At 30.6% G+C, this 121,896-nt stretch overlaps 8 protein-coding genes and 3 long non-coding RNA genes across 19 annotated transcripts; 9 read left to right on the top strand and 2 right to left on the bottom strand.

Moving 5' to 3' along the window:
• Positions 1 to 9,533: 9,533 nt before the first annotated feature.
• Positions 9,534 to 12,045, top strand: LOC18099283 (SCARECROW-LIKE protein 7). The gene is made up of 2 exons (XM_006383146.3): positions 9,534 to 9,718; positions 9,846 to 12,045. The coding sequence occupies exon 2, from the start codon at positions 9,877 to 9,879 to the stop codon at positions 11,644 to 11,646; it is 1,770 nt and encodes a 589-aa protein (XP_006383208.1). The 5' UTR covers positions 9,534 to 9,718; positions 9,846 to 9,876; the 3' UTR covers positions 11,647 to 12,045.
• Positions 12,046 to 21,441: 9,396 nt separating this feature from the next.
• Positions 21,442 to 24,118, top strand: LOC18099282 (uncharacterized). 3 transcript variants are annotated; one of them, XR_002981799.2, is made up of 3 exons: positions 21,619 to 21,823; positions 21,924 to 23,318; positions 23,710 to 24,118. It is a non-coding gene; the product is annotated as an uncharacterized LOC18099282 (long non-coding RNA). The 3 variants fall into 3 exon arrangements; XR_002981800.2 differs by having other exon boundaries at positions 23,562 to 23,851; XR_002981798.2 differs by having other exon boundaries at positions 21,442 to 21,823; positions 21,924 to 23,851.
• Positions 24,119 to 29,351: 5,233 nt separating this feature from the next.
• On the top strand, positions 29,352 to 34,299 carry LOC18099281 (uncharacterized). Of its 2 annotated transcripts, none has more exons than XR_002981866.2 (3): positions 29,352 to 29,557; positions 29,658 to 33,512; positions 33,950 to 34,299. It is a non-coding gene; the product is annotated as an uncharacterized LOC18099281 (long non-coding RNA). The 2 variants fall into 2 exon arrangements; XR_002981862.2 differs by having other exon boundaries at positions 29,658 to 33,803.
• Positions 34,300 to 46,179: 11,880 nt separating this feature from the next.
• LOC18099279 (uncharacterized) lies at positions 46,180 to 49,188 on the top strand. Of its 3 annotated transcripts, none has more exons than XM_024600362.2 (6): positions 46,180 to 46,445; positions 47,351 to 47,436; positions 47,658 to 47,834; positions 47,963 to 48,061; positions 48,184 to 48,429; positions 48,696 to 49,188. In XM_024600362.2, exons 2-6 carry the CDS (start codon positions 47,374 to 47,376, stop codon positions 48,993 to 48,995), a joined length of 885 nt encoding a protein of 294 aa, XP_024456130.1. In that variant the 5' UTR covers positions 46,180 to 46,445; positions 47,351 to 47,373; the 3' UTR covers positions 48,996 to 49,188. The 3 variants fall into 3 exon arrangements, with proteins under 3 accessions (XP_024456130.1, XP_024456131.1, XP_006383197.1); XM_024600363.2 differs by having other exon boundaries at positions 47,337 to 47,436; XM_006383135.3 differs by having other exon boundaries at positions 46,181 to 46,445; positions 47,369 to 47,436.
• A 2,201-nt stretch (positions 49,189 to 51,389) lies between these two features.
• LOC18099278 (protein AE7-like 1) lies at positions 51,390 to 53,898 on the bottom strand. The gene is made up of 5 exons (XM_024600772.2): positions 53,703 to 53,898; positions 53,467 to 53,572; positions 53,241 to 53,340; positions 52,242 to 52,287; positions 51,390 to 51,863 (listed from the first exon to the last, which is right to left on the bottom strand). The coding sequence occupies exons 1-5, from the start codon at positions 53,812 to 53,814 to the stop codon at positions 51,763 to 51,765; spliced, it is 465 nt and encodes a 154-aa protein (XP_024456540.1). The 5' UTR covers positions 53,815 to 53,898; the 3' UTR covers positions 51,390 to 51,762.
• Positions 53,899 to 59,682: 5,784 nt separating this feature from the next.
• Positions 59,683 to 67,528, top strand: LOC18099277 (vacuolar sorting protein 39). 2 transcript variants are annotated; one of them, XM_006383133.3, is made up of 12 exons: positions 59,683 to 60,192; positions 60,976 to 61,187; positions 61,976 to 62,107; positions 62,211 to 62,354; positions 62,707 to 62,819; positions 62,922 to 63,357; positions 63,933 to 64,262; positions 64,773 to 64,994; positions 65,153 to 65,395; positions 65,569 to 66,021; positions 66,111 to 66,209; positions 66,880 to 67,528. In XM_006383133.3, exons 1-12 carry the CDS (start codon positions 59,751 to 59,753, stop codon positions 67,078 to 67,080), a joined length of 3,027 nt encoding a protein of 1,008 aa, XP_006383195.2. In that variant the 5' UTR covers positions 59,683 to 59,750; the 3' UTR covers positions 67,081 to 67,528. The 2 variants fall into 2 exon arrangements, with proteins under 2 accessions (XP_006383195.2, XP_024457443.1); XM_024601675.2 differs by having other exon boundaries at positions 66,804 to 66,942.
• Positions 67,529 to 75,087: 7,559 nt separating this feature from the next.
• On the top strand, positions 75,088 to 77,214 carry LOC18099276 (AP-3 complex subunit sigma). Its single transcript, XM_006383132.3, has 7 exons — positions 75,088 to 75,260; positions 75,371 to 75,413; positions 75,503 to 75,564; positions 75,672 to 75,768; positions 76,391 to 76,461; positions 76,796 to 76,887; positions 76,973 to 77,214. Exons 1-7 carry the CDS (start codon positions 75,192 to 75,194, stop codon positions 77,037 to 77,039), a joined length of 501 nt encoding a protein of 166 aa, XP_006383194.3. The 5' UTR covers positions 75,088 to 75,191; the 3' UTR covers positions 77,040 to 77,214.
• Positions 77,215 to 83,210: 5,996 nt separating this feature from the next.
• Positions 83,211 to 85,773, top strand: LOC18099275 (uncharacterized). The gene is made up of 2 exons (XM_006383131.3): positions 83,211 to 84,414; positions 85,494 to 85,773. The coding sequence occupies exon 1, from the start codon at positions 83,436 to 83,438 to the stop codon at positions 84,411 to 84,413; it is 978 nt and encodes a 325-aa protein (XP_006383193.2). The 5' UTR covers positions 83,211 to 83,435; the 3' UTR covers position 84,414; positions 85,494 to 85,773.
• Positions 85,774 to 104,288: 18,515 nt separating this feature from the next.
• LOC18099274 (GATA transcription factor 18) lies at positions 104,289 to 105,883 on the top strand. Its single transcript, XM_006383130.3, has 2 exons — positions 104,289 to 105,123; positions 105,228 to 105,883. Exons 1-2 carry the CDS (start codon positions 104,656 to 104,658, stop codon positions 105,537 to 105,539), a joined length of 780 nt encoding a protein of 259 aa, XP_006383192.2. The 5' UTR covers positions 104,289 to 104,655; the 3' UTR covers positions 105,540 to 105,883.
• A 6,536-nt stretch (positions 105,884 to 112,419) lies between these two features.
• LOC18099273 (uncharacterized) lies at positions 112,420 to 115,213 on the top strand. Of its 3 annotated transcripts, XR_008059214.1 has the most exons (5): positions 112,433 to 113,181; positions 113,993 to 114,082; positions 114,166 to 114,233; positions 114,432 to 114,644; positions 114,903 to 115,213. XR_008059214.1 is itself a non-coding variant. In XM_024601039.2 (4 exons), the coding sequence occupies exons 1-3, from the start codon at positions 112,525 to 112,527 to the stop codon at positions 114,227 to 114,229; spliced, it is 801 nt and encodes a 266-aa protein (XP_024456807.1). In that variant the 5' UTR covers positions 112,420 to 112,524; the 3' UTR covers positions 114,230 to 114,233; positions 114,432 to 114,511. The 3 variants fall into 3 exon arrangements, 2 of the variants coding, with proteins under 2 accessions (XP_024456807.1, XP_024456806.1); XM_024601039.2 differs by lacking the exon at positions 114,903 to 115,213 and having other exon boundaries at positions 112,420 to 113,181; positions 113,993 to 114,072; positions 114,432 to 114,511; XM_024601038.2 differs by lacking the exon at positions 114,903 to 115,213 and having other exon boundaries at positions 112,434 to 113,181; positions 114,432 to 114,702.
• Positions 114,763 to 116,152, bottom strand: LOC112327512 (uncharacterized). The gene is made up of 3 exons (XR_002981812.2): positions 115,669 to 116,152; positions 115,333 to 115,439; positions 114,763 to 114,963 (listed from the first exon to the last, which is right to left on the bottom strand). It is a non-coding gene; the product is annotated as an uncharacterized LOC112327512 (long non-coding RNA).
• Positions 116,153 to 121,896: the final 5,744 nt, after the last annotated feature.

Here is a 121,896-nt window from a genome sequence, read left to right as displayed (position 1 = left end):
AGATAAGACTTAGTTCTGTTGGGTAACGAGTATACCGCTAGTATTATATAAAAAAAAATTATATAGAAAATAAATAATAATAAAAAATATTATTTTGATATATTTTAAAAAATAACTGTTATTATAATATCAAACACTATATAACAAAAAAAAATTAATCCCACTTTTTTATTTGTTAATTTCATTTCATAATTTTATGAGGAAAACCCTCGTTTTAAAATATTCTTTAATTAGAATTAAAACACCATAAAAAAAAATATTATGGATGAATAATTTTTTTACATTAATACTATTTTCAAAAGGTTATTGCATTTTAAGACTAAGGTGGTAGAGATATATATAATGTTCTGGCATATGTTGTTATCTATGATAAAAAAAAAAAGATTATAATTTATTTATTTATTTATTTTGTGTTCATAAGTAAAGATTTTAAAAATTTATGGTTGTGAAAGTATTCAGACCACTTTGCAAATAACATTTTATATAATATACATGGTAATTGAAAAGTAAATATCGAATTTTATTATCAATTACATGATTTTTTTTGTGGTTTAGATTTTTAGTCATATTGGGCTGTTTGGTTTCGGTTTGGTCACCACGGTCCTTGTACATGCAATTTTTTTTATTAACATGGATGTCCGGATCAGTTTACGCGTACTTCGACTAATCCTATAGACCCTGAAGTTAACGATCATAAAAGTCTTCAATAGTCTTGAAATGACTTGAACTCATGATCATTAGAGAGTAAACTCAAGGCTTGACTAGTTCGGTTACCTATCAGAGTTGCAATTCTTGAGTGCATTTGACCATTTATTTAAATCTACGGCTAGTGGAGAAATAGATGATGAGATTGGATACACTTGTAATCAAGAGGAAAGTTTCTTCATGTTCCATTATATACCTAATTCTCTTCCTCTTGTTTTTCTAATTTAAAAAAGATTTCTTACCTTTTATTCCATGAAATTGTTTTTTCTTCTTTATAACGTTTTTAATAAATCTGGACTATCCACGTGTACCTAATTTGACAATTCATTTCTCCATCGCTACCGGACTTGGATGGAGGGATCAAAGCGATCAAGAATTGAAAGTACCATACTTACCAGAACATGCTCGCCCAACGTTAACTTTAAAACAATATCGTACAAGTTTTTTTTAAGTAAAAATAATGTTGTTTTGGATAAAAAAACTGAAACAACATAATTTTAAATAAAAATTATAATAAATTATGGATAAAAAAGGAGTTCAATGAGAGATGTTTTACACACCTTGTAATATCTCTCTAACCTTCTTCTTTATAGTTTTCGAGCTTCTTTCACCTCTTGTTTTGCTTTTTATTTTAAATTATTTTTCAAACTATGTTTTACATTAAATTGATTTTTTTAAATGTTTATTGATTTTGGTATAAAAACAAAAATAAAATATAAACAAATATAATCTCAATCGTTCTTCATTTGAAAACCTACGAGTCCTTTCAGGTAAGATGGAAAAACTGTAAATGTAGGTGTACGAAAGGACATATGATAATTAGAAAATCAAATTGCAGATAAGTTGGAAGTGGGCCTTTGTATACTAAAAGGGTGCGAGAGAACAATTTCTTGTCTAATCAAACAACTAACAACGATGGAGCATGACATGAAATCTTGTCTGGGATCTTAGAAGTAGATTTTTCTACACCCAGACAGTACTGAGTTCTTGAATGCTTTGAATAATCCAACTGAGCTCATTAGTCAACCTCCAACACGATTGAGTCGAAGAAGGCTTCTGTGATAAATGGGAGGGAGGGGAGACACAAAAGATATGGCTAAATCATTGTAGCCATGTATATATATAAAATAATATTCATTAGCATAATTTCACTCTTTAATCACCTTTTATTTTATTATTATCCTTTGATATATTGTTTTAAGAATTATGTTTTATAATTTTTTTTATTGGGTTATAAGTCAATTTTATAAATTTAGTTTTTTTTCCTCAATCTTAGCCTTCGATATTAAATCTTTTAGGAGTGGGGTTTTATAAATTTTTTGTATTTTCTTTTTATAAATTTATCTTGATGTCATTACTCAAATCACGGGTTTAACATGTTGGTTAATGTTGGTTTTTTATGCCATTTTTTAATTGATTTTTTTATTTCACATTTTAACATTGAGTTCATTGAAAATTGAGTTTCATAATTTTTTTTTTATTTGCTTTATACGGGATTATCTCAATCTCATGACTTGGATCGCGGATTTGACAAGTTGACTTAAGTTGACTATGTTCGTTTTCTTATAACTTTTTAATTTTCTGAGTTGACTCGGTTTATTCTTTTTTGGTCATTTTTAATTAAATATTTTTTTTTTCAATTTCACCCTCCAACAACTCAATATTATTTTTTATTTTTTTAATTTAATCATTCAATATTAGGTTGTTTGAGAATTGAACTTCATATTTTTTTTTAATTTGCTTTATGTGGAATTATCTTGGTCTCATAGATTTGGTTTTTTTTTCCTTTCCAATTTCAACCATCAATATTAGATGTTTTGGAAATGGAGCTTTATATTTTTTTTATTTTAATTTTATGAAGTTATCTCAGTCTTTTTACCTAACTTGCGAGTTTAATAGTTTAATCCAGATTGACTCAGGTCATTTTTTTTTGTCGCCTTTTCTAATTGATTTTATCTCAATTTCATCATTTAACATGGGTTGGTTGGAAATTGAGTTTCGTAATTTATTTTTTTACTTTTTACAAGGTTATCCCGATCTCATGACCTGGATCGTGAGTTTGACAAGTTGATTTGGGTTGACTCATTCATTTTTTTGTTACATTTTTTTAATTGAATATTTTTTTAAAATTTAGCTTTGTAATTTTTTTATTTAATTTATATGGTGTTATTTCAATCTCATGAACCATGCTATAATTTGGTATGTTGATCCGGGTTGACTTGGTTCATTTATTTTATCCTTTTTAATTGATTTTTTTTTAATTTCACCCTCTAACAACTCAATCTTTGTTATTTTTTTTTAAAAAAAAACTATCCTTCGATACTATATTATTCGGAAATTGAGCTTTGTAATTTTTTTTCAATTTGCTTTCTATCAGCCTTATGGATTAAGTTTTTTTTTCCTGAATTTCAACCTTAACACAATAAATTTGTTGAAAATAAAAATTTATAATTTTTTTGAATCTGTTAGTTATAATAATTGTTCTTAATTCCATCAATAAAAGTAATGCCAGCGAAATCAGTGTTTAAATGACATAATATTTAGTCAATAAAATACAAATTTCTGGTAGAGTGTGCCGAACTATGAATCTAACCATCAAAGTGCAGGATCCAACTCAGTCAAGATTAAGAGTCATGTAGTTATTAGTTCTGCCATGCAGGTTATTGGTTGAATCAATAAATCATAAAAAAAAATTAAAATAATAGTTTAAATTGCTTTAAAAATTAAAAATTTATTAGCTTTTGAAAAAAAATATTATTTATTTCAATTATTTTCCTTATTGATTTTGATTGAATTCTATCTTAGATTTCAATTAAATTGGTTGATTTAAGAAGTTAACTATAATATTTGAAATAGAGATTTCATATGAAGATATTAGTTTCTGTTAAACAATAATATAAATTATATTTTGAATCTCATCTAATAGTTTAAGCTATTGGGTTAAATTAGTTATTTGACATGGTATCAGAGTTTTGATGATCAAATAGTCACGAATTCGAATCTCATCATCCCTATTTATTTGATAAAAATTAAGCACAACGTAAAATGAATTTATGCAAATTTCAAGCTTAAAAGATTTTTATTTGACGGGATGTGTTAGAGAATAATATAAATTATATCTCGTAATCTTACCTAATAGTTTAAGTTATTGGATTGAGATGGTTTTTTGACAGGTTCAAAATAAAACATCAATCAGACAAAAACCATAGAGGTAATCTACAAAAATTCTGGAATTGCAGAATAAATATTTTCCATGAAATAAAACTTAAATTTCTCAAGCTTAAGATTTAACCTGAGGTTTTTTAAATTTTAGGGCTGTCATTGATATATAATCCGGAAGGTGGCTTTTTCACTGGTTGAGTTTGATAGATCAATGCATTATAAATTAATTTCGATGATAATTTAAATTTATTTATTTAAAAATAAAAATAAAACGCTTGGGTTTTTTACTATTGAGTCTAATGTAGCTCTCCTCGTTGTTTAACAGTTCTTTTATTTATTTTTACTTCTTTGGTCCCTGTAGTTTTTAGTGTTGATATTTAGACTCTAAAGCTTCATTTCTTTCACTTTTCAATCATTAAATGTCGAGAAGAAAAAAGAAAATTATATATAAAAAAAACATTTAGCCAATTATACACCGATATTGATGCCAATAAATTAATTTTAAAGATAAAAGTTTAATGATGGTGGCCTGGATCTTTAATCATACTAGAAAAAATATATCTTGTATGAAGTTTGTTTAGATTTAGTTTAATTTTAAGTATTTAGAGTGATTGCACGGTGTTTTAGGATTTAAAATGAGATTATTGAGGTTAATAAGATTTTTTAGGTGTTTTTAGATAGAATATAAATCCAAAATTAGAATTTGGAGTATAAATTAGCCGAATTCCAATTGTCAAACCATCAAAGTTGGCTGGTATTTATTTCAATGAACAACATGTCGTCCACTTGAGTTTTAGTCAAAAACAAATAGGGGTGTTGGCTTGGACTTTCAAGTCTACGAGCGCGTAGCCTTCATTTTTTTCTTTTTTCTTTATTTATTTATATATATTTTACAATAAAATCATTAAATGATGTTTAAAACTCATCTAGTTAGGCATGAATTTTCAAATAAAGTTAGGTTTTTTTCTTGATAATATTAACAATTATTTTATGAAGAATTATATAATATGACGAATTTATTTAGAAAATTGCTCATGAATATTTAATAAGAATAAAATATCTATTTTATTATCTTTTATTATAAACTTTTCATATAGTTTTCTCATACTAATTATTCTTTTACATTTTTTTGTACAGCTACGTGAAAATTATAAAGGCATTTTGTTTTTGGTTCTTGATTGAAACTTTTTAGATTATGATAATTTTTATTTAAAAATAATAATTATATTAAAATAAAAAAATGTGTTTTCTTCAATATAAAAAATAAATACATGAATAAAGAATGAGAGTTTTGATTAAAAAAATATATTTTTCTCCTCAATTTAAATTATTAAAACCCTAATGATATTTGTTTCAATTACTCTAAGTTTTAATTCAAAAACTGTGATGATAAAAAAGAAAATTTTCTGAAAATAAAAAAAGAAATACATAAATATGATAGAGGGATTTGGATTAAAAAATGCATTTTCTCTCTAGAATTTAAATCTTTTTATTGTTTGGAATATTTATTTCAATTATCAAAGAACCCGCAGAACAAACTAACTAAAACAGTAAAATGCTTGTTAAATGATATGATCGATCGACCAAAACCACATGAGATTTGACAAATTGGTTTTCCTTCACGGTTGCTAACAACAGAAGCAAACCAATCCAACTCTCTAACATGAATATTAGTTTTTAGCATATGTTTCCTTTCAGCTATGCTTGGTAATCTGGTTAAAAATATATTTTTTAAATCGTTTTAATATACTATGTCAAAAATAATTTTTAAAAAATTTAAAAATATTATTTTAATGAATCACATAAAATACTTTATAAAATAATAATTACTATACTCTTGGATAATCGCATAACCTTGAGATATCTCAAAACGTGTTATCACACATTTCAAAAGTTGCATACTTGTATCAAAAATATAAAATAAAGACGGTCATTTCATAGTAAATTGCAAAGAACTTTTCTCGACGTGAATTCACCACAGATACATTCCAAGGTTGCTTTCGCTGTGTCCCTGAGTTATTTATTTATTTATTTATTTTTGGCAAAACCTCGTCAAAAATATCCTCCGCCGTTGCTTTTCCACCGGTCCAACATTGATTTTACTCTCTTTGGGTGGACCCTTATTTTGTCCTTCTTTATCCTAATTAGTATTGGTCCATGTGGGTCCGTCCATTAAGCGGCAAATCCTTCCAACTTTTATCAATAGAGTCCTCTTTCTTCACCTTATATCAGTTTTTTCCATCTTTCTATTCTCTTTTTCTATCATATCCCTTTAAAAGAACACTCAACACACACACACACACACACACACACACACACGAGTATAGTTTTTAGAAGAGGCAATTTCGCCTCGAGGTTGTAATGATTCAGTTGTTACGAATTTGGAAGTGTTAAAAATTGATGGATGGATTTGTGAGTTTCCATGTTGTGTAGTTTTAAATGTATTAGTGCCTGTTCTCAAAGCCTGTTTGGAAACGTGGTACAAACCGCATTCCTAAAAATTTTAAATTTTTTTATATTTTTAGATCGTTTTAATATACTGATATTAAAAATAATTTTTTTAAAATGAAAAAAATATTATTTTGATGCATTTCTAAACGAAAATCACTTTGAACTGCAACCACAATCTTAAACAAGGGATAAGCCTCTTACTGGATGAGAAACGTAAAATTTTATTTGTTTCATAATTATTTTGTTGTGCTAATTTAGAAGGTGTTTGAGAGTATGATAGCGATTGTTTTTCAAAATGTTTTTTGCTCGGAAATATATTAAAATAATATATTTTTTATTTTTAAAAAAATATTTCTAACACCAGCGTATCAAAACGATATAAAAACATAAAAATTAATTTTAAGCCAAACAAAATATTATAAACACAGTTAGGAATGTAATTCTAAACCACCCTTACACTAACTTAGATAGAAGTTTGGGTTTGTTTTGAATTTATAAAAAAAAAAACCAAGATATGTGATGGATGTAAGAATATGAATCAAAACCTGAATATACCTTTGCTGCTAACCCTTCAGAACTACAACCCTTTTATCTATTAATGAATTTATTCTTGAATTATGTTATATTCATTAAATCATTTTACTGTTATTTCCAAATTTTGATTTTGAGAGATAATATTTTTTTGAGAGGAATGTTATGCCCCAAAAAAATTAACTACAATTTTGATCTTTGTAGATGAATAAAGCTAATTAATTAAGCTTATTATTTTCAACGACTGTGTGTGTATTCCATTAATTTTGTGTTATTTTTTATTTTATTTTGTTTTTTATTAAAAAAGCTAAGATGAAAAAAAGGTAACGGAAGAAGACATTTTCAGAACTAAAAGCCACTAAATCGAGGATGATCAATATTAATTAAAAAATATTTAATTATATATAATACTATAGGTGGTACTAATTACTCTGAATAAAATAAAGGGATTAAATTATAATTAACTCAATAATAAAACATAGATCATCGCCGGAAGAAAAAGAACACAAACAAAGTGCATACGTGTCAGCATAAAGATGCAGACGATGGTTTCATCTTGCCAAGGTACTCTACCCGTAGAGTCGTTTTCAGCCACCGTAAGTGGCGCCGTTCCATTTTGGTAATTGAGGACGCAGGATCTCCAAAATGGACGGTGAAGACTTACTTTCCATGTCCCGAGAAGGTCACAGGAGATGACGTCATTCAGACGGCGACCCCTACGCGCCTATAACAATTGACGTGTCAAGTAGGATGTGGATCCCAGTCAAGGTACCGGAATAGAGCGGGGTGAAAAAGAGAGAAGAAATTAAGGTGAAAATAGGAAAAGTGCTTCCACGTGTTTTGCATCGTAGTTAAAATTATTTTTAAATTTTTTAAATTAATTTTTAATATCAATCATTCAAAACAATTTTAAAATTAAATTTTTTAAAAAACAACATTTCTCGTGCAAAATCAAACAGGTTCCACTCGAACACAGCCTGCGGGAGGGAAAGTCTTCACATAGGTTGTTCCATCCTTTAGGATATAAATTAATTAATTTAGAGTTACTACTTTACTACTAAGATTAATGGGTGATTTACTTTACCTTTCCTTTATTACTTTATGCGAAGTTCATTTTATTTAATAATTCTTGTATTTTTGAATTATTTTTTTGTTGTCAATATTAAATTATTTTCCCATGAATTCTAACCTAAAAATATTTGCTGCATTTAAAGAGTTTTTTTTTCTGATATCTAGAAATGGGTTTGATCTAAAATAATGATATGAAAAACTAAATTATCATCTGAGCTAGCATTTTAAAGATTATTGTTACAAAGATAAAATAAAAAAATAAAATTAATCCTTGATTATCCAATATAATTAACTCAAATTTTATTTCGATACAAAATGACTTGCACTATCCACACTCGCTTTAATTATAAAATTACTAATTCGGCACACTCTTTAATCAAATAATTTAAAGCCATCATAAATTTAAATCCCGGTTAATTTCATAAGTGATTATGAATAGCTTAAAAATGTAATACAAGTAATTTAAAAAATAAATTGTTTTTAAAATGAAATTGTTTTCTATCTTATATGTAAAAAATTTCTAAAAGTAGGTAGTAAAATCCAAGACTAAGAATCCATTTGTTTTGCATTTTAAATTTTTTTTTAAATTAATTTTTTTTATTTTAAATTTTTTTTAATGTTTTTTTATCGTTTTGGTGTGCTGGTGTTATAAATTATTTTTAAAAAATAAAAAATATATTATTTTGATATATTTTTAAATAAAAAATACTTTAAAAAACAATTACTGCCACACTTTAAAACACCACCTAACTTGCTTGGTGAAAATGGTTGAAATATGATATTAATTAATCAATCCAATAAAATCTTTAATGTCTATTTCAATGTATATATATGCTTAGATGTAAATCTGAACTTGTTCATTCCATGAAAAGAAAACAATTTGAGTTTGTTTTAAAATTATTTTATTTTTTTTCTGTCTAAAATTGGATTTGATTGATAGGAATTAAATGAATTATTAAATATTTATGATGAAATTGCTCATTGTGATCACAGAAAGTTGAGATGCCCTATTATAAGTATTTATGTGTTCTAGATTATCCTCCTATATAAACATAGGAATCACGAAGTAGGAGTATGAAATATCAAATAATATCTCCTATAAATTAAATTAAGATATTATTGTTTCGAGATAATTATAATTTTTTATTTTTCATTCATTTATAAGAAAAATAATATAAAATATTTTTAAATAAAAATATTCGTCAATAACAATATTTTAGGGCTGCCCTTTAATTTTAACACCAAAATTAAGTCTAGCTAAACTTTAAATGATATTAAGGTAAAATGGTTTTTATTTACAAACATTCTTATATTAAATGTGTATTTAATAATATGATCTATAATATTTTTTAATTAAAAATATATTAAAAAAATATTTTTTAAAAAAACTTGTTTGTAACATCACCTCATTAAAACTATAAAAAACATCATCTTAATATTTTAAAAAATAAAAGCAACCACAGCAGTAAAAATATACTGCAAATTATATTTGAAAAAAAAATACTGTGAACTGTATTATCAAAATCCACGTTAATAACTAGAGGTCTGACATTGGCAGTGGCCTTAAAAAGCAAAATCCTTTTAAAACCATAAACTAATCTTTTCTTCAATCGAATAAGTGGCCCCACTCTTCGTCTGTTTGGGACTTTAATCATCCTTTGTCCACATTGAGCTCACACTTAAAATTCCCCACTCTCTTTCTCACTGTCATCCCTCCCCTCCCCTCCCCACTCTCTCCATCTCTGCCATAACCTATTCCAGCTCGTGATCCTCTTCCTCCACTGACCTCCAGTCTCAAGTACGTGCCGCTCTCTCTTTATCCTTTTCTTTAACTGTTTTTTTTTCTTTTACGCTATAAATCCACCATTTCAAGAATCTGTCACTCTTTCTTTACTAACGTTGTTTTCTTTCCATGCAACTTGTAGTTAATTTCCCGGCGTCAAGGTTAGCCGGAGAATGGCATATATGTGTGCAGATAGTGGAAATCTAATGGCAATAGCCCAACAAGTTATTAAGCAAAAACAACAACAAGAACAACAGCAACAACAAAGCCACCACCCCCAGCAACAATTTCTTGGCCTAAACCCTTTTTCTTTAAATCCTTGGCCGAGTACTACAATGTCTGCTAACCCAAACTTGGGTTATGGGCTCTCGGGCCCGGCTGCCTTCTCTGACCCGTTTCAGAGTGGACCAGATACAGGTGACCCACCCGGGTTTAGTTTCTCGAATATGGAGCACCACCACTCGAGCGGGTTTCGCTTTCCTGATTTTACTGGAGCTGGCGGTGAGTTTGACTCTGATGAGTGGATGGATAGTTTAATGAACGGTGGAGATTCGACGGATAGTTCTAATCTTCCTTCTGGTTGTGACGCGTGGCAAAACAATGCTGATTTCGGCATTTACCGGTCTGATCCGTTTAACACTAGCCCCAGTCGACTCACTGTCGGCTGCTCTCCACCGTCCGATCTTAACCGGGTTATCTCTAACTCGCTCTGGGCTGACCCATCTCCTCCTCAAGAAATCAAGCCCAAAACATCGCCTCCACAACAGCCTCCGCCAACAGTAAAAAACGAAGTCGTCGTTGGGTCTAAAGAAATAGTAGAGTTATCTTCGTCGCCGGTTTTGAAAGCACTTGTTGAGTGTGCTCAACTTGTCGAGTCCAAAGCTGATCAAGCTGTGAAATCATTGATTAGGTTCAAGGAATCGGTGAGTGAGAACGGTGATCCAGGTGAGCGCGTTGGTTTCTACTTCGTTAAAGGATTATGCAGAAGAGTTGCTGTAGGAGAGCTTGATGACTTGAAAAACTTTCATCAGACAACAAGTGAAGAGTTCACTTTGTGTTATAAAGCTTTGAATGATGCTTGTCCTTATTCAAAGTTTGCTCATTTGACAGCAAATCAAGCAATTCTTGAAGCGACCGAGAAAGCAAGCAAGATTCACATAGTTGATTTTGGTATCGTTCAAGGAATTCAATGGGCTGCTCTTTTACAAGCTTTAGCTACGCGTTCAGCTGGAAAACCTGTTAGAATCCGAATCTCAGGTATACCTGCTCCAGTTCTTGGTAAGAACCCAGCTGCTTCTCTTTTAGCTACTGGTAATAGGCTTCTTGATTTTGCAAAGCTTCTTGATTTGAATTTTGAGTTTGAGCCTATTCTGACTCCAATTCAGGAGTTAAATGAATCTTGTTTTCGGGTTGAGCCGGATGAGGTTTTGGCTGTCAATTTCATGCTTCAGTTGTATAATTTGTTGGGTGAGACTCCAGGAGCCGTGGAAACCGCTTTAAAGATGGCTAAATCGTTGAACCCGAGAATTGTTACTCTTGGTGAATATGAAGTTAGTTTGAACCGGGTCGGGTACTTGACCCGGTTTAAGAACGCTTTGAGATACTACACTGCTGTTTTTGAGTCTCTTGATCCTAACATGAGTAGAGACTCACAAGAGAGGCTTCAGGTTGAGAGATTGTTATTGGGTCGTAGAATTTCTGGTGTTGTAGGGCCAGATGGAATTAGAAGGGAGAGGATGGAGGATAAAGAGCAATGGAGGGTTTTAATGGAAAGCTCGGGTTTCGAATCGGTTTCGCTTAGCCATTATGCAATGAGTCAGGCTAAAATACTTTTATGGAATTACAATTCCAGTACTATGTATTCTCTTGATGATTCTCAACCTGGGTTCTTAACTTTAGCCTGGAATGAGGTGCCACTACTCACAGTTTCGTCATGGCGATAATCGATGGGGCTGGACTTGAATTTGGTACAAGTTTCCACCTAGTAATTTTTCTCTGGTGTGGAACAATGGTTTACTGTGAATTATACGCCATTGAATGGTGTTGTTGGGCTGCTGCTTGATCAGATAATGAACCGCTGGAAGGGTTAATTAGTTGTAGCTTGTTTTTTTTTTTTTTTATTGCGATCATGCATTGACAGATCCACTGAAGCCAGTAACTTGCTGTAGTCTTTCAGTCTGGTCATTTAGATATATGGGTTTTCCTTTTGTATTCTGCTGGGTTTTTGTTATAGGTTTTAAACTCTAGAGTCTTCACAAATTGTAAAAAAAAAACAGGAAGGAAATGTTTCTTTCTCTTAGGTGTATGTAACTCTTGTGAATAAATTTGAATCTTTGTTTTTAGTTATAGTTTTATTTCCTGTGCTTGTACTTAGTATAGTAGATTGCAATGAAGAAAATAGATCCCGGTGATGATAGTAAGAACTCGATGAGGTCTTGTGGTGCACCTCAGCCTGTGGTTCTGCAATTTTGTAATGGGATCAGTTTTTTTTTTCTCCTTGTAACTTGCACGCGGCAAGAATGTCGAACAAGAACTGAAAGTAGTTAATGGATAATCTCCCAGGTTCTGTAACTGGTGTTTGATGCAGACCTGCAAGCCATTAGAATCTTTGGTTATATGAAATTGGCAATGTGATGAAGACATGCAGTGAGCGCTTACAAATGGAAGTGGTAATTGATTCAGACCTACATAAAGCTGTATTTGCTGCGTAAATGATCTAGCAGATGATCTTTCTATCATCTAGGCTTCCCAGTTTGCTCTGCTCAGCTTATATCAATTTCCTTTAAAATCTATGAAGGACAAGGACTTGAGTATGCATATGGAGCCACATTTCCCTCCTCACCAATTGCATAATCTCAGTATACAAGGCTTTAATGCCCGTCCCTTTCACCCAGCAATCGGACTCTCTCTCATCTTTTTGACACAAATTGAGAAGAAACAAAGGTGGAGGAACCAAACCTCTTTCCACCTCTCTGAAAATCAATGGGCCAGGACGCGACAAGGTAGACAATGGGTTGCATGATGTTGTTGTTCCTGGTTCGAGTGATTGTGACCATTCAGAGTCATCTTTAGAGAAAGTTAAAGGGTAGCTAAAAATCTTTCATATGCAGAGGGTCCCTCCCTCTTAATGTTTATTAACCAAGAATGGACTACTCTCTGTGGTGCTTGTTATGCATTCTTCAGAGCTCCAATTTCCTTCTCACACGGTTGCACCGCAACTCATCTTGTTGCTACTAATCACTGCCATTCTTTTTCGCTTCATAATAAACAGATGAAAAAATCTCTCTCAAGCTAGCTCACTACTCACCAAATAAGCCCTGCACTGTAACGCATGTCATCCATAAACAAGTTGATCTCTCCTTGCATTAGAGCCATGCAATGTTTATCGTACAAACAATGATGAGGGTTTTCACGCTTTCTTCACACCACCAACGAGCTGCTTTCCTTTGGTTCTGCAATTTAATTGACCCCGTCAAAGCAATATGCAGTTGAATTGCACTGTAGTATCTGCATGAACCAGTGGACCAGCAGTCTTCGTGCCCCAGAAACTTAAAATTGCACAGTATATGAAACAGTGGACCATCTTGCTAGAGCTTAATAATGCATCGAGAGCTCAAGTTTATACTTGTTGTCATGAATTTAGCATTTGTGAATCTCACTCATTTGGGATTTTAGATTTGCCATTTTTTTCTCAAAATATATATATAAAAAGACACCTTCTGCATAATTGTTGCTACCAAGCAATTAAAATCTGCAGAATTGGGAGCAAAAATTCTCACGAGGGCCCTTATAACTCTTGTGATTGTACTTTTTGTGAATCAAAAAGAGATTTTCCAGTAAGCTGTACTGCATGGTCACTGAAGGAAGTTAAAGCTGTAGGCAACCAATAAAATCCAGGACGACAAGGCTTTGTCTTGCACTCTGCAACTTGGCAAACACAAAATCCACCTTGGTGAATTGACCTGCCTTGTATTTTCTCCGTATTTACATGCCAGTAGGCATGACGTCACCATGTTAGACTTCTTGGAGTTCTCACCCCTGCAACCACGCCGTACCTCCCCCAGCAGATTAATAATTTAAATAAGGAAAGCAACCAGATCCATAAACCACCTACTTATAAAACCCCACTTTTTTTCTCTTCTATTTTTACGGACTTCGACCCCACAGCTCTATTAGATTCTGATTTGGGTATGCCATTAAGATTATGTTTTAAAGTGTTTAGCATTTTTTATATATTAAAATATTTTTTTATTTTTTTAAATTTATTTTAATTTCAATACATAAAAAAATTTAAAAATACTAAAAAATAATTTTTAAATTTTGTTTAAATAGTGTTCTCACCGCGCCACCAAACACCTCTCGGATAAATACAAAAATATTCCTGAGATGCTAATTAGGATTAAGGATTGTCCTTTCATTTTGCTTTGTAATTAATTTATATAACAATAATCCTATTTACAAGAAAAAATAACAAAAAATATATATAATCCATTAGACTGACCAATTATCAGAATCCACCGACTTGCATTGATGGCATGATTGATTTTTCTCGTAATTCATTTCTGTAAGTTTTTCTTGTGAGATGGCATATTCTATAAACAAACATCATTAGATTAACTTACAACCGATTATTTGATGCTAACTATTTTTATCTTCACCATTAAAATTAAATTTTTTAATTAATTAAGTAAAGATTATTAAAGAATAATATAAATCATATCTTGAAATCTTACCTAACAATTTAAATTATTAGATAAAATTTTAAAATATAATTTATATTATTTTTTAATAATAAATCATATCTTAGACCTTATCTAACACAGATTGACATTTAAATCTTAAAAACAAATGTTGGTTTTGTATGTAAATTGTAAGAAATAATAGTCAACCACAACGATAACTAAACAGAAGAAAAACAAATCCTAAGATCCAGATGTAAAGTCAAGTTCTCTTGTGAATACTCGTATCCATGCAACGTTTAAATTAAAGAGAATTCCTTTTAATTTGTATGAATTAATATCATTTGTTTTTTAAAATATTTTTTTATTTAGAAATATATTAAATACATTTACTATACAATATCAAGACAATGAATAATCTGATTGTATTCAAGAATTTTTCGAATAATATCTATGCAATCCGATCTATAGTGAATGGCACACGGTAATAAAGACAGTTATTTTCTATTTTTATTTTATTTTTTAATCTACGTGATGGGTGGTTCTATCAGAGCTCTCACTTTTAATGCAAGGAAGGAGGACCGAGAGTGAATGTGCTTGCTGACGTGGAGTGGCAGCTGTAACGGTCGAGTGGTCCCGCGGTCTAGAGACATAAACGTAAAGGAAGTGACCTCTCCACTCACATTTTTTCGTTTTCTTAACTTGACAGTAGTTGTAGACTTGTGGAAGACTAGTCGAGCCCCACCAGCACCCTTCTCTGTCTCAACAGTACAGTAGTAGTAGGGTTGCAGCAGGTCTCTGGCTTATAATTCTCCTTTTTAAATCCACAAAGCATGTTGGATGGGTTAAGCTCATCTAGCCCATTTGTACTCTAGGCTTGGTCTTGGAGGGGGAATGGGGGAGTTGAGATTGATGTTTGTAACATGAGATGGAGTTTGATAGTTTTGAAATTATTTTTTTTTGTGATGTTTTGAACTATCCATCACATGCTTGTAGTATGATATCTTGAGTTTGTTGATAAATAGAGTGATCATTTTTTTATTCAGTGATGGGGATGCATCTAAACATCTAAGTCTCTTCATCTCTTAACGTATTCTCTTATGCTTTATTTGTCTTTTTTTTTTAGATTGAACAAGTTGGTTTTGTTTTGAACAATATTCATATTGTACTTGTACTACTTGATGAAAACATCTATCAAGTCTTTCGAATGAAAAGTGGCAATGGCTGTAAGACAACAGACCTCCCCTCTTTGCTGTTTTTTTTGTTTAAATGCTTCGTGCCATGACTTAAATCATAATCTTTGCAAGAGCAAGGTGCGAGTTTCTTCAACTTGATCATGTTTACCATGCAAAAAAAAAAAATCATGTCAACTCAGTTAACCATAACCTAAATTATAAGCCATAATCTGAATTATAAGCTCTACAAAATCAAATTAATTTTTTATTTTATTATATAATAAAACAATAAAATTTAATTTATCATGAAAAATAATTTTTAATAAAAAACCCCATACCAAAAAAAAAAAAAAAAACAAAAGACAAAAAAAGCTGCTACATCACAACTCAAGTGTGTGAGCTTGAGGGAGGCCCACACCTTACCCAATTTTTTATTTTAACGATTACTTGTTTTTAGTAATATAGGGAACGATTTCTGGAAATGCGAAGAACCACGCAATTACTTTTAAGTCAACTTGTCCACACCATATATTTTCTCATCACCCACAAAACAACGTGGCAGAAAAACTTATGGGGTCCGTTTCAGGTAGGTCACGACAAAGGCTGGGGGGCCGGAGGGTGAGCAAAAGGACAAGTCTAATGAGAACCCAAATGATGAAAATGGGTTTGTTTTTAATCTTGGCTGGTGATTGTAGTAGTAAATTGTTGTTTTTATATAGCTAGCTAGTCTTATAAATTTTGGTTTCTTGTATAGATTTAAGTTCCGTGCCTTTTGTTTTTGGTTGGCGTGTAAATTAGGGATTTAATTACATAATTGTTTTTTTTAAGTGTTTTTATCAAAAATATTTTTTTTTATTTTTTCAAATTAATTTTTTATATTATTTTAATATATTAATATCAAAAATAAATTTTAAAAAATAAAAAAATATTTTAATAGAAAATTAACACTACAGTATTAAGCAAGCGCTTAGTCACGCAAGGATGCTTATTCATGCAAGGAGTTGTCAATTTTTTTAGGATGAGCTGACAATATTTTTTTTTTTCCATTTTGTCGATAATCCACATGACTTGGTTGTTAGCACTACATGTTTGTTTTAATATCGCATTGTCAGGGTCTATTTAGAAATGTAGTTTTGATTATTTTTTAAAATAATTTTTATTTTAAAATATATTAAAATGATATTTTTTTTATTTTTTAAAAATTATTTTTGAAATTAACGTGTGAAAACAATTCAAAACATAAAAAAAAATTAATTTTTTATTTTTTTTAAAACACGAGTTTACCGTGTTTCTAATCTCTTTAAATATTGCTTTTAGAATTTTTATTTGCACCAAATGGTCAAATTAATGGATAGTTAGTTGGGATAGGATAGCACGAGCATTGTTTTCCCCGTCTTTGCTTCAACAATTTGTACGGTGATTGAGACTTTTTTGCCCTAAGAATTTTCTCCACTTGATGTATACCCTAAGTCCCCGTTTCATGAAAAATAATTTTTTAAACTTTCTTATATCATGTTATTTATAAAAATTATAAAATTTTTAAAAATATCATATTATTTATTAATTATATCAAATTTGATCTTTTTGATTGCTATATATTTTATTTTGAATTTTTTATTCAATTTTATTTCTTAAAATTTAATTTAATTTGATTTTTATATCAACTTTATTTTTTATTTTTATGTTTGTTATTTGTTTTTTTTTATTATTTTTTTAATTGAAATTTTTTATCTATCGGATTTGATCCTTATTCTTTTTATTGTTATTTATTTTATTTAAAATAATTTATGAAATTATAATTTTTTTAATTTCATCATCTTTCATCTTTTTAATCCGTTAGATTTGATCTCTATTATTTGATTGTTATTTATTTTATTTGAGATAATTTATAAAATTATATATTTTTTTCAATTTTATTCTCTTTTAACTTTTTAATTTGTAAGATTTGTTTCTTATTATTTTAATGAACTTGAAAAAAAATATTAAAAATTTATTTTCCAGCTTATTTTTCATGACATAATCAAATACTGGAAAATGTTTTCTAACTTATTTTTTATGATACTACCAAACATCGAAAAGGAATTCACTTTTTATAAATTTATTTTTTAAAAAAATATTTTTTATCAAACAAACTATTCTAAATTTCAATGTGATCTCAACATGAATTAATTTTTAATTATTTTATTTTAACTGTGATTTAACAGTTAGAATCTCATCATGAATTTTATTTGTCGTGCCTAGGTATTGCTAATTATTTTTTTTAACGGTTAGGGTATATTTTAGTCCAATCATAATTTATTTTAAAATTCAAGTTTTTTAATGTGACCACTGCATTGCTAAACACCCCTAGATCTACAATTATCATCCCCAACAAAACAAATCGATATCTCTAGATCTTAGGCGATGTTATTTTATAAGAAAAATTATTAAGAAAAGATTAAAAAAAAAAAAGGGTCCCACTCAGATACATGGATTGGTTCTAACCTAATGTTTACAAGTTTCTTATGATATTTGAAATAATACGGTGGGTGGACTATACTGTGGGATCTGCCAATATGAGCATTCACAAAAAATGATTCATACATAGCCCAATGGGCCGTAATGACTTCTTGTCTTTCTGGATCTGCTTACTTGTGGTGAACATCTTCGCAAGAGAGTGTTCGGAACGTCTTCTAAGTAGCGTTTGATGAAATTTTATTTTTTATATATATTTTTAAATCGTTTTCATGTATAAATATTAAAAGTAATTTTTAAAAACTAAAAAATATTATTTTAATATATTTTTAAATAAAAAACAATTTAAAAAATAACCGCATTACAATCTCTCCGAACCTAAGACTTTAATACATACTGCTTTCGCATAGTACTGCAACCGATGCTGGTTTATATGCCACCATGCTTAAACAAACAATGGTATCTAACGATAGAGAAATTAAAAAGTTATCTAGATTATTTAGTAGGTGGTCCAATGATAAAAACTTAAAATCAAGATATTTGTTTTTCCTGTAATATTAGGTTCGAGTGTGGTTGCTAATATGATGCCACTGGAGATTTACATGGTCGTTAATTTCAGGGTTCGCAGGATTAGTCGAGGTGCGCGCAAGCTGACCCGGACATCCATGTTAATAAAAAAAATAAAAAAATTAAAATATTCTATGATAACCCACATGATGCGGCAGAAAATAATCTTATAGATGTGTTCATATCATAAGATTTAAACAGCTACAAGCAGCCTAGCAAATAACTATGCCAATGACATGGTTGCAGATAGAAGGGTTTTGTCTTCTCAACCAGCGAGGGAAGCCAAAAGTTGCTGGTAGACGTGGAAGAGGGCCCGCGTGCTGGCAGAAGTGAATTTAACAAAGATCAAATAACAGAGAGTGAATTTTGTTTTCATATTTTTAGGGTTTAGGAGAGAGATCTCGTGAATTTTGTGAGAGACAAAGAGAGTGTTGAATGTGGGTATCTCATGAATTATTTATGAAGATAATTTTATTTTAAATTTTTGTTTGATATAAAATATAAAGCGTGATTTATCGTAACGTAATAAAAAATAAAAATAAAAACATCATTAAATTTTATAAAGATTTTTAAAATTATTTTTAATTTGTTTATGTTGAAAAACATTTAGCTATACACTTGTAATCCACTCTTGTTATGAGCGACGACCACAAAAATCAGAAATGTGAAGTAAAAATACAAAGAAAGTCACAAAATCACATGCGTACACCAATCAATCTAATTATCTAAATGTTGTTCTTGTGGGATTATTTTTTAAAATATTTTTTTGATTATAAATATATTTTTTTTATTTTTTAAAATTTATTTTTGATGTTGAATATTAAAATAATCAGGAAAATATTAAAAAAATAATTTTAATTTTTTTAAAATTATAAATGAACCGTGTTTAGGCCGTCCACCTATTTGAGATTGTGATAACAGTCACGGTTTAAAGTGTTTTTTTATTTAAAAATACATTAAAATAATTTTTTTTATTTTTTTAAATTATTTTCATGATCAACACATCAAAAATTTTTTTAAAAATATATAAATTTTTTTAACAAAAACAAAATTTTAAAAAACATGACAAAAGGTCTCGTAACATTATTGACTAATTAACAATATCTAAGTGGTGTGGGGGAATCACTGTTCCCCCACACCTAAATCACTGTGGATTACAACAGTAATTCACGATGTTTTTTCCTCTTTTTTTTTGCATTTTTTCATTTTTCTTTCCAACTTTCCCTCTTTTTTTTTCGTTTTTGTTTTCGAAATTACTTTCCTCTTTTTTTTTCCAGCTTTGCTTTTTTTTTCTTTTTTTTTCCATTATTTTTTTTAAAAAAATTATCTTTGTTGATTTTACTTTTTAGATATTGAGCTGGTTAAAAATTCTGCTTTGTAATTTTTTTCCTTTAAAATACTTTGGATTGCTACGGTGTTTTCCCACATAGTTTTTCTATTTTATTTTTTTATTTTTCAAAATTATATTTGTTGATTTTTTTTTATATTGAGCTAATTGAGAATTTAGTTTTGTAATTTTTTTATTTAAAACATTGTTTATTGCTACAGTGTTTTTCCGCGTGATTTTTTTGTTGTTTTTGTTTTTTTATAATTTTCTCCGAAATTATCTTTTTTTATTTTATTTTTTAATATTGAACTGATTAAAAATTACAGTTACAATATGCGAGGAAAACACTGTAACTTTCCTCGCAAATTACTGTGGATTGCTATAGTGTTTTTTCTCATATGGTTTTTTTCTGTTTTGTTATATTTTTTCCTAAAATTGTCTTTGTCAATTTTATTTTTTAAATATTAAGCTGGTTAAGAATTGCAATTATAAGTAAATACAAGTTTTTCCTCACAAAACACTATGGATTGATACAGTTTTTCCTCACATGGTTTTCTTCCAGTTTCTTTTGTGTTTTATTTTTTTGTAATATTTTTTTCCAAAATTATCTTCGTCGATTTTTTTTTTTAATATTGAGTTGGTTAGAATTTAACTTTGTAATAAAACTTAATCATGTGGGGAAAGTATTGTAGCTTTCCTCACAAAACATTGTTGAAAATTACAATTACAAGTCATTACAAATAAGGTTAAATCATGTGGGGAAGCACTGTAGCTTTCATCACAAAACACATGGAATTGCTACAGTGTTTCCAACATGATTTTTTCCCCTTTTGTTGTGTTTTTTTTTCCCTAAAATTATCTCTGTCGATTTGATTTTTTTAATATTGAGCTGATTAAGAATTTAGCTTTATAATTTTTTTCTTTAAAACACTGTGAATTATTACAGTGTTTTCCCATATGATTTTTTTTCTCCAAAATTATCTTTGTCCATTTTTTTTTTAATATTAAGTTGGTTAAGAATTATAATTACAATAAAGCTAAATCATATGGGGAAAGCGTTGTAGTTTTTCTCACAAAACATTATAGATTGCTACAATATTTCTCTAAATGGTTTTTTATTTTATTTTATTGGGGAAAGCATTGTAGTTTTCCTCACAAAACATTGTCAATTGCTACAACGTTTTTTCTCATGGGTTTTTCCTTCCAAAATTATCTTTATTGTTTTTTTTTTATATTAAGTTGATAGATAATTTAGCTTTGTAATTTTTTTTGTTTTTTATTAACAGAAAAGCTAAATCATGTGGCAAAAACACTGTATCTTTCCTCCCAAAACACTGTGAATTGCTACAAATCATTTTGTTCAGTCTCTAAGTTTTGATCACCAACATAATTTTTTTTTTCATTATAAAATATTAGCTCCATTATACTTTTAATTTCTACTAGTGATAATTTATAATTATAATTATAATACTATTAAATATATTTATTTTATAAATTCGGGGCATGCATCTTGTCTATCTTAACCAGCGTGATTATTACGAAAATGATGAAGTCAATATCTTGCCAGCTCGTCTATACCTTCATCGCCACCTACTTTTTCAAACAAGGCAACCACTCAACCACGTAAACTAAATCTCAGCCCTCAATCATTCAACTAAACTACCAATCCTGGCCGTCTATTCTCCCAGATCCTCTATATAGTCACACACCCGCCCATCATTCTTTATCTGCCTTAGCAGCTAAGCCCTAATATTCGTAGATCCACTCTCCACGGTACCTCATTCGATCTTTTTGATTCTAGCTTAGCCTAGATCGCTTTGCGATCTATATATTGATACCAGATTTGATATTCGAAGCTCATCCGATGCTTCAACTCTATGATTTAACGGTCTGCTATCTGGTTTGATCGGAGATCGATGTACGTATCAGTATTTTTCTTATGTTTTCCTTTGCTATAACTGATTTAAACTGTGCTTCCGAATTATTGATTAAGCTATTCATTTGATGTTGTTTTGTAGATGCAGCGGAGATCTGTTTCTATGGGTCTAATTTTCAGGGGATATATCCCGTCGGTGTGCAAGCAGAAGATGACTCGAGATATCATTTGAAGGTGGAGCGATAAGCAGTTACAGAATCTCCGTTGCTTGATCATGTAACCTGAGCAGTGATTTGTTGATTGATTGAGGAGTGATGGAAGGAGATAAGGGGTGGGGCTGTGTGTTTTGTTTATGAGGATGATGTATAAGATACATATATCGGGACCAAAAGGCCAGGAGGCTGAGAGGTCTTGTTTATTATCTGTCATCCGACCTTTGCCATGACAGGTGCGCTTGCATGGCAGGTCACCCATCATCTTAATAAAACTATTATTTTCGTGTTTTTGAGGGGAGATCGCACGGTGAATTGCCCGGGTTCTCCCCTCTGCTGTCCGTGTCCCGCTTTCTCTTACTTCTCGTTGACTTACGATCCTTGCCTGAGATCGCGCTGCCCTTTCACGAGGCACTCCAACTCCAGCTTAGCAATCAATTCACATCTTCTGCACAATGTTGCAATTTGTGAAGCTGACTCCAAGGTATTCTCTCTTTTATAACTCCAATACGAATTTCTTATTTTTAGAAACAGCCAGTCATATTTCCAAGACTTAGAACAAACATAAAAAAAAAAGAATCATATTGTTTTTTTTATTATTATCATTGCAACCTGTTTTTCATCTCTTATCGGATATTTGGCCCCGTCAAATATAAATCTTTGATACAGTGGGCTATCAAGATAATGCAACCAAAACTGGTTTCAACGCAAGATTGGCAGTTACTATATAGCACCAAAACTAAGAGGTACTGAATCTTAGGTTTGATTTATCAGGGTTCATTTTTTAGTCTGTAATACACGAAAGCACTTGCTCCCTACAACAACCCGTTATTGCGTGGTAACAATCAAGTTTATTTCATTAACAACGCGACCACTGCAAACGCAACCTAAGCATATCTGTGATTCTTACAAACCAACCATGGGCATGAGGTTTGTTATTTGGATCTAGTTAATCGGTTTCCTTTTCCTGTTATCCTGTGCAAAACTATTGTATAAACAGCTTTGCTTTCGCTATTTACAATTAAGATCTGGTTTTCAAGTATGTAAATTAGAATATTGTGCCCTGTGATATCCCTACCTTGGAGCTGTTTTCAAGTGTTTCTACTCTGTATTGTTATTTGCAACTGGCTCCTGTTGTTTGGTTCATTGGATCTCAAGTGATGTAGCCTGAAGATTGTGGTGTTGAAGATGGGATCTGTAGACCCCATTGGATGATTGTTGGGCTGCTTGACTTCAATGACCATGGCTTTTAGTGAAAAAGAGAGAGCGCAGGACCCTTCACAACATTCTTTATGAAGCTGCATCACGCTAAATCAGCTATTGAGGTGATCAAGTTTTTCTCAATGGTTCAAGATTTGCGTTGCTACTTTTTGATTAATTTAGTTTGAGGTTGTCTTAATGCAATTTGCAGTTGGACATTAATATATTAGATACAGACCTCGTTCTAGTCGTCATAATGCTAGTTTTTGGAAGCTGGAAATGCCTTGTTTTCTCAAGCTTTGACATTAGTTCGAGATGTTTTATCTGACGGTGTTTTCTTGCTTTACTTGTATGTGTTTGCTCTCTAGACGTAGCTGTTTTGTTGAAAATATGTGGAGTTATCTTTCCTTTGATCGATTTGAAGAAGAAAGCGGTCTTTCTTTTTGAAGCATTTCCTGGAATTATGTATTATGTCCGAAGCTTTATCGTTATCTTCTTTCTCTCCTTGTTTGTCAGGTTTGCAATCGATCCTGATAGTCTTGAATTTGGCAGTCAAGAATTGCGTTTCTTAAACCACGATTTTCTAACAGGAGTTGGAGAAATCATTTGTGTAAATTCACTTTTATCTTATATATGCACAAGATGTTGGTTCCAGTCATTTTATGGTCCATCCCAGGTGGGTTGACGACGTGTTGTGTTCTAGGTGTTGAATGTGCTTGTAACTTCAACCATTAAATCATGGTTAATGGTTAGGGTTTCAATGGCATATAGATCATTTCTTTAAACATTTTGTCAAAAGCAAGGGGGTGGGTGATTGTCATCGTTTACCTGATGTTTCTTTTTATCCAAGCGCCATATAAAAATGCCATTAATAATTGTTGTGGTCATGTTTCATCTTGAAATCAAAGATCTCTTTACTACTACAGTCCTGGAAAAACTATCTCTACATTCCATTGGGTTTTTACGTCAAAGAGCACTTTTGAGAATTTGTAAGATTTTTTAATTTAAATTATTTTTTTGTCTTTTTACTGTTTTCGTGTGTATTGAAAATAAAATTTAAAAAATAAAAAATATTATTTTAATATTTTTCTATATCTAATAATAATTAATATGCTGACCTTATTAAATCATTATTATTATTTTATTTTAATATATAATTATTTGGTAACGAGGTAGCGGTGGATTTGTGGATTAAATTGAAAAATGACGAAAGGAAAATAGAAGGAACGCAACTTGCTGTTTTTTGGAAGGCCACTCTTCAATGTTGAAAAGATCTGTAAGCTCAAAATGGTAAGAGCGCTCAAAGTCCCATTATGATGGTGTTTTGAGAAGTTGGTGGTTCAAATCCACCCAGGTCTTATTAGTTCATGTGGTTCGTTCATTTCTTTGGTTTTTTTGTTCGTTTTGTCTTTTTGTCTTAGAATTTACTTAAAGATGATTAAAAACATAGTCAGTCGGGTCAGCTGTTATGCATTTTGATTAATCTCACGGGTCAGCTTTTATGCATTTGGATTAATCTCACGGGTTCTTTTCATGCACTTCGATTAATTTCACGGGCCTTGAAATTAACGATTATATAAGTTCCATGTTGCCATGAGATCTGTGGTACTCAAAGTGGTAATTTCTAGGGAACAAATTTAAAGTATGACCATTTGAGTTATACTTTTTCAGGTTGTAGTTATAGAATTATTTAATTTACTTAATTGATAGGGATATTTTTTACTTATTTTTTTAAAATTCAATTTGATAATAAATGAAATGTAATAGTTTTAAAGAACCCTTTAAAGGGCATTATCAATTCTTTCTGCCAGATTTGTTTTATAGCTTTTGTGCAAGTAAATATTCCTGTTAAAATGCTTGAATATATCATTCTACATAAAAAAGCAAAAAAAATAGACATTTGTTTTGCGGTTCGTGTAAATATTCCCTTGATTGCTTTCAACATAAGGATGATAAACGAATTAACGGTACTCATTCATCGTACGTGCTTTGATTACATTGAAGATTCAGGTAGCGGTTGTTATGGTAGCGCTGTTTTAGTTATTTTTTAAATTGTGTTTTTTTAAATATATTAAAATAATATTTTTTTAATTTTTTAAAATTAACTTTAAGTCAAAAAAACAAAAACTTAATTTTTATGAAATACTGTTGGGGTCAGGGTTAAAATTTGAACTTTTTGAAAATCGTTATATAGAAATTGAAAAGTAAATTATTTCTTGATGTTTGGTAGGGTCATGGAAAATACTTTCCAGTATTTGGTTATGTTATGAAAAATAAGCTGGAAGATAGTTTATTAATGCTTTATTTTTTCTTCAAGTTTATTAAAATAATAAGAACAAATCTTACAAATTAAAAAGTTGAATGAGAATAAAATTAAAAAAAATCTAATTTAATAAATTATCTCAAATAAAATAAATAATAATCAAAATAATGGGGATCAAATCTAACAAATAAAAAAATTGAAAAATTATAAAATTAAAATAATAATAATAATTACAAGTTCATAACTTATTTCAAATAAAATAAATAACAATCAAAAGAATGATGACTAAATTTGATAGATAAAAAATTTCAATTAAAATAATAATAAGAGAAAAGCAAATAACAATCATAAAAATGAGGATCAAAATTAATACAAAAATAAAATTAAATCAAATTTTAAGAGATGAAATTGAAAAAAAAAGGATTCAAACAAAATATATATCAATTAAAAGTTTGAGGATCAAATTTGATATAATCAGCAAACAATATGATATTTTTAATTTTTTCACAACTTCTGAAAAGTGTTTTCCGTCCCAAAATAAAATGAAAACATTTTCCTGAAAATCAAGCCAAATTTTTCTGACTGAAAAGTGTTTTCCGTTGACCAACTTTCTTAATAGCAAACAAACATAGAAAAATGTGGAAAATAATTTTTAGAAAACCACTATCCGGGCAAACAAACGTCCTCTTGGTAAACAAATGAACAATTTTTCTTTTATCTTTTTGAGTTTTCTAATAGAAAATTGAAAAAAGGACAAATTCTTTCATCAAGATAAAGAATTGCAATTATTTTTTCATAAAAGATCAAAACCAATCACTTTAATAATCTTTTTTAATTATAAAATATTAATTTTATTTCATTTAAATTGATAGTGTAACATTACAAGGCAATTATAATGTTACACTATAGAATTGCAATTATAAGGCAGTGTGGGAGAGCAGACTTGTTATTCGACGCCGTGCACGCCATAATATTACTGTCAGATTAAATCTCTCAAAGAGTTCTAGAGGGTTAAAAAAAATTTATAAGACTTTATCACTATTTTATACCGATATAATTATCAATAGGCTAAGTCAATTGAAGAGTTTCACAGAGTTAAAAAAAATTATAAGAATTTATCGCTAAAAGTTCAAATCATTGGAATGAAATGGATTTGGAAATTTTTGGAGGGTGCTAAAAAACACTTTAATGTTAATTACTGATAGATTTTGACTAAAAAAATTATTAAATATTCAACTCATCGTTTATAATTTTATTGGTAATATTAATTATATTATCAACGGACCCAGCCAAAATTATCCCTAAAAGAGACATGAACACCTCGAACATCAACACGACCGAAAACCCATTATTTTTCAAGTTGTTTTTAGGTTCCAATAACAACGTGTGAGGAGAATGGGCCGCCACTGATTTTGTGTTCAAATCCAACATTGTTGCAAAGATTATAAAATATAATGACAATTATATAAATAATTTTTTTTATGAGTATATATAAAGATGTAAAATATTATGAATCGGTAGGATGTAAATTATAATAAATTATAATTTTTGATGAAAAAAACAAACAGAACTCAAGTAAAATAGGTGACGAAAAAAACGCGTTGCGTTGAAGAACGTTACATACGTAGTCGTAGTTGTTGTTCAGGTAAGCAGCAGGTAAAGGAATAGGTGAGGCTTCATATTTGGAATTGTTTTAGAAAATAGTATAGTGATCAAAAATATTTTATAAAATTAGAGTTAGGAGTATGGTTGTGGTTGTTTTTTAAAATATTTTTTATTCTAAAATGTATTAAAATAATATATTTTTTATTTTTAAAAATTATTTTTGAGATTAGCATATCAAGACAATCCAAAATATATAAAAAAAGTTTTAACAAATTTTTTTTTTAAAAAAAAAACACGAGTTACCCCATATTTTCAAACACCAATTGAAATTTTATAAAATTAAAGAGTTGAGATAAAAAGAAAATAAACACTATTATTTTTAACTTTATTTTTTTTTAATGTACTACCTTTTTAATACATAAAGCGTTATCACTCAAATCAAGTTTTACATGTTTTTCCTTGTTTTTTTATTTAGATTCTATAAAACAAAAACTATTACATTTAACTACGTATTTCCAAATACAAATTAAAAGTCTATTATAGAATGTGATAAAAATTATTTTTCAAAGTATTTTTCACTTGAAAATACATTAAAATAATTTTTAAAATAATTATTTATTTTTGATATCAGCATATAAAAATAATTAAAAAAATATTAAAAAAAGCTTTTTAAAAAAATTTAAAAATTTTGAAACGCATGGTTGGATCTTGTAAAGTGATGCATAGCCTTTGAGATTTTCAATTCCAATCAATTGAATACAAATCATAGTTTTGAAATCCGACCCGGTCATTAACCTAGTTATTGACCCGGTCAAGTGATCGGGTCACGAGTCAGATGGGTTGACCCGGGTCAAAAAAAAAAAAAAAACTGAGGGCTGAGGTAACTGGGCTAGAGAAACTTGAAATCGGGCTATTGATGCTCTTTGCATTCTCTTCTTCTTCTTCTGGTCAATGTTATCGCTTTCCTTCTCCACTTTATCATGGTCTGATTCATCTGACTGCTCATGCAAGCTTTGCCCTTCCTCAATCGCATCCATTAAATGAAGTCCTCTTCCTGCACATTGAGAAGGATTTTAACGAAGTTAGCAAAACATTTAAGAAAGATGATTGGACTTTTAATAATGCTTTTGAATGCAAACAACACAGTTCTATTTGAAATCAGGCTATAGAAACAGAGGTGACCGGCAGAAGAAAAGACAAAAATTGATGCAGAAATCGGGTTAGAGAAACATACCTGAGGGCTGAGGTGACTGGCAGCGAGTGAAAGAAGGATTATCGCAGAAATTGAGGTTCTGGGCTGAAATTGAAATTGATGCCAGAAATGAGAAAACGGCCAAGAATAAAGAAAACAGAGAGTGAAAGAAGGAGATTCAAACCTTTTTTGCAGGGATCAATGGTCAGACGTTCGCTGCTCCTCTGCTCCTCAGCTGAGTTTCAAAGACAAAGAGTAACATTAATTAGGTTTATTGCTTCGTTCTTCTTTTATCTTCAGTCTTCAGCGTTTTGACATTTTAGATGGCAAAAAACGACGTTGTTTAATGACAGTGAAAATAAAAAAAAATTGACCGGGTTTCACCCGGGTTTGGCCGGGTGGACCCGGTCCCGGGTCGACCGGGTTTCCCCGGGCCAATTCTCGAGCGGGTTTTTGCCTCAACCCGGACCGGTCCCAGGCCCGGGTCGACCCGCCGGGCCGGTCCGAGTTTTAAAACTCTGATACAGATATCTTATAACTACGTGAAAAAACTAAAATATATGTTTATGAGCTAGATGGGCAAGTATACTTTCAAGCTAAATAGTAACTAGTTCATCAGCGTGCACACTTTGTCATAGATTGAACCAATTTTTTTTAAAACATAAAGAAACATTGAGAGTGTGGGGATTTTTTTTTTACAATGCTATTAAACCTGAGTAAGCAGCTAAATCTTGAAATTCTTTGACTTGTTTCCTTACATGGCGTGAGTTTTTAACCAAATCATATAAGAGCTAATACAATATGAATTGATTGATGTAATGAGTTTAAAGAAAATTTAAATGACCAATAAAAGCATATATAAACTTATCAAAAAACCAAGAAGATTTTTAAAAAAATATAAACTAAACAATTTTCCGAAAATAAACAAACCCCGTATCTCGCCAGCTCAAATGTGCTGTCCATCTCTTCAGCGACACCTAATTTTCAAACAAGGTAAGAGCTCAACCACGTAAACTAAATCTCAGCCCTTAATCATTCAGCTAACCTACTAATCCTGTCCGTCTATTCTCCCAGAGCCTCTATATAGCCGCACACCCGCCTTACAGCTTTTTCTGCCTTATGAGTTATGAGTTCAGCTCCAGTATTCCCAGATCTACCCTTCATGGATTTCCCTTCGATCTTTTGGATTCCAGGTCCACCTAGATCGCTCTGCGATCTTTATCCTGATATTAGACTTGATAATCGAAGTTCAACACCGTGATTTCACGGTCTGTTATCTTATTTGATCGGAGATCGCTCCTGAGGTATGTATCAGTACTTTTATTGCGTGTTTCTTGGCTAAAGATGATTTAAATTCTGTTTCCGGATTATTGATTAAGCTATTAATTTGATATTGTTTTGTAGATACGGCGGAGCTCTGTTTCAAAAGCTCTAATTCTCGAAGGATATATCCAGTTGGTGTATGAGCAGCAGATGATTCGAGATTTCATTTGAAGGCGGGGGCGATAGAGCAATTACAGAATCTCTGTTGCTTGATGATGTGACCGTGGGCTGTGATGTTGTTGATTGATTAAGGAGCGATGGAAGGAGATAGGGGGTGGAGCTGTGTGGTTTATTTACGAGGATGATGTATAAGATATATATACCGGGACTAAAAGGCCAGGAGGCTGAGAGGTCTTGTTTATTATCTTTGTCATCCGACCTTTGCCATGACAGGTGCGCTTGCATGGCAGGTCACCCATCATCTTAATAAAATTATTATTTTCGTGTTTTTGAGGGGAGATCGCACGGGGAATTGCCCGGGTTCTCTCCTCAGCTGTCTGTGTTCTGCTTTCTCTTACTTCTCTTTGCCTTACGATCCTAGCCTGAGATCACGCGGCCCTTTCACGAGGAACTCCAACTCCAGCTTAGCTACCAGTTCATCAATTGCACAATATTGCAATTTGTGAGGCTGACTCGAAAGGTATTCTCTCACTTATATCTCCAATGCGAATTTCCTTAATTTTTAGTATCAATCAATCAGTCATACTTACATAACTTAGAATCAGTCATTTGCAAGAGATCATGATTGTGACTTGGGTTATTCGTTGCTTACCGGTATTTGTTCCAATCCAATGTTAATGTAGATAATATGGGATCACTAAGAGATTGCGCATCTAAAACTAGTTTCAGCTTTGGAAATTAGCAGTTCTTGAAAAAAAACGCCACACACAACACACATCCTGGAAATTGATTTTAATCTTTTATCGTGATAACTCTAGTCTCCGATCAGGAGTTTTTGCTTGCACCAAGCGTCTGTTCATTCTAACGTCCCACTATAACTATTCATCATTCTTTCCCGACAGTGCAGGTTCATTTCATTTTCAAATGCCTTGAAATGCAAATCATATTATATTTATATCCACTGAAGCAGTCAGATTTGCCATTACAGAGCTAACCTGGGCTTGAGTTTTATTACTAGATCTAGTTTCTCAATTTCTAGCTCTTATGATACTCTGAAATCCCAATTCCTTTCGTAATCAGGTCCTTTTTACAACCATAATTGTAGTTGCAATTATGTATTCGAGAATATTGTGCTCTTGATATCCATGTAAAACCTGTGCTCATGGATGATGCTGGTGTTTTGTACTGTGCAATTGGCTCTGTTGTTTGGTTCTTTGGGTTTTAAGTGATTTAGCCTTCGCATGGTGGTTTGGAGCCGCCTGACTTCCATAACCATGGCCTTCAACTCTCTCAGCTGTGCCAGCTCAGCAGTTCTTCACGACATTCTCAATTGAGCTGTCCTTGCTTCGCCAACGATTTAGGTGATCAAGAAGTTATTCAATGGTATCAAGAAGTTATTCAATGGTTCGCTCCTCTTCCACCTGAAAGAAAAATAAATAACTCTATGATTTTTTCACGCAGTTGCATTAGTTTTGAATTGTTTCATCATTCTGCGTAATTCGTTACGTTATGTTTAATTCTTTGCTGTTTGCCGGGGGAGATGAATTTCATATTGTTAATTCATGGTAGCAGAAGGTTTCTTGTTTTCTCATGTGTTTATGGTATTTCGATATTTGAAGTAATTTATCACTGAACAATTTGAAGTTCTTACTGTTTAAATATGGCCCTTAATTTGGTCTATCAAATATTGTTTGGTTTCATGACTCGGAACCATTTCTAACCAAATTCAAAGCTCATTGATGTTCTTGAAATGGTTCAAATAACGGAACAGAACAAAGACCACGTGGAACCCCGTCCATCATGATTTCTTGAAGAAATGGTATTACAAATTCTTGAAGAAATAGAATAGGCAGAAAAAGACTTTGAAAAATATCATGGCTAGGGGAAAATAGAGCCTGCGGTTTTTTAAAATTTGTCGGTGAAAACTATGATATTTTAAATAATTTGTGAAATAGGCTACAATAAATTTCAAACAGGGGAGAGATTGTGGGTTGCATCGAAGCTTTAATGATAGCTGCTTTGAACATGAGAAAGGTTATTTATTGAAAAGAGTTCTTGAACATCAAGTAAAGTTAGAGACGATGGTCGGTGAAATTCAAACTTGTTTAAAGATGGTGGATGTTTATTTGGCTTTAGGCAGTGTGTGCGGATCATTCGGGATTTTTGTCTCTTCAAGTTATTTTTTTGATCCTGAGGTATGTTTCAATATCGTTCTCTTTTTTAATCTTTTTTTTTTGGAATTTGTAGCAATCTATTTTTATTATTTTTCTAAATATTGTAATTTCTAATTGTGGTTTTTGGAAATGCATGGGAATTGTGATGTATTTTTCAATTTTTTTCGCTTGTATTATTTGAAATGTGCTATTATATATATATATATATATATATATAATAGTTTCCATGAACACAACATGCTTTATAAAAACCTTCTTTATCGAAGGTTACCTTGGCCACCAACTAGTTTACTTTTTATTTTTTTTATCTAAAATTTAAAGGCTGCAACAATATTGTCGAAGTGAGTAAAATCTAAATTGTTGCGGTAATTATGTTGCTGTCATTATTGAGTGGTAGTTATGTTGGTGTTTTTTTTTCCTTGTCATGCCATGACATTTGCTGTAACAGAGAAATGTGTTGTTATTTTTAATAAATTTTTAATTGTGCTATTTTTCCAAATGCGATGTGCTAGTTCTAAAACCATAAGTGTGGGTAGGTTGTTCAAGGGAAAGAATGTACATATGAACATTGCAAGCATTATCTTATTTTTCTTTTCTTTTAATTAGTTTTTTTTTTTTTCAACTTTATTCTTGGATGGTTTTGAATTTATTTTTATAATCTGTTTTGTTTGTTTCTATAACTTGTCTCAACTAAACATACTAGTATTTGATATGTGATTGATACTAGTATTTAATATGTGATTGATACATGATTTTGCAAGTTTTTGTTTTATTATTATGTAATTAAGTAAAATATAGATTAAGAAAATAGAATTATTAAATGACTTAGAGCTTGGGTTTAGATTCAGCATTGAAGCGTTTAGGTTAAGCATTGAAGCTGGAGTTAATATTATTTTGGAAGTTTTTTTTTTTTGAAAAACTAATTCATGTTTTTATTTAACTCAGTAAATTTTAAACTTGATAAGTTGACTGAGTTATGTCGAAAAAAAAAATATCATGAACTTTTTTAAAAACTAAATCATATTTTTTTATAGTCATTTGATTTGTTTTTGGACTCGTCAAGTTGGTTTAGTGTCTTCTAATTAAAAATGCTATTGAAAATGTTTTAAAATAATTTTTTATTTTTTTTTGGTTTTTTAATATTAGCTCATTAAAATCATTGAAAGATTAAAAAAATATTTAAATTGGTACTTCTATGATAATATTTATTCACGCAACAGCATGCACGAATGTGCGTATTACTGGAAATTGTACAACAATTGTCATTGTGTGTGTTAATGCAGAACCATTACTTCATTTTTTTAAACGCTTTGTTTGATTTAGAGTCAATTTTAATGATGCCTCTTAATGAAAAGGTTAAATTTAAGACTTGTGAGGTCGATCCAGTGTGGTTTAATGCAGACAATTTTTTTTATTACTTGCCTGTCCAGTCTTTTTATCAATCTATAAGGTTCTGTTCTGTCTTAAAAAAAAATAAAAAAATCAGGGGTGATGATGGACTTTTAGGTACAATTTTTTTTTTTTTTAAATAGAGAATGATTTCTTATTGTCCCTTATTCGAGTCCATTCTTCTTTGATGTCCACAAGATCTATAAGCTCAAAATGGAAGAGCGCTCGTTATCCCATCATGGGGTTTTGAGAGGTTGGTGGTTCAAATCCACTTAGATTTTATTAATTACCTATTTACTTTAGCTTGATATGTTTGGTAGCTTCTGTGCTTTATTAATGACGTAGACTGGTTGTTTAACACAGTTAATGTAAGAAAAGGCTGTTGAAGTGTATACCTATTTCATTTTACTTTGATATTTTCTTCAAAGTAGATCGAATTCCACCTTCCAAGTTGGACATTTGGAGGGAGATACGCACTCCGTTAGTTTTTGGCCGGATTCATTCTGTGGAGCACGGGCATTGCAAGTTCAAATTGCTCAAGGATGTACATACTTTTGTCCTTGAAATGTATTAGGAAAACTAGCTTGGTGGACTCGAAGCAACTTTGCTAGAGGAAGATCCAATTATTATTTAAAGTGAAATTAATTAACTTTTTTATGTACTAATCTATTTTGTTTTTATTTGTCATAGGTCCATACTATACACTAAATGAACTAGCAATGGGCTTTGGACAACATAAGGTTCGAGCTGCCCAGGGATTGATATGGGTATGGTGACAAAGTCAATGCTTATGTTTTATTTTTTAGGTGTATTAAAATTTTAGTTTGGTGGACTCGGAGTAGAGTTTGCTAAAGAGAGGCTTAATTGTTATTATAGCCTTTGTTAGTAACTTGAAGTAGTTTAGCCTAAAATAAGTAAAACTAGGTAAAAGTAAAACTATTCTTTAATCACAGTAGTTTTACTTATTTTTTTAATGTGTCTTCCTCTTATCATGCAAGGAGTACAACACCCTATCAATCGACTTATTTTCTGGCGCTCTACATTTCTTGCCTCTTTGGGTCCAATTTTCTATAACAGACTATAATATAAGCAAACATATAAACGACATATAGTTATTGTCCTCTGCCTGGTAATATGGGCCAAAAAAAGGAAATACTGTGACCCTTGGATTTATAGATCTAATGAATGGTGGCATTATATTCTAGGTAAAATACTTTGTCTTGTTAACCGCTCATTGAGCCTAAACAAGTCCCATATAACAAAAAGGCTCAGTATGCTAAATTGTGACAAAAAAACGTAGGTGCATCACTAGCAAATGGTTGTATTAGAGGGTGTAACCCTTCCAAGAAAAGATACATGGTTGGTCTGTAAAGAAGGGGAATGTGTGGTTGGTCTGCCAAGAGGCAAGGTTGGTCCAAATAGGTTAATAAGCGGTAAGGTCATTCTGACATCCAGTGAAGAAATGAGGTTAGTCTAAACATTTATTACATAGGTGAGGTTTGGCATCCCATTAAGAGGTGAGGTAAGGTATGTCAAGTTTAGGCATCATCAATTTAGGGACACATCTCTCATTAATTGTTTAATTCAAAGTAGCTAATTTGGTCAGAGAAACATGTTAAAAAGTGATTTAGAAATTATTAATAACTAGGGGGATGCACCTCTGGTTTTAAAATGAGGTTCACTTGGTTTGAGATAATATGACTTTCTTATACGTGTGATTTGAGATTTGAGTAGACCATGGCCTTGGAGATGCGAGTCACCAAGTTTGAACTATCTGGACATATTGATAAGTCAATGCTTTCTGAATTGATTATAAAGGAATGTTACCTTTATATTTAGGCAATACGGGTGGCCTGTATAATTAGGTAAGGTGGTTTTTTATAGACTGTTTAGTTATTGTGTTAGAAATACATGTTACATTAGCCTATATAAATGTGTCTTTCTTGTTATGTTTGGGCTAGGTTGTCCCTCGATGTCAGTTTTAAAGATTATTATATTTGAGACAGGTGTTGTCTTATCTTGAATTGAGAATGAAGAACACATTATACTTGGGTAAATGTGTTCTTTCGTCCTGATTGTAAATTCATATAGAGTAAATACTAATTGATGGATATTTTATAGAGATCATCTTTGACAATTAACATGGATGTTTTCCATGGAGACTTTTAGTGGAGATTTATCATGAAGTTATCCTGTGAAGATTTTATGGATATTTATTATGGAGGTTTTTATAAAGATTTATCATGAAGTTCTCATGTGAAGTTTTTCATGGAGATTATGTAGGGAGATTATCATATATAAATGGTTCTGTATTTAGGATGGAAAAAAACTTTGCTCTCGGGTAACGTCACCTTGTACACGAGGGTGGAAAATGCTTTGAGCTTAGGCGAGGTTGTCCTTGTACCTGAAATGAATTTTTTAATAGATATTGTATTGCACCTAAATAGAGAAGAGAGGCTTTAGCACCAAGTAAAGAAAAGAAGTTTTTGCCCATGATAGAGAATCTCGTGGAGAACATGCCATGACAAGTACTCTATGAAGATCATTGTACAAAGACTATTTTATGAATATTATGCGTAGGGATTTACTATAGAGGTCATCGTATGATGACTATTTCATAAAGAAAATTTCATGATAAATACACTTGTAAAAAATTTCATAAAAAGCACTCATTGAGGTAGCTTATTAAAGAATAAAATAAGAAGATAATTCTATGAAAACAATTCTATCTGTTTTATACCTTAATATCGTTTTTCATAATCTGTTTCATCTTTATAAGGGTCTTATCAGAAAACAAATATAACTTCATCCACAAGGTTAGATCATGGACCCCATTGGCTTTAGTGGTGACTAGTTCTAAAAAGCTTTCTATCTTCTAACATTTCTTCACTTAATCTTTTCAAGTATGCTATAATGCCCACATTACTTTTCTAGGTGATGGTGACTAACTTAGTATAGCTTTGCTTAGCTAGGATACTCATGTTAAAATAGGTTATGAGCTTTGAATATATATCCTCGAAACTAAAAATAGATCCAGGATCTAAATGGTGATATTGTATCTGGGCTAACCTTTAAAATGTGGTTGGAAAATATTACACATGCCATTCGTGTCTTGTATGATCAATTCTAGATTGTTATGCATGTTTTGTGCATCATAGCCCTTTAAGTTCTTTTTTTGTTGTGATGAAGCCTTTAAAAAATGAGTTTTTAGCACCTGTTTGGCTAATATTAAAACCTTTACCTGGTGGAGGCTATACACCTCCATATTAGATGGCCCATATAACCACAAATCCAGCTTCTCTTCAGGCTCTTTGTTTTTTTTGTTCAGTATACGAGAGGATGTCCTTAATAAGAAGTGATAATAGTGACTACTTTTATAACTACAATTATATGTTTGTTTGTCTTTTGTGTTTTTCTGATCATGCTTGAAGTATCCACATGAAGAGCATTTTTTTTTTTATGATAAAAACATATTTATAAGGGTTATAGGAGTTGTGGTTCTTTTTACTTACACATTATTTTAACTTACTTTTATCTTAAAATAAAGTTGTTTTTTTTTTTTTATCTTAGATTACTTTATCATTTTCAAGAATTAAAGAACATGCATGATAAAAAAAAAATTATAGCCTTTATCACATAATTGACTAATGCTAAGCAAATAATGCTTTAAACTATAAACAAGAAAAAAATTAAATGGAAGGAGAAGATTTACCTCCAATATTGTTAACTCTGATTATTTTGCCTTTTAAGGTATCTCCAAAAGTGACATCTCCTCCATTTATTATAGTAATGCTTGAGAATGATGAGTAATCTTTAGTCATATGTATTGAGCAAGTGCTATCTAAAAACCATTAATCATACTCCCTTGATTCCTACACATAAAAAACAAGTTGAGGTTTTTGGTGCCTTATGTGAATTTTGTTAAGGTCATATTTATTTTGTCTATGTTTTCTTTTAAAGATTTATTTTTATCTTAAGTTGATTTATCTTATTACTATCATAAATCACAATGCAAGCTTTCTTTTCTAAAGTTTCTTTCTCTACAAGTAAGCATACATATTTGTTTTTACAATAACTATATTTTGAATCTAATTTCTTAAATTCATCATATAATGACTTAAGTGTATCTTGCAACTCATTAGAAGTAGGGCGAGATTCATCATCTAAAGATTGTACCTCATTTTCACTTTTGATTTCCATAAAACACATGTTTGCCACATGTTCTTTTTCACCACTTGAGTTTGAATCTAAATCATCACTTCAAGTGGCTTTCATTTCCTTTTTGTGATGATGAATCTTCTTCTTGTTTTGAAGAATTGGACAATTTATTTTGATATGCCTTGTTTTGTTGTATTTGTAGCATCTTAGAAGTTCCCTGCTTGAATCTTCCTTGTTCCCATCTTTTTGAAGTTTGAGAATATTTTATTACCTTGCTTCTTTCTTAGAAAGCTCTGGAATTTCTTTGTAATTAGGGCAATACCCTATTTAATGCCTTCATGATCTTCTTCTTCATCATTATTATTATAATTATCATTATCATCATTTTTAATATGATGAATGATTTTGAATGTCAAATTTTTCTTTGGCTAATCTTCTTGTTCTTGTTTCACCATAGTAATCTCATGAGTTATTAAAGAACTAATGAGCTCCTTTAATAGAAGTTTGGTGAGATCTTTGCTTCTCGAATTGTCGTTACCTTAGCTTCCCAAGTTTTTGGTGAGACCTAAGAATTTTGCTTACAATTCCCGTATTAATATATGTCCTACAAAGTGCATCTAGACTATTAATTATGGTAGTCATTCTAGTAAACATGGTAGTTATAGACTCACTAGGAAGCATTTTAAACAATTCATATTCGAGAACTAACAAGTCGATTTTAAACTCTTTGACTTGATTAGTTCCTTTATAAGTTACTTCTAAAGTATGTCATATATCTCTAGCATTTTTACATGATGTAATTCTATTGAATTCACTTGGTAAATATAAAAGTTGATTTGTTGTGAAAAGATTTAGACAACAAGAATGTTTGAATTATTTTGATACATATTCACCTATACCAAGAATAACTTTTATATTAATATTAATAGACATTACAACTATTAACAAGGTTAAAATACATCAAATAGATGTAAAAACAACTTTATTAAATTGTAATCTAGATGAAGATGTCTATATGGGACAACTTGAGGGGTTTGTTGTTAATGAACAATAAAAAAAAATCTATAAGCTAGTCAGATCTTTATATGGTCTGAAATAAGCTATGAGTAACTTTACTAATAATATGAATTACACAATAATTGATATTGTTTACTTGGTTAGCAAAATGAGTATCTTTACTAATAATCCGAGTATAGATCATTAGATAGAAATAAAAAATGGTATTTAAATATTTAAGGTACACCTTAGACTATGGACTATACTATCTACCTAATAGTACTAGAAGGGTATAATAATACTATTTGGATATTTGATTTTAAGTATTCAAAATCCATTAATGGATATGTTTTTATAATTGGGGAAACAGTTGTATCATGAAAATTCTCTAAGCTGATATGTATCGCAAAAACCATGATTGAATTAAAGTTTATTGCTCTTGATAAAGCTAAAGAGGAAGCCAAATGATTTAAGATTTTTTTTAGGATATTCTATAATGGGTTAAACCAGTGCCAACAATTTATATCCATTGTGATAGTGAATCTATAATTGAAAGGCCACAAAGTAGTATGTATAAATGAAAGTTTAAACATATACATTATAGGCATAATATTGTTAAATATTTTCTCTCAAATAGAATTGCTTCCATTAACTATGTAAAGTCAAAGAAAAATATTATGGATTCACTAACTGAAGGTTTATCGAGAGAGTTTGTGTATAATTCATTGATACAAATTCGTTTAAAGCCTTTAAAGATGAAAGAGTATAATGATGGTAACCATACATAGTTGACTGGAGATCTTAAGATATTCAAATAAAAAACTAAGTCATATAATATTTTCAATATCACTTAGAAATTATTATTTTTTGCCTATTCATATGATGAAAATGGTGTTAGCTGTAACATTATAAAGGATAAGTTGTGCTTTTAATGATTTTAATATCTTGACATACCAATTAGACTACAACATAATAATTTTAATAAAAAATATAGCAAAAAGGTGGCTATTTCTTTAAGAATTTTAAAAAGGGTTAAATTCTTTAAAGCACCTATGAAACCAAAAGTTGTTTAGGATTAAAATGAACACAACAATGAATACCTAAAGAATCTCCAAGTGGAGAATTACGTGAGTATTATTGTCTTGGTTTGTATAAAAAATTAAATAGTTCAAAACATCGTGTTCACTATTTAGCATGTAAATCCGATAATATTTCACTAAAGAAGGTTCAAAACAAAAGGTTATCTCTTCTGATATAGTGACATACCAAATTAGTATTTATCTATAAATTATTTGAGTCTTCGTACTGATCAAAATTTTTTTATTCATATGGGGGGATTGTTGGAATTGATTTATAAAACATATAATGGACCTTTTAAAGGCCAAATCATATGTGAGATCCACTCACATTTAAGGTTAAAACCATGTTGCATTTTGTAATACAACATGAGTATTTTAACATTGAGATATTAACATGTTTTAAAATCTAATTAAAGATGAATAAGAAATTGTTCTAAAAGAACCTTTGGATAACAAAAATCTTAACTAAAATTGCTTTGTTGATTGGACAATGTGCTATGGGCTTATGAGTTTGGGCTTGAATTTAGTTAAAGAAAAATATTTGTTATTAAGTCCATATTTGATCAGTAATTTCTTTTAGTCTCTAAAATATCTTAATACATAAACCAATACATTAATAATATAATGAGAATGAATGCTATTATGAGTAATTCATGAACTATGAACATTCATCATAGTTAATAAAAAAATTATTAATTATAAAGATTAATTAATTATGAGCATTAATGTTTTTGTTTCCAAGTCCTATAAATAGGTGTATTGGATGAGTGAGAAAAAATCTAAAAAATTTCTCGAGTTATTTTATCTCTTTGTTGTTGTTTTTTTCAAAGACTTGTTCTTCTATTCTTTCTTTTTACTTTAAAACTTATATTCAGTCTTTGTAGAGAGAAATTGAGTATTATTGCTTTGAGTTTGCTGGACTTTATTTAAGAGTGCATTTAAATAAAAAGGAGTTGTTTGAATCTTTGGAGGTTTATTGAATAAAGTCGTTGTGAACCAAATGAGAAACAATAAAGTCTTAAGAATAAATAATTAATTACTAAAACTGACAAAAATTCAAATTGAATATCTTCTAAGGACTTTAATAAGTACTCTAAACTAGTTTTGTTTAAGTATAATTTTAATATTTGTTTAGGTTGCATACTAGGAATGTTTTTCTTTTTTCTTTTTGCAAGTTTATATACTTGCATAATGTACATGCTATATTTTTATAATGATTGCATGATTATCATGGTTTTTTTTTTAATGTTTGCATGATTATAAACTAAACATAATTTTCTTACTTGTCTAATCTTCACTTATGAATTTTTTGAACAACACAAGAGACTAATCTTGATTATCTCTAAAGATAATTCTCATTTGACCAGTCTTGTTTAATGGTTCTCAGTAACATTAACATTGCACCTAATTTTACTATTAGGAAGAGGATACCATCAAGCACAAGAATTAGAAATGAGTAAAATATCATCTTTGATTCTCTTGTATCAAATTTCATAGATTAAAAGGGAGCCCCAAGAAAGCCTAAGAAAGGAAAAGGAAGAATTTTTTTGCAAGTTTCTGTCATACTTTTTTTTTTCCAACTACTAGGTTCTTGATTTCTACCTATATAGAAAGGCAAGCAAAAAACACTTAGCATGAAGGGTTAAAACTAATTAGATCTAATACTTTCACTATTCAGATTTGATAAAAATAAATAAATCAATCAATCAAACAAATCGATATAAAGATTAAAGAGAAAGGGAAAAAAAATCATAGAATAAAAAAGCCAACAAAGCTGGCAAAAAAGTAAAAAAAATAACATTGTTTTAGAGAACACTTGTTTACTGGTCTATATTATGTTGCAAATCGGATCAAGATGTTTTTGAACATAAACAAAAATCACAGGTAACAAGGAATTATTTGATGTTGTTATTAAATCCGATCAAATGGGTCAATATTAAAATCTTATAATCTGACTTTTTGCTTAGCCCGAGTTCAAAATTAACCTACATAAGAGTTTTCCTGACGTGATCTAGTCGACTTGATTGACCTGAAAACAACTTAGACAACCAATAAAAAGCTTGGTTTAGCTTAAAAAAAACTGAAGATGGTGTTTTTTTTTTAATATTATTGGATCGACTTGGACTTCTCTGTTTAATCCGTCAAACCTGCAACCTAGATCGTAAACGCCACTGAGTTTAAGAACTTCATTTTTTTAACTATTTTTTACTTAATGAAATGACAACAAAAATAGACATTCACACGTTTGAGCACCAATCAAATTTCGTTTGTTTGAGACTGTGGTAACCTCATATATAACAAATCGAAACAAATTATAAAAACTAATTAAAAATCAACCAAATATTGAAGGATGAAATTAAAAAAAAAAGATAAAAAAAGGATTCAATCGAAGAAAAAAAAAGGTGAAATTTTTAAAAGAACAAAAAAGAACCAACTGCTTAACTAATTATAAGAACAGTAAAGGAGCTAGGAAACCAGCTCTTTTAGTTATAAGTATAAATTGAAATGATTTAAAAAAAAAAACTTTTAATTTTGAATTAATATTTAAAAGTTTTTTTTAGTAAAAATGTATTCATACATTTTAGAAATATGTTTGATGAAAGAAATTAAAAAAAAAAGAATTGAAGAAGAAAGATAGTATAAATCAATGTTGATAAATCAAAAGTTAAAAGAATCACTTGACGAAAGCAAATCAAAACTTAATTTTATTTAAGTCAAACCATTTCTATTCAAATATATTCATCACTTATCTTGGATTAAAAATAAGTTAAAAAATAACTTAAGTTGGACCAAACAAACCTTATTCATCATATGACATAACAGCGAAATACTAGAAGGTCTCTTTCTAAGAAAAATAAACTTATTCATAACAAACTATAAAAAAAAATGCCAACACAACAATGCCATGTCATTTATAAATCTATTCTTTTAGAGGGGTTAAAATGAATATAAGTATAATATTACAAGGGTAATTTTAAGTAAATAGTCATACGTGCCCCCACATAAGTTTCGCTTTTATAATCAGCCGGTTGAATTTTATAAAATATGTTGAATGATGAACCTTCCCTCCATAACTCACAAACAAAAAAGACACCAGGAAAGCCGAAGAGGGTATTTGAGAAAATAACATAAGTTTTTTTTTTTATTTTAAAATATATTAAAATAATTTTTTTTTATATAGTACATCAAAATAATTTAAAAAAAATAAAAAAATATTTTTTAATAAAAAAAACATTTTTAATGTCTTACCAAAAATCCCAAGACAGGCCGACAGGGAGGATCTTTTATCTGCATGTCACTTGGTCAAATATTGTTACCGTGTTAATTTCAGTGATGTGCGTAGGCAGGCAGCAAAAATAAAGAATTTTCAGCGGATCTGCTTTGCTTCAAACAGGACATGTGGAAAGAAATCCTATGGGGTCTTTGGTCGTCGGCTTATTCAAAATCGCCGGCCAAGAAAGTGAACCACAGAGACCTCTAAACTCTGATTAATTCTCACGCCCTCTTGACCCACCGAGACACCAGAACCACATATGCATGGTCAAGATCGTTTCCATTGGTACACTTGTACGTACGTGAACGAAAATAATTAACAAATTAAGTATCTTTCGATTGGCTGCTATTATATTGGCTACAAAATAATTATTGGATGGTACAAAATGAATTTCCAAAACACTTCTATTTCTAAAATGTAGGATATTTCCTGTTAGGGTTAGAAAATAAATCTTTTTACACATCAATTTTACAAATATGTGGCACTTATATATATGTTTTTTTTCATAATTTACATTAATATTTAGTCTATTAGGATTAGAGAAAAATATATCTTTATACATAAATTTTACAAATAAAAAAGCACACCTTTTTTTCGTTCTTACCAGCTCTCGGCCCGTGCTCCATCATTGATACATATGTTTGTGTGTAAAAAGCGATGTCGAGGCGCTGCTTGCATGTTTTAAAAAAATAAAAAAAATGAAACAACTCAAGTTATATGCCTAATTGAGTTGAATAAAATCTATTTTAATGAGTTGATAAAAAAATTGATAATGATAATAAACGAACAAAACTTTTTAAAAATTTGACCACAATAACATTGGAAAAAAACTTATGAAAAAATGTTATTGGATTAAAAAAAAAACAAAAATAGCTGGCTCGAGTAAATTTAAGGTTACTTTATAAACATGAAACCTATATATTAAGAGGCGAGCCAACTCAGTTTAACCAGTAAAATTTATGGTCAAAATAATAAGATTAGGATAACTCGACATGTCATCATTTAAAATACGACCAGAAGATTTGACAAAAAAAAAATTGTAACCAATATAAATGTTTAGTATAAAAAAATTGATTGAACAACGTATGCATATATATATAATAAAGTGATAACAATATTGTAAACTATATATGTAATTATGTTAGAAGTGTTTTAGATATTATTATGCTTGTCGACTTGTCATGTGATATTTTTTTAGAAATGAAGAAAAGACTAAATTATTAAAGATAAGAATTAAAATATTAATAGAAGTTAAAAATAAAAAAATCATTAATGTTTGAATATTTAAATAACTATTACTTTAAAGCTTTAAAAATATTTATTAGTATCTAATATTTTAAAATAATTTGTTATATATTATTCATTGACTCATTCAAGTCCAAAAAAAAAAAAAAAAATCCAATCACTTGCACAATGACACGTTGGGATGTTAACTCATATTCTTCAACATTCATGTGAATAATAAAGGAGGATGTTTTTGATTTTTTTTTTTAAAAAATTATTGTTTAATATTTGTTTAATTTTAAATTTATCTTTATAAATTATTTTGGTTTATTTTCTACAATGTTATTGCAATATCAAACAAACATCCCAATATTTAATTTGTGTTCGGTTTGTTCTTGATTTTACAAATATCTATTTTTGTTATCATATAATTAAGTAAAAAATAGTTTTTTTTAAAAAAAACAAAGTTCTTAAAACTAGTGGAATCCATAACCTGAATCATAGATTTAACGGGTTAAGTCGTGAAACCTGAGTTGATTCAATATATTATTGTTTTAATATTAAAAAATAAAAGTCATCTTGATTTATTTTTTAAGAAAATGTCAAACCACGCTTTTTACAAGTTATCTAGATTATTTTGGGACCCATCAAGTTGATTAGGTTATATCGAGACAATTCATACATAATTTAATTTTAACCTAGACTAGGTAAGCTGTCAGATTGGGAGATTTTAAGAATGATCTACTGGATTGAGTTTAATAATAATACTAAATAATTTCATGCAGCTCGAACATCCTTTTTTCCTTCAATATTTTTTTAGCTCGAGCGTAGCGTAACCAACCCGTAAACCAGTAACTACTAATTTACCTAGAGAAAGAAAGAAAGAAAGAAAATCAACACAGCTCAAGCGTGGTTTGATGCGGTATCAGTATTCGTTGCTTTCAGAAGGACAATAATTTTATTGACAAAATAGTATGAAAGGCATGCTTATAAAAATATATGGTCGAAATCTCTTCGAATTTCCATATGAATGGCACAAAATTCGGGTCAAGTAGAGACCGCATAATTAATATATGGGCCAATTATTGTTTTCCGTTGTGAGGTTCTGATCGGAACTGACCTCAATCTTGAAAGGTATTTCTTTCCTTCAAAATGTGTTAAAGTTAATTGCCCCAATTGACCGTCATGTAGCTAGCTGTCAAGAAAGAATTTGAGCACAAATTGACTGCCAATAGGAGAACCCCTCGCGCCCTGCTTGGAATTCTTATAGGTTTAGAATTTCTTTTTTTTCCAACTTTTCTCCCATAATCCGCTACTTGTACTCGAATATATCTAGGTAGTCTTTAAAATTCTAATAATGATTTTTTAAAAATTTATTTTTAATTTATACACATTAAAATAATTCAAAATCATAAATAAGATTCAAAAATATTTTTTAAATCGTAAAAACAAATACATTTTAAAAAATTAATCATTCTTGTATAAGAGTGTTGTTTTGACAAAAAAACAAATACAAAAATAAAAATAACAATTAAAATATATTTAGATTTCTCGTTTGAAAATATATTTTTTCCATGAATAATATATTTAAATCTATATAAATATTCAATTCCAGATATGGTGATGAAATATTAGGATGATTGGATGAATAAGTAGTAATTAATGAAATATATTCATGCAATTGAAATTATTAAACTAATGATTTGTGGTGGATCTTATTCTTAATTTGAGTCGAGTTTTAATTTAAATAATATAAAAAATAATCTTAGATTAATTTATTCAACTTAGCAAGTTAAATTATTATTCCATTTAAACTTGATTTGATTTCTTTAAAAATAATTAAAATAATATTGTATTAAATTTAGTTTGATCCAAATTATCTTGTATCAATTTATCTATTCCATTTAAACTTGATTTAATTTTTTTAAAAATAATTAAAATAATACTGTATTAAATTTAGTTTGATCCAAATTATCTTCTATCAATTTATCTAATTTATAATCTATGTTTTGAATTGGGTGATGGATAGAGCCTAGTTTAATATTTTTTTTTAAAAAAAACTGGTTTAATAATTTTTTTGTTAAAAAAGAAGAAGAAAAAAGTCCGGCTTCCTCTCGGAAGATAGTAGAAAATGTGTTTCCACAGCAGAAGGTCCCTTCCTCGCTGCCTTCCAAAAGAATACCAAGTCATGTCTAGTGGCTGTTGGCTCTTGTGCTATTCCTACTATAAAATTGGAAATATCTAATTCCACTGAACAAATCTCCCTCTCTTTCCCTTTCTTGCGTGCTATACCTTTTACTCACGAGGACCATTACCTAAACATAAAAGTCACACCTTCATTGCCTTCTCCGCAGAACCCGAGTCGTTTTCCTTTGCCTGAAACAGTGGCTTTTTAACAAGCTCACCAGTACAGAAACTGAGAGACCTCTATTTGTTTTTCTTCATCATTCACCAGGTTTGTTAAAGTCTGCATTTCATGAACAAGTGGCTTTTTGTTCACTTCGGGTTTGTTGTGTATGAATTTGGTGGAGATATGTTGCTCTTGAAAGGCTGTATTTGTGGTCTTTTTTTGTTGTTTTCTATGTGATATGGAGCTCAAGATTCTAGCTTTTTTCGGGAATGATTAGGTTATTTGAGATCTGCTGAATTATTCTTTGGTGGGATTTCCATGTTTTGATTAGTCATTGAGTTTGGTTGAGTTTTAGGTTGTACATTCTGTGCTTGATAATTCCTAAGATTGCCTGTGAAGTTTAGATGTTTGGATATGCTGGACTGTCAAATAATTCAGAGTTTTTGGTTCAAGGAACTGAAGTAATCTGAAATCTCTTTGTGTTTATGTTAACACTTATGTTTAGAAAAGGTTTGGCTGGATTGGGGGGTCAGCCATCGTGTAGTCTTAGTGATCAGTTTTTGATTGAGTCATGGATTTTGTTCTCCCTTTGTTTTGCTGATAGATAAAATAGATCAATACACCGCTAACAATTTTTTACGAGTAGGATAAAAATAAACAGAAGAAAAAGAAGTTTTGACCAAAGATTTCTGTCTTGCCTGCCATTAATTAGATTGTGTGTGGTGGAATACAGCCTATTGTTCATGAAAGTCTTTTTGATGTCAAGTTTAATTTTTATGTATCAAATAAAGAAAAAATATTCAATATTGTTGGCCTGCCTATGAGTTTGCTACAAATCCTGCACTTTTTAGGTGTTGGTTGTCTTTCCATTGCACTTATGGCCTTTCAGTGGTTTTTTATTCGGCGTGCCTAATTGATTATGATAGAGGCCATTATTTCTGCTGCAAAATAGACTGGCTGGTAATAATTTTCCTTAACAAAACTTTTCTGTTGAAGATTACTTACCATAGGTTGAACTCTGTTGGCAGTCAACATGTTTCGAAGAAAGCAGTCTCAGAATCATCAGGAGAATGGCATTGAAGAACAAGAAGCGAAGGTAGTGTCAACGTCTGCAGACATTTAAGTAGAAAGCTTTGTTTTTGTTTCACCCTGTAATTGTCATCTCATCAAGAAATGAATTTATAAATTTGCAATCATTCCAAAGCAAAGTTTAGAGGACAACAAAGGAGAAACACATTTCACACGTGGTTTTGTCTGAACTAGATAAGATTTCCGAGTGATTTTAAGACAGATGCTGAAAACTTTATCTGCAAGCAGGTCAGTGAACTCAGGGCTGCCCTCGGACCTCTTTCTGGTAGAAGTCTGAAGTACTGCACTGATGCATGCCTGAGGAGATATTTAATAGCACGGAACTGGAATGTTGACAAGGCAAAGAAAATGCTGGAAGAGACACTCAAGTGGAGAGCAACTTACAAGCCTGAAGAAATCTGTTGGGTGTGCTTTATTGCCTACATATTTTAATAATTTCTATAATGTTTTTCCATTCTTTATACGTTCGATACTTCATTTTATGATATCATTTTCATTCCATTAGATCAATTGAATCCCTTGCTATTGTGCAGCATGAAGTAGCTCATGAAGGTGAGACGGGTAAAGTCTCCAGAGCAGATTTTCATGACCGCTCTGGGAGGACTGTGCTCATATTGAGGCCAGGAAAGCAGGTTTGTTCAAGGATTTTACCTTTTATCTTTATTGATGTCTTCTTATTGGCCTTTTTCCCCATTAAGAAAGTTTCCGTGACATATCATAGATTGACCTTCGACTTTTTCTTTCATTTTGGCAGAACACAACATGTGCAGAAGACAATATCCGCCATTTGGTTTATCTTATAGAGAACAGTATTCTTAACCTTGCTGACGGTCAAGAACAAATGTCATGGTTGATAGACTTCACTGGATGGGGTTTGAGCGTCAAGGTCCCCATCAAAACTGCTCGTGATTGCATCAATATCTTACAGAACCACTACCCTGAGAGACTTGCTGTTGCACTTCTTTACAACCCGCCTAGAATTTTTGAAGCTTTTTGGAAGGTGCGTTATGCTTCCTAATGTCCATTGCAGTCCATTTGATATTTGAACTGACCAAAAACTCAGGCAAAATCTTATAATAGGTTGTTCGCCCTTTAGGACTGGGCATGTCTTCTAGATATATTTCTTAGGTAGATTTGAAAATTCGTCATAGACTAGAGTTTTTTCAATTGTATGATGACATAAGTGCTACATTTATATTGCTTGAGAATTCTGACACCTTTATCTTTCGTATGGTGAACCTTGTATTAATTACTTCATTTCGATAGGTCGTCAAGTACTTCCTAGATCCATTAACTTTCCAGAAGGTGAAGTTTGTTTACCCAAAAAAAGAAGATAGTGTGGAGCTCATGAAGTCTTTCTTTGATGTTGATAACCTTCCAAACGAGTTTGGGGGAAAAGCCACTCTGAATTACGACCATGAGGAGTTCTCAAGACTGATGTCCCAGGATGATGTAAAAACAGCCAAGTTCTGGGGATTAGATGAAAAGCCAAGCCACATTGCTAACGGTCATTCAGGTGCTCAGGTGGCACCAGAGCCGACACCTCTTGCTCTGCCAGCTTGCTAAGTCTGGCTTATGCTTGGACAGGTAGACAATATACTAAAGACATGGACACTGTAGCCCGGATACAAACTTTATTACCAGATCCCAGAATGGAACTTGAAAAAACGTTGAGTGAATAAGCATCAATTTGTTAAGCTAATTGTTATTTCTAACTATTAAAAATAATAGACATCCTCTGCCTCTTCTTCTCCTTTTATCCTCGTGTTCCCCCACCTCATTGCTCTAAACCAGAAAAGAAACAAGGATACTGTTAATGAATTAAAACTATCCTTTATCACTATACTTCTTCCCAGTGGATTTTCTCTCGTCGATAATATGAAATTGTTACACCTCCACTGCCTTGTGATCTAAAATTAGGCAGCATCGAGGGTGCAAGATTTTTTCTGTAACAACAACTTAGATTGGAGGGAGATGCAGCCACCTTCACAAAACAATCTTTTGTTCTACCTTGGTAAAGGCATGTTGCTAAGAGGTGTTGTTTTCACGAATAGGCACAAGAAATGTCAGCTGGAACTAGGTCATCTTTCAGAAACCAGCTTGACTGTGTGATGAAGGAAGCCGTAGGTGATTACAATCTTAATGACCAAACAAACCAGGACAAAGTTATGCCTGCTCATGTTTCTCCGAGTAAATGAGCACAATCATACCAAAATGCTGCCAAAACTTTCCTACCTCTTAACGAGACGGAAGTGATCGGAGCTTTGCTTAATTGACCGAGTGCAGAGATTGCTTGGAAGATTAGTACTGCTCTGTATCTCAGCTGACAGAGAGCTATCAAAAAATCCTTCCACGGTATTAAATTGCTAGCTTTCCATTCAGAAGCCATGACTGCGAAGTTGGAATGGGAACCAACTTTACAGACACCCAACAGACCTGAGCCCCAAGTGGCGTACATGCCAAAAGACAGCCGATTACTTCACCTGAATTGCCCATGTGGCTAGCATACCTTAACCAGGAGCCAATATTACAGTCATGAGCTCGGGTTCAACTGATTCTAGTCGAGTTAAATTTTTCTTCAATATAAAAAATATTTAAATATTGTTAATGTTTTTTATTTAATGAAAAAAAAATATTAAATTATATGAAGGTTTACTTTATATAACTCGATTGACTTTACTGGTATAAAAATAACTCATACAACCCATGAAAATAATATTTGACTAAACAAAATTTCAAAATTATATCTTTTTTTAATATTAAAATAACAAAATATTGGATTGACCTGGGACAACCCGGGTTAACGTGTCAAATTCATGACACAGTTTATGAGATTATGATAACCCTATAAAAAACAAATCAAAACAAATTACGAATTCAAATCCCCAACCAGCCCAACATTAAAGGATGAGATTAATAAAGAAATCAATTAAAAAAGAACATAAAAAACAACACGGGTCAATCTACCAAACTTATGACCTGGGTCATCAGACCAAAATGACCTTATAAAAAAATAAAAAAATGATTTGATTTAACCTAGGTTAACCTTTCGAATCTGCGACTTTGGTCTCGAAACTGAGATAACCTCGTAAAGAGAAAGTCAAAACAAATTATAAAGCTCGATTCTCAATCACTCATGTCGGACCTAATATTGAACAATGAAATTTGTAAACATCTTAATTAAAAAATGATATAAAAATAAACCAAGTCAACCCGAGTTAACCGTTAAGAATTATTTTCGGGTCATGAGACCAAGATAATCTAATGAAAAACAAACCGAAACAAATCATAAAGCTTGATTCTCAATCAAACATAATATTAAATGAAGAAATTAGAAAAAAAAAGTTCATTAAAAAAAGTTAAGAAAACTAAGTCAAGTGGGTTAACCTGTCAAACTTGCGACTCAGATCATAAGATGGGGACAACCTAATAAAAAACAAGTCTAATGTTGAAGGACCCGTGACTCGGGTCATGAGACTGATATAATCTCTTAGAAAGAAAATAAAAAAAAACTTGATTTAACCAGGGTTAAAATATCAAAACTCGTGACCTTGATCTCGAGATTAAGATATTCTCATAAAAAAACAAAACAAAACAAATTATGAAACTCAATTCCCAACCAACCAAATATTGAATGATAAAATTGAAAAAAAAAATCAATTAAATAAAGGACATAAAAAACAACCTGAGTCAATTCAGGTTAACCCATTAAGATCTATTCTTGGGTCATAAGACCAGGATAACCTAATGGAAAACAAATAAAGCAAATGATGAAGTTTAATTCTCAATCAAATCAATATTAAGGGATGGAATTGAAAAAAAAAAAATTTAAAAATTGAGTCAACTTAACCCGTCAAACTTGAGATTCATGTTATGAAAATATGATAACTAAATAAAAAAAATCTAATATTAAATAATAAAATTAAAAAAAAAAATAGTAGAATCAAAGGAAAAAAAACAAAGAAAAACACTATCCCCTTTTTATTTGATGGGCAGAGGTACACTTTTAGTTTATAGTTAATAAATTACCAGTTCTGCGATATCTGAAATGCCCGAAAGAGCTTAAATATCAGGGACAAAAGCTTCCTATCCGGCATGAAATGCCAAGGTTTAACTAAATCAATACAACTTATCACTAGAAAGGAGTGCGCACTATAAGATGCAACATACTGCATCACAAAGTTTCTTTGTTTAAAACTGAGCCTCCTAAATACATCCATGCAATTTATCGAAAGAATCACAGCATTCAGAAGATTCAGCAAAAAGTCAGTTTATTGCATTCAACCACCAACTGAAACTGTACAAAGTCTTTTGAGCATGCGAGTGTACTTGGTTAAAGTTCATTGGAGTAGAGGCACTCATCCACAAGTTGACGGAGATTGGGATTCTCCAAGGCAGCAGCAACTCTTTCCTTGTCATTTAACTGCTTATTAACTAAAAAAATTGCAAATTTCAGAAGTGATATTAGTCGGGGAGGCCTAGAAGAATGGAAGGGATCAATATATGCTCCAAAATGGACTCTCATATGCTGAAAGCCAGTATAAAACATATGTAAAATCATAAACAAGACATACACTTCTATTATCTCCTACATTTATCAAGGTTGAGATACACCAGTCATGGATATAGTTCTGAACATATTCGATGACAATAACTAGAATGGTTGGATGTGCTAACATCATGCATCCATTCTTGCACAGGAAGTGCATAAATGGCCAAGACCAAAGATACATGGGCTAGGTTAGACCCATCAGAAATCAGAAAACATAGTACAGCAAGATGAATTAAAGTAAATGTCAAAATCAGCTTCACCTGCTTCTTCATCAGCATGAGATCCAGGAGCGACTTTAATGTCAACCTGTGGAGAAGTATCATCAGACCCATGAATGGGTGAGAAATTATCTCATTGAGTATCATTTATATCTTGAAAATTATAAAATGTTGAAGCCACGACGCAGATGAACTTGATTAACCAAATATCATAGCACTTCCAGTTTTTTTCTCCAAGGTACACTTAAGATGAAAAGCCAATCATTAATGGAAGTCGATAGAGATCCAAGGCAGCTAGCCATCCTGAATCACGAGCGAGCCAAAAGAAGACATGTCTATGACATAACCACATGACGGCAAATCAATTGGCCACAGATTCAAATACAACCTATACTCTTCAAGGTTAAGTATAATATCATCCAATCTTGGCATTGTAATTATGCAACAATTTACAAGTCATTCAAGGAAATCAATAGTGTTTCCAGCATCCACGATAAAAGCACATGAAGATACAGATCAGGAGGTTGAGTAGCAGAGCTTTAAGTAGATGTTAGTTAACATCATCTACATAAAGGATCCAAACTTGAGCCTCTTCCTACAACTTCAAGAGTAACATGGGTTTTCCAAAGTTTAAGACACTGGCATAAAAGTAACATTAAAAGCCTTGTTCATATTTAAGTATTCTATCAATTCGAAATGAATTACCGTTTCTTCACACACACAAGAACAAAGTAAATTCCCGGTTCAATTAAGTGTCAAACATAGTAGATACTTATTACCAACTAATAATCTTCTAGGAAACTATATACTGCCATATTTACCATAAAGAATCATATGCAAACCAAATTCTTCAGTTTTCGGCCGAGAAATTATATTCAACTCCGGCATTTGAAACAAAAACAGAAGCCTTCAACTTTAAGAAGAAATTACAAAAAAAATGAATGAATTCACAAATAATCTAAATCAACAGTGAACCACAGTAAGATATTATATAACAGAGAGTGAGATAAAGAAGAAAATAGCCGTACTTGAAATCCTAACCTTATAATGTGGAGGGAAACACTCTTGTAGTTTCACTCTTAGACACAGACCAATAACTGTGGCCATACTGCAATGTTGTATTGTCGGAGTAAAAGTAATCCTAATAAAAAAAAAACATCCATTACATTAAAAAAAAATAAAAAAGATTGTAATTCAAGCCCCCATAATTCGGTCCAATAAATAAAAAGCCACTGGCACGAACTATATTGAGCTAAAAAATACTTACAAAATACGACCCAGTTTGTCATCGACGGTGATAGACTCCTCTGATAAAACACTAAGCTGTTCAAGTGAGTATGGATGCTCTGGATCTCTTATATCTCTGACAAAATTTGCTAATTGAAGTCAAAGAATACAATTCTTTAATTCAAAACTTCATTGGCACATAAAGATTTCAAATATATATAAATATAAGAAAAATCAAAAAACGAGGGAAAAAAAGAAAGAAAGAGAAAAGGATATCATAGATATCGAGTGGATCAACAGAATCATCACAGTGAAGATCTTCAGTACGAGCAACCCTTTCTTTCTTGGCGTGAACCACTGGGTTTGCATTAACTAGACCCAAAGTCATCGGTTTCTCTTTGGTTTTCCGTTCGTGTATCTTCTTGTGTTTTCGCTTCTTATTGCTTTATTCACGGGCTATTTGTCTGATATAGAAAATAAACAGGTGGTGTGATTAGGATTATTATTATATTATTATAATTTCTTTCTAAGCTGTCATAGTGAATAATGGGGTTATAACCGATTATGAGAAACCACGTCCAATTATTAATTATTATTATTATTATTTTGATTAATGTAGATGTGGATCAGTTTATATATATTTTAACGTTTATATATATTTTAACTAATCTCATAAGTCTTAAAATTAATAATTATATAAATATTTAGTGATCATCATATTAACAACCACAGGGTTTGAATCAGGAAAATAAATTTCTTTATTCATTGTACCATTTAATTATTATTATTAATGATATTAGACGTGGAAACTAATTACCGGAGTTTGGAGAATAGATGCCCTAAGCACACTCTCACAGAGAAAACGCTTCCATGATGTCTTGTTACCATTTTATTATGTTCTCTTTGCCGGTAAAATAATTTTGTTACAAGCAATTCATAGTTACACTAAGGTAAATAAGTCGTTTGTGTAAAATCACATCAATCAATTGGTAAGATTTCCAATTTCAATCCATATTTTTTTCCTCAAGATTTAGGACTATAAATTATATTTCTCATGATAAATTATACATTAATGATTAACAGCAAAATTCTCTATCGAATGAATGATGAATGGACGAAAAGGTAACAAAAACATACATAAAAATAAATGGAGAAATAAAATAATAATAATAATTAATAAAAAAATGAATGTTTGTCAATATTATAAAAAATACCCTTTAAATATTTTTAAAATATCTCAATGATCTTATTTGATAACAAAACAAAAATTAAAATGAGAACGAAATAACCTCATAAAGAGAAAAATAAAAAAAACCTGAAGCTCAATTACCAGTAAATCAAACACTAATGGATAAATTGAAAAAAAAACAAATTAATTTTAAAAAATTATAAAAACAAATTTGACTCTAGTATGTCGAACTCATGGCCTGTTTGTGAGGTAAGGATAACCTCATGCAAAAGAAAATGAATAAAATAATAGAGGTCAACTCTCAAGCAAACCAAGTAATGAAAGGCGAAACTAAAAAAAAAATTAATTGGAAAAAATTTAAAAAACCATGAGTTAGTCAGGGTTAACTCGAAGTACTTGCAACTTGAGATATGAGATTGAAATAACCCCAAATAAAGAAAAGCGACAAAAATCATGAAGTTGAAGGCTCAATAACCTAATGTTGAATGGAAAAATTGAATATGTATGTATGTATATATATTTTAAAAAATAACCTAAAAAAACCGAAGTCAAATTTGACTTATTTTCAAAACTCGTGACTTAGGTCATGAGACCGGATTGTCCTATAGAATGCAACTCGTAAAAATCACGAAGCAAAATTCTCAATCATCCAAAATTAAAAAATAAAACACAAATAGTAATAAAAAAAATAAGGACTAAATATGGTATAAAAAGTAAATGAATTAAAACAACGAGGGACAAATTTGAAAATAAAATAAATTAAGAAAAATTTAAAAAAGCAAAAAACAAAATAGCAATCAAAAGAATGAGAATCAAATATGATAGATGAAAAAAATTGAAAAAAAAGATGAAATTAAAAAAAATCCAAATTTATAAATTACTTTAAATAAAACAAATAGTAATCAAAAGAACATGAACCAAAATCGAAGGAAACCCAAATTGAAGATATGGATTGAAACCAAATTGAAGATATGGACTGAAAAAAATTAAAGGGTTTGGCGTGAGAATAGAGAATGATAGACAAAAGAAAGAAAAAAAAGGAAAACCAAAAGTCCATTACCCACACGCGCCGTCAAAGAGATCCTAACGCTGCCTCAGAAGCAGGCGTTTGGTCATCAGGCAACACTGTACACACATCCCAAAGTGCGCGAGCACCACCCACACGCTTACATATGCAATACAACATCAACCATTTTTTTTAATAATATTTATATTTATTAAAATATCAAATTATTCTTCAATGCACTTGATATAATTTAGTCATTTGACATTATATTTATCAAAGATTGGACTTCATAATTTGTTTCGATTTGATTTCTATAAGATATCACAAACTCAAAAAAATGTCTCAACTTTGGGTTGATGCTTGATTTTATAGATAAAGATTTGACTTTATTGTTTGTAAGAGATTGAGAGTTAAGGGGGCAAAATTGAAAAAAGAAGAAAAATGGCAGCTCTTTTTCTTACAAAAATAATAATTATGTAAACAATTTTTAGCTTTAAGATTTGTCCAAAAATCCTCTCTGGTCCTTTTAGTTTGAAAATTATATGTTTTGGTTTAAAACTTCATTTTATTCACATTTCAATCACTAAGTTTTAGTGAGAAGAGGGAGAATGTTGGAAAACAATAAAGGAGAGAAAAAGAGATCGATTGGTCGAATTCTGTTGATAAAAATGCCAAATTTGGCATTAGAGTGTTCTCATTGAAGAGAGGAATGCAATTGTGGTGCTTTTGGGCTTCCATGTTGTAAAAAAAAAAAGAAGATCGGGGTTGAGATATTTTTTTCCTTGAGTTCATTTTGTGTTTCTTTTACCAATTTTTTTTTTGAGGTTATATGAGTGTTTTTAGGTGAAAATAGGTTTAAAATTGAGTTTTTAGGTAAAAACTTATCGAAAGTAAGTTTTTGACCACTTATGTGGTTGTCAAAAATTAGGTTTTAAAGTCAATTTCTTTTTATCATTTGATTTTTTTTTTCAATTTAGTCATTTGACACTGTTTCTACTGGAGATTTGACTTTATAATTTGTTTTACTTTGATTTTTATAGGGTTATCGCAACTTAAAAAAATATCATGACTTTGGATTGGTGCTTTATTTTGCATATAAAATATTGACTTTATTGTTTGCAAGAGATTGAATGTTAAGGGACCAAAATGAATAAAGAAGAAAAATCGCAGCCCGTTTTCTAAAAAAATAAATTATGCCACTCTTTTTAGCCTTAATATTTGTCCAAAAATCTTTTTTAGTCCTTTTAGTTTGAAAATTATATGTTTTAGACCAAAACTCCATTTTGTTCACATTTCAATCCTTGAATTTGAGTGAGAAAAGAGAGAAAAAGAGTCACTAAAAAACAACAGAGAAAAAAGAAAGAGAGTTAATTGGTTGGATTCTATTGACAAAAATGACCAAATCTGATGTCAAAGTATTCTTATTGATGAGAGAAATGTGATTGTGGTATTTTTGGGCTTTCATGTTATTGAAAAAGGAAATCGAGGTTGAGAGAGTTTTTTTCCCAGTTGATTTTGTGTGCATGTTATTTGTTTACTGATTTGAGGTTTTTTGTGTTGGGGGATTAGTTTTTTGAGGTTATAAGTGTGTTTTAGATGAAAAGGGATTCAAATTTGAGTTTTGAGATTAAAAAAATACCCATGGAGATTTTTTGACCACCTTCGCGTGATTGAAAACTAGGCAAACAAACAATACATTGTCTACCATAGTAGATAAGGTGTTTTTTATTTTATTTTTTTTCAAAAATATTTGGGGCCAAGATAAAAAAATATAAAAGGCTAAATATGTATAATTGTTGATTTATTTAATTAAATGTATGTGTTGAATTTTTTATTCAATATTATTTTGTTTATGTAAAAAAATGCATTGAACATGTCTGTGCATTTACCTTTTCGCGTTAAAAGTTTTTAATCTGACCTCCAACAAAATACGGGTAGAGCGTTGGTCCTATGAGCCGTCGCGGGTTCAAGCCCCACCGATACCGCTTGGAGGATATATTCCACGCAGTGCTTTCCTGGTCTAGTAACTTTAGGGAGGGATTGTTTTTTAGAAGTATTTTTTACTTGAAAATATATTAAAATAATATATATTTTTTATTTTTTTAAATTATTTTGACACCAGCACATTAAAACAATTAAAAAAAATACTAATTTGAAACTAAAACAATTCAAGAATTTTTGAGATTGTGGTTGGATTGTAATACCAAATAACACCGTGGTGTTTGCTATTATGATAGAGGTTGCTTTTCAAAGTATTTTCTGTTTGAAAATACATCAAGATCATGTTTTTTATTTTAACAAAATTTATTTCTAACATCAAAATAATTCAAATATTAAAAAAGATTAAAGAAAAAAATATTCAAAAAAATTAAAAAGTGTAATTGGCCCGTATAAACAAACAGTGCCTTAATCTGCAATGAAGCAAAATAAACTAATCAATCTCCAGGATATATTTTTAATTTCAATTGAATCCTTAAAGTTTAAAATTAAACAATAACAGCGCAAAAGGAACATAAACAGATAATACTATCATGTTCCAATTATAATGGTAGATGCTAAGTAATATCACATACATTTGACGATTTTAAATTTTATTTCTTTGCATAAGATTCTTGAAAATCATGTGAATATGATTTTATTTTTTCTCATTCACTGGTAATTAGAATTAGAATTCTAAATTAAATTTTGTTGCAGTCATAGTAAAACACGTGAATCCATATATATAATGGTCGTAGTTATGTTACATATTGTTTTTTTTTTAAGAACTCAAGTATTTATTAATATACATAAATTAACTAATATAATCAATATGCCATTGAAACCTATATTTGTATAAATAAATTAAACTAAAATTATATTTTGCAAAATCATAACATATATAAAATTTAAATGATATAAATATTTTCCGAGTTATTAGTTATTTAAACGACAAATCCTTTATTATTTTTTTTGTTTGTATTGACATTTTTTTTACTATATTAAACTATTAATATGCATTGTTTTTAAATTTGGATTGACTTCTTTATATTTTTTTTTGTTTGGATAAGAATCATTTTTATCATTATTATTATTGAAACTCCAATTTTATGACCACTAAAGTTGGGAGTGTTGTTGTGGTTGCTTTTTAAAATGATTTTTACTTGAAAATGCATCAAAATAATATCTTTTTATTTTATAAAAATTATTTTTGACATCAGCATATCAAAATAATTTGAAAATATCAAAAAAATATTAATTTGAAGTAAAGAAAAAAAATAAAAAAATTTAAATTTTTTCAAAAGCGCTTTTAAAACGCAAAAACAAACGGGGTAAATATCAATCTAAAAAACAACTAAAATAATTCTTTAGACCTTCCAAATAACATTTTGATATCAAAATCCATTTTTAAACTCAACTCAAACTCAGTTTTTTTTTTTTTATTATATATAATTTTTAAATATTCAAATTAAGTGATAATTGAATTCAAACTAAGTGATAAACTACTCTCTGATTTGATAATGATATCATTACTAATATTGATTGAAACTTAATAAAGGGATCTCCAATCATGGTTCATGTGTTCAAATTAAAAGAAAAAATAAAATTAAAGGATTTCAATCTAAAAAAATATTTATTACTCGCTTAACATGGTAAAGAGAGTGTAAATTAAAAAAACAAAAATCTGCATCCAAATGATCAATAATTCAGAAAGTGATAGCATGTCTTATAAGATGATAATTTACAAAAGAATAGAAAACTATTTTTTTTGAATAGTAATGATTATTATACAAACAACTAAAAAAAACTAAGGTTTGTTATGAAACTTTTTTTTTTTCATCTTTAGAGTTTTTTCTTTTTAATTTGATATTTTTTTTAGTTCTAATTTTATAAGATAAAGTTTTAAAATTTAAAATGAAAGAATTACAATATAAAATACAAAAAAATACATGATTAATCTCAAACTTTTTAAAATTTTAATCCACTTAAGTGTAATTTTTAAAATAACAAAATAAAAAAATGAGCAAATTATATTTAATTTACTCTTATATTTATAAATGGGGATCAAATTGTATTTTGTAATTAACCGATCTGCTCTATTACGGAACTCTTACCTGTATTCGCTGAAACGATCAAAAGCTGAAACCCAATAATGGTACACAATGCCTACGATTCCTTCGAGCTCCTCACAAATTGCCCAAACAAAATTGATGCAATCGAATCCTACGGTTCAAAGCTCCTCATCGCTTGCTCCGATGGAGCTCTCAGAATCTACGCTCCAGTGTCCGCTATCTCCGACAAATCTCCACCGTCTGATTACCATAACCACGGTGATCAACTTCGAAAGGAACCGTATTCACTGGAGAGAACGGTAAACGGATTCTCTAAAAAGCCGATGTTGTCAATGAAAGTATTGGCTTCAAGAGAACTGCTCCTATCGCTCTCTGAATCTATCGCGTTTCATCGATTGCCAAATTTGGAGACCATTGCGGTGCTTACTAAAGCTAAAGGTGCTAACGTGTTTGATTGGGATGATAAGCGAGGGTTTCTGTGCTTCGCCAGGCAAAAGAGAGTCTGCATTTTTAGACATGACGGTAATTAGTTCAAAATTTGGTGTATTTTCTTTTGTTGTTGTAAATGATCATGAAAGACATATAAAAAAACTAGGAGGATTTATCCTTTGTTAAATTACTCGAAAATTTAATGTTATTTTGGCTAATTATAGTGTAAATGTTAGTGAAAGCAATGGAAACTAGGATAATTTAGTGATTCTTGGAGTTAATATAACTTCTTTAAAATTTGATATTTTTTTATATGATTATATTGCTACTTAGATAATTAAGGTTTTAGTAATGGTTCTAATTGATTTGAGTTGCAGCCTAATAGTTTTTTAGATCGTAAATTGAATCACATTATTTTTTTTTATAGCGGTTATCAACTTTGATTTTGATTGTTGATATTAAGGTGGTAGTTAGTTAATTTGATTGTACTTTTTTCCAAGTAAGGTGCTAAATGTCTTCAATTGATAGTTTTAAGTAGACATTAGGTTACTTGGATTGGAAATCGAGTCACATGATTCTCTTTATTTCTTTCATTTCTCATTAACTGATGGGATGTTTTTTCATTAGCTTTCATTTTGAAAGTATATCTTGTGATGTTAAACCAGTATTTTGTCTCAAGTGGAGCTCATTGTAGTGCTGAATGATTGGAACTAATGTTTCTTTGTTAATAAATGATTGGAAAAATAAATTTATAAAGTTAATATTAGGTTATTTGGATTGTAAATCGAGCTGTGATACCAAATTTGATTTTGCTAATGTGATAATGGGGTGATAATTTTCTCTTTGGTGGAGCTGAATTCTGAGTTTATTTTTCAGGTGGAAGGGGATTTGTGGAGGTGAAAGATTTTGGAGTTTCAGATACAGTGAAGTCAATGTCATGGTGTGGTGAGAACATATGTTTGGGAATTAGAAAGGAATATTGGATATTAAATTCAACAAATGGTGCATTGAGTCAGGTTTTTCCTTCAGGGAGACTAGCTCCTCCATTAGTGGTATCTCTTCCTTCTGGGGAGCTTCTTCTTGGGAAGGTACTCTCTCTCTGCTGCTGACATTTACTTGGTTTTATTTGGCTTGTCTTTGTTAATAGTAACTGTTTAATTCATTCATTTCTGCCTTTTAGTTGTTTAATTCATTAGTTAATTATGTGCTTATATTGGTGACTAGATACTCCTGCTGATTTGAAAAATTAGTATTTGTTTCCCCTTTAAGCTTGCCTATGGCTTTCATCTCTTGTTTTGATGGCAAGGGTTATGCTGTTGGCAGTTATCGTACGTAAAGCAGAACTGTGTCACAATGAACTTGATATATGTCAATAAGCTACTACTTCTTGAATGTTCATGTTGAATAATGAAGGAAAAATATTGGAGTTATATCACTTATTTTTGGGCTGTCCTGCTTGATTACTTTAATCTCCTTTCTAGTACAACTTTTAGGAACTGCTTAAGTCGGAACATTATTGTTGTTTTTTTGAAAAACATAGCGATGATGGACTTTAGTCTCTAATGAGCTATGTCCTGCAAGAACACCTGTGCATCATGGGCTTTAGTCTTTAATCGGCCGTTGAAGGTTTTCAATTATCATTGCTATCTCATTGCATTAACAAATGGAATGATTTTTATAACCCTGGACATAAGGAACTTCTTTGCTTGAGAGATGCAGGTATAACTCTTAAGGGGTTATACATGTGCAGGATATACATAGCCCGTAATATGTATGCCCTGAGCATATTTTCTGTTCTCCCTCGTGCTATTTATTGTCTTCTCTTCCCACACAACAAGAATGAAGCTAGAAACTTTTGTTTTTGTTGCTGCCGCAGGATAACATTGGAGTCTTTGTGGACCAAAATGGCAAGCATCTCCAAGCAGAGAAAATTTGTTGGTCAGAGGCTCCTTCTCTTGTTGTCATTCAAAAGTCCTATGCAATTTCTCTGCTTCCAAGACGGATTGAGGTAGCTTAACCATATCAGACACGAAATTAAAATGGAAATCCTCCCTTTCTTTTCTATCTACGTGGCTGTGAATTTGTTCAGAATTTGCCATTAATGTTTGCAGATCCGGTCTCTCCGAGTTCCATACTCATTGATACAAGCTTTTGTTCTTCAAAATGTTCGCCATCTTATTGAAAGCAACAACGCGATAATTGTTGCATTAAGCAATTCTGTCCGTGCGCTGTTCCCTGTTCCTCTTGGTGCACAGGTATTCCCTATTCCTGTTTGTAAAATATTTATATGCTATCTTCTAGTTACTAGCAGTAAAGACATAGAAGGTCCACACCTTCCCATTGCTGTCAAGTCCAAATTTTGACAGTTTTTAAGATTTTAAACAAACTGTACAAGACATCTCTCTAAATCTTGTATTCTTATGTGCAATAGCCTTGTCTATAATTGAATCATGCCTTTTTCCATAACCTTAGCTTAAGAACTCGAAAAGATTATGAGGACATGGTACTTTGGACATAGAACTAAGGGCTGTATTATAGTGCAGATGGTACAGTTGACAGAGGACATGGTACTTTGGACATAGAACTAAGGGCTGTATTATAGTGCAGATTGTACAGTTGACAGCATCTGGAAATTTTGAGGAAGCCTTGGCCTTGTGCAAGCTGCTTCCACCAGAAGATTCAAACCTTCGAGCTGCTAAGGAGGGTTCAATTCACATAAGGTAGATGTTCCATATAGGCTTTTCAAACCAGCATTAGAATCATGATAGTTCCAATCTTAGTTTTACATTTGATTTGAATAAGCTCATGGCATTGCCTTGCAGATATGCACATTATCTTTTTGATAATGGGAGCTATGAGGAGGCTATGGAGCATTTCTTAGCATCTCAAGTAGATATCATCTATGTGCTTTCTTTGTACCCATCCATTGTTCTCCCCAAAACATCTTTGGTTCCAGAACGCGAGAAACTAATTGACATTTCTCAAGATGCTCCGTATCTCTCAAGAGGTTCCTGTGGATTGTCTGATATTATGGAACCCTCACCTCCAATCCACCTATCAGATTTTGATGAGCATTCGGCACTAGAGTCCAAGAAGATGAGCCATAATACTCTCATGGCTTTAATCAAGTACTTGCAGAAAAGAAGATTTGGCATAGTTGAAAAGGCCACTGCTGAGGGAACAGATGAGGTTGTTTTAGATGCTGTTGGAGATAATTATGGACCTTATGACTCTAATAGGTTTAAGAAATCCAACAAGGTAATAATAGTTAGCTTTTATTCTTTGTTGTTTCATGATTTTGGTGTTACTGTGTTCTGAATATGGTATCAAATGCAATACATTGGCCTTAAATAAGTGTTATGCAGAGGTCATATAGAGGGAACTACTTATCTTTGAAAATCTTATTTCTGTGCGCGCGTGCATCCCTGTGTTTGGGGGCTTGGGTGACTGAGTAGGAGAGACTAGAGAACCTTGAGCATGTTCGTTGATTTTTTACAGAGATCGAATTCCTACATAACAGATGGTGTTTATCTATCATCTATCATTGTTGTTTCATGCCAATCTACATTCATTCTTTCCACGAATACACTTGTCAAAGCAAGTCTCGGTGTCATGGCTACTTACTGAGTTTAAGGGTGTGTTTGGGTGGGAGGTGTGGTAGCTTTTTTTTTAAGGTACCACCTCTTAAAGCACATACCACATTTTCTAAAAGCAAAAAATACATGCTTTTTAGTAAGAGGTGTGGTAGCTTTTTGAAAAAAAACAACCACACCTCCCACCCAAACACCCTCTAAGTTTACAACCTCAACCTCATATTTCATTTGGCCTCTCAGGGTCGTGGTAACATTGCCATTAACTCAGGTGCCAGGGAAATGGCAGCAATATTGGACACGGCTCTTCTTCAAGCTCTTCTTCTTACAGGACAGACTTCAGCAGCTTTAGAATTATTGAAGGGTCTTAACTACTGTGACCTAAAAATATGCGAGGAGATTCTTCAAAAATGGAATCATTATACTGCTTTATTAGAACTCTACAAATGCAACGCCATGCACCGTGAAGCTCTTAAGCTTCTGCATCAATTAGTTGAAGAGTCAAAATCAAACCAGTCAAAGCCCGAGCTAAACCCAAAATTCAAGCCTGAATCTATTGTTGAATATCTCAAGGTAAGATCTCGCATTTGGTTTTCTAGCTTGGGTGCTGTTTTTTGTTTAACTGGTGAAACAAGAAAATAGCATTAGACATAAGATTGGATCAACTGCATAAAAGAAAGATCTGGTGTTTTGTGGAACTGATATGTATAAGTATGGATATGACTGTCAAACATATTAGACAATGTGTTTCTCATTTTATTGTTCCTGCATATTCCTTCAGATGGTTTTGACTAGTTCAACATTTATTTATCAACTAAAACATGTTCCCTGGCATCTTTGTTTTTACAGAACTTTCTTTTCTGGTCTTAAATTTTTGTTTGTCTTAGCATCAATATTATTATCGTTTTGTGCTTTTAACCATTTGTAATGACGCAAGCAATCTGATGTTTTGCATTAGGAATATCATAAAAGTAATTTTCGGTGTTTCTTTCTGTAACCAGATTATTACTTGAATGAATGAATTAAACCTACAGCTTCTATATGTTCAGTGCTGAATGGGTTCTGATGGATTTCTGTATGCAGCCTCTGTGTTGGACTGATCCCATGCTTGTCTTGGAGTTTTCAATGCTTGTTCTCGAAAGCTGTCCCACACAAACTATTGAGCTACTTTTGTCTGGGAATATTCCGGCAGACTTGGTCAACTCTTATCTGAAGCAGCATGCTCCAAGCATGCAAGGCAGATATTTAGAACTGATGCTTGTGATGAATGAAAATGGGATCTCTGGAAACCTACAAAATGAAATGGTAAGAACTCTTGCATTTATCTTTTTTCTTATTCATTCTAATTCACATGGCAAAACAGATGGTGCTGCCAGCCTCACTGTGTTTCATTGGGTATTGGCAGTGCTCCTGGTAATTTTACTATAAATAGCAGTATTTATCTAACAATTTATTTTTCACAGGTGCAAATCTATCTCTCGGAAGTGCTTGATTGGCATGCCGAGTTGAATGCTCAAGAAAAATGGGATGAAAAGGCTTATTCACCAACACGGAATAAATTATTGTCTGCTTTGGAGAGCATCTCAGGGTATAACCCAGAGGCTTTGTTGAAACGGCTTCCAGCAGATGCATTATATGAAGAGCGGGCACTTTTGTTGGGAAAAATGAACCAACATGAGCTTGCCTTATCTCTGTATGTTCACAAGGTATTCTGCATTAAAGATCAATCTGCTTGTTCCTTCTTTTTCATGCATACAAATAATGTGATTCTTTGTTCTTGATCACTATTGGTTGAAAAAGCTACCCAACTTTAACTAATTTGGGATTTGAGGCCTTGTTGAGTTGAGGTTAGTTCTTACAAGTTCCTTTTACTGTACAGCTTCATGTTCCTGATCTGGCATTATCCTACTGTGACCGTGTCTACGAGTCTGCAGCTCATCTACCATCTGCAAAATCTTCTGGCAATATATACCTAACTCTCTTGCAAATTTACCTCAACCCCAGGAAGACAACCATGAATTTTGAAAAGCGAATAACAAATCTAGTATCCTTTCAGAATACTAACGTTCCCAAGGTAAGTTCTGTGACCCCAGTAAAAGCTAAAGGAGGTCGTGCTACAAAGAAAATTGCTGCTATAGAGGGTGCAGAAGACTTACGAGTCAGTCCCAGTGGCACTGACAGTAGCAGGAGTGATGGTGATGCAGATGAATTTGGTGATGAAGGGGGTTCTACTATTATGCTTGATGAGGTCCTCGATCTGTTGAGCAAAAGGTGGGACAGAATCAATGGAGCTCAGGCCCTCAAACTCTTACCAAGGGAAACTAAATTACAGGTAATTAATATATGGAAATCACATATCGACCAACAATTCCATCTTGCTCTTCCATTTGATATTTATTTGCTTTAAAATCTCCTTTGCAGAATTTGCTTCCCTTTCTTGGACCTCTTCTAAAAAAATCCAGTGAAGCATACAGGAATCTCTCAGTAATCAAAAGCTTGAGGCAGAGTGAGAATCTGCAGGTATCCACAATATAAAACATAACTGGAGAATAATCCGTACCGGGAATCTTAACCAATCATGGGTTTGATATAAGAAGATCTAATAACTTGAAGGAAGGTTATATTTATGAAAGATGATGGTAGAATTACGCCATTTAGCTTGCACTGATCATAACTTCTGTTACAGAGGCAATATTTATGCTGGGGTAATGCTTCTACTGTTGCTATAAATCAATGCTCACTGGCATGGCTGTTGAAAAGCAAAACATAATCGACACATTGAAATAATCTACAGAACAATTATTGAAGCATCAATTTGCGTAGCTTCTGTGCAAGAGTCAATCTTTTCTTACAATTTTCAGCATAACAGTTGCTATGATGCACTTGTTTGCATATTGTTGCTTGCCGAGTGCCACTTTACATTAAACCAAGTTTTTATATCAAATTTCTTTGTAAGAGGCAATTTCAATCAGCTTCAAACTGAAGTTAATGTTCCTAATACATTTCATTCTCAAATCAGCGTGATGGTCTTTATCTACAATTGCTTAGTTGTGTATTTTCTTTATGCATTCATTATCCATTCTCATGTTGTTTAATTGGTTCTTTTTTTTACAGCATGGTTGTTGCATCCATGTACTTGGAACAACTATCTGCTCACCGTTCTATTTTTCTTCACAAATCATGTAAACAGGTGAGGGATGAAATGTACAGCCGTAGGAAAACAGTTGTCAAGATCACCAGTGATACTACCTGCTCTCTTTGCAACAAGAAAATTGGAACGAGCGTTTTTGCAGTCTACCCCAATGGGAAAACAATCGTTCACTTCGTTTGCTTCAAAGATTCACAAAGTATAAAAGCTGTGGCCAAAGGATCGGCTCTAAGGAAGCGATGAGGTATTTTTTAAGTGGCAAAACGAAATATATTCCTTTATGAATGAAGCTCGGGAATGGCAGTCTCTTTTGATCAGTTTTGAGCACATGTAAGCTTGCCATTGGTTTGTCTCCTGTCCATTCCCAAATCATGCAACTTGAAAACTGCAAGGTGACTTCTCATTCGGCTGGTAATATTTATACTTGAATGTGGACAAGTGTAGACGGCGGCTTGCAATTTGAAGGGCTTGAGATGATTCATATTTACTGACAGGAGCATTATAAACCCTTACAGAGGGTTTCTCTGCTGTAAAATAGTTGTGAAAAAATGGCTTCATGTGACGTGGTATTATGATAGCCTCGTGTAATTCTCCTATGACTTTGACAGTGATGTGCTTGTGAATCATCTGTTTTGTTTCCTGGAATGACAATATGGTAATGATAGCATTGTGTAATTTCCCGTGGTCTAAAGATCATTCTTCGATAGTACTGCAATTTCCCTTCTGAGATTGATGTGTTTGTTGAATGATCTGCTTTCTTTCGTTTCTCCTTTATTTTGCAGTTTGCCTTTCTGGTTCATTGGCTGATGGAAACTGTATTAACTATTTGACTTGTGTGTGGGTTGATTTTTTTAAATTTTTTTTTATATATAGGTGTTTTTGTGAAAAAAATAATCCCCAGCAAAATTTAAAAAGTCCATGAATATATCTAATTAAATAAATCAAGAATTATTTATATATAAAAAAAAATTATGAAGCCTGATCTTTACTTAATTAAAGTTAACTAGTCAAATTTATGTTCTCGATTATGGATTTAATAGGATTTAATAATTTTTTTATATAATTTTTTTTAAATCTAAAATAGATATCTATAAAATTGAGAACCAACTATACATTCAAGAGATTGAAAAAAAAAATCAAACCAAAATAAATTACATTGCCCAATTAATAATCAACTAAATATTAAGTGATGAAATTAAAAAAAAATAAGCAAGAAATTTTTTTAAAATCCAATTATAATGAACAAAAATAAATAAAAAAAAGAAAAAAGGCCCCGGGCCTGGAGTAGCCCACACGTTTGGGCTTTATTTGTCTTTTTTTTTAAATTTTCCTTAAGGAGTTGATAATTAATTTTTTTTAATCATCTGCCTGTTAATTTTTTTAAAAAAAATAATAGGCAATGCGCAGCTTACCTCACTATGGCAGAAGACATTTCAGCTACCTTGCTTAGGATATTTTAGACCAAGAAAAACCTATTTTTAACCATACTCTGATCCAAAAAAATACTTTAAACACTTTGTAAAATATATTTATAACATTTAACAACTCAAAAATTAGTTTCAAAACCCACAATTAACCCCAAACAAAAAAACTTTGTTGGGCTTAAATCTACAATTTCAAGCAAGTATTTTTTTTAAAAAAACACTTAGGATAAACTTTTCTCATCGAAAGAAACTCATTGACACTGAAATCAACCCTTTTCATGGCTGAAATTGGTTACAACCGATATTTTCTCTTTTTACTACCGGAATCACCCTTTTTTCCTTTCAATTTGATGCTCCACATTTTTTTTCTCTGTCCTAAAGTGTTACCAGCTATTCATATTGCATGATATCACATGTTAAAGGTGTCTATAATTGTTTTGGAGTTGAATGAGATGTTGATTTTGAATTGGAGAATTTTAATAATTTTTTCAAGAAAAACATGGACAAGAATAGATGTTGATAGAAAATGGCAGCCCATTTAAACCTACACTTTAGTCCTTCGATATTTTGTTTTACATGTAAATCTACATTTATTCCTTCTATTTTTGCATTTTTATTTTATGTCCTGAACTTCAATTATTTTATGTTTCATCCCATGGATCTTGAGAAATGAGAAAACAAATCATCAAGAAAATTTGAGAAAGAAAACTCTCGAGTGGTCAGATTTCAGTTATTAATAACTTTGATTTTGGTTTTTATGGGTTTGTCTTTGAGACATGAACTTAATGAAGGTGGTTTCTATCTTCAAGGATGCTAGAAAAATTTATATTAAAACTAAGAAGTTTTTCTTGTTTGATTTGATTTTAAATTTTTAGGCCGATTAGAGTTTGTTTTGTTATTAAAAATGGGGTTATAAAAGTTCATCAAATGTTTCTTTTTTTTCATGTGTTGAGGTGAAAAAATGGTTGGAATCTAGGTTTTTGAGACCTAATAACTTGGATCTTGATTTTCCAGTCATCAGAGTCCCCTCTAGTGATAATAAAAGATGGTAGATAGATGACACGTTATCTACCTAAACAGGTGACGTGTCATCTACTTTTAAGAAAAAAAACCAGACTCGTGAGCTTAGTTTTTCAAGTGGGCTAAGCGTGCATGTCTAGCCCATGCTTGCCTGACCCTTCATTTTTTTTTAATTTCATTTAACATTTTATAATTAGATTATGTTTAGATAATTATCCAATTATGTCATTATGTTCAATTTTTTTTTACTTTCTCATTTTCAATTAATTTTTTTCATGAAGTTAGAAAATACGTGACAATACCTATACATGCTTCCTTGCATTAGAAATTAACTTGGAATCCTATTTGCAGCCTGCATTGAGAGGATAATTGGATACTCCATACTATATAATTATACTTGCATGCTAAAAAACTTGGGATCATACACTCCTGCTTCACTGTTCATTAAAGCAAGTTTTTTTTTTTCATTTATTTTTTTTTTCTTTTGATTTTTTCTTTTTTCCCTCAATTTTATTCTCAGATGTTTTTAACTAGTTGTCCGGGTCGTCTTTGAGCCGGACAAGTTGACTGGGTCACGTCAAGACAAATATCACATGTTTAATTTTAAACTTAGGCTAGGAAAAGAGTCCGATTAAGAGTTTTTTTTTCACTTTCATCCTTATATATTTTTTACCGGTTATCCGAGTTATTTTTGGATCGACCAAATCGATTAGGTCATGTCTGAGAAAATTTCACACGTTTAATTTTAAACCAAGCTAGGTAAGGAGTTGAGTCAAAATGTATTTTTTTCTTTCAATTTTGTCCTTTTTTCCTCAATCTTCAAATTTTTTTAAGAATCACCGGGATGTCTTTGGATAGACCAAGTCAACTGGGTCACATCAGAACAACTCTCACATGGTTTAATTTTAAACTTGAGCTAGACAAGAAGTTGGGCTAATAGGTTTCAAGATTGATCTACTAGGCTAATTTGTTTTTTAAAAAAACAATGCCAAATAATTCTCTACAACCTAAATATTTTTTGTTATATTTTTTTTTAAAATCTAACTAGTAGCATAACACGTGCCTATAAACAAGTGGTTACTAATTTTTCTGATTTAATACAAATTCTATAGAATCCTTCTTTCTTATCCTTATAAATAAGTACATTGACATGTATGTACATATTCTTCTTTTTCTTTTTATATTTAAATCATGAACTTTAATGAAATATTTTATATTAAATATGATATATTAATGAGAGTGATGTAAATCTCTAGGATAACAATCTTGAAACCAAAATTAAGTAGATAGACAACCCAATAAAGCTGAAATTCAGGTTTGGATAAAAACCTTAATCTAGAGATAATTTTAGGCCTAAGAACCAAAGATGTTGAAAAAGAACTTGGACCCGTTTCTTATAGTAAAACAAGAATTTAAAGCATGTGAAGATGCTACAAGCTCAGTTATACCTTGATAAATCTATTGTTAATCTATGTCTGATCAAATAAAAAAAGTGTTGCATCACACAAAACACAAGTTTATTCAAAATTATCATGGTCAAAATTGACTCGTATACACATTACTCTCCTTTCTTCATGAAACATTATCCTCAAGGCGAGGGTAGCACAATCTCCTCCCCTGTTTTTTCTCATCAACTGCTTTAATTAAGAACAATTTTGAACCTCTATATTTATGATCTAGGCTCTATTTGTCATTACATTTAAAACACAAACCCTTATCTCTTTTCTCCTTCAACTAGGTTAGAGCCTTGTGTTGTAACACCTTATTAATATGAGAGAAAACATGTTTGGGTATATGTCCTTGAAAGATTAGGTAACAAAGTGTCCACTTATATATATCAACAAAGTTTTGAGAAAAAAAGCATACATCTTTGTTAGACTATGTCCTAATATGGTTGATAGGAATGTTATGTCTCCAAAGAAGGATCAAGGAAGTAGAATGGCCAAGGATAAAAATAGACTTCCATATAAATGAAGAAAAACTTTCAAAATTAAAGATTGTATGCATAAATTATATTGTTATTGAGGAGACCTTAAAGATAAGTTTGATTTTGATGAGACATGCTCAAAGGATGAATCAAGATCAGCTCTAAAAACTTTTGAAAAGAGGGAAAGAGCCATTAAAGATTAGAGGACTTGAAACAAATAAATTTGGAAATCGAAGAGGATCAATAACCAACATTTATTAGTGTTTTATTGATTCTAGAAGAAGAGGCATGATACTTTCAACTTTTAAAAGACTACAAATATGTGATTGTATGGTTTTATATTGAAAATTATGGGCTAGATTCAACGATTGTTTTCCATGATCTTATTGTTAAAATGAAGTGTGCCTAATCAAATAGTCTTAGTGTCGGTTTGATCTTGATCTTATTCCACAAACTAAAGCAAAAGTTAACAATATTGTCGATGTTGGATTTATTTGAGAGGTGTATCCAACATGGATTGCAAACATCATGCTTGTAAGAAAAAATAAATAAATAAATAAAGGTTTGCATGAACTTTTAAGATTTAAATCAAGTACTTTCTAAAGATGATTTTCCATTTCCTATCAATAAGTTAAAGATTGGTGACTCCATGGATCGTGAAGTTTTATCCTTTATGAATGGTTTTTCTAGTTATAACTAGAGAGATGAACTTACAATATTTTGCACTTCATAAAGCATATATTGTTAGAAAATGATTTCATTTGGCCTAAGAAATGATGGAGTAACATATCAACGGTACATGTAAAGGATCTCTGAAGATATTCCATATATAAAGATTGAGTGTTTTGTAGATGATTTGGTTATTAAAATTATAGGGATCTTTAGACAAACTAAAAGAGTTAAAATAGAAATAAAGGAGTCTCTATATAATTTTAAAACTAACTTAGGTATGTATTATAAGATAAGATGATGATTATACCAAGAAAAACGTAAAAATCATATTAAAATATCATATCTAAGATAAGTGGTAAGTGTTTGTATAACTTAAAAAACCATGTTGAATAGTAATAAATCAATTTAATGAATAATAAGCATATAATATGATAATATAAACATGATTGTTAAATATAGAAAATATTTTGAATTATATATATTCACTAATAATTTACTAATTCATATATATCATTTCATGACATGATTTGCTATTTTTAAATTACATATAGTACATAGTTATTAAACTTGGCTTGGTAGGTCGACCCGGGACCCGGTCGACCTGGGATCCGGTCGACCTGGTGGTTAGACTGATCCGGGTAAGGCAAAAAACCGGGATGGGAAAAAACCTGGCAAAACCCGGTTGACCTGTGACCCGGTTGACCCGACAAAACCCGATTGAGACCCGTTTTTTTTTCAAATATGTTTTTTCTCCTAGCCATAAACCCCTCTTTTTTTATATATATTTTTAGTTGGATATTAATCTTTTTCAAAGTTCACTATATAATTACTAGAAGAATGTTTTATTTTTTCAGTGTGAGATTTGAAGCCCTTTAATATATATACACTTTATGTTCACAAGAAAAAAATTATTTTTTCAATGTGGGATTTGAATCCCTTTAGTATATATACTCTATGTTTACAAAAAAAAGTTATATTTTTTCATTGTGGGATAAAAAACCTTTTTGGTTTAAATACTTCAATTTAAAAGGATAACATACTAACATAATATCTTTTCCATATGAGATAAAAAAACCTTTTGAAATAATCTTTTAAATTTCATTATTTATAACATGTATAACATATATTCACATGAATTGTTTCTTAATTTTTTTATATGAAATATTAAAACTTTAAATATTTTTTTTAATTTTTTCGGGTTAACTCAGGTTGACCTGAGTCAACTCATGTAACTCAGGACCCGGTTCCTTGGACGGATCAACCCCGGATTGGGTCTGAAAACTAGAATATAATATTAATATTTTTAACTTGACTTAAAGAATACGATAATTAAGTATATTAGATTTTTTATATTATTTTATTAGGATGTGATTTCATGAGATGTTATAAAAACTCCTCCAATTTCTCTTGGGTCAAAGGTGAGAGTGAGCGAAAGGATCACTCTTACCATAATATTTTTATTATAAACCCTATAAAAATCCAATTATCCAACCTATACTTTTTAACTTTTTACTTTATACAAAAAAAAAAAAACAATCATCTAAATGTTTTTAGATCTAAAATTGTCATTATAAAATTATATTTCAAACCCTATAAAAATCAATTCAAGTTTCCAACTTTGCTTTATTATTTGAGTTTAATTCATAATTATAAATATATGATAATAATGATCATTTATTATTATCAATAAATTATATAGTGTTAGCATCTTTTATTATTATATACAATATCTATATATCATGTAATGTAGTTGATGTATTACCTTTTTAAGTACAACAATATAAATTAATTTAACAAATAACAAGGATGCAATTCGAGAACATAAACATGATTCTAAATATAAAAATATTTTGAATTGTTCATGTATGTAAAAGTACTAATTATTTATTATTTAATAGTTAATAAATATTATTTGATGACACAATTTTATAGTTTTTAAATTACATCTAGTATTAATATTTTAAATTCAATTTTAAAATAAAATAATTAGATATATGAGATTTTTTATATTATTTTATTAAGATGTGATTTTGAGAGATGTTGTAAAAGATTCAAAGAGAGATTTTTTTAAAAAGGATTTAAGTTTGTTCAAATGAGTTCAATGCTAGATAAATTAATTAATTAATTATTAATAAAAAAAATAAAGGAGAAGAGGGTTTTATTTTACTCCTACTTAAATAACATTATTCATTTGAATATTTTTTCTCTATTTTATTTTTGCTGTTTTTTTCTTCTATTTCACCCTTCAATATTAAATTTATTAGAAAATGAACTTTATAATTTTTTTCAATTTTTTTTATAAGATTATTTCATATTCATGATTCAAACCACGAGTTTGATAGGTTAACTCAGGTGACTCAAGTTTTTTTTGTCTATTTTTCTAATTTTTTTTAATTTCATCATTCAATATTGAGTTAATTGAGAATTAAGTTTTGTGATTTATTTTGGTCTGTTTTCTATGAAGTTATCCTCATCTCATGACTCGGGTTACGAGTTTGACAGATTGTTTTTTGTGCTTTTTTTTAATATTTTTTTTTTCAATTGTATCTTCGAATACTGAGTTGATTGAGAATTGAGTTTTACAATTTATTTCGATTTGCTTTCTATTGGGTTCCCGATCTCATGACCCGAGTTGTGCGTGTGAAAGGTTAAACTGGATTGACTCAGATTATTTTTTTAGATATTTTTTAATTGATTTTTTTTTCAGTTTCATCCTTAAACATTGAGTTTATTAGAAATTGAACTTCGTAATTTATTTTGATTTGCTTTTTATTGGATTATCATAATCTCATAACTTGATAAATAAATTGATAGGTTAATCTGAGTTGACCCGAATCGATCCAATATATTGTAATATTAATGTTTATTAAAAAAACATAATCTTAAATATTTATTTTGAGTTAAATTATATTTTTACTGATTATTCGGGTTGTTTTTAGAATCGCCAAGACAACCAAGTCTTATCAAATTACTTTTTATATGATTTAATTTTTTTATACTAAAAAAATATATATATTAACAACATCAAAATATTTTTTTACATTAAAAAAAATTAATCCGACCTATAACTACCCATTATCTATTTGGATCCATGCGATGTACAAAAACCGTATTTCGACCCGACGCCTTACCATTCATGCTTCTCATTGCTGGAAAACTGTAGGCCCAAGTATAAATAGTAAATTCTCCAAGGACATAAACGAAACACCTCTTTTGGATCTATTAACAAACTTTATTTCGAGAGGGAGACAAAACATTAGATACAAATCACAGGAGCAACAGGACTCAAGCTGTAGACTCAGAGATCAAGTATGATAAAAGCTGTGCTGATCATTAACACCCAAGGCAAACCTCGCCTTACCAAATTCTACGATTTTTTGGTAATAATTCCTCTCTTTAACAACAATTCAATCCTTCTTTTTCTCGCATAGGTGCTTATCGACGCAATTGCTTACAAAAGTTTCTTGCCTTTTCTTCTCAACGAGAACAGACTGTAGAGAAGCAGCAAGAACTTATACGCAGTGTATTTGGAGGTTGTGATTGATCTGGTCACTATTTCCTTGCACTTCTGTTAATGATTATGTCATTTCTAATACCCAGTTTTAATCTTTATATGCCACAGTGTTATGTAGTAGAGCTGATAATGTTAGCAATTTCATGGAGGCTGATTCAATCTTTGGCCCAGTAATTTTTCTTGTTTCGTTTCGTTTTGGAATCTTGATTTGATTTACTTGAGGTTGATCGTCTTTGCATTTGAGAATTTCTATGATTTTCTTGTTCTACGTGGGCAGGGTAGTCGTCTTGTGTACAAACATTATGCAACATTGTACTTTGTCTTTGTGTTTGATAGTTCTGAGAATGAGCTTGCGATGCTTGATCTCATACAAGGTACTACCTTCACTCACTATTATCATGATTAAAATGATATTACAAAAATGGATTATTGCAAAATGGTTGAGTGATTGCTAGTTATTATCAAGTGGAGGGTAGATGATAGAGAGGCTCGTAAATTTTGAAATTTTTGGAGTATTGAATAAACTTATGATTCAGGTGAGACAAGGATGGAGGGAGATGGAGCTGAATGGAATTGAGTTGTATAGAATTGTGGACAAAGGCAAAATCACTTGAAAAAATAAGACTGGATGTTTTGATATATTGAACACCATCAACTGATTTAGCTTCACTTTTTGTTAATTTGGTAGGCTGCTTTATGGTTTATGGTCTAAAGATTTGTTGTCATTTGAAGTGGGTATTGTTTTTTAGATAATCACAAGGCAGTTGCTCATTTAACCCTTGAAACTGTACGGTTGATAACTTTTAGCACCGTTTTTAAATTGTTATTTACTTTTGGGACCCTTTTAACCTGTGTTATGAAGGACAGAAGATTAAGTTTATCAGTTATGTTCCATCTGATTATATAAATAGTGTGCAGGTCAATTCTTGTCACAAATGTAAGTGCTTCCTTTGTTTGCTTGGCGGATTCTGCTAATGTAAACCCTCCTGCCTTCAGTTTTTGTGGAAACACTGGATAAATGCTTCAGGAATGTATGCGAGTTTGATGCAGTGTTCAATTACAGCAAGGTATGTGGATTCCCTATCCCCCCTATGCACTTGAGCTAGATTTTCTACCAATAGTGCCTTGGAAATTCAGGTTTTCGACTTCTGAGTGGTATAAAGAAAAACTTCACGATAGACTCAACCAACATCATTGTTTATTATATTTCACGATGCATAGCTTGTAAAATCTCCAACATTGGATCAACTTGACTATTTTTTAGGAGTTTTCATTTGATCATGTAGCCTGAAGCTCTTAATGTTCTATTTGCCAGTAATGTAGATGCAAACAATTTCTATTGAACTTTTTTTAATGAAAGATGTTTTTCCAGTAAACTAAACTTCCTTCATTCTTTTTCAGCTCCATACTATTTTAGATGGGATAATTTTTGAAGGTCAAGTGTTGGAAACAAGTTCTGCAGAAGTTATAAGGGCTGTTGAGGAAATATCAAAGTGCTCTCCCTCCCTCCCTCCTGTATGTGCACTTTATATTATATTTTCTACAATGAGTTGATGGATTGTACCTCCTCTAATGCAGGTTAGAAGCAGCCTCAAATTCTATCTCATTAGTCCCCAAAACAGTTTCTGGTTGGCGTCGCCGGTAATCCAGTCATTAGAACGATGTTGGAATAACAACGGGTGCACTCTTCAGAATGCTATTGTGGCAGTCAAACTCGAAGTGTTTCCCAAGTGTTGTATAAATTATGCAAGCTCCTACAGTATTTGGAGTTTGATGCACTAGCAATTCTTTCAATGCTACAAAGAAAACTTCAAAATCAAGAGTCTTACACTACGCATGGGTCAACAATACTATGAATCTAAGAGGTACTTCTCCGAACCAATATGAATAGTGCCCACATGCGGAGGCCAGCATCTGGGTGATTCATCTTGCAGCATTGAAATTGAGGAAGTTATTCAACAACTATTTCAGTGAGCGGAACAAAAAGATTAGAACTAAACTACATCCTTGACATATACTACGCTATGGGTCATATATATATATATATATTTTTTTTTTTGGCATAAAAAAACATTTAGGTATTGTTAATAGTTTTTTAATAAATATTATTTTAAAACCATATGAAAATTGATTTGATGTGACTCAATCATCTTAGTAAATTCAAAATTAACCTGAATAACCAGCTAAAAAAAAGTTTGAGTTAAAATAAATATTTAAGATGAGATTTTTTTTTAAATAAAAATTAAGACAATAACATATTGAATCAATTCAGGTTAACTCGAGTTAACATGTTAATTTGCATATCTTGTTATGAGATCATGATAATCATATAGAAAGCAAATCAAAACAAATTACGAAACTGAATTTTCAATAAATCCAATGTTGAATGATGAAATTGAAAAAAAATCAATTGAAAAAACAAACAAACAAAAATAACTTGAGTAAACCCAGGTTAACCTGTCAAATCCACAATCCAGATCATAAGACCAAAACAACCCAATATAAAAAAATTAAAATAAATTATGAAACTCAATTCTTGATCAATCCAGTGTTGAAATATGAAATTAAAAAAAATCAATTAAAAAAAGAACAAGAAAATGACTCGAGTGTTAACCTGTCCAACTTGTGACTCGAGTTATGAGATAAGACCTCATGAAAAGTAGACCAGAACAAATTATAAAGTCTATTTTCCAATCAACCTAATGTTGAAGGATGGAATTGAGAAAGAGAAAAAGAGAATTAGGAAAAAGAGAAAAAAAAACTTGAGTCAATTGAGTTAATCTGTTAAAGTAGTGACTTGGGTCATGAGTTTCGGATAATCTCATAAATAAGTAAATTGAAAAAAATAATGAAACTCAATTCCCTAATAAATCTAATGTTAAATGATGGAATTGAAATTAAAAAAAAAAATGAAACTCAATTCCCTAATAAATCTAATGTTAAATGATGGAATTAAAATTAGAAAAAAAAACACTAAAGGAATGAAAAAAACACTATTATAATAATGTTATGTGAGAAGGGATGTAATAAAAAAAAACTCCCTCCCTTAGTTTTTGTTAAATAGATTTGTGGGTTCCCGTTGCATTGCGGGACATAATATTTTTGTTATTGGTAAAAAAAAGATATTCAAGAGATGCAAATGTGTTTTAAGAAAATGAGACTCGGCATAGACTCGACCAAGAAAAAACAATGGGAAACCTATAAGAAACAACAAATAAAGATAAACCAAGTTGTTTTGAAAATTTACAAAAAAATCATATAAAAGACAGATAAAAAAAAAACATAGCCTAATCATTAATAACATAAATGATGAATGATGAGATTGAAATAAAATAAGTTAAAAAAGAAAAGAAAAGAAAAATAAATCAAGCATACATGGACGAACTTTCTAAACCTGAGTTAAAGTGTCAAACTCGCAACCAAAAAAATAAAGAATAAATTTGAAACATAAAATAAAAAAATAAAGGGGGATGAAATTGAAAAAGAAATTTAATTTTATAAATTTTTTTTAAAAAATCTCCAAATATTGAAAGATGAAATCAGAAAAAATATCAATTTAAGGAATTAGCAAAAAAAAAAAAAAAAACCCCAATATAGAACCATAAATAAAAAGATTTGAGATAACTAGGGTCATTTTCATGACCAACAAAAAATTCTATATAAGCAAATAAATAAAAAGAACGAACTCAGTTTCCAATCGAATAAATGCTAAAGGATAAAAAAAATTAGCATAAACAATGGAAAATAAAAACCAAGCAAACCCGGTGCAAACTTCCTAAACTTTGTTTAATCTAGAACTTGTAACTCGTGAAATCTTGGATTTGGGTTCAATCAAGAAACTTAATTCTCAACCAATTTATTGTCAAATGATGAAATTTAAAAAATATATTAATTTAAAAAACTTGCCAAAATAATATAAATAACAATCAAAATAAAGAGGATCAGATTTGATAGGAAAAAAATCCTAAGGAAGATGAAATTGTAAAAAAATAATTTAAAAATGATCCCAAACAAAACAAATAACAATAAAAAAAAATGAGGACTATATTTGAAAGATGAAAAAAAAACTAGAAAGGGGTAAAATTGAAAAAAAATTATAATTTTATAGATTATTCAAAATAAAAAATACTAATAAAAAAGGATAGAAACCAAATGTTAAGGAAAATAATTGAAGAGGTTGGTTTGAAATTTTAAAGGAGCTGATGTAGAATTCAAAGTGGATTGAGAGAAAAATGAAAAAAAAAAAAACAGAAATTACTGATGGTGTCAAGCTAGAGGTATGTTTGGAGCACGCACTATATCATTGCAGATGAAGCGCCAAGACCTGTCAGACATTGTTTGGAAAGGCAGCATTTGGGGACTAGACAAATCCTCATATGCCACCCAAAAGGCATGTGGACTGCCCATTTGCTGGCGTCTACATGACAAGCGACATCAAAGTTTTTTTAAAATATTAAACATTTAGTAAAATACAAATTGCGCATGAGTTAACTTGACATTATTAATAATAATAATAACAATAACATGATGAAAAAACCTAAACATTTATGTAAAATAGTTTTGTTAATTTTGAATATAGAGGTAATCAAGTAATTTAACTTTAATAAAAAATAAATTAAAAAAAGACATAAAATCCCTTACCCTTAAGCTACCTTTTTTTTTTCCCGTGGTATTTAAGTAATTTAACTATTTAAGAAAAAATTAAAACAACTAATATACCCTCAAACAATCTGAAAATAATATTGAATTATGACAAGAAGACTATCTTGCCCCAAATTCTAGTTCAATGGTTTTTTTAGCTAACATAAATTTTTCGGAGAACAATATTTCATTGTATAGTGTTCATTGACCATCCTGCCTTCAAATCCTAATTGAAGACTAATTGTTTTTGATTTCTTAGGCAACAGTGGAATTGAAAGGAAAGTGACTCATATGAAAAGGTATGAAATATAGGTGGCGTGTCATAAACTTTTTTAAAAATATATTTAGATCCTCAAACTTCAAGAATAACATAAATTATATAGTTTAGGTACCTTTAGATTTCACAAAAAACAATTTTGGTACAAAAATTTATTTATAGTATTTTCCAGTCTCCGATTAGAGAGAGGAGAGAGATAGGGGTCGCCAGATTCCAGCGATGAGATAAGGGATTCCAACGATGAGATAGAAGGTCGTCGTTCAAGCCATTCCTAGCCACCAAAATAGTTTTTTTTTTGGTTCACAGGTTCCATGAGATGAGATGGACTTGATGGTTGTTTAAAACCTCGATGTTGCTTGAAAAAACAGATCTAAATCGAGGAAGATAAATCTAACTAGTATGATTTCATGTTTTTGAACTTTTTTTTTGGTATTATGAGTTGATGAATTGATTTATGGGTGTTCCAAGAATGTTGGTGAGGTGTTTTTTTTTGTTCGAAATGATTTAAAAATCAAGTTTATTTAGACAAAAAAGACGTTACCCCAACACGTCGTTTGCCTTGGCAGGCGATGTGTCACCTTCATATTTTTTTCTCTAAAAAAGGGATAAACCCCTTTAAAATAAAATAAAAATAAAACCACGCCTCGATGCGCGGACATGAGCTTGAAGGCCTACCCACACGCATAGGCTTTTCCTTGCAAAGGCTTAGACATGTTGGGCCATGGGCTCGAAAGCCTCCTCTTTTGTTTTTTTTAAAGATTAAATATAAATTTAAGAAAACAAATTATTGAACCCGGTTGAGTCCATGCCACAAAGCACAAATTTGAAAAGTTATGCCACAACATCCGGACTATTTTTTTTCTAATTTTACTTTTTTTAATTGATATATTTTTTTAATGTCCCTTTTCTTAAATAATCTTTGAATTTATGTTTGAATTAATATCCCTCTTTCGTGATTTTTATTTTCTTATTTAATCTTTTTTTTAAGATAGAGATTTTTTTTAATAGTGTTATGAGTATTTAGTTTTTAAAAAGATTATTATGATTCATCTAGATTTTTTTTTATCTTTTATATAGATAAAATTTATTTTTTAAAATAAAAATATTTATTTTTAGATAATGTTTCTAATATATGCAGCCTTACATAATATTTTTTTATATTTTATTCAATCAATTTACCGTATGTTTATTTTTTATTATTGTTTGATTGAATAAAAAATTAATTTTAATAAACAATTTCAGCAATCAGGTAAATATTAGAAAAAACCGTGACTTTTTCAATTTCAACCAGGTAAATATTCCGTCTTGTGAGATTAAATACTGTGATTTATATCTGTCTCTTGATTTTTCTAATTTTATTTTTAGTTATCATTAATGACTTTTTTCTTTATTTATTAACATACATAATTTTTTATTTATTTAATTACATGTATGCACAATCTTTTTAATTTATATAAAAAAGTCAATATATATAATTATTTTATATAAAAAAAATCTCATCTGCAATGAAGCATGGATTAAATAACTAGTTTTATCTCTGTTTGGTAACAGAAAAGAGCTAGGTATACATGCACCTTCAGCCATAACAAAACGGCAAGAGCACTAGCTATCTCCTCCAAGAGGAGTTAAGGCCAAGGAATTGTACAATTTTTTCAGTTTCATCTTAATCGTGTCAACCATTTATCAATTAGATCTTTTCATACGTTTAAAACGAGAAAGGTTAAGCACTCATCGAAATGATGTTATTTTAATGTTCAGGTAACATGAAACTTTTTATATTTCAAGTACTTGATCGATAAAATATTAAGTTTGAAAACTTGATTTTTTTCTTGATGGTAAGAGAATTTCTAACTAGTTTTTGCCCCCTGGAAATTTTTTTTTTGGAAAATGAATTCCAGAAAAGTGAATTATTTTCTGATGTTTGGTAGTGTAATGAAAAATAAGTTGGAAAACATTTTTCAGTGTTTGGTTATGTCATGAAAAATGAGCTGAAAAATAACTTATTAATATTTTATTTTTCTCAAGTTTATTAAAATAATGAGGAACAAATCTTACAAATTAAAAAGTTGAAAAAAAATATAATTTCATAAATTATCTCAAATAAAATAAATAATAATCAAAATAATAGAAATCAAATCTAAAAAATAAAAAAAATGAAAGATGAAGAAATTAAAATAATAATAATTAACATTTCATAAATTATTTCAAATAAAATAAGTAACAATCAAAAGAATGAGGACCAAATTTGATACATAAAAAATTTCAATAAAAAAATGATAAGGAAAAAGCAAATAACAATTATAAAAATGAGGACCAAAATTAATATAAAAATTAAATTTTAAGAGATAAAATTGAAAAATAAATGTTCAAAACAAAATATATATATATATAAAAACCAAAAGTTTGAGGATCAAATTTGATATAATCAACAAATAATATGATATTTCTAAATTTTTCACAACTTCCGGAAAGTGTTTTCCGCCCAAATTTTTCAGGAAAATACTTTCCTGAAAACCAAGCTAAATTTTTCTTTGACTGGAAAGTGTTTCTCATTAACCAAATTTTCTAATAAAAAATAAATACAAAAAAATTTTAAAAATAATTCTTTTAAAAAATAAATTTTAGAAAACAAACATAACCTTCGTGTGAATTGAGAATAAGTACAATAAGATCACGACAATGACAATATGGACATGTTAAAGATTTTTCGGAAAAGCAGAGAGCTAAGGGGAGGTTGTGATGTTTTTTAAAAATATATATTTTTTAAAAAAAATAGATTAAAATAGATATTTTATATATTAATATATTAAAATTATAAAAAAATATTATAAAAAATATTAATTTAATATTTTTAAAGTTAAAAATAGTTTTTAAAAAATACAACTAAAAGCTGTGCTAAACACCGAAAAGTGTGATCGAATTCTGGGCTGCCGACTTGCTTGTTTCCTCGAACCAGCAGCCTCCGAATCAATCTAAGAAACGGTCAAACCCCAACAAAAGCAACATCAAACAAGAAGGTCAACAAACAGCCTCATACAATCGTTGTTGATCAAAATCAAGCCTCCTGAAATAATAGAGAGAAAGAGAGACAGGCAACAACCCGCATCTAGGAATCACAAAAAAATGGGGCTATTCTCAATGACTTTAGCTGGTAGTGGTTTTATTCTGATAGGTGCATGGGAATCTCTCACATCCTCAACCGCAAGCCAAAACCGGAACTCAGTTTCAAATCCATCTTCACCGCTGAAGCAAACACCAAAATCAGCGACTCAAAGAAACTCAAACTCATCTTCCTCTTCTGCGAACTATATCACTGTCACCATCTTCTCCCTTCTCTTTATTGTCAACTCTCTAATCTCCTTCTTCAACGCTGTTAACTCACGAGATCAAGTTGGCTCAGCCCTTCAACTACAAATCCTAGCTGTTGCAGCTCTTTTCTTGTTATACTCAGTTTTGGGTCTTTTATCGAATTTTTCAAGTTTTGTTCGGTTCCCTTCTTCGATCCTTAATTTGATTGTTTTGTTCGCATTTGTTGAAGAGTTTCTTCTGTTTTATATGCAAAGAAAGGACCCAAGTGGAATAGAGAACAGGTATTTCGATCTTATGCTTGTGCCCATTTTGATATGTGTGGTTTCTACGACTCTTGAACTGAAATCACCATGGAAATCGAATGATTATCCAAGAATAGCACGTGGGGTTGGGTTGATTTTGCAAGGGATGTGGATTGTGCAAATGGGTCTTTCTTTTTACACCAATTTGATTGTTCATGGTTGCTCTTTGCACGAAAAGAGTAGAGGGAATTACAGTATCAAATGTAAAGGACATCCTGAGTATCATAGAGCAAGAGGAATCGCTACTCTTCAATTCAATTGCCATCTTGCTCTGCTAGTGATTTCCGCGATGAGTGTCTACTCAGTCATGGCTAAAAATAACGGGGCTCGTGGTGATTCGTATAAACCTCTTGGAGCAGAGATGCAGCAAATGGAGAATCATGGCATGTTCACTTTGGATTCTGATGATGATGAGATTAGAGAAGAAGAGGATGTTACTATGAAGAAAGGCGCTGTGGTGGCTGTTAATGGTTTTGGATCTCATGAATGAGGTAATTTATTTAGATTTAGGTAGAGATTATTCGCTCATGTTCTCATCATCTTTGCTGGTTTGTGGTTTCCTTAGATATATATTGTTGTCCTTGTTCCTTTCATGATGTCTCGTCATTATCTTTTTGTCTAAAGGAAATTTGGATATGGAGAACGTTTTCCTATTCTTTGTGATTGATGTTTCAATTCAACATTGGCATTGAATAGTTGTTAATATTATTTACGATTGTTAGAATTCCTAATCTTATTTGCTAATGTAGATGGTTTTGCTTAAGATAAGTAGGGAAAATCATGGTGTTGTTCATTTGAACATCACTAAAATTGAACACCTAGCTCCATTGAAAATGTCAAATTTGCCTGCGAGGAAAATGCTATTAGGATATCTGAAGAAAAGGAAAAGCTATTAGGATACAACTCATATAACTGCTGTGAAAGATGAACAGAGAAATACCAAAATCGAAGTCAAAAGAATTGAGTAATGCTTAATTCCTGCATGAGGACATATTTGTTCAGCTGTACACCTTTATTTTTATGCTTATTTTACATACAATGTGGCCATCTTGTTGACGAAATGCTTTCCATGGCTGAGAACCGTAGATAGTCCTCTTATCACGGTAACCAAACTGGCATGTAAATTGTCATACTTGGGCCAGCAGTGACCACTGCTATAGTGTCAGGCTGATATCTGCAATTCAAAATTAAATTGTGTTGAGATGAATTCAACTCATCCTCTTAGTAAAACAGCAAGGAGTAGACAGACCAGACATATCCAAAGGATGAAAGGATCCATCACCTTGGGGTTGACAATGTTATCGAGCATACCCCACATCTGCTGCACTTGGATTCAACTAGATTGAATTTACTTGGTAGCTTCCAATCAACTGCAAATTAGCATATATTCACCAATTGTTATTATATTGATGCTATTATTCATTGGGGAGATCAAATCGATTGGACTAATTTATGTTCAATCTGTGAAAAGGAACTTAATGTTTAGCAGTAATTTAATTTTAGGGGTTTCTTGTTTATAAACGAACTTCTTCCCACCTAATTAGGAAATGCAACACACTATTTTTCTCAGGGACATTATCTGCAGTTAGAATGTGTTCCCGCATGTAATGTTGGAGTTAAATATAAAGAGTTAGAAAAGAAAATCAATGAACAACATGGAAGCTCCAGAAGTTCTGATACCTTATGCTGTAGATCATTGAGCTGATCAATCATGTATTGGGCCTGTAAGGCAGCAAGAGGAATTATGAAGTTGATATATGTACTGCTGAGTGTCAAGTGTTCTGTTACATATAAAAGTACTTGTGTGCGATGAAGTCAAATTTATAACATCTAACCAGTTTTAACTGCAACTGTCTCTGCGTATTTTCCTCAGAATTAAGAATGCTAACTGCTTGATTTGATAATATATATGCATCCTTCTATCTTCAAAATATACACCATAAAATTCCCTTGTTGATCTGATCTGCTTCAATGACATACGAGCTTTCTTTCAAGTGATTTAAGCTCGCTGCTGCTCCGAGGGCCAAGGTCCTCTCCCAAAAAATTCCTGTGGGGCGACGGCAATGACATATTAAAGGTGAGATTTCAATAATATGTGCGGAAATAGATAAGCTCTGTCCAATGAGGGTCACCCTTCAAAGACTACATTTTAAACGAATGCTGCTCAAGGCATTCTCACCCTTGGGTTCTCAGCAGGGCTCATAACGTGCTTTGAGCTTCATGTATTCCTGCTGAGCGCTCAGTTCCTACAGTCAGAGCAGTACAGCTCATTTGAGCATGACTGATACAAAATACCACCAGATTATGCTAATAAGATTTGCAGGTTGTTTAGAATTCAATTCCAAGGTTAAATCAATTGTGTTTGCAATTCTTTTGAGGGTATTGATTTGAATTCTAAATAGAATTTAAATTCAAAAATAGTATTCAAATTCAAAAAATAGTCCAAAACAAATCAGAAATGAAACCTCCGATTTGATGTAGTAATTCTAAATAAAAAATATTATTCCAAAAAACCCTACGAAGTAGAGAAGTGGAAGACGGCCTCCCATAAGCGTGTGATAAAGAATGGAGCACTGTAGGCTCTATTCACAACTCCATTTAGGCCATGTCTGTTTTTTTAAAAATTATTTTTCATACTTTTTTGTATTTGTTTCATTAAAAAAATTAGTTAACAGAAAACACTTTCCAGTCAAAGAAAAATTTAGCTTGGTTTTCAGGAAAGTGTTTTCCTGAAAAATTTGAGCAGAAAACACTTTCTGAAAGTTGTGAAAAATTTAAAAATGTCATATTATTTGCTGATTATATCAAATTTGGTCCTCAAAATTTTGATTGTTATATATATTTTGTTTTGAATATTTATTTTTCAATTTCATCTCTTAAAATTTAATTTTTATATTAACTTTAGTCCTCATTTTTATAATTGTTATTTGCTTTTTCCTTATCATTTTTTTATTGAAATTTTTTATCTATCAAATTTGATCCTCATTCTTTTGATTGTTACTTATTTTATTTGAAATAATTTATGAAATGTTAATTATTATTATTTTAATTTCTTCATCTTTCATTTTTTTTTATTTTTTAGATTTGATCTCTATTATTTTGATTATTATTTATTTTATTTGAGATAATTTATGAAATTATATTTTTTTTCGATTTCATTCTCATTCAACTTTTTAATGTAAGATTTGTTCCTTATTATTTTAATAAACTTGAAAAAAATAAAACATTAATAAGTTATTTTCCAGCTCATTTTCCATGACATAACCAAACACTGGAAAATATTTTTCTACTTATTTTTCATTACACTACCAAACATCGAAAAATAATTCACTTTTCTGGAATTCACTTTCTCGGAATTTATTTTCTAAAAAAATATTACTTTCCAGCAAAAAAAACAAGTTCTTAATTTACTATGAATATATGGCTTGGGATGATTGGATATTCAAGCTTTTCAGTGATGGGAAGAACAAAACCCTGTCAATTAGTTAATTCAAGTCTCAGGAATGCTGGCATCTCCTGTTTCCAGATTTGAAATTCAAAAATTTCCACGAGATAGTATTATTCCTTTCGGAAACAACATTTTTTTACTCCTTTTCAAAATTAAACATCAAAGAATAGAAACTTAAACCCAAAACAGGTTAATCAAAATCAAATCATCAACCAGGCAGTTTTTTAAAAAAAGAAGAAAGAAAGAAAGAGGGCACTTGAAATCACATTATCATATCAAATTTTTGAAATATTTTTTTTTTCAAGTTTTACATTTAAAAAGCAAGAAATCAAATATCAACATATCTGGAACAAGGAATTTTAACATTGCTTATCTAGTTCGAAGTTCCAACCTCAAATTTTTAACATTGCTTTGAGGTAAATTTATGGATTCTATTTTTACATTAATAAAAAAGAAATGTTTGTTTTAACAAAAAGAAAAAAGATTCATGAATTAAGGGCAAAATTATCAAATTTATGTTTTTTTTTATAATATTTTTAGGGAACGTTTGGGAACGCGGTTCAACCCGCGTTCCCAAAAAATTTGAAAATTTTTTTTTTGCTAAAATTTAATATGGTTTGTACATTTTGGATTGTTTTGATGTGCTGATGTCAAAAATAATTTTTAAAAAATGAAAAAACATCATTGGCATGCATTTTGACACAAAAAGTTATTTGAAAAGCACCCACAACCACATTATCAAACAAGCTCTTAATATGTACAACCCTCATCTAAGGTTCTAGAATTTCTCTGCCGGCCCCAAACCTGCACAAATATGACCAACAATTGTATTTCCATATCGACTGGAAAAAAAAAAAAATCTCATTTCCATATCCCAGGAAAACCTTCCACATTTATATTCAGAATGGAGAAAAATAAATAAATTACTTCACCTTCAACAAAACCAAAGCCTCTCCTAACGCCTTCCATCCAAGAAAAGTTTTCTTGAGAAATTCTGTACTGTCCTCTAAACACATGCCTTCCAAAACACTACTGTTATATCTTTGGTGTAGGCAAAGCTGTCGCACCTAAATATTTCCAAAACAAAACTACAGTTTGGTAAGCACATTCCAATGTATGTTAATAACAATAATATTCCCAAATAAATAAATAAAACTAAACTATAATTCTACCTTTATTCAAATCACAGACATTGCTACGTTTCAAGTCCAACTTTGCAACATTAAACAAAGATTTCGTTGTAGGAATTATCCTCACAAAGAACCCGCGAACTTCAGCAAGCTTATCAGCTACCAAAAAGAGTGATCAAAACCTTGCATAAGATATCCATCTAGGCAATCACTGTTTCACTACAACTGGGAAAAAAACAAAATTATGGTAAGCAAGAGGCACCTGGATAGGCAAGCAGTGCAGGTTTCCGGGCCTCATTTTGAAGCGTGGACGCTGAATGGAGAAGAAAGCTTCGGATAATTCTTAATTATGCATAAATAAACAAACCTCTTGGCATGATAGCGGTGATGCAAATAATCCTTCTCGTGAAAACACTCCCGCCCAGAGTTTTTTTTGTTTACAGAACAAGTGGGCTTTATAGATTGGGCTCCTCATTTCTTAAGATTTTAGATGGGCTTTCTTAAGGCTTTGCAATTTGTTTCATAGTTTTCTACTTGATATCCCATCAACAAACTAAATCATAATTTTAGATTTATCATATTATATTTAATTAGTGTTATAAAAACATATTTAATTGGAAAGATAAAAATAAAAATATAAAATATATTAGCCTTTTATGATAGTTTTAGAGAAGATTTTTATACTGTAAAAGTCAAAGGTATAGAAAAACATGCATGTTATGTGTATATTTTTTATGGTTTTTGAACCCAAGCTGTACTTACAAAAATTACACGTAAACATGCTAGTAAGCACGGTTTGTTTTTAGATTATTTTAATGTTTTGATGTTAAAAATAATTTTTTAAAAAATAAAAAAATATTATTTTAATATTTTTCTAAACAAAAAGAAGTAAAGATATCTAAGAAGTTCTCACAGCATCCCATGAAATTCGAATAGAAATACATCCATTGAATAGTAAAGCCTAAGACTTATTACTCTCGAAAAAGGAGGAGACAAGCAGCACAGCGGCAGGAGCAGTGGTTCATGGAGTTGGGCAATTTGAAACGGTCAACCCAATGTAGCATAAGGAGAGCCAAGACCAAAAGCTTCTCTTGAATAACTAAAGTGGGGGCTTGGGGAACACTCGCGTATGAAAAGAACGTGCTAAGTGCACTGCTGCAGGAACACAGAGAAAAAGACTTGAGACACAAGAAGGACAGAAAAGTAAAGAAAAAGAAACCGAGGAGTCAAAGCTATCAAAACATTGATGGATCAAACGAAGCTTTTCTCACTTTTTCGTCGTCACGAAATGAATGAAGTTGCCTTGAGAGTTTTTGAGATGTGAGTCATGGAATTCTTAAAGTACATAATCTTGGTCCACACCTATGGGCTACACCTATATGAGCCACGCAAGTACGGAAAGTGTACATCTGGGCCCATACCCTACAAAAAGGCCTCTCCTGCCCCAACCATGACTCCGCGCATGCCACCTCATGACTCCTCCCTTAAGCTTAATTATCTCTTCAACTTTGTAAGCATCGAGCAGAACCTATCTTCGAGCTTTACATGCCGATTACTTTGACCTTTTTTTTTTTTTTATCCTCTCGTGAAAATAGTATATATAAATATTTTTGTTGAGATTTCTTGGTTTTTCATTTAGCGATCTAATCATTAAATTCCTGATTTTTTATATAATTATTTTTTTATGTTAGCTTGATTAGTACTATATATATCAGCATCAATATGACATAACCACAAACACGGTATGGTAAATTTGAGACTGCCATAATAAAATTTTTATCAATAAGAGCCTAAAATGGTACCCGAGAGTTCATGAAACTGGAGGGATTGATTAAATATGTTGCATAGAAAAGTACTTCTCCCTGATAAAATAATGGCATATGAGCATTTATTAATCAAGCACAAATAACCTTCAATAAGTATTGATTTTTTTTTAATATCCCTGTTTTGTTAGGACGTATTGAAATAAGTAGTTCAATGAATATTTTCACACACTTTCAAATACGGCCAAAGTTTTGAACTATAAGATAAAAATAAGGTTATTTAGGAATTTGACAACATGTTATAATCTAATGATGTAACAATTATAACATAATCCAAATTTAAAGTATAGTAAGGGTCAAAGAACCTTCCCCATTAATTAGGGTCGAAGTACTATTGATAGTAGAAATAATTTTTTATAACAATGAATTAAGATATGATACATGTCTAGATCCAAATATCATATAGTTGCACTAGAATTAATTAACCATGCACTATTAGAAATAATGCATAAATATTTAAAACAACCACCATTATCTCAAAGTACTTTCAATGCTAAGGTTTTTTCAACAACAATATTCTTTTTCAACAATTATTGCAATAGAGATCCTCTTGAAATACTTCTTACATGAATTATAGGTATCGTTACACCATTTTGAATATCTTACAAGCTCATAACATCAACTTTTAGTATGATCCTATTTAATTGCAATGATTACATTTATAAGTAAACTAGTTCAATTTACTATCTCTTTCCTCTAATTACCGCTCTTGAATTCTACTATATACTAATAATAATCACATTTCATCTTATAGTAAAACGAAAAGGATTTTCTAGCTATAAATAATGGAATAAGATGCTTATCAGTTATAGCTATAATATCATTACAAATATTGATTAGCTCTACTTCCACCTTATTCCTATACTATTTTATCCTTTTAACATTGGTTTCATTCCCTTTCGACTCCTATTTTTGCTTAATTAATGAGAGGATTCTCATGATTCCCTCCTCGTACCAGTCACATTCTTGTAACTCATAAATAGTAAGTGTTTATCCTTTACTATTTATTTAACATTAAAATTTGTTATTTTTTTCATTGTATCTGCCATTTCATTGTATTATTCAACTTGCTCAACGAGCTTAACAATGTAAATAAAGTTCTCGTGATCTTTTGATGAATCCATATTTATTGTTAATCTCTCTCTCCCCCGCTCTCTAGTTAAGATACCCAAATCAATCTTAAAACAACATAACTAATTTTTCTCTTTTTTTGTGGGAATCACAAAATCATTGTTATTGTTCACAGTAAATAAACACTAGTTAGGTTGCTCTGGATCCAATCTTTACTATTTAGATTATTAAATGTCATGTCTAATTATAGAACCACGAAGAACTCTAATCAAATCATTTGATCAAAACTGATGGATCTCCGATCATTATATTAGAAAAATGTGAATTTTTTAGATCTCTCTATTATATTCTCTAGAAAATCACATGCAAGCACAATACATTTCTCTTAATATAAAAAAAAGAGAATGACTCGATGTTTTTTTTTCTAGAGGACTCAAGACTTAAAGAAAAAAAAAAAACAAGACAATAATAGAAGAAATATTAAGGGTTTAAAGATTTTAGAAACTTAGCTTTAATACAATGTTTTAAATCACTAAGAAACTTCTTAAGCATAGTGATGTATTCTCTAGTATATCAATCATGAAAATAGATACCAATGTTATCATTCTCTAACTCGACAAATAATTATCATAATGGATGTTATTTCTTATGAAGATATTATGTATTTTTTTCTTTAAACCTAAACTTTGGAAGGGGTATCAAAAGGAAATTTAGATTCTAATTATGATTTTTTAGACATAAATTTATATTTCAAGAGTAGCAATTCACAAGCTACACTAGATCATTATGATTTTTATTAGACAAATGTTACATAATTTATATTTCAAGAGTGACATAAATTTATATTAGACAAATGTTTTTAATCATTAAGAAAATACACTTGTATTTTTTTTATTGGGAGAATGAGAAATGTATAATATATACAATACTAATAAAGCTTACGTAAAAAAAAACAATTATATAAAAAAAAATCAGGAACTTAATGATTAGAAAATTTATTCTAAATCCCTAAATAAGTAAAAAAAAACAAGAAATCTCAACAAAAAGTACTTCTCATGCTACGCTGTGTGTCAAACCAAATTTATTTATTTTTAGCGAAAAAACAAAGTTATAGTCACAAGGAACTCTTTAGCATTGTCATTAAACCCGACTAAACAAGCCAACCTTGAAACCTTCCGACCAACTCCCTGCTTAGCTTGGGCTTCAAAGTGTTTGGGCGCTTGTTATTTTCTACAATTGATGACATGAGAGATGATCGTATTTTAGAACATATAAAACATGAGCTTGGCATTATTTTTTTGAGGTCGAGCATATTTCACTCTCCTATTATGTTTGGTCAAGCTACATTTAAGAACTTTTACGCCATTTTGTGCCTTGCTTTTCTTGTATTGTCATCTCTCCCCCATTCAGCCTTTATTGGGCTAAGTTGGGATAAAATTAGGGATCAAACTTAATAATTATTATAGAATCATGGACAAAATTGAACCAAGAGAAAAAAAATATAGAATTATTTAAGAATCAACATCAAGATTGAAGAAATATTAGAGAATCAGGATCAAGAAGGAGCAGAATCCGATCCATCGATTTATTTCTTCTCTACATCGATGGCGCCTGGCTCCACGTGCTGGTAGTGGCAGTGGCGCGTGGAGCACACGCGCCGCCACTATTCCATCACTTCTAGAAGCTTTCCAGCACTGTTCTTGTGTTTCTAGCAATTTCTCTAGATTATTTTGTGAATTTCATGAGGTTCATTTTGCAAGTTTTAAATTTTTAATGTGTGTGTTTGAAGTGTTGTTAAAAATGTAGTAAAAAAAAGAATGTGTGTATGTGTTACATTATTTTACATTACTTTCTTTTAGAATGTGTTAAATAAATGATAAAGATAAAAGATAAAAATAATAATTAAATAACTAAATATTTTAATTGCATATGACCAAAAATCCTAAAAATTATTGGAGCATGTCTTAAAATTAAGAGAAAATCTCAAAAAAACATTTTTGCATGTTTAAAAATACACAAAGAATTGTATGGATTTTACAACCAATTCGTAAAATTCTAAAGGATTTTGACCTATATTTAAAAAAATATTAAAAACTTATTTTTGACAAGAAAAAATATTATTTATTTTTAATATAAAAATACAAAATCTCCCAATATTATTAGAAATAATATAACTCATTCACTTCTAGAAATGTTTGCTAAAATTAGTTGTTGAAACCATAGTTGCAATTTTAAGACAAAAAAATATTTTCTATTATATATGTTTGTGTCAGTAATTTATATACGAAAGGTAATTGTACTTAAGATATAATTATTATTAATATAAATATATATTATAAATATTTGAATTTTATAATAATAAAACCTTGCAAAACTTTCTATGTAAAATTATCGTTAAAATATTTTTATTTCTATAAAACTTCAAAAATAATTTGTTCATACAAAAAGTTAAAAAAACCAAATTGGTTCATGGTGTAAATGAAAGTATTTATTTTTTTTAGAATTTGTTTTGGGGTTTTAATGATACAGAACTATTTTGATGGTTGTTAGATATAATATTATTTTAGAAGGGGGATGGTTTGGTAATTATACTTTTTTTTTTTCTTACAGCTGGTAATTAACAAACTCAGATTTTACATTTTAAATAAGAAGACGCAGAGCTAGAGAGACATGACATAACATTGAGGTTATACGCGGTAAGAAAAATCCATGAGGATTTTTTTAATCCCTTTTTTTGTAATAGGATTTCAAACATATAAATCTTCTTGTAAGAAGAGAATAACATGTAATTTTTCATCGCGAACTCACCTGAGTGAGCTTTTTAGGGCTCGCAGGTAGATGAAAATAGAAATATAATCAATTCTTCAAAAATCCCAGTGTGGCAAGACATCCCAATGACTTGGATATTCGTGGATTTCTTAAAGAGTGATTCCTGATTCTGCATGTGTCACACTTTGAGGTACCATATCGGCAAATCCCACAGGACAAGCTGCCATGACGGGGTACGTCATTGTTATATATTATAAAGCTTTCTGCCGTCACTCTGACTGTAGACTTTTCCTTCAAGGGAAATATATAAAGAAACATGCAGGCAGAGGGGGGAATTGGCATCTGAGGTAGAGCAGATTCGCCAAGGAAATTAAAGCAATGCAAAATGCCAAAATCTGCTGTTCATCAAACAATACTTCATGATCATACGTCAGGCATTGGTCCAATCATAAATGACCGAGGAAGCCAAGTTCTTAGAAATGAGAGTGTTTATATATATATATGCATACTAAATTTCAAAAAAAAAAAAAACTCAAATCAAAATATCAAGAAGGCAGGCAAAATCAAAAGACTTAATCTAAATATATAAATTCCAAAAACTCTTATTAGAGATATATATAAATTCATTTCCAAGACTTCATCTAAATTTAATCTTTTTTTAATAATGTATAAAGTGGTCTGATGATACTTCTGAACACTAAAAAAAAAAAAAAATTCGTGTAAATCACCAATGACATCAATAAATGATATACATAATCAGTATATAAAGCAATCAATCCAAAGCTTTTCCAGGTAAAGATAATTAAGATGGACTTTTATGCTTGCTTCACAAGAAGAAGAAGAAGAATAATATATACCGATAATCTTGCCCACAAAATTAAGGTTGGTTGCACTAATCTGAGAATTAATATAATAGCCATAAAGGTAAAATACATAGTAAAAGACCATCATTATCTTCAGGCCGGCCGGTGACATATGCCCCATCATGAAATTTAGAATTTTGTTTCGGGATTTCAGATGTAGTACTGCAAAAAAGTTAAAAAAGATTCAAAGTATAAAAGAAAAAGAAATTATGGGACTAGAAGAAAAAAAAGAGAGGATGAATTGCGTAAAGGGTTTGTACAAGAGCAAGACTAATGATTTATTTTGGGATTTGGTTGAATTGGTTAGTTTTTTATCGAATTTTAATTCTTCTTTTAAATTAACTTTTTAGTATTTTTAAATTGTTTTAATGTATTAAATTAAAAATAAATTTTAAAAAATAAAAACAATATTTATTATTTTGATATATTTCAAAATAAAAAAATAATTTAAAAAACAATTTCACTCACATTTCCAATCAGATACTATGCTAGCTAGATCTGAACAAAGATACCTCCCTCAAATTTGGAGCATTCATCATGTTGTTGGTCAATAAATTCTTAACATATTTTCTGCCTTCCACAAAAATGTGTTTAGACCAGTCTTACAAGATCTCTTTTTCTTTATGTTACTATATAATTCTAGATATGATGCCTTTTCATGCAGAGATACTCCCGATCGGTGCTAATTAACCAATAGTGATTAATTAAGTATGCTTAATAAAAAAAAGTGATCAATTGAGTGAATTAAGAGACAAATCCAGTTCTAAAGTTGCAAAGCATGCATGTGTTTGACGTGCATGATTACTTATTGATTCAGTGATAAAAAGAAAAAAGAAAAAGAAAAGAACAATGTATATTTGGTGGGGGGTTTTGAAACGAAAATTAAAAAACAAACAACAATGAAAATTAATCCGTGGCGACTGGAGAAAGAACTTGGAGAACGTCAAAAACAATTTGTAAAATAATACAGATCATCTCCATAATTTGTTTTTACGTCCCTAAAGATAAACTAGTGAGAGTTTAGTTACAAAATTAGGGAGAGTTTTTTTTTTTTTTTTTTTTTTTGTCTCTAGATTGTCGAAGGGGGAGCAATAGAGTTTTGCTTGGCCTAATTACATTGCTAGAATTTCCTTAAAGTGATTATATTTGATTTGATTCGTGCAAGTTTGGATTAAATTCTCTGATTTATTTAAAAAATAAAATTAAGTTCTCTGTCACATACATGCGTGCAGTGTTAGAATCGAGAAGTCACCACCTAATTGTTTGATTCAAAGTCACTAGGAGACCCATACAAATTGGTTTTATCTAAAATTCTAGGGTATGAGACTATATGTTGATAGGTAAGGTATTAACACTTTTAGCGCACCTTACTTGAGGTAAGCTGTATTGTGTGATTTGGATGTAATTTAAAGGTTTCCTAATTAGTGGTTCATCTATGGCTTAAAAAAAAATATTTACGCTCATGAATAAGTCTAACATTTTGAATTTTTTATGAGCTTGTATGCCCAGGTAAATTCTTATTGGAAGAATCCATATAAATGTCCTGACAGGGTTCACCTATACTGTAAGGCGAAAGTGTTTTTTACAACTCGTGTATTGTGATTAAAAAAATACTCCCAATTAAAATTGGTGAATATCCAAAATAATTATGATAGTTTTCTAGTCAACTCCTGGTACTTAAATATCAACCTACTAGTTGGTCCAATATTTATACCAGAATGTTAACCATTAATTTTCATGAAATAGAAATTTTTAGAGTTATTGAAATATTGATCATATTCTTAATGAACTTTACAAACTTATTGTAAATTTCAAAAAAAATACAAATTTTTTTTTCTAAAAAAATACTAAAAACATTTTTCTCTCCTATTGATAAATAAAATATAATTTTTGTAAGGATTGAGTCGTATGTAACAAGTAAAAATATTTTTTTAGTTCTTTTATTTATTATTGTTATTTATTCTGTAAAGCCTTGTTTGGCAAAACCATCCTTTTCTTCCTTAGAAAGCTACCAAAATAGACTTAAGTGTGTGTTTGCAAAAACCCCCTAAAAAAAATCTTTAACAAAAAATTATCAAAACAAACAAAGTTTTAAGTACTTTACCTAAAACAAAACCAAACAGGTCGATCCAAAACACTGGTTCAACTATAAACCGAACTAAAAAACTAAATCAAAACAAAAGTTTAAACTAAAACAAAATCAAAGTTCTTTGGTTCTTGGTTTCTGATTTGTGCACTTGAATCCTTAATTGACCATCAAACTTTTAATTTTCTTCAATTTGGCCCCTGATTTGGTCAATTAGAACCCCTACAATCACATTTCCTTTTCAATTTAGTTTTTGATTTTGGATTTCTTCAATCAAATTCTTAATTGTTCATTAAATCACAATATTCTTACAATTAAGCCTCTGATTAATCTAATTAAACCTTTGAAAAAACCAATTAAGTCCCCAGACTATAATTTATTTCAATTAACACCTAAATTGATTCCAAAAGTGATTTTCCTTGCAATCAAGTCCTTAGTAAGATTAATTAAGCCTTACAAAATTCTCTTTGAGTCTTTACCTATCTGAATTTGTATTTCTTTACCCCAAATAAAAATATTTTTATCAATGGAGCCTTTTGTCAATCAGAATTGGGTTGCTAATTTCTCTAATCTTATACATTTTGATCCTCCAACTTTTTCACTTGTCATTTTGGTATTTCACCGGTAATTTGGACAATCTTCTAAGCTTTCTTTATGTATATCCTCTTGTATTTTAATTTTTTTTTCTATTTTTTTTCTTGATATTTTCTGGAGTCAAAAGTGGATAACAAGATTATGTTTGATTTTAATTAGTTTGTAAAAGTACCAAACAACTATAATTATTCGAGCACATTAGTGCTATTGCATGACATGTTCTTTAATTTGCATTTGCAATAATTTAATAGAAGTATATAGTAAACACCTATGCAGCAATAATATCAACCACGTACGGTGATCTCTAAGAAGTAAGTACAACAATATGCTATATAAAATCACAATCTCACATGCACTAGCTCCAGCTGGAAGTGGATGCTAATTAGAGAGCGCCGGTATATAGAAAAAGAAAGAAAACCACCAGTATCAGTTAAACTCTCTTTCAAGTCACAGAGCTATAGGCTTTTAGACCACCAGCTTAGAGGAGACAATCAGAGGTTACCAGAGGCCAGCTTAGAGGTGATGAATGCTGGCAAGAATTTATCTTTCATAGGACGGCCTATTAGGGGTCTCTCCTCTTAAGCCCTTTTTTCTTAACTGTTGGTCCATCTGGGTTCTTGCATGCCTCCTGCCTTCTCTTTTCTTACCAATTCCATTTAAATATCACAACTTTTGCCAAAGAAGATTCTGCCACCAACAACAGGATCGCGAGACCAATCCCAAATTAATTCCCTTTCAATTAAAAAAAAAATTAATTAGGAGTATACTGCATGCTAATTCCAAACCCACCCCCAGAGAGGAACAAACATTCCGGTTGTATCTTGTCGCTTTTGAGGAATTAATGTTATCTTTTACGTGTTAGAAAAACATTGCTTCACACGAGAAATTTCATGGTATTTCTAATGTAGAGAATGTCATTTGTTAATGACATGGAGACAGATTTGGAGTAACTTGGTTTCAGTAACTACTATATCATATTATCATCATATAATTTATACCAACAATTTTAAAGATTTACCAATTAAATTTATTTGGCTTTCTCGTTTTTCTTTTTCTGAATCTCCTAATTCCTCAGAAAAATCTTGCTCATCAAAATCCTACAACACCACGTACCACCACCACCAAAAAACCTACACACCTTCCTATCTTTTTTTTTTCTTTTCCTTTATGATAATCCCTTAAATCTATATGTGAAACCCATCAACTAATTGCTACAAGATGAACATGTAACTTTCATCCATGAATCATTTAGCTTGTCCCATTTAAATATCATAATTAGGGGTGATCATTTTTTATTCGGTTCTGTTTTTATATAAAAAAAAATAATCAAACCGAATTTAAAAAAAAACCAAAACCGGTTCAAACCAACCGGTTTCGGTTCGGTTTTTTAGGACAAAAACCGGTTCAAACCAGTTTGGCTCGGTTTTTTGATTTGGGTTCGGTTCGGTACGGTTTTTTCAGTTTTAGATTTATAAAACCGAAACCGAACCGGCCGGTTTTTTTAAAATTTAATCGGTTTTTTTTTACGGTTCGGTTTTTTCAGTTATTTTTTTTTCCAGTTTTCTTAGTTTTCTCGGTTTTTCGATTTTTTTCCTCGCTTCTTATCATAATTAACAACGAAGATCCAAAATAACAACGCAAATGACAATGATTTTGTTATATATTCTTATATATGTCAATAATTAAAAAACCATGCTTTTTCCCTATCTATTATGTTCTCAAATTAGTGGTTACAATTGAAAACACTCACATTTTTTTACATTGAAAGAATATATGTGGATTGGTAATAGTAAAGAGGTAAAGATAGGGTTGTGATGTGCAATGATTTCTTAGAAAATTAAGAGATGTGGAGAAGAAAAGTGAGAGACAGCTAGAAAAATTAATTATTTTCTTAGAATTACTGACAATGATATAATATATTAGTTAACGAGACAAAATTATAACTTATATGATGTCACTGCTTATACTTTCAACTACCATAAATTTTTTCGCTTCACATTTGCATGCATGCACACGTGGCACCTCGATTAGTGATAGACATTATTATTATTATTATTATTACATTTGTTAGAGGCAAATACGATATTCTGCTAGCTTAATTACTAGTGCTTTACATACCTTGGAATCCAAAGACGAAGAAGACCAAAAGGGTCCCACCAAATCCAACGAGCCACATAACATCATGATTAGTAAGCATGTAATGCTGTGTATATTTTGTGTGGATTCATGGGGTTTGTTTGCGAGGCGGTGAGCTTAATTATTTTTTGGGTGGCATGATTAAGCAAATCCCAGGTTTCCACTTAAACAGATATCCTCGTTAATTACTCGGATTTATTGGCATTAGAGCAAACACTCATCTCCACCGATCGAGGACCACCACTCCCCCTCCCTTAACCGTGTAAACCAAACCTATAATATCACTGTCACTTTCTTTCTTTCTTTTTCCCTTCTCGAAACGATTTATCAGTAGCTAGGTTCGCTTGAAGCACTGGCTCATATATAAAATTGGATGCAATTAATTAGAAAGATACTTAAAAAAAAGAGAGGATATTATTGTAACCTTTGAGAAGATAAAAATTAAGGGGTGTTTAAAAGTGTTGTATTGTTTGTTTTTTTAAAAAATTTCGGTTGGAAATATATTAAAATATTTTTTTTATTTTTAAAAATTTATTTTTAACATCAACACATCAAACATCAAAACAATATGAAAACACCCAAAAAAAATTTAAAATATGAAAAAAAAATCAACCATGAATTGAAGTAATTTATTATTTATCAACTACATCAAATAAATCTTAATTATACTGTTTTTCTTTAAAGTAAAGAGAGCAAGTGCTCCGTAACTTGAAGTTATGATAACAATTACTATAGTATTATTAAATTCCTTAGTTTGACGTGTTTGTTGTGGGGGTTCTTGACGTGTAAATGAGTCGCGTGGATAAGTGAGAAAATAATTGGCATGTGTAGTGACAATGTAACACCCTCACACACACACACACACACACATGCATAACATATTGTCTTTTGGTAATAGCTATATATCATAGTTTTCAAGTGGGGATGTGTTTTTTTTCTTTTTTTCTTTTTTCGTAATTTACAAAGCGAATAAGAGGAGCATCTTTCGGAAAGCGGTGGTCGTCCCGTTTGTCGAACTATTAAGTCACCAATCTCTAGACGATCTGATTCTCTCTCTCTCTCTCTCTCTCTCTCTCTCTCGTGTCTGTGTCTTCATGTTGTTTTTTGAATCTTTTGATCGAATTGGGGTACTCGATATTCCAGAGGAGTTTGTTCGGATTTGTGCCATAATAGATGTGGGGTCATTTTATTTTATTTTTGTTAGTAGTAGTATATCATATATTTTTACCTTTTTTTTTGTGAGTTTCCATCTTTGACTCGAGATCTATGATCTCTTTCTCTCACATGCACTTTTCTTTCTTTCTTGTAGTTCTAAGCTAGGAAGAGTTGTTGCTTGTTGCCTGTTGCTTTGATGATTGCGGAGTATCTAATGTGGATACCTTTATATCTGTCTCTTTGCTTTCTTTTGCTCTAATCAAAACTTCAGGATCTTCTACTACTACCTAGCGATACTTATACCAGTGACCTTCTATCCACTAGCTAGCTTTTTGGGTGGCAGTGATAAGTAGTGTTTTTCTTTTCTTTTCTTTTTCACAGCAAGTATTTTTTTCTCCAACCACCGAAATGGTGGCTGAAAAAACCATATCTCTCATCAATATTCTTATTCTTAAATGATCCATTCATGGTCCGCTAATGAAAATCTTTGTTTCTTAACACAACCTTTTCTGAGAATAAATACGATGAGAAGGGTTTGGAGATGGTAGGAACACATGCACGTTATGCTGACAGGGTTATTACAATCGTGAAAATTTTCTTTGGCTTTTGTTTGGTTTTGTAGTTCACGTGATTCCTCTGCTATGTGTGGTACGAGTTCTGATTGATCGCTGGCTAGGATGTAATTGGAACTGGGTGTTTGATGGGGTCACAGTCACACACCATTGGATTGATTATGAGATTGACGGATGGGATGGCCTGTAACAACTTACGGGGTGTTGAAGGGATGTTAGAGTGCTGCGGGTCAGTGTTCTGTTGAAAAACATCTCATATTATACTGACTGACACATGATTGAGAATATTACATCACCCCAATCGCATATCATGGGATTTGATTAGCACTTTTCATTCAATTTCATGATCGAAGAATCCAAATTTTATATGAAATGTAGTTGATACCAATTAAAAATTATTATTTTAAAATATTATATCAATGGAAACATCAATTAAATTTCAATAATTATTTTAGTTATTTTATAAAAATTCAACAATAAAATTCCCCTGCATTTAAATCTAATAAAAAAGGTTCTTATAAAATTTATTATTTAGTTTATTAATCTTACATTTAATTTAGTTAATGATTCTAGAGAGTAATAAATTTTGTAATTTTAACAAAATTTTGGTAAAGTTTTTCGTATTTAAAAACTATACCCAAAATTTTATTCCATTTAAAAATACCTACAAATAACTATAATAACCAAACACAATAAATTCTTACATTTCATAACCACATGTAGTCTCAGGCTTTCCACTCAAAACACAAATCTCAATTATTTGCTGCCATCACATTCTTCAATTGTAGTTCCATATGAGATTTGTGTTTCATGAAATAATAATATATTATGATATGATGTATTATGATGATGAAATAACTTATTCAACGAAGATTGTAGGTTGATAGTAGTTACGAGGTAGGTTGATAATTGGAATTATTAGATGATATTTTGAATGAACTATTATTATTCAAAAAATATTTTACAAAACTTTATTAGTTAAAAATAGTTTTTTAAAAATAAATAAGTTTAAAGATTAACCATAAAATATATTATAATAAATAAATACAAAAAATATATTTTTTTTCCTGTAAAATATACAAAACGAACACTTCTTAATGTTTTTCCCTTATAAGAAGCATTAATTTCATTTTTTAACCAGGAATAAAAAACATATTTCTCCTTTTATTTTCTTAAAGAATAGTTATTGCTTTAGAGTGGCATGTTAGATACATGGTATAATGCATGAACATCAAATAATTAAAAAAAATAATTATCATGAGAGAATAAAAACGGTACTATTGACAAGAGGAGGATTTAATCGCAACACGTCAAAAAATCGTTGTCAATAAAGGATCATAGGCATCTGAACAATCTCGAGATTCGAAAATAGCAACTGTACTTGACTTGTTCATTTCATATATCCGAATGGTTAAGCCAAAAAAAACAATAGGGGGCAATTAATTTGTATTACGAAATACTTTGAATCAAGCTAGGAGTCCAATTTTCCACACAAAGGACCTGACTTGTGTAACTAGCTGTGTCCCAAGCAAGAAGAATTATAGTGGTCCTGCAAACTTTATACTAAGCTAATTAAGGTTTTTGAATATACCTTGGTTTTTTTTTAATATAAATATTCGGATTAATTTATATGTAGTTTGATTAATTTTATAAGTTTTAAAATTAGTAATTTTTAAAGTCTTTAATAATTTTAAGGTTTGTTGATAATATACCATATGGTATTTGCTATAAGCATTAATGGCGTGCTTTGGAGCGTGGTAAAGAGAGCAACTAGACGGCGAGTGAATGTGAAATGTGGGACTGTTCCATTTTCCTTGGGAGGCTGGCAGTCCAGTCCAGTGACAGAGGTAGAGAGAGAGAGAGAGAGAGAGAGGGGCAGGCAGAGATACGGATACGGACAGAGGTTTTTTGAGACTGTCTAATACTAATAGCATTACTAAGCAGGATAGAGAGGGGGTCCTCGTGATCGGAGAAGGCAGATCCATGGAAGACTGTTCCCGCTAGTCACGTGGGTTCTTTTGACCACCCAATGAACACCCCATCTGCCCCCCATCCCTCCCCTCACATTGTTAAGGGCGCCCTAATATCTCACCAATCTCTCCATGCCTTGCCCTCCTTCCCCAATAAATTTCAACTCCAAGAAGTTGAAAAAGATTGTGCCCCGGATCACTTATAGCATGTTTGGAAATATGAATGTGATTAATTTTTAAATCTTATTTTTTAAAATGTATTATAATAATATTTTTTTTATTTTTAAAAAATTATTTTTAACATCTTCGTATTAAAATAATTTTAAAAAATTAAAATTATTAATTTAAAACAAATAAAAAAAATAAAAAAATTAATTTTTTAAAAATACTTTTAAAATATAAAAATAAATAGAAATTTAAAAGAAGTACTAGTACTGTATGACGAAGTGTACTGCCTACGCATGAACTTTCTCTCATAAACTAACAGATATATGAGTGTGATTTATAAGCTGACTCCTTGTGTATTTATTTATTTATTTATGGATATTTAAATTTTGATTGAGTTTTTGTTTCTCTCTTTTGCAAGAAGTAAGATCGGGTCCATGTCTGTCCATGTGTCTTTATAACAATCTTTTCTATATACGTATATATGTTATCTTCACTTGCATTTTACGACAACGTGGACTGCAGGTGCTGACTGGTATTTCACCATTTTATTAGCTTATAAAGCTATCAGACAATGCTTGTTCTCTCTCCCTCTAGCACCATATATTGAGCTCTCTCTTCGAAGTTTTTCCTCTTATTCAAACGCTATATTATTGCATCTCTCTCATTCTGGGAGGTTTACTGTTTTGGCATGTACTCTCTCTGTCACTTGCTAGCTACCCTCTAACAATAAACCTGCCATACTCCCCCACTTCTTCATTGCCTTAACCCTCTCCATTCCTCCTTCTCTTTCAATCTTGCAGAAACACAAGATAACCCATATTCATCTTTCATTTTTCTTTTGGTGCTCCATTCATCTTTCATCTTAATTGGCACCTACCCAATTCATGTTTTGCCATTAACAAACACTGTTTAAAGAAATTGAGAGAGATAAGATCAGTGAGGTGACCATGATGCATAGGTGCAGTAGTTCTCAATGTAATATGGTAGGTTCTTGTTCGTGTGGTATGTATCATAGCCAAAGCAACTCCTTCTCCATGCTATTTTCCATGCCAGACCATCGCAAATCTTTTGATGAAACAGATATGTATCCTTCCACGCCTCCTTCGTCTTCTGTCGATTGCACTCTTTCTTTAGGAACCCCATCTACTCGTTTAAGTGAAGACGATGAGAAAAGAACTCGGCATGATCAACGCCGTTCTGGCTCTTGCATGTCTAACTATTGTTGGGATATTTTGCAAACCAAAAATGATTCTACACCTTATCCCCCTCAAGCCCATAAAACCAGCCGTGGAAATAATACTTGTCATGGTAGCAACAGCAACTTCGCCAATAACGATCCTCTCCTTGCTCGCCGATGTGCTAATTGTGACACAACTTCTACTCCTCTGTGGAGAAACGGTCCAAGAGGCCCTAAGGTATTTATCGATTCTGTGCCCTATTAGATATAATTAAATGTCTGTAAATTTTAGTTATAATTTATTTAGTGACGAATTCTAATTCTAATGTATGTGACTGGCAGTCACTTTGCAATGCTTGTGGAATTCGGTTCAAGAAGGAAGAGAGAAGGGCAACAGCCGCAAATGCAAGCAATGCAAATGCAAGCAATGCAAATGCAAATGCCTCAGGAGGAATGGAGCAGCACTATGGTTATCATCAAAACAATTCATGGGTTCAGAACCAAAAAATGCCATGTTTCTCTCCAGCAAATGAATTCAGTTTCATAGAAGACAATGATCGAGATTCTGATACTGGCAATATTCCATTCCTTTCTTGGAGACTCAATGTCACAGATAGGCCTAGCCAGCTTGTTCATGACTTTACAAGATACTGAAAAAATCGACCGAAGACAAAAAAGCAAAAGAAAGAACGAACGGTCAAGATCATGAAGTATTGGCAAGTGATTTCAAAACATAGAACGATGTTGGTGATGTTGATGGTTATGTTATATGGACCATATATACAATGGTCTTGTCAAATTCTTTTTTCTTTGATTGGTTTTATTTTATTTATTTTTCTTCTTTTCTTTAGCTTCCTTTTCTCCGTTCTTACATGGATGGAGTGAAAACGGGATAATTCTATGTTCTTAGTTGCTTTTCTTTTAGGTCTTCTTCTTGGTAATCTCTAACTTTTCCCCCCTCTTTCAGTTACATAAACCTTTCTGCTATTTCACTTTCACTTCTTTCTCAGGTTTACTACTCAAATGAGATGTTGATACATCACATATGTTTCATGATTGATGAACATGATAAACAAAAAATATTGCAACCTTGGAAGTTAATTTGATCAACAATTTATACAGTAGTAGTAGTAATAATAATAATAATGATAATGATAATAATGTACATGGTCATAGTCATACTCCTATATATTATAGTACTCTAGCTTATGACTATGTAATGTGAACTGAAAGTTTTACCTGAACAAGAAGCTGTGTGTGTTGGTGGCATGCTGATCACTTTCATGGATTTCACAACTGAGAGAGATATTCAGCTGATTGTCCAATTACAATGTTGATCAGGGATCAATGTGCTCTTCTGAACCAGGCAGTACTGTGCTTGTTCAGAACATGGAAATGGGTTTGTCCTCTTACGATAGTGTCTGTGTTAAATTTGACCGTCAAACTGGACTCTAATGAAGAAAATTGAACACCCAGGTGGCGTTGTCTGATTTGTATTTTTCTGGGTCTTTTTCTCTCAGCACTTAAAAACTGGTTCCATGTCAGTGATAACTGATGATATCATTACGTTGTTCGCAGCATTTTCAATAATTTCAAATCGTATATACCGTGTGTTAACGGGATAAATTGTTGTAAATAAATAACAATTATATTTGTTGTTGTAGTCCTGGCATTTGTTGGCAAGATTCTTACACGGGCCATATCTATCTATTCCAGAATAATTTGATTGGCTGATGCAGAATTAACCTAGTTTATATATGTTTGGTTTATTTTATGTAAGAAGAGATATTATTTTACTGAATTTTTGGGTCAACAAATATAATGTTAAACTCGCATTTTTTTGTTTAATTCCCACATCAAACAGAGAGAAAGACAGAAGCTGCATAAAGTAGCCAGGAAGAGTCAATACTGAGAAACACTCTGATTTCTAGATTCCAAAATATTAAAAGAATGAGATCAAGCACTATATTTCTGTAAGTTGTGTATAAATATTAGTAATTCAAACGATCCATCTGATATACTTTTCATGTGATCTACCAGGCAGGCTATTATAATCTTAAGTGGGCATTTAAAAAATGACAGTAAATGAGACAGACAATGTGTTGTAGAGGCACGTAAGACTTGGATTTCAACATTTACGAGGATGGAATTGTTGTCATGTGGTTCACAATGTTTTAAACAATGTCGAGTCTCGAATCCAGAACCTACCCTTATAAAAATGGCAGATATCCCTCCCACTTTCTTATCTAGAATGAGAGATGGCAAGGATTAATCTCTTGTCGGTTTGAATCGGTTTCTCTCTGTCTGGGTATTCGACAGCTAACTCTTAGCTAGGGTTGGGCAATCAAACCATTATCGTCTTTTAAAAAAAGCTAGTATTGTGCGTGTTGGTTTGTAAATTAGGCCCTAAGTTTGAGTCAAACTAAGACAGGTTTTTATAGTATGTTTGGGAAGAGGGTGATTGGATTTGAAGGCCGGGGAAGGAAGAGACATCCATGAGGAGAGAGGAGAAGAATTTACTAATCGTTCTTGCTTCGAGATACTTTTTCATGGAGGGGAAGAAAATATTTTTAGTCCCCCTTCCACTCAATTCATTTCTTAAAAATGTCCCATCTCCTAATTGAGGAGTGAAGGTGCAGAATGGAGCAAAATTTTGTGATATTTGTTTTTTATATATACACACACACACACTATAAATTATAATCCTACCTTTTCTTCTGGACAAGTGATCTTCTTGAGCTTATATATATATATATATATATATATATATGTAGTTTTATAATAAATGGGAGGGGAAAAGGGAACTACTTAATTCAATTTTGTCAACACCACTCCAGTCATCATTTGGATTTTGTTATTGAAACGAATTTTACAATACCAAAATTTATCAGGGCTTGATTCTAGAGTGGTATTTATATGTATATACTTGTAGGATCCGCAACTTTAATCGATTCATGTGTTTGATGTAAATTAGACGTGGATCCGTGCTATTTCCACCATTTAGAATATGAGATCATTATAAAATCATCATGGAATCCATATAAAAAAATTTGGAAAACCAACTATTATGTACTAAATATTGAAAGCTAAAAATAATAATAATAAAAAGTATCAATTAAAAGATAAAATTGCCTCTAATACATTACAATAAAAAAACCGATATAAGTGTTGTTTTGCTTTCAAGAGTATTCTAGTAATTTAACCATGCAAAAAGGCTGTAAAAAAATATTAATACTATCAATCAATTAAAAAATGTCTGTTCCAAAGTAATTGAAAGAGGGTGAGAGAATTTTTCTGAAGGACAAAACAATAAATTTATTGTTTCAATCCACAATAATATACCTTGGTTAATCTTTTAAATATCGATTAATTTTTTAAATTGTAACCTGTGAAATCGTAGACTCGGGTTCAATTAAAAAACTCAATTCTCAACCAATTTAATGTTAAAGGATGAAATCAAGAAAAAATTCTCAATTTAAAAAATTTACCAAAGCAAAAAATAAAAATAAAAAGAATGAGTATCAAATCTGAAAGTAGAATAAACAAAAGAGGATGAAATTGAAAAAGAAAATTAAATTGAAAAACCATCTCAAATAGATAAATAAAAAACAACATTCAAAAGAATAGAGACCAAATCCGATAGACTAAAAAATTGGAGGACCAAATTGAAAAAAAATCTAATTTTAGAAATTAATTAAAATAAAAAAAATAGGAATATAAAAAAAAAAGACCAAATCCAAAAAAAAAAAACTTAAAGAGTTGATCTACAAATTTGAAGGATGAACGTGGATTTCTAGTGAAAGAGAGAAAACAAAAAAAAATAAAGAAAAAATTATCAGCGTCAAATTGAAGATTTGTTTATCACATACACTGCCTAGGAAGTGAAAAAAGTCCAAGACAAATCAAATGATGTGTGAGAATAATAGTTTCGACCACAAAAGTAAGTCTCAAGCTCAACATTTTTTTTTGTTTTCAATTATTTATTGGCAAGTTTTTTGTGTTTTTTGTGTTAATATATTTTAATCATATTATTAAATTAATCAAAATTCTTGAATATATTTGAATCTATGACCTAATATCAGATTTTCCTTAATCCTTTAAAAACACTATCATTATTTGGATATTTGTTTTTATATTAAAACAATTAAGCTAACATGTGACGCACAAGACACCTACTTACTCATCTTTCTATGTTAATAAAATCGTTTTTGTTATTTTGAATAATTTATTCAAATTATTTTTATTATCCCCTTATTTTTTATGTTTTTTTTTGTGTCACTTTCAACAAACAATACAAAAATAATTAAAGGGTATTTTTAATTTTATATTTTATGATAAGTAAAATTTATTTGTAATTTTAGATTTTATAGGGTCGTAGAAGCTTTCTTTTGATTTATCTACTTAAATTCAATATTATTTATTTTGGAGAAGTACATGCCTTTTCTCTTTTCTACTTATTAACTCATATAAACAACTTAAAATTAACCATTTAATTAAAATTATACATGTGAAAATTTATATTATCTTTTGCGTAGCTAGATTTATTTAAATTAAAAATGTTTATTTGAAAAATGTTTTTTTCACTTAATTAACTTAAAAATTAAAACATTTTAAAAATCCATAATTTACCAAATAGGAGCCCTGCCCATATACGTGAATATTAATGAACTCAGCCCGGTCTTCTCTTATGAGTTATGGGTCATTCCATGTACACTCCTTAGCCCGGCCATATACAGATCCAATCAACTTCCGGCCTTCAGTCAAAAATAGAATTCTGGGCTTTTTTAGGATTTTGTGTATTAAATGGTAAGTGCATGTTTCGTATAATTTAATGTAATTAAATATGTAATATGATAAATTAATTAATTTAACGATTTTATTTATTACATTTAATTTGTTTGGTTGCAACTTTTTTAATAAAATAGAGGCCTGGACAGAGTTTCTTACTCTTCATAATTTCAAAAAACTTATTTTAATCCCTATATTTCATTCTTATTAATAAATTTGTCTTTATTTGATTTTTTTTATCCTTACTTTTATAAAAATTATATTTTAGTCTTCATTATGATCTTTTTTATATAAATTAAGTCCCTAATTACTCCTAATCCTATCATATAATGGCTCATTAACTAACTTTTTTTAAGTAAGGATTGTAATATAAATAGTCATTAAAATTGTAAGCCTTTGCTGACAAAATGTGAAAACCTAAAACTGTAACTGGCCCTAAACATTTTTTTCCCAAAATATTAATGATCGCTCACTACCAGAATTCTTAAATTTATTGACGAAATTTTTTATCGGTATTTATATTCTTATATCATCGATAATGAATTTACCGGTGGTTTCACATACAAAAATTATGCTATGTTGGTAGAACTCTTGTTGGTATATTTTGGTCTACAAATGAGTCCGTCGATAATAAAATTACTGATGAATTTACTGATGATAAAAGCATGTAAAAAATATTTTACCCACTTCATTATGTCGGTATTTTCCTCATGGAGTTTGTCATATTGCGACAAAAATATTGTATGCATTTACATCGGTGATTAAACAGCGACACAAAGACATTTACAGTAATTCTTTATCGACTCTCTGTAATGTACCGACGGACTTAATCCGTCGATAATATCATTAGTAATTATTTAAAAATATATTTTTAAAAAAAGTATTTAACAAATGTAGAATATAATTGAAATAAAATAAATTAATATAAATCAATACTCAATAATACTCAGGAACTGAGTTGCTTGGAAAAAAAGGAAAAAAAAATCAACTCAAATAAATTTGCAACAAATAAATAACACAAAAAATAGACAACAACAACAAATAAATAGATCAACTAAAAAACATTTTCACCTAACCTAGAAAACCTATTCAAGAACCCATCTTCCAACAATAAATAAATTAATTTAATTGAAATTGAACAACAAAATTTTTAAAAATCCAACTAAAATGAAAAAAAAGATCTCATATGAAAATAACTCCTACAACAATATTCATACAATTATTTAGAACTGAAAAATAAAATAAAATAACAAATATAATGAAAAGGAAAACAAAAAAAAAAAGAGAAGAAAAAAAAAGTAAAAATCTTACCTTAATTTAATTGTGAGTGAAGATGAAAAAAAAATATTCATAAAGTATGTTAATTAAAAAACAAAACTGAGAAGAGAAAAGAAAAAAAAGAAGACATAAGAGAAGAGAAGAGAAGGAGTTGAGGAGGAAAGAGAAAGAAAAGAAGGGACGTTAGTGTTTTTTATAGAAGGGAAAGAGAGAAGAAAAAGACGACGAGAGGAGAAGAAGAAGAGACATGTCTGTTATGAAATGAGAGATTCTAGTCTTTTAATTAGGATAATTTACCGATAGTTTTACCAAAATATAATTAAATTTTAATATTTTAAGCATTTCATCGGTGATTTTATATGTGGTATTTTATTTAAAATTTTAATTTAATCAAAAATTTTCAAAAACCCAAAAAATATCACCAATAACTTTTCAATTCATTAATTATTCTATTATAATATTTTATTTTATTTTTTAATTTAATCAAAACTTTAAATAAACCTCTCAAATATCATATGACGATTTCGTTTTTAGCCGTCTTCTCTCTTTGACAAATACTTGTCTTTCGCGAATTGGTATTTTAAATTTATAGTTATAATACTACACCGTTTCTTGTTAGATGTTCATTCCATTGCGGGGGCCATTGATATTGCAAGATCGTGCTTCCTCTTCCATTGATATATCAATCAGTCTCTTTCTTAAATTAAAAGCTGTAAGAATTGGTTATAGACAGCGTCTGATACCTAACAACATAAAAGCCATTGATGATCGCTTCTGTATATCTGACTTCCTTTTTTCCTGGTATATTTGAATATTTGGCTAGCTAAGATTCAAGATCATTCAATATATAATTTTTTAAAAAATTCATTTTAATGCCTGAACACTTGCAATTTTGGCATATTAAATCCTGTGAATTTAATGGAATGTTGTTATTGTACTGTCATCGCCATTGTCACCATCCTTATTTTGTTGGTTATGATGACATAAATTTTGTGTTCCTTCTGGTAGTTTGATTCTGTAATAGTGTTATATCTACAAATTAAATAATATAAAACTTTTTTTTAGAGTTTTATATATATATATAATAAATTAAGTTATTAAGTCAAAGATAATTTTATAATAATTAAGATGTTAGACGTTGAATCTTACTACTTTCATTCTATATATTTAATTATGAAACCAAACACAAAATAGCTGTAAACATGTGTAATTTCTGGAGCCTCACTTCGCTGTTTAAATTTAACGAGGTGAAGAGAAGGCAGTGCTGGTGATCAAAATCAAACAACTGTTGTTTGTACACGAAGTTAAAAATAATTAGCTTTGAAACACAGATTTCGATTTCGTGCAAGAAATTTGCAGAAGCACGATTAGTATTGTCAACCACAAGATCATAGGATATGGGGCCTACGCCCATCTGCCCTGGTTCTCTGGTTCTCTGTCAAACATCACCACTTTAATGACAGCAGATAACAACCATCTTTCCATGGTAGCTTAAAACCCTCATCTGGTTTTCATTCGTTGCTCAAACTTAGCAACAGAAAGAGAGAAAACACACAATCACACACATAGAAAGATGGTGAACCTTGTGGCAGCACAGACGCCATTATTGCATGGCCTAATGAAAATGGCAGGAGTGCAACCTCACCGAGTAGAGATTGAGCCTGGCACGGTCATGAACTTTTGGGTTCCAAATGAAACCGTCAAGAAACCTCAAAAAGGTGAAAAGAACAAGACCCCAACCTTAACCAAACCAAACAAACCTGTAATAGTTCTAGTCCATGGCTTTGCTGCTGAAGGTATTGTCACTTGGCAATTCCAAGTTGGTGCCTTGACCAAAAAGTATTCAGTTTATATCCCTGACCTTCTTTTCTTCGGTAGCTCAATCACTGATAAAACAGACCGTTCGCCAACGTTTCAGGCTGAAACATTGGTGAAAGGTCTTAAGAAGTTCGGAATAGAGAAGTGTATTGTAGTGGGGTTTAGCTATGGTGGCATGGTGGCGTTTAAGATGGCTGAGTTGTATCCTGACCTGGTTCAAGCCATGGTCATATCTGGTTCAATCCTGGCAATGACTGACTCGATCAGTGAAGCAACTCTAAGTGAACTTGGGTTCAAGTCCTCCTCGGAGCTTTTGCTGCCTGATTCTGTTAAAGGTCTTAAAACACTACTTTCTGTTGCTACTTACAAGAAGCTTTGGTTCCCAAATAGGCTTCACAAAGACTACCTTGAGGTTTGTTAATTTGCATCTTCAACGGGACTTGATTGGATTTTCTATCCATTACTATTATTTTTTCTTTTTGGCACTTGTTACATACAATTATTGGACCGAAAGTCTTTATTTTAATGAACAATTTTGCTAGCGAGCTTTTGCAGGACTCCAATCATATATACATGCATGCACACACACCCACACACAGAGGACCGAAACAAGACGGGAGGTAGAGATTGCAAGTTGCAGGCCACTAGATCCACACACGAATTTACCTTGTGCTTTCTTTTTTAATGCTTCGGCAGATTTTTTTTCTTGTGTTGCCCACGATTGCTGTAGAATTTTCAACTATACTTTAATTAGGAAATTATAAGAATTTTAACGTGATTTCCTTAATTGTGAGGCCAAATCACTAAAGTTACCTTATCCCTTCAATTTCCCTGGTTTTTTTGCGGGAGAATAATGTCGTCAGGGACATTTGTCTCAGCCCCAACCACGGACACCTTAGTTATGTGTTTCGTTCTACCAACTCAACCTAAATACTGTGCTCGCTAGGTAGGTGGTAACAGCAGTACTTGCCATCTCTAACTATGCAGCTTTTAGATGGCCCTTTTATTTATGCATAAGAATTCAAGGTCGATGGAATTGTCAAAGCACAGCTTTTGTCTGTCTCAAAACCATTTTGGCTTCCAAACTAGAGAGTTTCGGCTTGCTAAAAATAACACTCGCACATTCAGCCTTCCGTGCACTGTTTTCTCCCTACAATTTGGTTGCTTTGATTAATTAGTAGCAGTGACTTTTTAGCTAACAAGCACTAACTGAAGACTTACAGGTGATGTTCACTAACAGAAAAGAGAGAGCTGAACTTCTAGAGGGGTTAGTCATCAACAATAAAGACCCCACAATCCCTAGGTTTGTACAGGTAATTTCAGTACTTAATTCCTCATGTTTATTCCTCCTAATGCATATGTTTAACATGATCACAGCCATAATTAAATGTTGCAGAAGATACATCTCTTATGGGGGGAGAACGACCAAATCTTCAATCTGGGGCTCGCACAGAACATGAAAGGGTATGCCTTGCAACATCTATAACTACTTGGTAGATATTAACCGCAAATCAATGAATCATACTGAACGTATATGGTGATTAGCTGATACAGACACGAACACATGCAAATTCGAGGACAATCGTCAAAACACAAGCAAAAGAAAGAGTGCAAAGGCAACTAAAAGTGCAGCACACTGATGGATTTGTTTTGTTGTTACAGGCAACTAGGCGAGACGGCAACATTTCAGGGCATACAGAAGGCAGGCCACTTAGTTCACCTGGAACGTCCATGTGTCTATAATAGATGTCTCAAGCGATTTCTTACTTCGTTGCTTGAAAATGGAGTGCAGAAGTGACAAGACAGCAAATATCTTTCATTTTGCCTTCATATTTACTGCACTTTGTACTATTTGTCTACTTGTTGGTGTTCTAGGTATGTTACGTCTACTGTAAGGAAAATTTAAATGAATTTTACTGAAATTTTTACTTCCTTTTCTCCTTTGTTTATTTCGTTTTTTCCTTTTAACACAACAAATGAACACTGGAAAGGAAAAAAAAAAAAAGGAAAAAAATACATGTACATTTCAATCAATTTTCACTAATAAAATCAAACCAGCTCACATATGGTTGAGCAAACACTTCCATCTGAACGACGATTGTATTTCTTCTAGAATTCTTCCTTTGCTTTCAGGGACCCAGAGACACAAAAATGACAGTGAAAGCACTGACCACCGTGTAAATAGTGAAGGTCCCTGTTGACAGAGCAGTGGATTCATTGGTTAGAAATGTTAAATATAATTTGTAACTTTCAATATCTTTTATTAGCTTTTATAATTTTGTTTCAGTTGTCTTTTATTAGTTTTTATAGTTTTTTATTAAAAGGATTTTCTTCATTAATTAAGCTTTGTAGTTTTTTTACTCTTTTTTGTACTATAAAAGGTAAGCAAAACAACAAGGAAATATAACAAGATTTGCTTTTGGTATTGAGCTCCAGCTCTATCATTTATCCTTCCAATTCCTCCTTCTTCTTTGTTTCCGCTTTTATTTCCAACAAGAAATTAGAATAATAATCGTGTGCCACACACATGTACTCACACACTATGCGAGAGAGAGAGGGAGACCTGCACTGCTCCAAGTCATGAGCAAGTTTGCAGTCATTGTTACAAGCCAGGACGCCAGCCAATGTTGCAACACTGCCAGCAAGGCCCTTAATGTTCACTGGGAGAACCTGAAACGAGCCAGTAAAAAATCTGCTCACTTTAAGAAAACAATTCATGAATAACGCTTTCACCATCACTAAACACATAAATAAACTTCATACGCTGACAATCTGACTGTAGTTCCATCTCATTCTAAAACCAACATTGAATGACTATCATGGGTGGAGGGGTTAAGAGCAAAATCATAGCCCTCCACTGGAAGCAGATGGTTGATATAAAGTAACAAGTTCCGGATACCTCAGACATTATGATCTAAGGAATAGCTCCAAGTCCCACTGAGAAGGAAACCACCACAACCTGGATAAAAAGAAAGAGATTCCCTTGTAAGGAAGGTAACAAACAAGAGCATGGATACATGAAACATCCCACAAGTCCTCCAAGTGCCAGAATTCCCATTATGTGATACAAATATGAATCCTGTGGGGAAATGCCCTAGTACAAAACGAAGAACGAGAGAGAAAATAAGAAATCAAAATTTGATCACGATAAATAAAGTCAGATGCTTGATGAACGATAAACTTTAAGTACACAGAATGAAACATATCATAGGTTTGGTAGTTTTACAACTTGAGTTCTATAAATAGCTTTTTAATCATAAGCATAATTCACAAGAATAAAGAATTGCAAGTAATTATTGAGCATTTAAAATACGTATATAAAATTGTAAGCATGCATTTTACTGCGGTTGAAAGACTGCATGCTGTTGCATCTATCAAGCAATATAATATATTATCGCAAGAGAATAATTTTTTTTCCTTCTCGCTTTTGGTCTCCTCAAACAGCATATATTGAGTATTTATTTTTAATGATGGAGTTTGCTAAGATAAGATATGAATTATGATTTTTGGACAGAATAACAGTAAGCTTTCGGTCGGTCAGCTTCCAGAATTTTTAACGTGATAAGATGATGGAAGTGACGCCATTAGTGATAAGGAGTTTTCATAATTAATTGGCATTTTGATATGAAGGTTTAGCTGTACAGTACTCATTCCTTAGGGCCTCCCCAGGTCATCAACCTTAGGCTGATCATGAATCAGAAAATAAGCTATGATTAGCTGGGACAATATTTGATATCCAGGTACGTATATTACAATTATGATATTGCTTTTTTAGTTATATATAGATATATAAAAGTATGAATATACTTTTTCTGTTTGTTTTGCATCCTGATTTCAATAATTTTGATTTTTCTATTTAAAACTGTTTTATTTTTATAGTTTTGAATTACATTAATTTGCTGATGTGTAAAATGATTTTTTTAAAAAATATATTAATAAATAATTATTACTAACTTATATTGCTGTAAAAGATTTTTCTTTTACGTATAATTAACTAACTCTATATGTAAGAAAGTTTGATTTTCCAGACAACGAAACCTTAACTAGAGCATTAGTTCCTCTCTGGAATTCTTAGCTAATATTCTTGTTTGACGGGAGAGATATTAATCTAAGCATCATATATCGTGTCCTAGAAAAGGATCCCAACGCTTTTTTTTCTTAATAGAAGCCACGTCGCCCGTAAATGAGCCCATGCGGAAACAGACAAATGAGAGGTCTCCTCCACCTTCCACCTTGCAAGAGTCTTTTTCAACCTAAATGCTAACTTTACTATTTTGAATTTCTAATAATAAGACTGGCATTGATTTATTTTATATAGGGCGTTAATGGTTGATTTTTCAAAATAGTTTTTATTTAAAAATATATTAAAATAATATATATTTTTTTTTTAAAAAAAAATTTATTTGTAACACTATAAGAATAAAAAACAGAGTAAAAAAACGAAAATCGCACTTCGTGTGAAGGAGAAAACGGTGACAAGGAAATAAAGAGGGAAAATGAATGAATTGGATCGATGTGATTGATTTATGAGGAAGAAAATAGAGAAAGAAAAAGGATTTGAGGGCGCGCGGCAAGTTCATGAACCATGGAGAAACACCCAAGAATCCAAATATAACCTCCCCTTTGGGTCAAACTACCTATCAAGTGAAAAGGAATAAATTGATGAGAAATGTGATTAGAAGCTTGGAATTAATGATGATGGAAGCCATCTCCCATTATAATATATAGTGCACAAATCTTAAGTAATGGGCCACGTCCATGACTTTTCCTGCTTTTATGTCAAATCTAACCTCTTTTTTTTATATGATGGATATGTCAATTATCATAACGAGGATTTGTTCATGTGGTGGTAAACAGAAAACTCAATCAATTAGTTTTGTTTAAAATTTTAAAATTTGAATCGTCTGATTGATTACTTTGTTTCTTCAATTTATAAATTTTAAATGTTTACATCTAATTAATTTAATTCGTATACAATTCGATACGTGATGAAATCCCCTAGTGTGAAAAATATAATGTATCCCCTCATAAAATGTCCACACTTTCAAAAATAAAAATATTTAATTGGTACGAGCTATTCTGTATATTTTGTTTGGTTATTTTTTAAAATATTTTTTATTTAAAAATATATTAAAATAATATTTTTTTAGTTTATTTTTAATATTAGTATATCAAAATGATTTAAAAATATTTAAAAATTAATTTAAAATAAAAAAATTAACCTTTCTTTTAAAATAGCAAAATAAAAATGCAGTAGCATGATAGTGCTACTAATTACCTTTTCCAATTGAGTGGTTTGTTGAATGGCTCCATTGATTTTTTTTTTGTCATTGCATGCACTTATTGTAGTAGTTTATAAAACTCCCCTTGAAGAAAAAGTTGTAAAGAAAGAGTAGCCTTATGATGAGGTATGAAATAAACCCTAGTTTGGACCTTTCGATGAAGGACAATTGAGTTGTGAAGTTGATAAAGAAGTGGTGCGTTGGAAGCTTATGAACACATGAAAAACAAAAATCTCAAGATTTGAGTGCTCTTTCATGTTTAAACTAATTAAACTATATATAAGAAATATATCCTTAAAGAATATGTATTGTATATGGCAGAATATATTGAAGAAGATGATGATTTTAGGTGTTATTAAAAAACAAAGAAAAATTGTCTCGAATTAACTCCTTACTTGGTGTTTGCTTGAATTTTTACACCCATCAAACATCACGACTTCCATGAAAAAGGGTATATATAGAAAAACATTATTTAACCTAGTTTATGAGAAATTATTTAGGATAATAGCCGATAATGATTTGTGATTAGGGATGCTAAAACAATTAGTTCATTTGCAATATTTATATTATCGGATTCAATTCGACTCGTCAAAGTTATATAATATAGATATTATAAATGATAGTGGGTCAAAAACATGGTCAACCTGGCCCAACTTGTATACCATAAAACAACAAACTTAATTTGTTGTTATCTGTTTTGTCTATTTTTGCAATTAATTCTTCTTTTTTTAGTCAATTGATTCATCAGTTGATATGTTAAGCATAAATTATTTGTTATAACTTATAACAAATTTTAATTAATATATTGAGCTCAAATCTTAATTATAATTAAATTCAACTCATAAAAAGTAGCAATATAAACACAAACTGTAAATATATTTATAAGAATTTCATCCCAACTCTATAAAATATTAAAAATTAAATTAAATATAATTATGAGCTAGAAACCTAACTCAATTATATCTACAAACACCCACCCTTGTATGTTCTTACATTATTAATAGAGAAATAATGGTATTATATGGGATATACTCTATAGCATAAACATGTTTCAACATCATTATATTGGTCCAACTATGGGACGATGGCCACGTTAGTGTCAAGTGCCATCTATACAGATTGTAGGTGAAGAAAAAGACAAGTTCGGGCATTGGAATTTGACATCTCTTTGGTTGGTTTGTAATGGAGGGCCAGTTGGGCCAATCTTAATAGCACCTGAGCCCAAAGAGATATAAATTCTATCCGGGTATGGAGTGCTGCGGATGGGACTAGTGGCCCATCAAACTTTGGGCTAGTGATTTGAATGGCATTGCCTCATATTTGTGATGGATGGGGCAAACCATTTTTGGTCCATTTGGTGGCACGTTTATTTTATATTTTTTTTATTTTAAAAATGTTTTTGAAAATAATTATTTTTTTAAATTAAAATTTTAGGTGTTTTTAGATCGTTTTAATGTGGTGATGTTAAAAATAATTTTTTTTTTTAAAAAAATATATATATTATTTCGATATATTTCCAAGCAAAAATCATTTTAAAAAGCAACCGCTACCACAATACTAAACAAACTCTAAAAAAAATAGCTAACTGTGTGTTTGGTATTGCTTGAAAATATATTAAAATGATTTTTTCTCACCTTTTTTATTCTTATCATCAGCACGCAAAATGATCAAAAAAATATTAAAAAATCATTATTTTAATATCTTTTTAAGTCATATATATATATATCACTAGTTTGGAAGCTAACAACTTTGAAGAAAAACGAATGGATCAACAAACCAATATTAAAGATATGATGTGGTGGTCTTGGGTCAAGGAATTGTTTATTTTTGCGTTTTTCTTTAAAGTTGTTAGCTTCCATTGGAGATAGATGCACCGCACTCAAGCAATACCTAGACGGCTTTACCCATCATCTCATAAATTAAACCCTAGACTTGCTCTATAAGCCAAGAATTCCTTGATAGGTTTAGAGAAGGGAGGTAAATAAGCCTCTCTCTCTACTTGTACTTCAGGGACAAGGATTGGTGAGGTGCCGTATGATTGTTCAAGCAACGAGATAGGCTTCATATTGCTAGTCGTCGTCGGCCCCACGTTGCGAGGGTCGATCCATATCTTATAATGATACTTTGAATATTAATTTTGAGGATTTCTTTGCATTTTAGAATAATTAATTTCCTTTTGTACAGATTTATATACACAACTTAGAACATTAATTGTACAATACTTATTTAGCACTAAAAAAAGATGTAAAGTGAATTATTAATGAAAGACTCATATAATTGGTTTAATTGTCTACTTTCCATTGCAAAATGGTCTGATTTTAGTCATTTGATTACTTATAAATCTTTTAATTTAATTATAAAAACAATTTGAAACATAATGTGTATATAATTTATATATTATCCTAATAAATTTAATTCTTAATGTGAGTACTTATGCTAATTAATGCAATTAATTTTATCAAATATAATTTTACATAATTTTAATTATGATAAATACAACTCTTGGTTTTTATATATAGATCAAGTAATGTATCAATTTTGTAGCTATTTTTTATTTCATTAATTCATATTGCCTCCTCCCAATTAGATTTAGATTTCAAATTTACTGAAGTAAATGTGAATAACAAACTACTGTAAAAAATAAAAAAAATAAAAAATGGTTCAGCAAAATATATGTACAACCTTATTAAAAGAAAATTGTATATTCTTTCAATATCTAAGTTGATAACCTTCTCGAGATACCATTAAGAAAACTAAAATATTTATTTATTTATTAATGATGGAGATTAAGTTAGAATTTTTTTTTAGTTTTGACTTTTGACTATTTAAAAATATTTTAAATTTAAAATTATATTTAGATATCTGATATTGAATTTGTATTGTATAATTTAAAGATAATTTAATTTTAAATTGAAATCACATTATAATTTATTTTTCGTTAAATCTATTAATTGTTATTCTCTTCAGTTTAACTTTTTTTTTTTTGGGGGAATTTATAAACAATTTTAACATGTTATATAGTAAGTTAAAACAGTCACGAGAATTTCTATAAAAAAAAATTATTTATGAGAAATGTTAAGATATTGTACTTTGCTCTTTACATATGTATATCATTTTTGCTTTTTCTTACCGTATTTTTCTTATTTGTAGCTAAAAGTATTTATTCCTACATCCATTTCCTAAACTATCAGTAATAAAAATATGTATTTATATATTTGAATAAGATTATATCAAATATTACATTTATATTTGGAAACTTCAAGCAAGAGTTATACAATTTGATTTTAATAATTAACCATAAATTAATATATGTGAATTCAAATTATTTGATGGCTTTTTATTTGTCAGAAATCAAGTGATTTTCCCTATGGTAACAGACTTCAAATGGAAGAGGGATTTTTTATATAAAAAAAAAAACAATGGAAAATTCATGCCACAATAATTGAAGGAATATATATATATATATGCTTTGAGAGGTGCATGGAATTGCATCTGTTGGATCCCACCATTGCAGTCTGCAAACGACACGTGCATTCCACAAGCGTGCAGTTTGTGATGTGACTTGAAGGAGCCCATAAATCCAAAACTAGATTTGCTTTTATTGATTCTTGTTAGGAAAAGGCCATACTCTCTCGGTACAATATTTTTGTAATTTGAGGATATATAGTTAGCTAGGTGAATGTATTATTGTCTAAAATTAGCAAATAAAATTAGATATGTGTGGAAAATATGTTTAGTTTATAAATATAAAATATAATAAGTATATGGTTACTCTATATATATATATATATATATATATATATTACAATCATATCATGCATTTTTATGTATAAAGATTAAATAAA

This window comes from Populus trichocarpa, chromosome 5 (genome assembly GCF_000002775.5).
Source record: "Populus trichocarpa isolate Nisqually-1 chromosome 5, P.trichocarpa_v4.1, whole genome shotgun sequence".
In the NCBI taxonomy this organism is placed as follows: Eukaryota; Viridiplantae; Streptophyta; class Magnoliopsida; order Malpighiales; family Salicaceae; genus Populus; species Populus trichocarpa.
Note: the sequence above shows the minus strand (reverse complement) of the source record. Positions and strands in the feature narration are given on the sequence as shown.

Bases quoted from the DNA above. Each gene is read 5' to 3' on its own strand.
- LOC18099283 (XM_006383146.3), top strand. From the start codon at position 9,877: ATGGCATATATGTGTGCAGATAGTGGAAATCTAATGGCAATAGCCCAA.
- LOC18099279 (XM_024600362.2), top strand. From the start codon at position 47,374: ATGTTTCGAAGAAAGCAGTCTCAGAATCATCAGGAGAATGGCATTGAA. The intron at 48,062-48,183 runs GTTTGTTCAAGG...TCATTTTGGCAG, and splicing joins TATTGAGGCCAGGAAAGCAG to AACACAACATGTGCAGAAGA. The intron at 48,430-48,695 runs GTGCGTTATGCT...TCATTTCGATAG, and splicing joins TTTTTGAAGCTTTTTGGAAG to GTCGTCAAGTACTTCCTAGA.
- LOC18099278 (XM_024600772.2), bottom strand. From the start codon at position 53,814: ATGACTTTGGGTCTAGTTAATGCAAACCCAGTGGTTCACGCCAAGAAA. The intron at 53,573-53,702 runs ATATCCTTTTCT...TTCAATTAGCAA, and splicing joins TGATCCACTCGATATCTATG to ATTTTGTCAGAGATATAAGA. The intron at 53,341-53,466 runs GTAAGTATTTTT...TTTTTTTATTAG, and splicing joins GACAAACTGGGTCGTATTTT to GATTACTTTTACTCCGACAA.
- LOC18099277 (XM_006383133.3), top strand. From the start codon at position 59,751: ATGGTACACAATGCCTACGATTCCTTCGAGCTCCTCACAAATTGCCCA. The intron at 62,820-62,921 runs GTAGATGTTCCA...ATTGCCTTGCAG, and splicing joins GAGGGTTCAATTCACATAAG to ATATGCACATTATCTTTTTG. The intron at 64,263-64,772 runs GTAAGATCTCGC...TTCTGTATGCAG, and splicing joins CTATTGTTGAATATCTCAAG to CCTCTGTGTTGGACTGATCC.
- LOC18099276 (XM_006383132.3), top strand. From the start codon at position 75,192: ATGATAAAAGCTGTGCTGATCATTAACACCCAAGGCAAACCTCGCCTT. The intron at 75,414-75,502 runs GTTGTGATTGAT...TATATGCCACAG, and splicing joins TATACGCAGTGTATTTGGAG to TGTTATGTAGTAGAGCTGAT. The intron at 76,462-76,795 runs GTATGTGGATTC...ATTCTTTTTCAG, and splicing joins CAGTGTTCAATTACAGCAAG to CTCCATACTATTTTAGATGG.
- LOC18099275 (XM_006383131.3), top strand. From the start codon at position 83,436: ATGGGGCTATTCTCAATGACTTTAGCTGGTAGTGGTTTTATTCTGATA.
- LOC18099274 (XM_006383130.3), top strand. From the start codon at position 104,656: ATGATGCATAGGTGCAGTAGTTCTCAATGTAATATGGTAGGTTCTTGT. The intron at 105,124-105,227 runs GTATTTATCGAT...TGTGACTGGCAG, and splicing joins ACGGTCCAAGAGGCCCTAAG to TCACTTTGCAATGCTTGTGG.
- LOC18099273 (XM_024601038.2), top strand. From the start codon at position 112,525: ATGGTGAACCTTGTGGCAGCACAGACGCCATTATTGCATGGCCTAATG. The intron at 113,182-113,992 runs GTTTGTTAATTT...GAAGACTTACAG, and splicing joins TTCACAAAGACTACCTTGAG to GTGATGTTCACTAACAGAAA. The intron at 114,083-114,165 runs GTAATTTCAGTA...TAAATGTTGCAG, and splicing joins CAATCCCTAGGTTTGTACAG to AAGATACATCTCTTATGGGG.